The sequence below is a fragment of the Tauraco erythrolophus genome, chromosome 5, assembly GCF_009769465.1.
Source record: "Tauraco erythrolophus isolate bTauEry1 chromosome 5, bTauEry1.pri, whole genome shotgun sequence".
In the NCBI taxonomy this organism is placed as follows: Eukaryota; Metazoa; Chordata; class Aves; order Musophagiformes; family Musophagidae; genus Tauraco; species Tauraco erythrolophus.
Window position 1 is genome coordinate 56,617,089 of NC_141469.1, and position 144,179 is coordinate 56,761,267.

Consider the following 144,179-nt stretch of genomic DNA (forward strand, 5'->3'; position numbering starts at 1 on the left):
TCTTAAAAATCAAAGTTAAGAGGTAGCATGCTTGAAATAATAAGCTACAATATGCAACATGGACATTCTCACCCTAAAACATAGAGGAGCCAAGATTAATTCTCTTTTCTGCTTGCAAAGTTTCAAAGATAATTGTCTAATCATACTGGAGAATGCTTTAACACTTAGATAATATACTGTTCTACAGTGAGAAGCTACCATTGCCTCCTTTTCAGGCCTTTTCATGTCACAGGAGAAGAGAGTATTAATATAGAGAAGAGTCCTAGGACATAGTTCCACTTGTACAGAGCATTTCTCCCTGTCCTAGCCATGTGGTGAATGGCATCTCACCTTAGAAACCCTGAAGCCAGAAGCAGCCTGTGCTGCACAAGAACTGTTTTAAGAGCTCTCTCTGAAAGCAAAAAGCGTACACTAAGGCAGTGCTGAATGAAGAACTAGAGACCTGGCACATTTCCCATCAATCTCTTACATCATCTGCCCAAAATCAGTACTCGTAGACAGGATGCAATTTACACAGTTATTTTAGGACTTAAAACATGTAGGTAGAAGATGCCACAGATTGTAAGTGAGAAAAAAACACTGAAATAAAAGACTTGTCACACAGATGCAGCAGGGAGAGTTGCAGATCACAAAATAAAATATGATAAAATTTCAGCACTCAAAATCATTCCTCTAAAAGACAGAAGGAACAACAGCCAAGTTCATTTGTAGTGCAGCACCATAACCAACAGTCTGACGTAATGAAGAGCAGGTATCTCTCACCACGGCATGAGATGCAACATACTTATTGTCACACCAATTTTCCTGTTGAGGAAGTGGAATCGTCCCACATGTTTACCCATAGGCATATCGGCAAGAACTACATACTGAACATCAGCTGTCCAAGCAAGCTTATGGGGACAACTAAAGGACTGTGGCAGCACTTTGGGAGAGCAGCAATCTTATCGGTGAAAGTGGCTCAGAACATGACAGTGAAGAGGAGCTAAGAGTTTCTTTTTTTTTCCTAGAGTGCCTAAGAACCATCAGCATCATAACTGTTCTTCAGGACAACAGGGAAACTCTGGAGGTCTCAAAATAATAAGCTTTACTATAAAGAACCAGACAGAATCTGCACCCACGTAATTTAATGCTGAGCATTCAAATGAGCAGCTGCTCCTACTCTTCACACTATTGCTTGCCACAGAAGCACACTGCCACTTCGTTTACCTTATGCCTTTCTCTCTCAACTTTAAGATAGTTTCTATGTTTCTCTACTGAAATGCCTATTGGGATTGAGCAGAACAGAGCCTGCCTTTATTTCATGCAGCTCCTGGGCTTCTCTGCAGAAGAGAAAGGCACCAGAACGTAAAGGATATCAGAAGCTGCTGCTTCACTGCCACAGGCACCACAGCTTACCTACTTTCTTGTCCCAGTACAGCCCTCCAAGGGCTTCTTCCTGGATTTGTGTCCAAGTCAGCCCCTTCCCAGGTATGCTATCCATGCCATCAGCCTCCTGGGCTGTTTCCTTTGATGGATGAAAAACATGCTGTACCCTAATGAAGACTTCTCCAGACAGAGACAAGCGGTGTGCCTTTTGCCCTCCCGCTCCTTTCTCTCGCAGGCACCCATACCAGCACACGCTCAGTACTTGGTCCTGCTACTGACCACCAAACACTCCAGCCCTGCCTGCTAGGCAGCCTCCACTCTCTTACTTAGAGAACCAGCTGAATTGCTCATTTCTTCTCATGCTCTCTACATTTCCACGTGTCTTTTCAGATGGATGGTGTGAATCCATTACCTCCTCCCATTCATCTCGTGTTCCTGATGGGTAGCAGTAAGAGCTTCTCCACCAGGGAAGGCAAACCAGGAGCCAAGTGAAACCACAGCACAGTCCCACAGCCTATCAAAGCAGCAGGCAGAGCCAGATGCTGACAACAGGCTCAATCAGCAGCCCTAGGCAGGGCAAACAGATGAGTCAGGCCCAGCACACATCCAGAGAGTCCACAGTAGGATCAACAGGAGGCAGGACCAAAATCAATACTACAACATCAGTCCAAGGTCTGCCAGGAAACAAGGTCAGAAACAGGACTAGCAACAGGCACACCCACAACATCACTCAAGTAAAGATAAATCAGGGCTCTTCTAAGACAGATCAGACAAGTTCTGTGTTTCTTCATGTAATAAAGTAAATTCACCAAAAGCTTATTCGGATCTCTGCTAACTTGGGCGATTACAGTGAAGTCAGTCCTGATTTAAACAATTATAACAGATGGTGCCTGGCCCTAGTGATTTGTTTATTCTCATGTCCTGATCGCTTCTATGCTGCTTTCATGCAAAGCATAATTTAACTTCACTTACTCTTTAAAAATGCATATGTAGAAAAAAAGTGTAGAAAATGTGAGGAAAGAGAGATCAGTCCCAGAGGATGTCACAGACAGTACCAGACAAACTGCCTCTAAGACTGTCTGATTGACTGGGAATGCTGATGGGTGTGAACTAGCCTGGTCTCGTCAGAGCTGCTCCTCTGTAGTTTCACAGTCTGCTTATTTGAGTGGCATCTTAAAGTCTTTTAACTCTCCAAAATGTGAGTAAACACTCGTAAAACATTAAAGAGTAGCATGTTTTCTAGGATGAGGTGTCTCTGTCACAGTGGGGAGAATGGGAAGGTAGTCCTGGATGGTCAGTTCCCACTCTCCAGGAAGCACAGTCAGCACACAGAGCAAGAGCACACAGCTTCTCAATGTATCTTGGGCTTTGTTGGCATTTGGGTCACCCTCAGCTCTTACAGGGTTTTCTCTCCAGTTCTTTTTTCAGGAAGCATTCCCATCCCTGAGCATTGCTCTCACCAGGACAAGCACCCTTGTGCCCAAGTGTATGTTCTTGTCACAAGACTAAAGTGGGACTGAGCAATGTCTCCCTTCCCCTGTGGGTCTAAACTGCAAACGTGTGGCTGAACATCCCAGCAGTGAGACAAGTGATAGCAGTCCCCTCATGGATCGGATTCCCTTTCTTTGAAGCAAAATCCTCGGCTGAACCTCACGCCGCTCTACCTTCCGGTTAAAAATATCTGACCTTGTGAAACTTCACAACTCTCTCTGGGCAGCCCCTCCCTGTCCAGTGAAACACCCGATGCCTGCTGAGGACCAGGCACTTCTGCCTGTCTCCACGTGTGCCTGCCCTTAATCTGATGGCCCCCTGACACTGTCTCCCCCGAATTCTAATCTCCTTCCGCAGTTTGAGAGCCTATTTGCAATGCACCTGCAAGGACGCACACGCTCGTTTTTCTCTCTCTGCAAGATCACGTCCGCGGCGGGGGGGGGATGGGGGGCAGGGGCAGGACAGGATGTGCTCACCACCCCCACCACCCCTCTGCTCAGGGGCTGTGGCGCCGAGGTGAGGGGGGGACATACTGCAACCTCCCCTCTAGTGCGGGTTGCTGCTCTCCCATCTCCAGTGATGGGCTTTGCTCTCTTCGGGGCAGCAGTTGGAGGGACTGCTCTGTAGCGCCGGCATTATCTGCCCAGGTCTGCTGTTTATTGGGTCGGGGGGAAACACGCTGCCGGAATATGGAGTATTTTCTAAGTCAGTAAGTGATAAATCAGCGCTCCCCCACGGAAAAAACGCTCTGGGCAGGGGCGGGAGGTTGAGCCGCTGTGCTCCGCGCTCCGCTGCCCGCGGTGCTGCAAGAAAACCCTGGATGCACCGGCCGCTCGGGCTTTCCCGACTCCCACCGCCTTTGCAGCCCAGCCCAGCCCAGCCCAGCGCAGCCGTGTGGGCTGGCGCTGCGGGGCTGCCGGGGCGGGGGGCGCCGCCGCCGCCGCCTTGCCTCTCCGCGCCTCTCCGCGCCTCTCCGCGGCAGCGCTGGTGGCGGCGGCGGGCCCGAAGAGCGCGTTCAGCAGCGCTGGGGGGAAAGCGCGGCCGTCGGTAGCGCCTCGGCGGACGAGCTGCCGCTGCCCCTTTGGCCGAGGTCCCCGCGGGAAGAGCCGGACCCGACCCCGGTGCCAACGGCCGCCGTTGTTTTGGTTTTTTTTTTGTCACACCCGCCGCATTACGTAACGTGGCCGGCGGAGCCACCGTTGGTCGTGAGGGTTTTTAAGCGCTCATAACGAGGGCTTTAATTATTCATCACCAAGAACTGCCATTATAAGGAGAACGCGGTAACCGCCGGCCGGTTGAGCGCAGGTCGCGGTGCGTTGAGGCGGCGGCGGCGGCAGGAGCCTCTCCCGCCCCGCGCAGAGCCGCGCAGCGCCCCGCGCAGCCTGCGCCGCCCTAGGAGGAGTCCCGCGCTCCCGCTGCGGACTCCCCACTGCCGCCGAGGTTTCGGGTACCCCCATCCCCTCACCCCCCTCCCCACTGCCGCCGAGGTTTCGGGTACCCCCAGGTCGCAGTACCCCAGTACGTATTTCGGGAGGGATCGCGGTGCGCGGGGGTCGCCCGTGGCCACCTCCGCCGCTCGCAGCCCCGTGCTTAGCGGAGCACAACGTGAGCTGCCATCGGCGCCTGCCGCCTCCCTTATCCTGAATGGAAGAGTAATTGCAGTGCCTGCTTTGCTCACGTATTTTAAACAGCTTTGTATCACGCAAGCGAGACCATTCATTCAGTGCCGTTATTACAGTTACAAGAAAGAGCCTTTTTTTTTTCTTTTTTTTTTAAGAACACCCACCGTACGAGGGGGTGAGGGGGTACCCCGTTCACTCAACCGGTTCCTTCTCGCGGCCGGGCAATGGCACCCACTTCCGAGCTGCTTTTGGGGAGCAGGAAGAGCCAGACCCCACCGGGCTCGTAGCTGAGGCGCGCGGCTCGCCCGCGCTGCCGAGGGGGTGAGGGAAGAAGGGAGCGGGAGGGCTGCCGGGGTGGTGTGTCCCCCCTCCCACCGCCCCCGTGCAGCGGCAGCACGTGGTGCTCCCGGGACGCGGGTCCTCAGACGCCCCCCCCCCCGCCCACAGCGAGCGCGGCTTCGCGAGGAGCTTTTTATAGAAGCTCCGACCCCCTCCCCGACGGGGGGTTTCTCGCCGCGCTCACGTTACAGTGCGAGTGCGACGTTAAATAAAGACGGGGGAGGAGGAGGGGGGGAGGAGGAGGGGGGGAGGAGGGGAGGGGAGGGGAGTTCAGCGCGCGCCTAATTAAGAGACGGCGTTAACCAGGGGAGCTAAAAATAGCCGCGGGCGCTGCAAACCGCATAACCGCAGACAGCGAACCCCCATCGCCCCGGAGCTCTCGCGCCTCCGCCGCTGAATGGAGCGGCCGGGCCGAGCGCATGAATGGGCGGCCGGGCGCATGAATGGGGGAAGCGCGGCGCAGGAGTGAATGGGGCCGCCGCGCCGGGCGGGCGCCGCGGGGAGGCGCTGCGCCGCCGCCGCCGCCAGCGCCGCGCGGCAGCTGGAACCCCCGGCCGCGCACGTGCCGGCGCGGGGGCGGCTCGGTGTCACCTGGCGGCAGCGGTGGCGGCGGCGGCGGCGGCGGGCGGGGCGGGAGGGGCGGGGGAGGCTATAAAAGTGTCCCGCCGCGGCACATGCACACTTCGGGGAAACTTCCTAGCCGGAGCGGCGGCTGCGGCCATGGGAGGAGCGCCCGTTCCCGCCAGCCCCGCTCCACCCTAGGGTGGGCAGCCCCGCGGCGGAGGGCGGCTGCGACCGGGACCCCCGCCTCGACCCCCCGCCCCGACCTGCCCCCGCGGGAGGCAGCACTGGCCGGCGCTCCCGCTCCGCCAGCTCTGCCTCCCGCTCCGCCAGCTCTGCCCTGGGAGACGACGACGGCGGCGGCGGCGGCGGCAGGATGAGAGTGAACGAGAGCGATCTGAACAGCTCCGTCCTCCCGCGGGACCCGCCGGCCGAGGGCGCCTCGCGCCGCCCGCCCTGGGTGACCTCCACCTTGGCCGCGATCCTCATCTTCACTATCGTGGTGGACCTGCTGGGCAACCTCCTGGTCATCCTCTCCGTCTACCGCAACAAGAAGCTGCGGAACGCGGGTAAGGGGCGGCGGGGGGCCTGGGGGCGGGCGCCCGGGGTTGAGGGGTGCGGGGTGGGGGCCGCAGCTGCGGGCCGCAGCGCCGCGGGCGCTTCGTCTGCCGGTAAAAGTTTGCCCCGGCGCGCAACTCCAGGGCTGGGCGCTCCGTGCGTTCCTCCCCAGCTGGCGGTTACAGGCTGTGACAGATGCCAAGGGCTTCATCTCTCGTAGCGAGTCGGTGATGGAGCGGGTAGGGGTATTTTTAGCTCCCGCTACCGAATCGTGGTGCTATTTTTAGCTCGCGGCAGTTCCCACCTAGGAGAAGAGACAGGCAAGTAAGCGTTATTTAAGAATGAAATTTAGAGGTGGTACTGGGGACGCTGCTGTGGCATACAGTGTGTGTCTGTGCATGCTGGATGCTGTTCTTCTGATCGATTTTCTTTGAGTTACAGAAATGTCTCCGGTAACAAATACTATGGTTGGAGCTTCAAATCAAGCAATACTGAGTTACAGACGTTTCAGGATTCAGGAAAAAAAAAAAGACAAAAAAACCCCACCCTAAGACAGTCGTTTCATTTTCTTTGTTCGCCTCCTACTTGATATCTAGGATTTTGGGGAATGGGAAACATCTGACAGAAAACAGATTTAGGCACATTCTTAAAAAAATAAATCTCTAATTTTGACAGGATAGAGTCTGTGATGGTCTATTGAGTAAATCCCTCTTAGTTCATGGATTATTGGTCAGACAGGCAGGAGCTTCTTCAGATTCATTCTGCTTTATCATGTCAGACCAGCTGCTGCGCACGTGTACCAAATCTGTGCACTCAAAACCCTGTGCATCTTTCATTGAAAAAAATAGTGAGCGTGTGAAGAGAGCTGCATTGTTAATGAAAGCAGATTTTCACTTCAGGAAGATTTGAGATGCTGCTTTTATGTATTTTTTTTTTTTTTTTTCACAACTGGCCGTCATGTTCTTTATTATAACTCCACTAAGTTCGTTAGCTAGTGGTTTAAAATTCATCTTAGAGGGAACTTGAGCCTAGGCTTTGCTGTAAGCTAGTATAATAAAGGTGGCTAAAATTGGGCTCTGGTAAACAGTGACACACTTAACTTTCTAAGGTTAAGTCAGGTAGTTCAAATGGGTTGTATGTTTCAGTTTTATTCAGCCATAGTGGAATGCCAATGCACAGGATCAAAATGAAGACTAACAGGTTGCATTTTTTTTGCTCTGTATGGTTGCCACTGATATAAATTCTGAAAGCTATGTTCTCTTCTTGCTTTCATTGACAGAAATCTCATTCACTGGAGCTGGCAGGGTTTTACACTGCAATACTATGTATTTGAGAGGAGAATCAGACTCTAGAAGTCCAAGTCAGTGCTTGACTACCCTTGTTCCCTGGGAGATTTTCAGATGGAGGGAGGAAGGGTTGAGACAGGCATATTGTTGGGGTTACTCCAGGGGAAATGGTGATGTTCTCATCCCCCTTAATTACTAAATACGTACTTCGGCACTTCTGGGGAAGCGGGGAGTTTGCAATACAGACATTTCTGGTAATAAGTATGAAATAAACATAAGTGCCTGTTTTCTGGAAACACAGCTGAATCATCGGGCTCCATGCGTGCGCATATCCTCTACTGTAGGTCTCACGTAATCCCTCTTGAATCCCAACACGTGCTCACTTGCTCACTCTTACTGCATTTCTTGTTCTTACCTTTTTTGTCATAGCGGCTGTTAAGAACTGCAGCAAACTGACAACTGTTATCTCCTAAAGCTAGGAGAATAGAGCATTTTTCTGAACATGAATTATTTTAGACTGGAACATGAACTAGATACTGATTTACTCTCTGAAATTAGGGATTAATTAAAACAAGCAGATACTTGGTACAAGCGGGGAAATAGTTTATAGTGTGTTTCTGGCGGAAAAAATAGTAACAAGCTTTTAAAGTCTTTTTTTTTTTTTCGAAGTAAAGGTTTTTTTAGTACATGGTTAAAAGGAAACTTTGGAAAAAACATAATTAATAAGCTTCAAAAAGGTGTGCAAAGTGTTTTCGACTAATCCTGCAAAACCTATGCCTTGGCATAACTTTACTTATGTGAGCACCGCTATTAAACTTGGCATTGAATTAAGAAGAGGTTACTCAGGCGAGTAAATTTATGATGAGGCATAAGTATTTAGAAAACCCTGGCCTAATGTTTGTGAGTATGAAGAAGAAAAAGTTAGAATCTAAGTCTTGTTTACACTAATTCAGATTATTCAGGAAGGTATTATATTGAAAATAATGTGATTTATACATACCAATATTTTGTAACTTGCTAATTATAAAGACAGTTACAACTTTTTACAGAGCTATAATAAGAAAGAAACTTCTGATTTTACAACAACCTATATTAATAAAACCCTTTGCTGGCACATTTATTGAGGATAAAAGACTCAGGATGAAAATTCCACCGGAAAAAGGTCAGGGAGGAACAGAAGATACCTCCTGAAGAAAAAGTATCTCACTGAAGACATTCTTCCTTCTTTGCAAGAGAGGACTAACAGAAATAAGGAGTATTTAACACTTTACCATAAAGGTGGATTTAGTAGGGGAAAACATCTTGCATCTCTCTACTACTCTATTATATAAATATTTTTGGAAGATAACTACACATTGAACCTGTGGACTTATAATTTAAAAAGTGCATTGGGGAATAGTAGGAAGGCCTAGAAAAACCTTCTCCACAAGTGGTGTAACCTTCCTGACAGTCAGAATGTTAGTAAAAGACACTGATCAAAGCAGAGAAGTCAGTATCTCAAAGAAGTTTGTCTCAGCAAGAGAGGAGTGTCTGATACTACAGACTCCTTCATAGTCACAAGCATGGCTTCAGTAGATGCTCTTCTAGACACAGAAGCTGATGATGCAACTGGTAGGATCCTCTTTTATTTAATGTACTTGACTTGTAATAAGTTTCATAGTTCTGGTCTGTTTTTTTTTTTTTTATGGTGACTTCGTAACCTAACAGGCGCCTGACACCAATTCAGTCCTGATGGGAACAGCTGCAGTTTAATGCTGGCCTACACAAAGACTGAATTTGGTTTATGATGTCTGTGGTCTTTTGACTTTGAAACAAAGTTCAAGGGAAACATTCAAGGCATAAGGATTTTAATGCCCATATCTTGATGGCACATTCATGCAGCTTGAACTTTAAACTGATGTGCTTTCTTTAATAATTAATTTTAAAAAGAATGAGAATAGCTCATTTTAAAAAGAAGTTTGTTGTAAATCATCTTAATGTGTCTTCTTTTCCATTGCTAATATTCATAGATCAGAAATAAGGTCACTCAACAGTTCCACCCTGAAAAGATGAAATAACTAGCCTTAGGGAAGGTGGATTAAAGAACTGCTAGTACTTTTTGCATCATGTGGAGTTTTTACTTGAAACTATCAACATCGGATTAGAGCATCTCAGAAAACTGAAGAGATCACTTAAAGTGATTTATGTAATATTGCACATAAATTTGGTAATTGCCAGTATCCTTATGCCTTTGTTGTTACCCACACCAAGAAAAACAATGCATCAAGAACAAAGTGAGGGAGCAGTTGTAAGGCCTTAACTATGGAGATTAGTTTACTGCTTGTTACATTAAACTGTCAGTTGACATGCACCTGTCACTTTAGTGACAGGGGGATTTGGGTACTCAGTGGTTGCAGGACTGGACCGTTCTTAAGGTCAATGAAGAAAGCTTTCTTGAGTGCTATGACACCTCGGTTCTTCTTTCTCTTCCTTTTGAAACTGTTCTCTTGGCCTGGAGGGTTGCTTTTTCCTGGGTGCTTTATGTGCTGAGGTCCAACGGTGCCCTGACTACCCTTCCAACAGACCCCTGTGTTGGAAGGGAGCCTCCAGCAGGCAAGACGACAGCCCCAGCAGTCTCACCCGCACTCTTCTGTGCCTGTCCTGTCTGCTAGCATCTGACACGAGCTGGGATAACACAGGGACTGGTGCCAAGCTGGTAACTAGCACCTACCACATCAGGGCAGAAAGCTGCATTCACCCCCTTCCCACTCATCTCTGTTCTGTGCTAGATGCATTTGGGTTTTTGTACTTTTTCCCAGTTTCCCATGTCTTTGGCCCGCATGTTTTGTTGCTGAAACTCGTTTTTGTTACTAGTGAAGAAGGCAGAGGGCAAGTCTGACATTGCTGAGCCCCCAGGGCCCTACAGAGCAGCAAGATATAGCTAACTTCACTGGGACTGCACACACACTTAAGTATGTGTGTTAACTACTTTGCTGAATGAGATGGCAATGGAAAAGGGAAAACCCTATGTTCTTATGCTAAGTCTGCCTCAGCTGCATTAGATCCAAACAGTTCTCTAAAGACAGCTCTGTGAGTGCTCAAAAGAATGATGAACTCAAGAGTAATCCTTGACCAGTATCTGTAAGATCAGTGAAGTCACTTGTGGAAGAACTAAGGAACACATTTACTTCTGGTTATTTATTTTTTTTTTTAAATCCAGTATTTGTTAAATAGTGCAGCCATTGCAGAATTGGGGGATGGGATCTATCAGTAAGATTTTTATTTTGTAGGCCTTTCAAACTGGCCCTGGCTTTTGGTTTGAGCAGTGTAGGAATCTAATTGAAAAGTGTTCCTTTCTTAGTGCATTTTCTAAAATACAAATTTTAAATATAAGAAGGGAACTATATTTAGATAATCAGATTGGAGCTCTCATCAGCCTTTTCAGAATATGATTGTTCTTGATGATGTTTTGTTTTTTAGTTTTAAAATGATAATGTTAAATGCTCTATTAAAGATTGTTTTATCTAATAAATGAAACTCCTGGTGTGAATTCAGACTAATGGAATCCTTGTTTTTGTCACAGGTCATCGGTGATCCTCGGACTTCCTTTTGTGCCCCAAGAGAAAATGAGTAGCCTGACAAATATTTGACTCAAGGGAGATAACTTGTAGAAGATCAAGTTGTAGCACAAATTCTGAGTTCTGATGAAAACTGAGATGTTGATCGCAATGAACGTTATTTCAGACATGAATAAGTTCCAGTATTAAAAATGGTAAGCTGCTTGGGAGAAGGGAGAGTGTCTAGTGGAGATGCTGAACTTTGCCAATTGTTGAACAGAACTGAGCATAAAAATCCAGTTTAAATAAAGCTGTTCCTCTTACTGGTTTTGATTGAATAATTTACTGAATGAAAGATTTACTTCAGAAACCTGTTTAAATGACACTGTGCTGTCAGTGACCAAAGGTAGAGATGAGTATTTCAAATAATTAATACTCTATTCTTACTAATATGTCCGTCAAACTCAGCTATTTATTCTTTCTGCAAGATTCTGCATTCTGAAGTTTTTAGAGGCACTGGTTTTTCTAGTTTGCTGCTGCCAGCAGACAACGGTACTGAGATGCTACACTATTTGCTGTCTCCTTCAGGGTATTTTTTTGAGGGGTTCTTCCTTTTCTCATTAAGATTTCTTTTCATCTTTCATCTTTGCATTAGTAATTTCTGATGTGCTTCTACTCTTATCTCTGTTCTATTTTTTTTACACTATCCACTTTTCTGTCTTCTTATTAAATAGATGCTTCATGTCTTTCTGGCATAAGACATCATCAGCAAGTCTACTTCGGTGACAGAAAATGCTACCAACAATAGGCATCCAGTGCTGAAATGACAATGTCCATTCTGTTTCTATAATGAGGCTGGCTTTCCTAGGGCAATAAAAATGTTGTTGTGTCAATTCAATGCTATGCATCGCAGTGTAATTTTGCAACCTCAATAAGAACCTTGTCACCCTTGCTGTTGGCAGTTTTTCTTCTACTCACATCTGTGAGCTGCCTCAAATTACACATTTTCCACTCCTGAGAATCAATTACCAACCTCTGTTTCAGGAGAAGTGTTACTAAGAATTCTTCAGGATAACAGAACACAATTTATTAACATTTTAATGTTAGCTTATTTAATGAACAAATAAACATGTATTTAACATGTCTAGTTAAGTAGTGCTTGGGACTATAATACAAATGTTGCTACTAAAGAAGTGTTCTTTCAAAATCTAACCCTCCTGAAGTCACAAAGATGGGCAGTATTACAGTTCAGCAGGATAAACAAGGTTCCTTGACAGAATAAAGGTCTGATTATCTTCTTAGTTTTAAGAATGGATAAAATATACAAAAAAAACCCTTTATCAATACTCTTAAATCCAGATGATAAGCATGCTGGAAAGTTCTTAATCTTCTCTTTTTCAAGTAAAGCAGAAACTAAGGTATAATCAGTGAGTCTGTTTACAGCTTTTAAATAGTGCTTCTGTAGCTTCTAGTGTTCTGGTAGTAATTGACCAGTAAGTGTACAAGGTTTCATGTCCTGTAGTTATTTTTTTTAAATGAAGTTTGTATCCATAAAGAGAAAGCAAACTTACACCCTTTACTTGAAGAAACACTTTGCACCAGAGGTAGAAGATTTTCGGGTCATTCTTTTCATTTTATTAATGATCCAATATATTACCGGGTCATATAGTTAGATATGCTTTTTGAAGAGTAGATATTACCTTATTGGTGATCATAAAAATGCAGCTCTTGATTATTTCAGAGTCCTATACTTGAGTTAGGGACTTGAATTAGGTTGTTGAAGGGGAAGGGTTGGTTTTTTTTAAAATCATGGGAGACTCCTCATCTTTTCCATTGCTAAAGTTCGAAGGAAGTCCTTCAATGCTTCACTCAGACTATCTAATCTCTCCTAACTCTTAAGGTTCCCTGCTCTCTAAAACAAATGAGAGAATAGAAGCAGCTGATTTCAGACCCTACTGTGTGTGACCAAACACTGGAATTCTCTACTGAAATACATACTGAGCAGCTGGAAAGGTCTATGGATGGTTTCAGGTTAATTATATTTCATTTTTCTGTCCACACTCTTAAACAATTTAGCTACCTTTGTTGGGGGAGTGGGGCAGTATGTATAATTTTTTCATTTAGACCCACAGAAACCCCATTCTATATGGTGTATACATGTGGTTCTACATCTGCTGCTGAAATATGAGGTGTGTTTATATCGTGTCACCTTGGCTTTGCTCTTGGGGTGCAGATGCAAGATTAGGAAAACTAATTGGTCTTCAGGGTGAGGTTACGAAGCAGAGAGAGTCTGCCCTGTGCTGGCAGAGGTCATCTCCTCCCTTGGTGCTTGGTATTGCGTGAGGTCAGTGGGTAACGTTGCTTTTGTTAGTCGGCCATCTCAGCTGCACCCCAGTGTCAGCCTAGTGTGGTTATAGTGAAACAGTCAGTGCTGCGTTATTGAGCCAGGCAAGGTGGCCAGCTCTGTAGCCGTTGTCCAGAGTGATGAATGGGCATGAATACAGGGATCAGCCTTGAAAATTGGGACCTAGAGAAGCTTCAGTAGAAAATTTGTGTGTGTTTTGGGGAAGAATCATGAATGTTCTTCCCCCCCTTGGTTTTTGTTGAGTAACAGCATCCACAGACTTATTTTGAGACTGGGTATTGTTGAAACTTAAATATTATGAACAATCGAAGTTTGCATAAATGTGAATGAATCAGTTACTTCAGTTGCATTTTTGTTTCATTTTGGATGAAGAATTAATAGCCTACAAATAAAAAAACCCTACACCTGGTTTTATTAACAGTTTATCTGTATTTTGCATTAATATGTTATGTCTTAATTATAGTAATTATTTACATTAAAGGTATGTCTCCAGATTATCTCTGGCTCTAATTCTGGGGTCTACCTTCTGTAATTTGAGTACTGTAATGTACTGTAATGCCTGCACCAACATGCAGGTTCACATAATTGCAACTTACTTTACAAAACCTAGGTTCTTGCCCACGTTTCCGTTGTGCTGTATTAAATCTCCCAGCCCTCCCTGAGTCTGTGCTACTGAATCAGTTCTCACTTAGAACAAAGGATTGAAAGCGACATTCTCCATCATCAAGTACAATTTCTAGGTCTAGTAGGTGTTCATACAAATCCTTTCAGAATCGCCCTTCACCTTAAGTTACAGCCTTTTGTCCTTATTCCAACTAAAGAAGGGTATTCTCACTGCCTAAATGTATTTTCTGTCAGTTTATATGCCTTTGCTGTTGTACCAATGTTACTTAACATTACTTAACATCTCTGTATTCTTTTTAATGAGAGATGAGAATAAAAACCTCATCTCTTGGCTGACATTTTGCTAGTCCGAAAAAAGCTAATATCAAATTCTGTTAATCTAATTACAAAATAACCTTTCGCCTTTTGGGAGAGAGCACTAACCCTGGGAGCATGCCTCATCTCTGGAAATACCTTCCCTAAAAGTGAAATCCTGGTTTTACTGAAATCAGTAGCAAACCTGTTACCAAGGTTAGTGCCTGTCTCCTTTCACTTTTTTGGCTGCAATGCTTGCCCTTGAGTAAGAAGGCTGCTAGACTGCTAACAACCTTAGGCCCAAAGTCTTTACCACCACTTTGGAGCCACACAGGATATTTGTTGGATCACCGATATCCTTGCAATAAGGTGGGTATATCATAGGAAGCCACTTACAGTTTCACGTATAGTAGGTATATAAGCTATTACGTCTGAGAATCGATGCTTCAATAATACCCCTGGGAATAAAGAAAACACAAAAGACCATCTACTACTGCAATGCTGTACTTTCTAGGATTTTGGTTTTTTTTTTTTTTTGTTTAACAGATGGCTGTTATGATACTTAGGTCAAGGACAGTTTTCATGTACTAGTTGTCTGGTCAGATCACATCAGTTTATCCTTGATATTTTGGGATCAAGTGTACCCCGATGAGGTTTGCTGATGATTCCAAACTGAGTAGGGAAGTGGACACTTCGGAAGGGAGAGCCGCTCTGCAGGAAGACATGAGTAGGCTGGAAGAGTGGGCTAACAAGAACATTTTGAAGTTCAAGAAGGACAAGTGTAAAGTCTTGCACCTGGGAAACCATAATCCAGGAGTGCAGCACAGGTTGAGATCTACCTGACTGGGGAGCAGCTCTGTGGGAAGGGACCTGGAGGTCCTGGTAGACCAGCTGCTCAATATGAGTGAACGGTGTGCTGCTGCTGCAGCAAAGCAAGCCAACAGGATGCTCAGTTGCATCAACAAGGGCATCGCCAGCAGAGACAAAGAAGTCATTATCCCACTCTACTCAGCACTTGTCAGGCCACACCTGGAATACTGTGATCAATTTTGGTCCCTGCTGTGCAAAAAAGATGTGTACAGGCTGGAGAGGGTCCAGAGAAGGGCCACAAAGATGATCAAAGGACCGGGAAGCCTGCCATGTGAGGAACGGCTGAGAGAAACTGGATTTGTCAGAAGAGAAGGCTTAGGGGAGACCTTATTGCCATGTTCCAGTATTGAAAAGGTGGCTACAAAGAAGATGGAGGCTCCCTTTTTACAAGGAGTCACATGGAAAAGACAGAGGGGTAATGGGTACAAGTTATTTCTGGGAACATTCTGATTGGACACGAGGAAAATTTTTCACCCATCTTATTTTCCATTCCTGATGATATAACACATTTCCAACACCTGTTGGTAAGAATTTTCCTAGTATTGGCTATGTCTTTTTTTGTGGATATATAGATACACATTTATGTGAAAGCATACATTATTCCTACTGGTTTTTACCATGCTACAGAAGATACTCATACCAAAGATTGTTCCATTTCAGGTATGCATTGATTTTATGAATTTACAGATACAGACGCATCTAGAAACATTTCCTCTAATTATTTGGGTATATTTGCAGAAAGTACCTTTTATTTTGGTGCTTTTTTTTTTTCCTAATGCAGCATCCACTGGCACATTGTAACATATTTCTCTATATTGCTTGTGAATATACACACTCTCTATAGAAATGAGAATCTTTTATATGCAGGAGAACACTATTCAGCATATCCGACAGGAAGGAAGGACGATAACGTTTCCTTATCTTTCCTCTACCTAAACACAGGTGGTGGGTTTAGCTCATGGTATAAATTAGAACAGCTTCAATTTTTCTGTAATTCGTGCTTATTTAAACAACTCCCACAGTGACGTTTATGTCGGTGAATGTCACGTAAACGTGGCTTTCACAGGCCGAGCTCGTTGTAACTATCCTGCAGGTAAGTGTCCAGGACTGCAGAGTTAACACAGTAATCCCCATCAGGCTGGGTATAACAGCTTTGCATCTCCTCAGTGTACTGGTAAGTATGGAGAAGACAGCAGAACCAAGTTTGTGTCTTAGCATATATTAAATACCTAATGTGTTTAATGTATACCTATGTAAGCAGTCAGATTTTCTTGCACTTTCTTGCAGCAAGGGTTTATGCACATTGTTTTTAGCAAATAATTGGGCATTTCTTTTACAGCTTCTCTTACAAATTTGTGTACGTCCTACTTTTCATTTTTGCAGCTCTCCTGATTTCTTTTTGTCTTGCCTATTCAGTGTATCCCACTACTGGAAATCTCTGCAGTACCTGATAAGATTGTCAACTACGAAAATTTTGTTGATTGCTGGAAACCTGCCTTGATTTTCATAGTTTTTATGGCATAATACTTGTGTTGTTCATAGACGCTCTTCTCCAGCAATATTTTGTATCTACCTAACATACCCACTTTTGTTCAATTATTTCTGGATGTTCCTGGGAATTTTTCCTACTTCTGTTCATCACAGATTTGCACTTTTTCTTTGGAAAATCCATACCTACTGGGTATTATGCTGAAGATGGAATGAAGATGACCACTCCTGTATTGAAGAATGACTTTGCACTATCCTTGTTAAATTGCTTGGTGCTGACCTTTTTTTTTTTCCTTTTTTTTTTTCCTCAGAATTTTTCCATTGAGGGTAGATCTATCAGGTTTTGCCTGAAAGGCTCTAGTTTTACAGTTGTTATTGACTTGGGTCTCTACCTTATGGGATCCATTGCGCATTCTGTGAAAGCTGTTTTTCATACACTCTGTAATTATAGAATACTGAGATGCTGCCCCGTTCTTAGGGGCGTTACAAATACTAGCCGTTTAACAGGAGGTTGAATGCTGCTTTTGCAAGTATTCCTGGTAAGAATTCCTAATGCGTACTTAGTGACAATCTGGACGAGATTATACAGTTGTACAAAGCTTGCACTTGCACCTTATTAATACTGCTTGTAGCAATCATTACCTAAAATGAGCCCTAAAGATAACGCTGAATCTGACAAACATATAAATGCAGAAGTATGAATGGAAAAAAAAAAAGAAGCAGATAAGCTAAGTCGAAGCAAACTTGTGGACGTAGAATTTGCAATCTGCTTGTTGTCGGTGCTCATTTTGTACCAGAATATCCCATCTGTCACAATAGTGATGCTTCATTGTAAGCTTTTCTAGTGGGTCTTCTCTTTTACTTTTCTCAAGCTATTGCAGTGACAGGGCTTTGCTGCCAGAACGCTTACTGGAGTCTAGCTGCCTGAGCACATCTTTCTTGTGCAGAGATAACTTCATAGACTATCACCAAAACAGTGAATTGATTTCTAAGGTCTTGTGGTTATATTCAGATATTCATGTTATTTCCTGTCCCCATATTTACTCAGAAAACTTTCTTGATGGGATTCAAATTTCACAGAGATTTTAAATATGTCTGTCTTTTGAATTGCTGACCGTTCCTTGTGGTGGCTGGACAGAATGTTTACTTACTTTACTCAAAAACATGGAACTGTCTTGTCTTGCAAATAAATCTCCAAATCATGAATTTGCTTGTGTTGTTTTTTGGTCTACTCTCTTACACAGGTATTCCAATGGAGAAAATGGAATTTCCAGTTGTATTTTAGTATAATTTTATATATTTTTATAATTGCCACTGGGAGGCAGCTCCGGTATATGTTTAATTTAAGCTAAACCCCCTTGTGAATACATATTTATTAACATTATTTTAAGAATTTATTTTGTGGGAGCATTTCTACATATTCATATGATAAGTATAAATGTGGTATGTGACTGACTACTTTTTCTAGAAACACTAAAAAAGTGGACATTTTTAGTACACTGGAATGTTACTGGAAATAAAGGACTGTCTAATGATCATCTGTAAATTAAAGTAATATTAATGCCTTCTACATTCAGAAACTCTGAGCCTCTACTGAGGTAAGAAGAGTCAGATTAGCTGACAGGTTAGGAATGCAGTGTAACTGGAAAAGTTAGATTGATATGTCAGCAATAGTAGGGCACTAATTAGACAGTAATCCTAAAACTAACCTTCCTCTCACAGGTGTAAGTGTGGAGTTAGTTACTAGAAGTAAGTTACTGCTCTCTTTGCATGTGTACCTACATGGTTACTTAGGGCTAGAGTCTGTCTGTCCTACTGGAGACTGTTGTCAAGGACTGGAAGCCCCACTCCCCATGCAGTGATTACAGCTGCAGTAATTACACTACTCATGGTGGACAGAAAGGGCCTGACTGCAAACTTTAGTCATTCAAGATGGTTTTAGTCCACAGGGTGTCATTCAGCGAGCAGCCTCAAAACGGTGCTGTTCTCTCTCATGCTTTCTTGCTTTCTTTTATTTCTCTTCCTCCTGGAAAATAAGTTGGACCCTTCAGAGCCCAGAACATTTTGGGTTGATTTTTTTTTTTTTTTTTTGTAGTTAGTATCATTTGATAAGTATCCTGATTTATTTGCTCTGAAATTAATTTATGGGTTATAATAATGATTCAGCTCATTCTTTAACTCCAACTTGGAATTCTCCCCAGCTACCATGCATAACAGTGCAGCTACTTCAAGGATACCTTTGCACCATCCATGAGAGATGGACATGCATGTTCTTAGACCCCTCATAATCCTTGCCACAAGGAGGCTTTCCAGAAGGACCTACTCTTTTGTTCAAGACTTCTTGATTCCATCAGGCTTTTGACCATTTTCGATTGCAGTATTAAGGGAATCCATTTGATTCAGTTCTCCTACCAGTTCATTATCTGATAAGGATAGTGAAACATTTTGCTGCTCATAACTAAAACAAAACTGCATGTTAATCGGCATGTTAATCGTCATTCTCTAAAGTACTGAATAATAAATGCAAGTGGGCATAGTTCATTTTGTCATTTTCTCTTGCCCTGCATTTCTCTGGAGTTTTCAAGTAGCTTTAGGTTGGTTTTCCAGCTCTTCAACAACAAATGGCAGCAACCTATCCAATGTTGTTATTTGTGCTCCTTCAGAAGATCAGACTTTTAAAAACCTTCTATTGAAGTTGTAACGAAAGGGCATCAGTTGCCCTTTTTCCTTATTGTCTTCCAGAACTATCTGTCAGTCCTCTGTAGACTTCATTGACTCTATATCCACACTCAAAGCTCAGAAGCAACCTTTTTCTTTCAGTCCTTGTCAATATATTGAATACTAAATTTCTGAGCACTTGTGTACGTGACCTCTATTTCTTGTTCTCCTTGGGACTTTAGCTTCTAGTACGTTCTCCTCTTTTTTTTTTTTTGTCCTTCTGTTATGTCTTTCCTTCCGTATTTGTTCCTAGTTGAAGCTTACAATTCATTACATATTAGATCCCCTCAGAGATCTTGCTTTACGTCATGGTTTTGAAGCTATCAGTGTAGAAAACAGCTAAATCCATTGGCCTTTGTAGCTTTTTGCAGTCCCTTGGCAATTTTTTTCTACATTTTCTACATGAAACCCTATGTAATTTTAACCTTTGACTGTACTTTAAAAATTATATTTTAGCACTTCAGACTTATTCTGCCTCTACATCAAATCCCTTCAGTTTACAAATCATTGTGAAATACCAGGAATGTTCAGCTCTGAAGGTAAGTCTTTTCTACACAGATAGATAGGCTTGATAGCATTCCGGTTCATAACTACTACTAGTAATATCTGAAAGACAGGGCAGCAATAGCATAATTTCAGTCAAAACAATTTCAAAAGATAAGAATTTTATAGTAAGTAGAGAAAAGAAAAATTTGAACCATCTGAAATACAGTATTACTCTGCAAGTGTCTTGGTTACTGAGAAGTGTTTTTTGCTTCTTGTTGTTTCAAGTTCTTATTTGGATTATGGCCACTGGGAAAAAAAAAAAAAAACTGCTTGAAGTTAAGCTGTTTAAACCAGTACCTAATGCTTTGTTAATTGTCCAGACAGATTACTTAATGACTCAGCATTGCTTTCAAAATTTCATGGTGTACTGGCAGTTCTGAGAGGAGAGGCTGTGGAAAAGGGATTAATATGAGTCTTGAAATTAGTCTCAGTTAAGTGGAGCAAATGCTAGAATAATTTGAGCCTGAAACTCTTACGCACCTGAAATTCCCATTTGCTAGTTTTGTGAATCCAGAAAGAAAAATCACTGCAAGTTTCCTCTGTCACCAATGGCTTTTACTTATACAGCGAACTATTGTTTGTGTCTAAACTGTTTTCCTTCATACACTGTAAAGCCCTTTGTGCAGTAATAATGTATACATTACACAAAATATTGACACCAAAAAATAGGTGACACAAGTACATAATGAAATAAGAAGAGTAAGGCCTTTCTAAGTACGGAACATAAAATTCCAATGAGATTTTTCAAAACACTAGTATTACAAAAATCTGGACTCAGCTGTAGCTAAAAGTAGTGACTCTTTTAAGGACCTGTGTATTGGAGATGATTCTGTCCAAGCCTAATTGGATACGAGGCCTTTGGCTTTGGAACTGAAGATGCCACAGATGCCAAAGGATCTTACAGATACTCAGTTCTCAGAGCTTGTGAAGTTCTGTTAAGAGTCTGTAATACTTTGTAAATGAGACTTGGACAGAGTAAAAAATTAGTCCAGGAAAAGCAATATATTAGATCACATGCTGATTGAATAGGCAGTTATGTATAGGAATGCTATAGGCAGAGTTAATCATATATTTGAAGAAGAAAAAGGACTAAGTTGACCTCTTTGATTCCTTTCTATACAAACTGAAATAGGAATATGACTTTAAGATCAATTTTTTTTCAACTAAAGTAATGCTTAGCATAACCTTGGAAGTATTTTCCAAGAAAATTAAATATCATATGGAAATTACTTCAGTCTGTTTTATTTTGACCCATATTGTTTATATATTTGTTGATATTTCTTTGAGGCATATGCAATAAGTAATTTCTTATTAAGAAAATTGCTTATTAAGAAAGCTGCTTAATAAGCAGCTTTCCAGTACCTAAAGGGGGCCTACAGGAAAGCTGGAGAGGGACTTTTTACAAGGGTGTGTAGTGATAGGACAAGGGGCAATGGATTTAAACTGAAAGAGGGCAGATTTAGGTTAGATATAAGAAAGAAATTCTTTACATTGAGGGTGGTGAGGCAGTGGAACAGGTTGCCCAGAGAAGTTGTGGATGCCCCATCCCTGGCAGTGTTCAAGGCCAGGTTGGATGAGGCTTTGGGCAACCTGGTGTAGTGGAGGATTTCCCTGCCCATGGCAGGGGGGTTGGAAGTAGATGATCTTTGAGGTCCCTTCCAACCCTAACCATTCTATGATTCTATGATTCTTCTCAGCTGAGAGTCTCTTTCTTAAATTACAACTGTCTGTCTCTTCCTGTTACAAATACTGTTGCAGTTATTGTAAAAGCCTGGTTCCTAAGCCATTTTTGAACTTCACTGTTTGAATGATACAGGCTTGTGTGTCACATCCCAGTTCTGCTGTTGAATTTACATACTGATACTTTGTTGTGTTCCCATGAACATTTCCCAGCTTCGCTCTGCAACAGTCTTTTGTCTCAGCAGGGCAGCCTGTGATTCTTTGTCTGAAATAACTGTGCAGGGAATATAATCTTCCACAGCACCTGGTGGTGCCTTATACCAGACTATGACTGCAGCTTTTCTGTCAATCGGCTTGGTTTTCCATTGAGAGAACATATAGTTAATGTCTTTGATTTCTTTCACTGCCCCCTTGATGTTATCTGATCCAACTTGCTATTTTCTGTTACTGCTTTCTTCAGTGCCTTCTCATATTGTCTCTGAGTTTGTATCATGTCCTTAGCTAGTGCATGGATGCCTGTAATGTCCCCGAAATAGTGTCTCAGTATTAGTTGTCAAAGTATTCCACTATTCCACAGTTGACTTTATCCCCAAAAGAATATGAAAAAATGTGTAATACAATGTATCTAGTGTGCCCAGTTTAGCTGATTCTTTTTTTGTCAATATCAATTTTCCGTATCCAGAATAGTTTATTTGTTTTCACCACCTGTTTGATTATTTGATCTTAAATGGTTGTGTTTAAGTGCATAGACTCTTCTTATTTCTTAATAGCTATGTTAGGATCTTCAAGATTCATACAGATTGTAGTTTGGAGGGTACCTTAGGGCTGTGCTATTAACATTTGTCATGAAAAATTCACACTGCTTATGGTTCTTCCCTTTCTAGGTGTGTTTCCGAGTCTATTGACAAAAATCCATTTTTCTGAAACTTATGTATTTTGAAGGAGTACATGAATCATTACAAATGTACAATGCTCAGGAATGCCCCTAGCTCCTTCAAAGAATTTCAGACACTGCACAATTAGTTTTATTTCAGTGATGGATGCATTTGTTCAGAGCGTGCCTAGTTTAGCATATTTAGGCTTAGCAAAAAGGAAGCTTTTCAGCTTCAGTGGCACTGTAGAACTTTTCAAGAAAAAGTATTAAAAACTGTCCTTATTCTGGTTTGTTGCTTTCACTAAGATCATCTCACCTGAGGCTTTTTGGATTTGAGGGAGACCTATTATCTCTATTAAATGAGTATCCATAATAATGCAAAACATTGGCTTCAGTTCATTTATAAAGCTTGAGAGATACCTTCTCTAAGTACAGTGAAGGATACTGTTTCTCTGAATTCCAAGCTTTACATGTGATTTATTCTGTAGTACTTCAGAGCTGAGGTAGAAATTTGTGAGTTTATATTTTGGGTAAGTCCTCTATTGTGGGGGTCTTCAACTTAGTGTGAGGGCCGTCAGCTTACGAGATGCTTTCAGCTAGAAATACAATACAGCAGAGAGGAAATAGTCTAGGAGATTTCTGGAGTGTGTGGAAGAAAACTTCCTGACACAGGTGGTGAGGGAGCCAACTAGAGAAGGTGCCCTGCTGTACCTGTTGTTTTCAACAGAGAAGGACTTGTGGGTGATGCAATGGTTGGAGGCCGTCTTGGACATAGTGGTCATGAAATGATGGAGTTTTCAATTCCTGGAGAATTAAGGAGGGGGGTCAGCAGACTTGCTGTCTTGGACTTCTGAAGGGCCTGTCTGGGAGTCTGGTTGACGGAGTCCCTGAAGGGCACAGGAGTCCAGGAAGGCTGGACGTTCTTCAAGAAGGAAATCTTAAAGGCACAGGAGCAGGCTGTCCCCATGTTCTGAAAGACAAGCCAACAGGGAAGAAGACTAGCCTGGCTGAACAGAGAGCTTTGGCTGAAAATCAGGAAGAAAAGGAGAGTTTATGACCTCTGGAAGAAGGGGCAGGCAATTCAGGAGGACTACAAGGATGTCATGAGGTTATGCAGAGAGAAAATTAGAACAGCCAAAGCCCAACTAGAACTTAATCTGGCTACTGCCATAAAAGTCAATAAAAAATGTTTCTATAAATACATCAGCAACAAAAGGAGAGCTAAGGAGAATCCCCATCCTTTTTTGGATGTGGGGGAAACATCGTGACAAAGGATGAGGAAAAGGCTGAGGTACTTAATTCCTTCTTTGCCTCAGTCTTTAATAGTAAGACCAGTTGTTCTCCAGGTCCCCAGCCCCCTGAGCTGGAAGATAGGGACGAGGAACAGAATGAAGCCCCCATAATCCAAGGGGAAATAGGTAGTGACCTGCTACACCATTTAGACACACATGGGTCTATGGGACTGGATGGGATCCATGCAAGGGTGCTGAGAGAGCTGGCAGAAGTGCTCACCAAGCCACTTTCAATCATTTATCAGCAGTCCTGGCTTACTGGGGAGGTCCCAGTTGACTGGAAGTGGGCAAATGTGATGCCTATCTACAAGAAAGACCAGAAGCAGAATCTAGGGAACTACAGGCCTGTCAGTCTGATGGTGCTGGGGGAGGTTATGGAGCAGATCATGTTGAGTGCCATCACACAGCATGTACAGGACAACAAGGTGATCAGGCCCAGTCTGCATGGGTTTATGAAAGGCAGGTCCTGCTTGACCAACCTGATCTCCTTCTATGACAAGGTGACCCACTTAGTAGATGAGGGAAAGGCTGTGGATGTTGTCTACTTAGACTTTAGCAAAGCCTTTGACACCATTTCCCACAGGATCCACCTGGAGAAACTGGCTGCTCATGCTTGGACAAGTGTATTCTTTGCTGGGTAAAAAACTGACTGGACGGCTGAGCCCAAAGAGTTGTGGTGAATGGAGTTCAATCCAGTTAGTGGATGGTCACAAGTGGTGTTCCCCAGGGCTCAGTACTGGGGCCAGTTTTGTTTAATATCTTTATCAATGATCTGGATGAGGGGATGGAGTCACCCTCAGTAAGTTTGCAGACAACACCAAGTTGGGTGGGAGCATTGGTCTGCTTGAGGGTAGAATGGCTCTACAGAGGCATCCGGATAGGCTGGATGGATGGGCCGAGGCCAATTGTATGATATTCAACAAGGCCAAGTGTGAGGTCCTGCACTCAGGTCACAACAACTCCTTGCAATGCTACAGGCTTGGGGAAGAGTGGCTGGAAAGCTGCCTTGCACAAAAGGACCTGGGGATGTTGGTTGATAACCAACTGAATATGAGCCAGCAGTGTGCCCAAGTGGCCAAGACAGCCAAACAGCATCCTGGCCTGTATCAGAAACAGTGTGGCCAGCAGGACTAGGGAAGTGATTGTCCTCCTTTACTTGGCAGTGGTGAGGCCACATCTCAAATACTGTGTTAAGTTTTGAGCCCTTCACTATGTTGTGGTGCTAGAGTGCATCCAAACAAAAGGAACAAAGCTGGTGAAGGGTCTAGAGCACAAGTCTTATGAGGAGCAGCTGAGGGAACTGGGGTTGCTTAGCCTGGAGAAAAGGAGGCTGAGGGGAGACCTTATCTCTGTACAATGGCCTGAAAGGAGGTTGCAGCCAGATGGGTGTTTGCCTCTTCTCCCAGGTAAAAAGTGATAAGACAAGGGGAAACAGCCTCAAATTGTGCCAGGGGAGGTTTAGATTAGATATTAGGAAAAAAATTCTTCATGGAAAGGGTTGTCAAGCCCTGGAACAGGCTGCCCAGGGAAGTGGCTGAGTCACCATCCATGGAGGAATTTAAAAGACCTGTAGATGTGGTTCTTCAGGACATGGTTCAGTAGTGGACTCTGCAGAGCTAGATTAACAGTTGGACTTGATTATCTTAAAGGTCTTTTCCAACCAAACCCATTCTATGATCTATGATCTATTCTGAACATGGCAGGTTGTGATTTTGTTTTCCACATTTGTGATCCATTACTTCAAAACTTGTGTCTTTATAGAGACTCAGTTGTGTGGACTGTTGTATATATTCCATGTATATAATGACATATATTAATTTCTGACTTTCAAGTTTGGTACTTGCCCTGCTCTTCTGTGAGTGATCTGTGAGTCTGTCAGTATGCAACTCAGTCTTGATCTTCTTGTACGTTTTTAAAACAATTTTTGTGCAGCTTGTGAAATTTTGAAAATGCAGGTGGCATGTTGCAAGAACAATAACTTTAAAAGAAAACGCTTGAGTTTTTCTTCAAATATCCTTTGTGAATACCATTTGTTCACAAAAGTGTTTTATTCAGAGAAATTATGTCCAATACACCTTCAAAAAATTACTTTGAAATGAACTGTGTAATTAGATGTTCTTCCATGATCATGTACTGAGGCAATTTCCTACTTAAGTTTGCACAGCTATCTTTGAATGAGATGGTACAATGAAGATAAACATTAGAAGATGTTGGGTTTATTTTTCTGAAATTGTTCCAAAACGTACCCTTTTGAGAGGCATCAGTTAGATGGCAAAGTTAGTGGAGTTCACAAGACTGTGATTCACCTGATCTGCAGGGTTCCATTACAGCATAGTCTTTTCAGTATAACTGTAACTAAACATCTGTTGCTGGATTACAGGTACTGCATATTACCAGGTAGATTAAGTGTTCTCCCTTCAAAAAGTCTTTATTTCCAGCATTTTCATATAATGCCATTTAAAACTTTTATCTCCATTTAGCTCTCTTTTGATCTAGGTACATCATGAAGATGATTGAATTAAACGTATCAGTTGGTCACTAGTGATACAAAGTTAAAAAGCTTATGTGAATTATTTTAGTTGTCTGTCAGCCCCTTTAGCCATACCGTTTAGTTGACTTTTCTGCCGCATATTGCCTAGCTTCAGTCAAAGTACAGCTTTTGGATATTTCTACTCTTTATGTCTCAAATGACAGTTCAAATAATGTCTAGTATGCCCCAGAATGCGTCTTCTCTCATTTCTTGCACCAGTGCCTAAAGTTCATGACATTTCTCACAGAGCTGGTGCTAAAATCTCCATTTTACCAGGTGAAATAAGTGGTGTTGTCTCTTCCACCATATTTCCATACCTTTCCATACTGTTGAAACAGGAAACTTCACAGAAGATACTGGACTCTGCTGAGAGCAGGAGATAGGCTTGAGTTGCATTTTTCTCCTTGCTAAGATTGCTCACATCAATGAAGTTAACATTGTTTTAAAGTGTACGTGTGTGAAATCAGTGATCAGCCCCTCAGTTTGGCCAGAAAACACTTTGCTGCACTTGCTGGGAAAGCCTGCAGTGCTTCTTATTTACAGGCAGCTTTGTCTGTTTTCTCCTAAGACAAGCATGTCTGATGACCATGTTCAGAAGACTGCAGGTTATCCATGAACAAATTTATAGTAAGAAGTTCAGGTCTCCTTTAGCTTGTGAATTTTTAATCTTCTCATATAATTGTTTATGTCCTTCTAAGCAAGTTGAAATACCGGTTGACAGTGACTATGCGTGCGTGAAAATTCTACTGACAGCTATAGAGTTGTCATAAAATATAGGCATGGCATAGCTTTAAAATCAGTACAAGAAAAACTAGTGATGCTTGCTACTACAGTTATGGTCTTTGCCACATAAACTGCAGACATCAAAACTTTCTAGAAAGTTTCTGTTCTACTGACACTTATGTTCTACTAACATTGATGTTAATTTTAAGAGACAAGTGACTGACTTAAAAGTAGTCATCATAGAATTAAGATGCTTTTTACAGTAAAATATCAGGCTGATACTAGCAGCCAAATATTCTCTCTCATAAAAGCAACAGCAAATCAGACTCCTGAGAAAATCTTGTCCCTGAAGAAACTAAATAGCAGAGCTGAGGTCACATAGACTAAACCACAAATCAAGCTGCTAGTGTGACTCAGAGATGTGTTAATACAGCTGTAAACTGTAAATAGATTTTCTAAAAAGCATTGGAGTGATCCATCTGTTGATAGTCGGTGGTTTAAATATTGAAACTATCATGACCAGTGTAAGCAGAAAGCACAAATTTGGAAACAGTCTCTTGTTTTTATTTCCGTGAGCCTTATCTATTAATTTGAAAAGTACCTTCTAAACCAAAAAGATGAAAAACACTTATGTTTATGACAACAGAAATGAAATTACATAGCAATAGGAATAATATTTACCAATTTCATGCTTATTTATGCTGCCCCTGTCATGGATTGAGCTTCATGTAGTAAACATTGCAAAAGCACCAAAAAAGAGGTCCTTAGTAAGAGAGTTGCAATCAAGTAGTTAGGAATTGGGTTTGTGCAATTATTTATTATTCGAGGTCTGATCACAGCAGTATTCTGGAATTCTCTGCTGATGATTTATTCCAGATGTGTGTCACAGCTATAACTTGTATTAGAGTTGGGTAAGAGACTGAAAGCCTGTTTATTGTATATATGAATGTCTATATGCTATGTGTATCATATACTATGGAAAATATATATCCCTGTTACATGACATCTTTTATATTGCCTGGAGCAGCACCTCTTACAATAATAATTTCATTTTTAATTAACACCTGCATACCTTTGGCTGCAGAGGTTTAGATTTTCCTCTCCGTATGTAAGAATACATCTACTGATATATTTGTCTTCAAACCTAATTTCAAATGGACTGAGTATCTCAAACTGTTCTTTTCACTTCGGTGTCATATTTCATCTATTGGATGAAAATCGAGAGCCATCTGCTCCATTGAATTCAGCTATGCTGATTTTTTTCATTGAATTGAGAGTTTCACAGTAGATTTAATAGCAATGCCATTGCCCATATTTTGTTGTGTGAAAGTGGGGTGTTTGTGCCATCACAGAGTTTAGTAGTTTCCTCCTTAATCTGTTTTAAATCAAATAAGCTTATCCTTAACTGATGTAAATGTTCTCAGCTCCTACAGTTGTGACAGTCAACTGCAGCTGATGTTACACACTCCCCTGTAATGATCTTTGCCTATTTAAATTGAATTTCAAGCCATAAGAAGCTATGGTGTTTTCTTATTCAATATGACATCTGCCCACTCAAGCCAAACCAGAGCTTGATTGGGCACTATCAGGTAGATAAAGAGGCCTCCCTTAAGAAAGTCTTTATTTCTAGCATTTCCATATAATGCCATTGAAAATTCCTTACACACTTTCAGTGTGCTCTACATCGTTACATAGGGTTCAGAGAGGACACTGGGATTGGCCAAGCAGTCCTCTAAACATCTATGTTTAGAGCTGCAAGCTGCGTAGGGTAGGTGGGAATCACTCATAGTAGGATGCGCACATGACAAAGTTCTAGAAGTAAAAGACAAAGTTGTGTACCAGGAACTGCAGCTTTGCGATGTGTGTTATCCATGTGCATGCTCTGCAACCCCTGTTACTTTCCCCATCCCCTCATCAAAGTCCCTGACACACTAGGGTTCTGCAGTTTGGAAGAACTGAGAGGTGGAAAGCAAGTACCAGCACCTCTGCCTCCACTGTGGGGTAGAGAGAACAGCAGGACAGTTGAGCTCTACAGGAGTATTCTTGAGATAAACTTTTCAGCTGAAGGGTGTACAGTGCACATACCTCCTGTACCATTACGGTCACGTACAGAGTTCTGAAGACCTATAATTATTAGTGACTGTCATCTTTTTCTCTCCCTGAGATAGAGGAATTTTTTGTTGTGGGAGCTACTGACTGGGGAACAGTCCATTCTGGCCACTTCAGGAAAACCTGGGTAGGTTAGCAAGGCTTTACAGTTTGCTAAGGACCTTTTTAGAAACTTGGTTCCTGCTGTCTTTCAAATATAGTCACCTCACAGGGGACTCAGATGAAGTTTCTTTTTCTTTTTCCACATGACCTTTTTTGTACAAATGAAGAAGGGGGAAAGTGGTCACTGCTGGGGTTTTTTGTTGTTGTTTCTTCAGACAGTGTTCTTTTCCTGTGCAGTTCCATTTCAACACTAACGTTTTAAGGATGTGAATGCCCCAGTCAAACAATGCTTATCCCTGAAGCTGACTTTTAAATGCTTTGCAGGTCTGGGGCTCAGCTGTGTGTGTTACCATTGGAATATTTGGAACTAAAAGTCATTATAAAGATTTTTTTTTTGTCTTTTTTTTTTTTTCTTGTCTGAGCTGAACTTAGGATTCAAATGTTTTTGAGAGCAGAAAATATTCAGGACACGCAACATGCTGCCACTGAATTTGCAACAAGTCCCCAAATATTTCAGTTACTTCAGATAGTTCTGTCTTCATCCTGTTGCAACACCTCCACAAAAGCAGAGCATGATTGATGTATTAAACATCTAAGGAAAGAAAAAAAAAAATAGCTTCAGTGCCAGTTACACTTGAGAAGAACAGACAAATGTATTTTACTTTCTATCCAGATACTCAAGGCACTTTCTGCTCAGATAACTCAACTCTTCTTCTGGTAAACAAAGTATTCAAAATGAAGTTCCTAAGACACATTTTCAGCGATGGTAACTGGAAGATTTCTTGTGTCACTGTATCTACATGCCTAGTATGTCCGTGTTCTAGTCACTCAAATCCGTGGATTTATCTAAAATAAAAATCAGTTCCAACACACCGCGTTCCCCTTTGGCTTATCCTCAGCTGCTTGAATTGTCACAAAAGTGATATTAATAGAGGCAGCTACTTTTCTTCAAAATAAAGTTTGTGATGCTGTTCTTTGAGTACTGACAGGCCAAAGCTGTGCACATCAATTGCAATCTAAAGTTCAGAAGGAGCTTTCACTGCTAAATTTTCTGGGGTTTATTTGTCTTTGTTGTTTTAAAGTTAATTTCCAGGTGATTTTATTCCACTAATTTAGTATCCATTTTACCCCATTTTTGAATGTTTTTCATATGAAAGATCTTGTTGATGTTATTAAGCGGCCAGGGTTTTTCTGGTTTCTGAAGGCAAATGGATGGTTTGCAAAAGACTAATTTGACTACTTCCAGCAAGCAAATTACTTCTCTGTTTTGTGCCAGTTATTCCTTTCACTATCATGTCTTTTAAGTTAAATGGCACTTTTCTCAGATTTCTTCCTCCCAAAATTTCCAGGAGCATGACTGTCATGAGAAAGCATCATCTCTCTTCAGAAAAGAGATGAGGCTACTACCTGTTGGACTGTCAAACCAAATCTTACTAACATGTATGCTTTGCCAATGGTATCATTAACACTTGCACGAAACAGAAAGTCTTTTTAGACTCCATCTCTATTTCAGTTGTCCAGAATGGAAAAATCTCTCTCATCAGTATTTCAACAGTGTGGAAGCTATGTAGCCACAGTGGTTGCTGTCTGATTTCTGCCTGGCAGATTGCAGTGGCTGAAAAATGATCTAAGAAATTATAGTGGCACTTGAATTCTGAATGGGACATATAAGCATGACCTTAAAACAAATAATTTAAGGTGTTTAGGAATTTACAATATATATTGACCTTTTTTTCCTAGTTGGAAATTTTGATCTGTTCTGCTCTATCTCCCTTCAACCTCTTAGTCTTTTGTGCCCTCAGAATGAAGTACTAGTAGCTCTCAACATACTAGATCTGTAAAATTTTAGAGGGCTGAGAGCAAATAGCTGTTGTAGGAATTTCAAGGGGTCATCCAGTCTGCCTCTTATCCTACCTAACACAGGATCAGCTCTACCAAAGTGACCCTGAAAAAGTATCTTCTAGGTGAACTTGTTATCGTATTTCAGAATCTGCTTGCTTGTTTCTGTATGGAAAGATTATGGAGTAAAGACTGACTTTGCATCTATGCATACAGAATCTATTTTCTCATTCTCTTCAGGAAGTGTTGTTTTTCTTCCTGCTTCTCATGGTATGTGAAATTGATGAGAGCTTAAAAGTATTATCATTGATCTCTGAAGGGCTATCTTTGTCACATGTCTGTGACAAAGATAAACATGCATGATCATTTTCCAATAGCACATAATCATTTTCCCAATAAAATAATATGAGAAATATTCACTTTTTCTTTATCCTTCACCTAAGACTTTACGAAGAAAATTCTCAAAAGAATTTGACCAATTAGAAACCTTCTTTGGATCATGTGAATCATCTTATTGAGGTTTATGACAAAAAATGTCTGCATATTTTGGCTTGTTTACAGTTTGGGAAGGCAAAGTCTGTAATTTCAAACTGTATTGTATTTTTATGCTTTGAGATGGATTAGCATTTTGTGAAAGAAAAAAATGACAAAAAATGTTCAATATTATTACATTTTTTTTGAGAAGAATAAGGTTTTTATCTATATTTCAAGAGTGGTAAGATACGGTTCAACCTTGAGTGAAGGTTCCATACTTGTCCATTGAAAACAGTCTTTGTCTTCTTGTTGAAGTCTTGTTTTATTTTTCTCCCTGAAATTTTTTTCCAGCACCCTACTGATGTTAATGATCCATAACTATCAGAATTTTCAAAACCTCATTATGAAAGCTCAATAAGTTTAATATCTTGCCAAATTCATCTTCAGATTGTTTCTTTTTTTCTGTTTAGTTTTGTGGTATTTTTTTTAGTCTTTGTAATGATGACCAAGAAAAGCACCTTGGTCTGTTGACACTTGAGGATTGGTAATAGGATCCAGCCTTGGCTGATTACACAAGTCACTGTCTAGAACAGTTCAGTCTGCTTTTTGCAGGTGACATCTAAAACAATAACAGAAAAAAATAAAGAAAACAAATATCTTTTTAATTGCTCTTTGTTCTGCTGATGATAGAAAGGGTAAATGTTGTTTCTTCTATTGCTGATTTCTGAGAGATTTAATTAATCTGTTTTGTGCATAAGCAAAACTTTCTTTTCCACCTGACAAGCCCTACATTTACTTATTGTAGGCCTGACGAAAGTCATCCAGCCTTTTCACGTATGTCTTGCCATCTTTCTTACATAAAGTCTTAGTTTCAAGTTTTTAGACTTACATAAAGTCTAAGTCTTAGTTTCATCAGCCATGATTTTAAATACACGAAATGACACTTCTAGAAGAAAAAATGTGTAACAGTTCTTTGGTGGATAACTCTTGCTGTTATTTAGTCTTGCTTCATCTCCTGAAATCTGATTTCAGGTATTCCGTTTTGAAAAAGTTTTCCAACAAATTATGCAATAATAACTGTTTATATTGAATTGAGTCTGAAATTATTTGAAAGACAGTATTAAGGTGATGAAGTCAATTTTGTGTGACACTTCATATTTAGAAAGGAGGAGTGAATGGCAATATAAGAACAATCATGAATTAGCTAGCACGTCATGATACCAGTGTAAAACTTCAAATGCTTGAATTGAACTAACACATCAATCTTTAGTAAAGAAACTGAACCCTTACAGTTCAACTCCTAAATCAAATAAATCGTTCCTTTTGATCTAGTTTTGTTGGGGTGTTTTCCTAAAGTCTTAACCTTAATCAGCTTCTGCTTTACAGTCAGTGGACAGCTCAGCCCATTATCTTTGCACTGTTCAACCTGTCAGAATTCATTAGCTTGCCATCTACAGACAACTCCCTCTGCAACCTATTGCTTGTTAATTCATCTACAGCAAACTCTGAGGGATTTTGTTAAAGAGCCTTTTTAGGCAAAGTATTTGATTTATACTTCCTTTGGCACGATTTAGCCAAAGGTTCAACAAACGTCAGATTTTTACAGCTCACTCAAGCTTGGTAAGATTTTTTGCTTCTTGAGATTTTGAAAGTAATCCATTAGCAGTGATTTTGGCAGTGGGTAAATACCATAATAAAAATCTTGTGTGTTGTTGCTTCAAACTGCTTAGAACTTTTTACCCTGTAGGGCAATTATCTTCATTAAAGGACACTAAAGATAATAAGTTGCAGCATCTTTCCATTTGCAAGTTCTGTAAGAGACGTTAACTACTTCACATACATAAAGCATATTTTTCTGAGATTGTTACAAGGCATTGAAACTTTCTTCTCTTGGAATACAATTTCTTCATTTTTGTTAAGCTTGGTATACTTCTATAAGACTGTCTCCATTAAGATGACCAACATCCTCTTTAACTGAAAACTAGCTATGATTTCATTCTTTTACCAGAATGCTAAACATTTAAAACAATAATGGACTTCAATATTGTATTTAAATTTATTTATGAAATGTCTCTAAAAATTGTACAATCTTTCTTGTTGCCTTCGTAGGACAGTAGTAATAAAACAATCTGTCATATGTAGGAGTTCTTTCTCCTGAATGTGTCCTCCTCCATCAATATTTTTTAGGCCAGAAAATACTTAGGCAATTGCCTGAACTGGGAAAATAGAGTGTTGTATCAAAGGACTAGGCATCAAAAAGTCTAAAGATCTGTGGCAGCTACAAACTTTTGAAATTTGAGTAATATGTTTGGGAAATTAAACAGCAGTGTAAAAATTTTATCTTAGACTCTGTTCACTGGTTTTGTTTGTTTGTTCATATATTATTAATTTCAAACTCATATCTCTGCTTCTTAAACAAGAATGGGTTGTACTTGGCATTCTTATTTTCTTGTGTCTACAATTCATATCATAGTTGCTCTCTTTTTTCGAGTGTCATTCAAGTCTCCTGTTGTAGAGCACCAACCAAGGTACCTCAATTAGGAGTACAGTATCAGAGGCCTCTATAAAATCAATGGAAATACCTCAAGAAAGCTGGCCAGCTGTAACAGAATTCTCCATCATGTTTTCCACAATGTCCCAGAGGATCATGAGTTCCATACAGATGGTTGATAATAATAAGCACTAATATGACTTTTCTAAGAGCCATCTTTTTGTCAATAAACAAACATCTGGCTGCTATTTGCTCCATTCCACTACTATCTATTTCTGGTTTTGAGGTTTGTTACTGGGATAATTACTCATTCTTATAAACATATGGCACATCTGAATCACTGAGAGGAAGGCCTATTAATTCTAACAATGAAGGAGCAAGAAAAGAGGTTTAATTGAAAAAGTACAAAGTTTCATTTTTCCCACCCAATATATGGCATTATGGAACACCTTTGCAAAGATGTCAGAAGCCAGAATCATGAATGTTGGAGCAAAGGTGTAGAGGGACAAAGGAGAGAAAGATACGACAGTCATTAGTGTAGAACTACTGACAATACATGGTAAAGGATTAAGCTACTTGAGAGCTCCTCTTAGGAGAGCAAGAAAGAGCTAGGAACTGGAAAACTCAAAAAGAGAAGAACTGTGGAAAAAAGGGAATCCCCTAAAGGGAACATCACTGAAACGGAAGAGTCACAGAAACACTAAAAGTGCAGAAACATCTTTGATTTTTAGAAAATTTCATCAGCACATTCTCTTCAATAGATAACAACCACTGGAAAAGTTTGGATGATAGAAAGTAGACCTCAAAGAAAACTAAAGGTAATGAGAACAAAACTAAATGAGGAAAAAGAAAATAAGGAACTTCTAGGAGATCCTGTGATTTTTCCCTCAAAGAAATAAAAAAGCCTATTAAAAAAACGAAAGTAGATAAGAACCATAGTAGGAAGAGAGTATTGTCTTTGAGAAATAAAATTTAATAATAGCAAAAAAAAAATTCTCCACGAGGCTAATTGCCTGCTTCATAAAGCAGAATGAAGATGTGGCAGAAAGTTAGGAAAGCCACAGAATTTGCTTCTCTTTACTTTTTTTTTTTTTTGTATAAAATTGATCAGAAAATAAAATAATTGAGGCTGGCACTCCTATTTTTCATCTCTGGAATCGTGTGCAAATTTCAGAGTTCAGGATAAAGACTTTTCAGAGCTTTTTCCTTTCTAAATAAAAGTTTCTGGTTCTAGAATATATATTTTTAAATAAACTATTGGTTTTGACAATATTCCTCTCATATAATATGAAATAAATATTGCTACTTCCTAAATAGGATCATAGAATCATAGAATCATAGAATGGTTTGGTTGGAAGGGACATTAAGGACGATTTAGTTCCAACCCCCCTGCCATGGGCAGGGACACCTTCCACTAGATCAGGTTGCTCAAAGCCTCATTCAGCCTGTCTTAGAACACTCCAGGGACTGGGCAGCCACAACTTCTCTGGGGAACCTGTTCCAGTGCTTCACTGCCCTCAGAGGGAATAATTTCTTCCTTAGATGTGATCTAAATCTACTCTCTTTCAGTTTAAAACCATTACCCCTTGTCCTATCATTACATGCACTTGTAAAAAGTTCTTCTCTGACTTTCTTGTAGGCCCTTTTTAGGTACTGGAAGGCTGCTAGAAGGTCTCTCTGAAGCCTTCTCTTCTCCAGGCTGAACAGCCCCAACTTTCTCAGCCTGTCTTCATAGGAGAGGTGCTCCAGCCCTCTGATAATCTTTGTGGCCCTTCTCTGGACTCGCTCCAACAAGTCCATGTCCTTCTTATGTTGGGGGCCCCAGAGCTGAACGCAGTACTGCAGGTGGGATCTGATGAGAGCAGAGCAGAGGGGCAGAATCCCCTCCCTCGACCTGCTGGCCACACTTATTTGGATGCAGCCCAGGGCATGGTTGGCTTTCTGGGCTGCAAGCACACATTGCCGGCTCATGTTGAGCTTCTCATCAACCAACACCTCCAAGTCCTTTTCCTCAGGGCTGCTCTTGATCCATTCTCCGCTCAGCAAGTATTTGTGTTTGGGTTTGCCCTGATCCACATGCAGGACCTTGCACTTGGCCTTGTTGAACTTCAGTAGGTTCATACAGGCCCACGTCTCAAGCCTGTCAAGGTCCCTCTCGATGGCATCTTTTCCCTCCAGTGTGTCAGCCGCACCGTGCATCTCAGTTTCATCAGTAAACTTGCCAAGGGTGCACCCAATCCCACTGTCCATGTCACCAACAAAGATGTTAAACAGCATTGGCCCCAGTACCAACCCCTGAGGAACACCACTCATCATTGGTCTCCACTTAGACATCGAGCCACTGATCACAGCTCTTTGAGAGTGGCCATCCAGGCAATTCCTCATGCACTGAGTGTTTCATCCGTCAAATCCATGTCACTCCAATTTAGAGACAAGGATGTTCTGTGGGACAGTTTCAAATGCTTTAGACAAGTCCAGATAGATGACATCAGCTGCTCTTCCCTTATCCACCAGTAGAAGGCCAGCAAACTTGTCAGGCACAATTTGTCCTTAGTGAAGCCATGTTGGCTGTCACCAATCACCTTCTTTTTTCTCCATGTACCTTAACACAGTTTCTGGGAGTATCTGCTCGCAGTTGCTGGGCACAGAGGTGAGACTGATTGACTTGTAGTTCCCTGGGTCTCCCTTTTTCCCTTTTTAAAGATGGGGACCATGTTTCCCCTATTCCAGTCAGTGGAAACTTTACCGAACTGCCATGTCTTCTCAAATATGATGGATAGTGGCTTAGCAACTTCATCTGCCAGTTCCCTCAGGACTCGCAGATGCATTTCATCAGGTCCCATGGATTTGTGCACCTTCAGATTCCTTAGATGGTCTCGAACCTGATTTTTGCTGACAGTGGGCGGTTCTTCCTTCTCCCAGTCCTTGCATTTGTCTTTTGTGACTTGGGCAGTGTGACTAGAGTGCTTGCTAGTGAAGACTAAGAAAAAAATTCATAGCGTACCTGAGCCTTCTCCATATCCCGGGCAGCCAGATCTCCCATTTCCTTCTGGAGAGGGCCTATATTTTCCCTAGTCCTCCTTTCATCACTGACACACCTATAGAAGCTTTTCTTTAACATGCTTATAATTTTAATAAAATCTTTATAAATTAACTAAAACATTTTAATTATTAAAAAATGCATTCAACTAGTTGTAATTTCCACTACTAGACACTAGAGGGGAAAAACGTTCCATGTTCTTAGACCATTAAGATGCAAAACAAACTGTAATGTATTCCATTTTATGCATCACTTCTGAGAATAAGAATGCAGTCTCTTATAATAACGTTTGTTAAAGATTTTATGGTTGTAGCAGGAAGTGATTAATTATACTGGAGTAATGTTGGTATTGAGTCACTGAATTAGCACTCAGATCTGAGAGAACGCAGGATTCATAACAGTATTCTTTTCTAAGCAGTCAGTTGGTATTAAGATGTGATACAGTCTGATTTTTTAATCCTTACAGAAGCTGATAATCCATTAAAATACAGTAACAATTTTGTTCAGGTAATGATAACTGGTTCATTTCATTCCCATCTACAGATGAAATGCTCATGAACATTTTATAGGTGCATGCTCATTCACAGAAACTGAAGTTCATCTTTGCTACGAAACATACCTTAATTTTCATGAGCACAAAGAATTCTTTTAGGTTTGTAATTGTCTTTCTCCAAGTGAATCCCCCAGCTTTTTTCTTGAACTCCATGCTCTATATGTTCTGCTTTTCCAGAAAAAAAAAAAAAAAGAAAGAAAAAGGAAATTTGGCATACTTAGACCTTTGCAGAATCCAAATATTTTGGAGATATATATCCAAATATATATCCAAATACATTCGATTTGAATTAATTTGGAGGTTTTAGAAAATTCAGTGGTGTTTTCTCCCAGATAGGCACACAATGTGGAAGTGTGTAACAGTCATAGGTAACAGGGAGCACAACAGATGTGTGCAAGTGTGCTCCTCGAGCCAAGAAACCTCCTAACCCATATGTTGAAATGTCTCCAATACTAAAAGGCATATGGCATTATGGGACAGTGTTAAGAGCAGTGGGATGTTATCTGTTCTTTCTGTATGTACTTTTTAATCATAGTTGCTAGTCATTTATTTGCTCATTCCTTAGAATTGCTACAGTTTTATCAACAGTCCTTATGGCTGTTTCTCTTAAAACTGCTTAATACAACCTGCTGTTTATACTGCTGAAAATGTGATTGAGATTCTCAAACAAGCCCAAAGAAGCAAGATTTCTAGTTCCCACTGAACTTGAGTGATATCTGGGCATCCATGTCCCTGAGACCCATTTTAGAACCTCAATCCAAGGTTTGCCCATGAACACATCTGCTACTTTATTACTTAGATGTCTTTGCTTAGATTGACTGAATCTCAGTGGGTTAGTTTCAGGAAAAGGTGTAGGAATATTCTACAAAGGGCAGAGATGCATGTTAATCTGTTTTTAATATTGATAGATGCAAGCAACAGAGTAAAAGGGAGGAAAGATAAATAGAAGTGTCAGCCAGGAGAATTACTCAACGTAATTGGTTGTCCCTTGTCTGAGTGCTACAGTACAGTGAGAGGTGATGCTGTGCTAGTTCTGCTAGGTGACAAAAGATGCATTGACAAGCGAAGAATAATACAAACTTTCATTTGGTACTCATTTGGTAGGTGAGAAGACAAGGATGCAACAATGTTCAGGGGCAGAGAGGGAAAAAAGGATGCTAAGAACAAGCAAAAGACTGACACCTTTCCTTAAAATGATTTGAGTTTGTTAGGTTTTTTGGTTTTTGTGGTTTTTTTTTATTATTATTTATTTATAAAGAAATATAAAAAGGAAAGAATGTCAAGATTTTCAGAAGTCCGCAAATTCTTGATGAGGTTATATTCTAAAATGTAAATATATCTGCATATGAAGGAAAAGAGTGCTATGAACAGATTGGTTGGTTTAGTCACCTGGAAGTAGATAATTTTATATAGAGACAGTGAAATACAGAGTTTAGACAGGATTCTGTACAGCTACTTAGAATAATTGGGAAGATTTATTATTTTTATTTATCCTTTCACAAATGTGACTTTTATAGATATTTTTCTGACAATTCTCTTAGAAATAAATCTACAGTGCCTCTCACAAAGTAAGGGCTTGATTATTAATCAAAATGTGTAACTAATAAGATAAACCAAGGCACCACATTTGTAAACATAATAGATCTATAATGGAATGATATATAAAAGGGACCGTTTTTGTTTCATACATAATGTATAGCAAACATGGCTACTTAGCAAGACAGAAATATTCCAATGATTTCCAGAAACGAGTAGTGAGATTATCTGAACATGTATCCATGCAATTGCTGATGCAGTTATTAAATGTCATCTCCAGTTTTAAACATGCATAAGTTATTCCACTTAATATTAGTGAGACTGATGTATACTCAACAAGGGGAAAATATATCCCTAATAAATGAGACTTGTCACTGAGATTTCTGAGTATGTTAAATAGATTAAATTTGTACTATTCTATCACATTATTTTCTAACATTATTATTCAACATCTTTGGCTATACTATGAGTTATGATCAAATAAATGCACCTAAAAAAATAAAAGAGTTCAACTAGGTTTATAATACAGTCCCGCTTCTGTCATAGACTTAATATGGACTTGAACTTCTCTGATATTCATAGAGGTATCTATCACAGCTATCTTCATTTTATTTCTTGTACTATGTTTATACCAGAGACAATTTGACATTATGTATCTGTATATAATATTACACATGTGTACATAAGCATGATTATGTATATGTGTGTTATTAAAGACTTAGATTTCTCTCCTGCAGTTGCATAGTTATATTTAGAAGTTGTAAAACCATTAACCTAGAAGGGAATAGAGAGCTCTCTATGGAAAAGACTGTACATATCCAGGAAAACCTTCGTCTTGTTCTGTGATGTCTGATTTTTTTCAGTTCTCCTATTTCCTAGAAAGTTTGTCAATTGCAAATAGTGTTTTTCCAGTGTTGAGATCATAACCAATAAAGCTTTTGTTATTGAGCTCTAAGCTATGTCAATTCTTAATCTCTACAAACATTTCTATGTAATCTAGGAGAAACAGGAAAATATATTTTGTTAATCTACTAACAAAGATTAAGTGCAATTCAAAATAGATTAACCTACATTTCACAAAATTGAACTCTGCTATACTCAGGGTTAGACTTCCTGTTTCATAGAACTGCAAATAATCCCTAATGACACAGGATGTTACTGAGGGAATTAGTAGTACAGTAGCTGAGAATCAGTGCAGAAGCGTAAATGAAATATCTGGCATAGTCTTAGTTTCTTCATGTGTGTTCTTTTCCGATGCAACAATGTGACTTACATACTTTATTATAGAAATATCAGTTTCTGTTTGTCTATTTTAAATACTTTCTACAAAGAAGTACTTCTACAGAGAAGGCTTGTTCTTGATATTTTGGGAAAGTTTATGTTGACTCTAGTCTATCTGATTTTTCCAAGAATGTCTCACCTTTGAGTAGATATGGCACAAACCCACTTGGTTGCCAAGATCCTAGAAGTTCATGCTTATCTTTTCAGCATATTTTGGGCATATTTCTTTCAGCTGTCTCACACAAGGCATGACACTAATTTTCTAGCAATTAAGAAAATAAATTCCCTTTCTATAAATTATTTGGGTTTTTTTCCTCCCTGTCTGTTCCATAGCTTTTTTGAATGTTCATCTTACTTCTTACGATACTTACAAATGAGGTACTTAAACCTAGGTGCCATCTGAGGTGCTATATGATATTTGAGACACATGTCTACTCAGGGCTGGGACATATAAACAGAACCTGCAAGGCAGCCATCTCCTGACGCAGCTGCAGGAAGCTAGTTAGGGCACCCTAGGGTCTGACAAATGACATGAGATCTCTGTGTTTAAGGAACTGAAGACCAACTCCTATCAGTTTTCTGAGTGCTGATTATCAAGGAGATAATGCTTTTTTATTGAGTAACAGAAATTCACAGAATCATTTAAGTTGGAAGAGACCTCTTGAGGTCATCTAGTCTGACATCCTGCTCAAGCAGAGTCAGCTAAAGTAGGTTGCCTAGGACAGCGTCCAGTCAGGTTTTGAGTACCTCCACAACTTCTCTGCCAGTGATTGACCACTCCTACAATAAGCAAGTGTTTTCTTACGCTCAGAGGGCATTTCATGTATTTAAATTTGTGCCTACTGCCTCTTGTCCTGTCATGGGGCACCACTGAGAAGAGTCCAGATCCCTCATCTTCATTTCCTCCCATCAGGAGGGATGAAGGAAGGTCTTATATTGATAAGTACCCCCTTGACTCTTCTCTTCTGTAGGCTGAACAGCCCCTCTGGACTGAGAGATCTGAGCTTCCTGAAGGCTGGTTTTACTGGTAAAGACTGAGGCAAAGAAGGCATGGAGCACTTCAGCCATCGGAATTGCATTTGCCATCAGTTCCTCTGCACCATTCAGCAGCAGGCCCATGTCTTTCCCTAGTCTTCCTTTTGCTGTTTATATATTTGTAGAATCATTTCTTGTTGCCCTTCACATTCCTTCTCAGATTCAGCTCTGGTTGGCTTTTCTAACCCTATCCCTGCATGAGTGTGCAGGAACTTGATAATTCTCCCAGGTAACCTGCTCCTGCTTCCACTTCTTGTACACTTCTTTTTAATGTCTGAGTTCAGTTAGTTGCTCGTTGCTTATCCATGCAGATCTCTGCCACCATTGCTTGATTTCCTAATTGTCAGGACAGACTTTTCTTGAGCTTGGAGGAGACGATCCTCTAATATCAGCCCACTCTTCTCTTCAGGACCACGTCCTCTGAAAAGGTTGAAATCTAGGGCTGTGACCCTGCTTTTTGCCCAATTCCTTCTCTAAGGATCCTGAACTCTACCATCTCATGGTCACTGCAGCCAAGGCTGCCTCTGACTTTCAAGTTCCAAACAAGTTCTTCCTTGTTCATAAGTATCAAGTCCAGTATAACATCTTTGTTGGGTCCTAAATTTTGCCAGAGAGTTGTCTTCAATGCACTCAAGAAACCTTGATAGAGCCCTGCTGTATTGACCTTCTGGCAGATATCAGGATGGTTGAAGTCTTCCATTAGAACCAGGGCCTGTGAATGTGAGGCTTCTTCCAGGTGTTTGAAGAAAACCTCATCTTCTTCTTTCTGATTAGTAGTTCTGTAGCAGATACTGACTACAACAGTAGACCATGTTGATCTGTGCACTAATCTTCACCCATAAGCTCTCAGCTGACTCCTGACCCATCCCAAGGCAGGGCTCCATGCGTTCCACCTGCCCTCTGTCACCTAAATGGCAACTCTACCTGCCTTCCCAGCCTGCCCTTCCTAAAGAGCCTGTATACCTCTACTGCAGTGCTCCAGCCATGTAATCCAACCCACTCTGTCTCCATTATCGCAATGAGGTCATAGCCCTCTATCTGCTCACAGACTTCCAGCTCCTCCTGCTTGTTCTCCATGCTGCGAGCATCAGCAGAGGCATTTCGAAGAGGCACCCAAGTGTGCTAATTCCCCAGTACAGACATGACAACTTTCCCCACAAGGCTGTTCTGCAGGCACTTCCTTTTTTACATGCCTATGCTCAAAGGGATGCCACTTCGACTCTGTTGCTTTGTTGATTGCTGTGTCCCTTCTGTTCCCATCACCTGGGGCCCTTGGCTTGCCTGCCCTATTCCTAGCTACAATTTTTCACACAACTTGTAGAAACTTTTCATCAGTCTCTTAGAGGTCCTCTTTCAAATTTGGTTATAAAGTTTCAAACATAGGAAAAGGGGGACAGCCAGACAGGAGTGTCTTGAAAGCACTTTTCTCGAAGCTTTATGATATCTAAAGATCTTATCTAAAAGAGGATTTCTTAATGTTTAGAATCCAAGTTTGATCTTTCTGCTAGTAAATATATTTGTCAGTAAGTTTTACCTCATCTTGTGTTTCATCGTAGCCTGTACAGCAAAAGACTAACAATAGGTATAAAATATGAAAATTTTCCAGAAATTTTCTACTTTTCTTTCTTCATATAGATGGGAAAATATTTTTTCCTCTACTCTTTCTTGTACTGTCATTTTGGTTCTAACACAGCAGCGTCAGGATAGTGTCTAATATAACAGCTAGGACAGTAGGGTAAAATAGTAATTGGTGGGTAATATTTGTAAAGCCACTTCAAGCTGCTAGATGGCCAATTCCAGTTAAAATCAATGGACAGCATGAGTCAAAACATTAAATGCAGCTTTCAAAATCTGAACTAAAGTTATAAAAAAAGGGCTATGATTTAATCTTCTGCAACTTTTTATCACTGTTGCCTCTACTGTCAAATCATTACTAAACCCACTTCACAAATGTTAGATGTTGGTTGTGTAGCCAGCCTACACAATTGGTTCTGTATGTATAAAATTAAAGCCTACATTATGCATATTCCTAGCAAAGCTGGATGGTCCTTTCTGAGGTCTATATTGTATATTAGGGCCATTTCAAATGCAGCTAGACCACCTGCAGACTCTGTTTCAGCCAGTTCCCCATGGAGTAGCAAGAATCACAGTGATGTCTGTGTCCTGGCTAGCAAACAGGTTGGAGAGTACTTCTTTTATAGGAGATGTATAGGTATCTTTTCACTGCAGCTCACAGTGCAGGAAGCATGTTTGCTTACTCCTTAGAATAGCACACTGATCACTGTCAAATTACACACAGCTTTCATAATACCCTTGCTTAAAAAGGAGTCGTAAAAATTCAGTGCTACCATACACTGGGTTGCTGCTTGTACACCCATTTGGTCAGTTTTGGAATACTATTAAAGAGTTTTCCATAGTAATTTATTTTAAAAAAAGTACTTTGTAGATAAGTTCAATTTCTGTTTTTTTTTGAGAGGGAAGACTAGTGGTTGCTTGATCAACTGGTATCCAGTATATTATTTCGCTTATCGAAAATGGAAAACATCCAGTTATTTACTTCTGCATATTCACAAGTCATCTTTCTTGACTTTTGAAAATGGAATGCGTTTAAACTAAAGACATAAGCATTATGAGGAGAGAGCACAGTGAGCTGCACTGTGTTCAAGTAATTAAATTACTACTATATTAAAATACTTTTTGTGGACCCATTCATGGATGCACATTTAAAATGCTAAATTTACAGAATATTGGCTCAGAAAGGATTCCTAACTCCAATTTAGACACTCATCTATTTTTCCAGCAAAGTTTGTTTTTAGAGATGTCATCACTACTTTATACTTGACTTTTTTTCGAGCATTGAATTTTGAGAGCATGCTGGTTATTAGCCTCACTTGAAATGAGTGGAGCTTGGCGGGTATGTAAATACTGTGTGTAATTTATTGCATGAGAAAACAAGTGCCTAGAATAAGGTCTTCCCATATATTTTAATTCACACTTGAAAGCTATCTAGGATTTTTTAAGAACATAATACAAATGTAAACAAACTTTTATGAAGCAACAGAAATCTTCCTTATGGCAAAATTATTCACTGAATTAACGACATCCTTGAATTAAAGAAAAACATGTTTCTAATGATGGCTCTGGCTGACTCTTTGCAGAATTTTTCACAAGTAGTATGCTACTAGCTTTCAAAAAATCAGTGGGCAAAATTCTGCTGTCAAATATGCAAATTCAGACTGATTTGATCATTTTCTCTCAGAAAAACTTAGAACTGACTGAGGATTCTGATGTGGATCATCATCCCTCAGATGTGATTAATTCCAGAACTGTATTTTGCATATAGATATGATCTGGACCTGAACCAAAACCTTTATCTGTACACTTTATAGCTTAGTGGAGAAGGAAAGGGTTTAGAAGCATAAGTAAAATGTGTCCAACCTTGATGCCCGTCTATATCAAATATTTAGGCATATTGTGGCTAATAGACATGTTTTTAGGACGCTGAACAACTTACCTCTACTGTGTATCTCTTCCCTCCATGCAGATCTTCTTACACTGAGTCATTCTGATTTAGCCGACTACAAGGACTGTTTATTAGTAATTTTTAGTATATAATTCTTTGTTCCAGTTCAGAGTCATCTACCAAGAAAAGTATTATGATTAGCAATAATGGCTAAGAAAATATTTTTCCTAAATTATAATATAAGCTATCTCTCTCTTTCTAAAAATTATTTTAATTTAAATATACAGAGTAAGATCTGAGCCAAAATAGAATGTTGCTAACGAACAAGATCCCAACTGTTGACATAATTACAATATTCTCTGAAACACTATAGTATTTTTGTATGCATAACAAATAAATAAAAATGATTATTTCACAGACCTGTAGCTCAAACAATTGGCCAGAAATTTCATATGTGTTGAACTGCTGCGGTTCCCAATAGCATGGGATTTGTGACTACTAGAAATAAATAGACCCCTAAAAGCTCAATGTTTCATAAAATGAACATCTGTTCAGGTTACAGAACAGAAAGAAGTCCCTATGGTGAAACACTTTAACCTCTGAGGTTATACGTATTACAGTAGGTAGCATATGTCATTATGAATTCAGAATTACACATGCTTAATTTTTGAGTTCTTTTTTGTTTGTGCATATTGTTCCTAAATGGCCAAGGATGAAGAAATGTGGGTATCTCGTATCATGATGGATGAGGTGATTTAAAGAACATTCTCACCCAGTGTCTGCACATACAAAGAACAATACAGCTGAGAAACAGGCCATAGAACCAAAGGATTCTTTACATTCTCTTGACTTTCTGAAAATGCAGCATGCATGGATCTAAGAATGCCCCTGTTAACTGCTATTTAAACTGATTTTGTTTGTTAAATAAAAGTTAAAAGTTACACTTGTCAAGGATGTGAGCATCATTTTTACTAAGAGTTTCTATTTTCACCTGAGCATTATACTGAAATAATAGGATAGATTTCAATATAATAAAATTATAGCATATCTGTCTATTTTTTGGAAAGTCTATGGGAGAACAATAATGATTCATTTTAGGCCTTGGTAAAGACACATTGTCAAACATATGTAAATAAATTTGAGAAACTGCGAAATAGCTTTATTCTCCGTGACTATAAACATGCATGGTTTCCTCAAAGTTGCTGGGATTATATTCATTAACTCAAGAACACCCAATTGGACTTGAAAGTTTTCCTCCAGTACAACCATAAGAAAAGACACGGAAATGGCACGTACCAGAATCACCTCTGTTTTTCTTGTATATACCAGAAGGTGAACATATAAGCAATGGTCGTCACAGGATGAGTTACAATTCCTCTCTAACATGAATCCCTTTTTAGAGATGGTAACGTGAATATATATTAGCACAAACACTGGCTCTTTCACTTTTTTTGTTTTATGGCTGGTCTGTGGCACAAGAATACATGACTATAACTGGAAGATTCACTCAGGTTAGCATATCTACTGTGTTACATCTATTCATTCCTAAACATAAATGAGAGCAGACAAGTCAATTCTATTCACAGAACAGCTAGCTTTACAAGGGAAGATGGGAGGCTTGACAGATTTGTTAACTTCAGTGACTGCACCAACAGTAGATGACATACAAAGTATTTGCCAGTTAGAATAAAAAATTACCTAGAAGACTGGAAGTAGGTTTAATGGTAAACTGCTAGAGAACGTGATTTTTTTTACTCTTTCAAATATTTAACAATCATTATAATTTTTATAGTAATTCTAGTACAATCTCCATGAGACATTGTCATGTGTTTACAATGTCATGATCACCAGTATAGGGTATTTTTATTATAGTTTCTGAAGATTTCCAGCAGCTATATAAGAAATACGATCAAATTCACTTTAGCTTGACACATGCCATTGGCAAAGATGCCCATTTTTTTCTAACTGCATAACATAAAAATTTCAGGACAAGAAGCTGTCCATCACTCAGTGAGGGACACTGTGATATCCTTTCACATATCTACTAGACCAGGGAATGTGAAACATTTTTCTTCAGAGGCTGTCTTTCCCCATATACCATCCACCAGCAATTTGTCAGTAAGAGAAAGAAAGGAACCAAAATAGTTGATCCTAGTGTGATTAAGGCATCTCCAAATGCCTCATTCCTTTTGGTTTTGGAGCATCTGTGCTCTGGAAAAAGAGCTCATCTAGAACTAACGTTTTCTGCTACTTGTTCCTCAAACTGAAGGAAGAAGGGGAGAAGAAATCAAAGAACAGAGAAGGAAGCAGAAGAATGAAAAAACACAGCATCATTTGGGAAGCAATCCATTAATTTAGTGTCTGTAGAAGTGATATATCTTCAATATCTTCTGCTGGCTCAGGTTAGGCTGGACATGACCATGTTGCAGCTCTCTTAAGATTTCTGGAAGCCCAGAATTTGTTACAGCTCTGTACTTATGAATGCCACCATTCTTTTGAAAATAGAAGCTTTGCTTTTCTGACCTTTTAGCAAAATCTACAAGACACAAAGCTTGCTGTACCAAATTTTAGGGTTTTTTTTAAATTAATCTCTCAATCCAGCCTCATAATAATGAGATTTTAAAAAAATAATCCCTTTGCTCAGAAAATGAACTGTGAAAACTACATGAAGTTCTGTAGCAAGCACTGATCTTACAGAATAGCAAGGCAAAGCACCATCCATCAACAAACAGTATATAGATCTAAAAGACATTTAAAAGAAGCATGTTAATCAGCAATTTCTCTGGAGCATATCTTCCAGAGTGAGGAACAGGTCTCCACTATCAATTTGTCTAACATTCTGTGTGAGTTTTTTCAACACAGAATTTGATTTTATCTCTGCATGCAAAGTTCAGCTTAGAATGGGAAATATTTCTGCTTTCTATTAAAAGCGATCTTTTATTTTCTTTGCCAGAAAAACCAAAGAATTGAGATATCAGCTTTTTTACGTATGAATTTGCTTCAAAGGTTTGTTCAGAACTTTATATGAGTGAATCTATTGGGGTGCTTTTACTCACTCTCAAATACACTTCACTGCAAATATGTGAATGCCATTTGCAGAATAGTTAAAATACAAGGAAACAGGTTATGCCTCATATGTTAATTTTGGAGGCTACATCTCAGAATCATAGAATTATAGAACGGCTTGGGTTCGAAGGGACCTTAAAGATCACCTAGTTCCAAATACCCCTGCAATGGGCAGGGACACCCTCCACTACACCAGGTTGCTCAAAGCCTCATCCAACCTGGTCTTGAACACTTCCAGGGATGGGGCATCCACAACTTCTCTATGCAACCCATTCCAGTGCCTCACCACCCTCTGAGAGAAAAATTTCTTATATCCAATCTAAATCAACCCTCTTTCAGTTTAAAGCCATTTCTCCTTGTCCTATCACTACATGCCCTTGTAAAAAGTCCCTCTCCAGCTTTCCTGTAGGCCCCCTTTAAGTACTGGAAGGCTGCAATAAGATCAGCCTGGAGCCTTCTCTTCTCCAGGCTGAACAGCCCCAACTCTCTCAGCCTGTCTTCATAGGAGAGGTGCTCCAGCCCTCGGATCATCTTTGTGGCCCTCCTCTGGACTCGCTCCAGCAGCTCAATGTCCTTCTTGTGTTGCGGGCTCCAGAGCTGAATGAAGTATTCCAGGTGGGGTCTCACGAGAGCAGAGTAGAGGGGCAGAATCCCCACAACACCACACAGCTTGGTGTCATCTGCAAACTTGCTGAGTGCACTTGATCCCACTGTCCATGTCGCCAACAAAGATGTTACATAGCACTGGCCCCAGTACTGACCCCTGAGGAACAGCACTCATCACTGGCCTCCACTTGGACATTGAACCATTGACTGCAACTCTTTGAGTGCGACCATCCAGCCAATTCCTTATCCACCGAGTGGTCCATTCGTCGAATGTATGTCTCTCCAGTTTAGAGACAAGGATGTCGTGTGGGACAGTATCAAATGCTATAAACCACAGTCCAAATACTCTCGATTTCTTCAAGCAACAGAAGTTGCTGTGAGGTTGATATGTAATTTGAGCTGACGAATAGCGTTATATTTAAATCTTAAATTTTGTACGAACTATAATCACATTTACATTAAAATTTAAATTTTCATTATGAACTAGAGGCAGCAGTGATTTCAAATAATCTTCCCAATTTACAGAACCACAAGTCCATGGCAGTTCATGCTTCTTTTCTACAATATAGCTAAGATTAATTCCAGCCTTGTATGGCACATATTTGTTCAATAGTCACTATTACGTGTCTATCTATGAATATAACTGTTCGGCTGTAGCAGTTATTGTTTGTAAACTCATTAGAAAGCACGTGGATAAAAGCAATATATAGAGATCAAAATCTTACAAACTGTATGTACATATTCACGGAAAACAATGTCAGCATATTAAACACATTAAACTACCATGCTTAGCTTTAGCTCCTGGATGCATTTGTGATAGGAAGATGGAGAAGGACCTGCTCCACTTCCCTCCTGCCTCAAAGGAAACACATTTTAGAAAGTCTCTCCACAGGAGAAGAGCAAGAGCAGCCAGGTTCCCTGTGAAAAGGCAGCCTCTAGTGCTTGAATTCTAGCATTTCTTAACAGCAAACCAGATGTTGAACAAAAATTCTTGCAATTAATTAGTGTTACAGTCCTGATTTTTATCAATTTCTGTGTCCTTTAAAGATAACATAATGTTATCATTCTTGGGTGATTAGCATCCTGTGCAATTTAGCTTATTTTGCTTACTCAGATATAGGTAGAACAGGGAGGAGAGTTTCATTGTCATAAGAAATTATTATTTCTATATGTTAAATGTTAATTATCTATATGAAGACAGCAGTGGAAATATAGCAATAAATAAAAAAAAAGTGTTTTTTCTCAACTTTATACTGTTAGATACAATAGCATACATAATACTTAAAATACAGATTTCACCCACAGAGTGATTATATATATGTAATATAGAGATTTTGGAAAAAGGAAATATGGGAAAAAAGTTTAAAAAAAGAGGAATACAAATGCTAGGCAAGAGTATGGTTTCGTAGGACAAAACGGAATTATAAAATTGCATGATGAGGCAGAGGCAAAATCCAGTCCTCTGCCCTTTAGTGCTGGTCCTACTTGTGATTGTAAATAACAGATCAGCTACATTTCCTTCTAGAGATGTGGTAAGAGGCAGGTAGATTCTCTGACTTGTATCAAAATATAATATATTTAGAACAATTTGTCAGATTTATGTGGTGCTCACATTTTTCCGTCTTTTTTTTCTTTTTTTTGTCTAAGACAAAGAAAATTAAGAGCTTGGTATGGAACACAGAGCTACAGGATTAGTTCTGTTAAAATTTATGCACTAGAACAGATTAAAGGAACCAAGGCAACCACCTCAAATTGGCACAAAATATTGGAGTCTGGTGTGTCCTTTGTCCATCGAACACAATCAAATTCTCTCTTTGGTAGAAGGAAATAGTGAGAAGATAATATCTGATTCCTATCTTCACGTTAGCTGCTTGATTAATAAGAGCTTAACCTCAGTTATGCTTGCTTGAAGATACTGAACAACTAGCATCTAAACAGCTTTCTTATTTCTTTTCTAAATAGGTCTTGGAGCAGAAGAATATTGTGTCCTATGGGATAGGATTTACTAAAAGGGAACAATAACTAAGGAACAGTGCCATATTATTTTCCCCTTTAACAACTTTAGTTTAAATTTAATGTATTTACTCCAGAAGAACATATTCCTTTGTGGCAAAATCTTTTCTCCCTGCGACATCCAGTCACATGAAGGAGTTTTGCCATGTTGTCACTTTTACCATCTATTTCACTCCCTATTCTCCCCACTTTAGGGACTTGTTCAGCAGTGTGGAACAAGTCCTTATTCTGAGCAATGCTTGCTAGTCAGTGATAATGTCTCCAAGTTGGTCTGATGTTCAGACAATTAATCACTGGTGACCAAGCTGAGGTAGATACTTAGTCAGCACTGCTGAGTCTGCTCCTGCTTTGTACATCTGACTTTATATGAAAGTCTCGTATATAGGTTTCTTCTTACCCTGGAAGAAAAAGTTTGGATGTGTTTCTTCATTTGTTCGACTTGGCAGTTTGGCATAGGTTTTTAATTCCATGCAGACTTAAAAGAGACATTTTCAGGAATTGTCTTGAAGATGAAAAGTTTAACTACTCTTCTCTCCCTAAAGTCCAACTAAAGGTATGTGTTTCCTGTTTTCTTACTCTGAGTGCTAACTAACTGTTAGAATGTTTACTAACATTCTGTTAGTAAAGGCATATCTGGGTGAGGTTGATACCACAGAAGAAAGGGGAGATAACTCACTCTCTCAGAAGCAGCTGAGCAGGGTCAATAAAAGCAAGCACTGGCCAGGAGGAAGACCAGACACAGGAAGGCATCAATAAGAGAGCTTGCAGCTACAGCAGGGACTGAGATGGCTGGGAAGAGCAGAAAACAGATCAGGCCTAAGAAATGGGGAGAAGAGGACCACGGAAGATCATCACAGTCCTTAAACTAACAAATTCTGGAAGAAAGGATCTGCCTTGAAAGTCCAGAAAAAGGGAGAAACTAGTTTATTTTTATTTTTCTCTGTCTTAAATGGTTTTCTTCATTGAGCTCACTGTAAGGAGAAGGTTAATTGATCTACTTTAAAGCTCCAACCAGCTCAACATCCTGCCACACCAAATTTACAGGAAGTTTAATGGTGTTAATAAAATATACCTAAAAATATTGTAAAGAACAGACGCTGTTCTATTGCAGATATTGAAATTTATAAAAAAAAAATCCCCTTGGACTTTCCTAAAATATGAATTCAAGTCTATCAGGAAATTAATATAATCACAGCAAATACTACTATTACGCATCAGTGGTTGCAATTGCCACACACAATTTCAATGAAAGAGTTTGAAGGATTTTTTTCACATTACCAAAATAGTTCCTTCTGCATCATGGACTGACCAGTTTTACTTCACACAAATGAAGGCTGTTAGTCTGGGTTTACATATTTTTTGAAAGAGTGAAGAATTTTCAGATCTTTTGGGGAAGCCCTTCTGCTTTTACTTTACAAAATACAGTAATCTACTAAAGTAGACATTTTTGTGCTTATACATGGAAACAGCTCAAGTGGCTCTCTGAGGAACTCAAGCCGTCTTTCACTTTCAAAACTGTTGAAGGAATCTTTTCACCTACAAAGCTAAATACAGATCATAGAATCATAGAATGGTTAGGGTTGGAAGGGACCTCAAAGATCATCTAGTTCCAACTCCCTCAAAGATCATCTAGTTCCAACTCCCCTGCCATGGGCAGGGACACCCTCCACTACACCAGGTTGCCCAAAGCCTCATTCAACCTGGCCTTGAACACTGCCAGGGATGGGGCAGCCACAGCTTCTCTGGGAAACCTGTTCCAGTGCCTCACCACCCTCTGAGTGAAAAATTTCTTCCTTATATCTAATCTAAACCTGCCCTCTTTCAGTTTAAACCCATTGCCCCTTGTCCTATCACTACATGCCCTTGTAAAAAGTCCTTCTCCGTCTTTCCTGTAGGCCCCCTTTAAGTACTGGAAGGCTGCAATAAGATCACCCCGGAGCCTTCTCTTCTCCAGGCTGAACAGCCCCAACTCTCTCAGCCTGTCTTCATAGGAGAGGTGCTCCAACCCTCTGATCATCTTCATGGTCCTTCTCTGGACCCGCTCCAGCAGCTCCATGTCCCTGTGCTGGGGACTCCAGATCTTTCTGAAACTAAAGTAAGAAAATCTAGGAGGCTTTAGCTTAGACGTAGAAGACACTTTCCCCCCGCCTTTTTTAGCATTCGGTCTCCTGTAGAACATTTTACAAGGATAATGTTTTTTTTTTTTTTAAAAAAGAGGTGATCATTCCCTAATAGACCAAAATAAAGGGCTTCAGTGCTGTCTGAAGCTAAGGCTGCATTACCACTTGCTCACAACTCTATCCTTTTCTTAATAAACTTCATGTCAGCTTTTGCAACACAATGTAAATACACTATATCTTTGACTGTACAGAACCTCTTCTTACAGGTATCTTTTCAGCATAGAGATTTTTTAATTTTAATATTCATTGAGATAATTATCCCACCTTTCTTTGGGTGCCTTCTTTATTTTTAGCTCCCTAAGTAGAAGTGTTGATTTCTAGTTTGTTAAATTTTGTTAAATAATGAAATATGTTGGCACACTAAAAATCTGTACCTAAAAAAAGATGAAGAACTCAGGATTAAGGTTCAGAGGGAGAACACGCAAAGATTTTGCTGAATATTTAAAAGGATACTATCTTTAGCTGCCTATATTTAGCTTTTCAGCTTGCTTAAAAGCTTTCTTTGTAAGACTCTCTCCAACATTTGAACAAAGAAAGGAGTATAAGAGAAAAAATAGACATTAAAAAAGTAAAGGAGCACCAACAGCTAAGATATTGTATACATAATATTATGAGACTAGAGATTATATTGGTGGTATAGTTTTCCAAATCTATTTTATTTTCACTCAAAGAAAAGGTTCACATTTTTTAAACTGGAGATATTGAACTCAATTTTACAGATTTTGTTTGGATTCTCAAGGTGAGCAGTTAGGATGTTTCTGAGTCACAACAAAACTCAATGGGTACAAATACTTCAGATGAGATATCATAGCACAACTTTTAAATGATACCATACTGAAATTACCATAATACAAAATCCAGTAATTTTGACAGGTTAAGTAAGAACCCTGAGTGATAAGTTCTGAAGGTACTGAAAGTCAACAGCATGTATATATTTCTTTCCTATTAGCTAGTGCCATAGCCTCATTGTCCTTTGACTACATTTGTTGGTAAACAGGCAGTTTACACTTAAACAATAGAAAAATAGAATGCTTTCCAAAAAATTCCACACCACTCTTCCAGAAAGAAAAACCCAGAGAACAGGCAAGTAACGAAAACAAGATGGAGAGGAATAATAATTCAATAAAAAAATTATGAGATATATTCAATACGCAGAGCTAATTATTTGCTCACTTACACTAGTTCAACTTGTCTGAAGTCAGTGAAATTAGCTAAATTATTATTTTAGCCAATTGCTTCTAGTCAAAATCCTACTTCTGAGGATGCAATGTTTTGGTAAATTCATCAGCATGCTAAACTACATGTCTCCATGTAAGTGAGCTCTTAGTAAAGAACTTCATTTAATACTGTTAAGATAAAAGGCATGAATCCAAACCCAATTTCATTCCTAATAGGCATTAGATATAAAAGACATGTATTTTCTGATCAACTAACCAAGCAAATTGAAGAATTTTGGAGTTGTATGCCAGTACTTAAGAGAAGGAAAGTCATTTTAAGAGGTTGGCCTCAGCTATGTAAGCTCATCAGAGTATGTTGTAGAAATACCTGAAGTCTTCTATGATGTCAAAAGGCAATCACACCTGACTATTTCTCTTACTAGTTTCTTTCAAATAATTATTTATTGGAAATTTTATTCTATCATGTATAGAAAAATCCCATCATGCAGGGAAATGAAGCAAGCAACAAGCAATAAATAATTTTATAGAATTATAGAATCATAGAATAGTTTGGGTTGGAAGGGTCCTTAAAGACCTTGTAGTCCAAACCCCCCTGCAATGATCAGGGACATCTTCAACTAGATCGGGTTGCTCAGAGCCCCATTCAACCTGACCTTGAATATTTCCAGGGATGGAGCATCTACCATCTCTCCGGGCAACCTGTTCCAATGCCTCACCACCCTCATCGTAAAAAATTTCTTCCTACCGTCTTTTAGTTTAAAACCATTACCCCTTGTTCTGTTGCAACAGGTCCTGCTAAAAAGTTAGTCTCAATCTTACTTACAGGCCCCCTTTAAGTGTTTAAAGGCTGCAATAAGGTCTTCCTGGCGCCTTCTCTTGTCTAGGCTGAACAACCCCAACTGCCTCAGCCTGTCCTCATAGGAGACGTGCTCCAGCTCTCTGGTAATTTTTGTGGCCCTCCTCTGGACCTGCTCCAACAGGTCTATGCTCTTCTTAAGTTGAGGGTCCCAGAGCTGAGCTCAGTACTCCAGGTAGGGTCTCACTAGAGTGGAACAGAGAGGGAGAATCACCTTCCTCAACTTTCTGACCACGCTTCTTTTGATGCAGCCCAGGATACAGTTGGCTTTCTGGGCTGCACGCACACTACACTGGGTCATGTCTGGCTTTTCATCTAACAGTACCCCCAAGTTCTTCTTGGCAGGGATGCTTTCAGTCCCTCCATCCCTCAGCCAGTATTGATACCGGGGATTGCTTCTACTCATGTGCAGGAATTTGCACTTGGCCTTGTTGAACTTCTCGAGCTTGCCTAGGTCCCTCTGGATGGCATCCTGTCCCTCAGGCATGTCAAGTGGAGCACACACCTTGGTGTCATCTGTAAACTTGCTGAGGGTGACTTGATCCCACTGCCTATGTTATCAATGAAGATATTAGTAATGGTCCCAATACAAACCCTGCAGGACACCACTTGTCACCAATCTCCATCTGGACATTGAGCCATTTACCACTACCCTCTGTATGAGACCGTCCACCCAATTCCTCATCCACTGAACAGGCCACCTATCAAATTTGTGTCTCACCAATTTAGAGAGAAAGATGTTGTGAGCGACCATGTCAAAGGCCTTATAGAAGTCCAGATAGATAAGATCCATAACTCTTCTCTTGTCCACTAGTGTAGTCACCCCATCACAGAAGGCCACTGGGTTGGTCAGGCTGGACTTACCCTCGGTGAAGCCATCCTGGCTGTCTCAGATCACTTCCCTGTCCTCCATGTGCCTTAGCATAGCTTCTAGGAGGATCTGTTCCATGATCTTCCCAGGCACAGAGGTGAGGCTGACAGGTTGGTAGTTCACAGAGTCCTCCTTTCTACCCTTTTTAAAAATGGGTACAATGTTTCCCTTTATTCCAGTCACCAGGGACTTCACCTGACTGCCATGACTTATCAAATATAATGGAGAGTGGCTTGACAACTACATCAGCAAATTCCCTCGGGATTCTGGGATGCATCTTGTCAGGTCTCAAACTTATGTATATTCAGGTTCCTCCAGTGGTCTCAAACCTGTTCTTTTACAATGGGAAGGAGTTGGTCTCCCAGTCCCTGCCTTGCAATCCATCCACTCGAGAGGTGTGGGAAGAGAGGTTGCCAGTGAAGGCTGAGGTAAACAAATTGTGCAGTGCCTCAGCCTTCTCCTCACCTTGTTACCAGTTCTCATTGTTCCCCTCCTCATGGTAACTTCTAAAGCCTGTTCAAACTATAGCCAACATCTGTGGAAGTTGTCATTGAGTCTAATGGCAAAAAATAGATTATTCAGTTAAGATTTAAGTGGAGATACATTCATTAACCACAATGATTACAGTATATCCAAGCCAAGAGTCCTGTTTCCACATTCTGTCATAAGCAGTCATTATTGGCTGACCCATAGGTCAAGATGCCTAAATAGAGGACATTCCAAAGTATTTTGTACTATGAAAAGCTTAGGCTGGATTAGGAAAACTAATTAGGAAAAGATTAGGTAGGACACCTTCCCCTAGATCAGGTTGCTCAAAGCCTCATCCAACCTGGTAATCTGTCCAAGATTTCCAATATGGAAACAGGACTCTTGGCTTAGATAAACTGTAATCATTGTGGTTAATGAATATTATATTTAAGATGATTTAAACAATTTTAAAGTTTTAAACACCATCATGAAATTGTTGCAGAATAACTAGCTGATGCACATGTGCATCAGTACTTCCCATATAATTGTATACTGTAAAGGTATTGGTATGAATTTAGGATAGCTTCATTATTTGCCTGAAGTGAAGTCACAGTGTATATTTTAGACTGCCCAGAAGAAATACTGAAAAAAAAAACCCTCATACCTTTATTTGTCTGAAGAATTAAAGGAATAATGACTTAGAATATTTTTAAAGGTTCTATAAATTCTATATAGTTCCTGTTATTTTATCTGTACTGTTAGTTGCATTTGTAATGAGGAAACTAAATTGCACAAAGATAAGAATCCTGAGAAGCCTTAAAATAAATGAAAATATTTTTTTTGTCATTCAAACGTCATAAATGTTAAAGTTTATCTTAAGATCTCTGTAGACTATTGCCACTAGCAATGGGGATAGGATTAGAAATCTGAGAAACGTTTTTCTCCAAATCCATTTAATTTCTGTTAGAGCACTAGAAATGAGATTTTTAGGGAAAAAAAGTTTAGGTGCAGAGAAATGATATATTTCTCAAAAATTTTTGATATAAATGAAAATACAGATTTTACTTAAGGTAGTGCAACGTCTTCTGTCGCGGACTGCCTGTATCTTCTCACAGTGGGCCGCAACCAAACGGCTGTTGCGACCACAACGTATCTCACAATCAGAAGGCTCTTCTAATCTCCAACAGAGAGCTCCAACTCACCGCTCTCCGGGGGCTCCTACCACTCCAGTCTCCAGGAGGGAACTGCCCCACTCCCTCTTGGGAGTGCCCCATCTTTAAGCCTCCCATAGGTCACGTGGTCTCCGGCTGACCACTGTGACTCACAGCACCTGTCTCAACAAGGCACAGGTGCTTCCCATGTAGCAGCCAGGAAACTTCCCCAACAATTCCCCCTTTCTTTTTTTAAAAAAACACCTAATAGCCTTTAGGAGTTTCTAATGTTCTGATTCCACTTTCCGTCGCCATTTCTCAAATACCTTGGGACAAAACCATGGGGGAATCGTTCTCATTTTTTGTCATACCATGACAGCGGATATATCCATTGATCCGGCGACGACGGATACATCCACCCCAGCTGCTCTGGCTGTTTCTCTTGTTGGTTAACCTGCGGCTGCTGTAATGCTCCCGCAAAAGCTTTGTCCGGACCATCATGCATCTGCATACGCTTTCTCATTCTTTTATTTCTCGGCCAGCCGTTAGTGTAAACCTCTGATTCGCATTGCTTAGTAAAATGGCCTATCTTTCCACACCTGTAACATCTCTGTTTCCCACATTTATGATGAGTAACTGGGCCATTAACTTTTCCAGCACTTATTATCCGCCTTTGACCCTTCCGTCCTGGGCATTCCGATTTTATATGTCCCAGGTTTCCACATCTATAACACTTCTGCTTCCTAACATGCAAGGAACCCGGGAGGGCTAGTGCCATGGGGAACGCACTAGGCCCTCCCCCCATTTCTGTTATAGATGATTCTTTATTGTTAACTGGTACCCCCAGAGCTTCAGCCAGGTCCCAGTCCCTGGCCTCTATTGCTTTTATTCTAACCTCATCCCAGAAACGGACTGGGTCACGAGGTTGAACTGTTCCTGTAGTCGCTCCCAGGGGGTCTGGTTGCACTAAACAGGCGGATTCTGGCGACTTTCTCCTCAGTCTAGGTGCGGTTGGTAACTTCCCAGCAGAACTATCACTTGCTTCAGAGGTCTTTCTTATAGTCTCTCTTGCTGCAGGGTGGGTCATGGCCTGCTGCAACATCTCCACTACAGCTGCTAACTGCTGGGATACTCCTTGTAATAGTGTCATAACTTGCTGTAGTATTATTGGCTGCTCCAAACATACCTGGGCCAGATAACCAGATACTGCGGGATATGAATTTGCCAAGGGTGGGGCCAATTGCTCAAATAGCAGAGCCATAGGCATAATAAAGGTGGAAGGGGGGGCTGTTGGGGCAAAGGGTGGGGGACATTTTAACACCTCCTGCAGGGTGGGGCAGAGTCCCTGCACAGTCCCCGCAACTTTCTTGATATCCTTGAACAGTGAAGATAGACCCGATTCACTGTCCGTGCTGTCTGAGGCCAATCCTCCCTCAGACAGTTCATCATCTTCTTCAAAACCTTTGCCCATTGATACATAATCTGTTGCTTGAATTATATTATCCAAGGCTCCCCATGTATGCAACAGGTCGGTTTTGGTCAAGTCCTCATTCTCAAACACTGCTTCACAAAGCAACTTATCCCCTAACTCCTTCCATAGCTCAAGGCTAAAGGACGTATTGAGACTCGCTAGGTCTTCATGCTCCACCGCTCAGTTAAGTAAATTATATAGATCCTCACTTCTTATATTGGCCCCTGCAGCCATTATCGCAGATTTAAGAAATGCAAAAGTCTGGCCTTCCTTTACAAAGTTCTGACCCGTGTCCATTCCCAGCAGCTCACCTTGTTCCAGGTGTCTAGGTCAATCTGCAGCTTCTGCCACTCTCAAGCGCTGGGCTCTGTATCTTTTGTCTACCACACTTCAGTCCAGGCAGTTCCTGTTTCAACAAATCACATTGGGGTCACCAGATGTCACAGACTGCCTGTATCTTCTCACAGTGGGCTGCAACCAAACGGCTGTTGCGACCACAACATATCTCACAATCAGAAGGCTCTTCTAATCGCCAACAGAGAGCTCCAACTCTCCAGGGGCTCCTACCACTCCAGTCTCCAGGAGGGAACTGCCCCACTCCCTCTTGGGAGTGCCCCGTCTTTAAGCCTCCCATAGGTCACGTGGTCTCCGGCTGACCACCGTGACTCACAGCACCTGTCTCGACAAGGCACAGGTGCTTCCCATGTAGCAGCCAGGAAACTTCCCCAACAGTCTTCATTCCTTCGCTAATATAGAATTTCAACTGTAGCCTGAGGTTTTATCAGCAAGCTGTTTTAAAATACGCATCTAATACAGGCAAACAAACATTGTTTCTGAGTAAATTATACTATACACATGCTAAAATGTGGTAGTTAATTACCTGTATGAAGCAGGGCAAAAATGAATAAACTACTTACTTTCTTAATTTCTTATAAATCTCTCTTGTATCATGTATCTAAATCCATGTTATTTTGAATAATACAAAGGGGGAAAATATACTAAATGCTTGTAAGCTTTTGGCACACTTAAATTTCTAGGGCCATCATTGTAATCGCTTGGGCTACCGTTTTAATTGCTTGCTGCAGCAATTCTGAATAGATTTCTCACACTGATGTGCTAAGAAAGTTGTCTGAAACCTAGAATATTGCTTTGTCATATTTTGAAATTGCTTGACACTCAGTGTAACCAGTTTACTTTTGATCTGTATTTCTTATCATATTTTCACCTCAGCGTGGCAGGTGCAGAACCCTGAAGTTGGTGTGGGTGCTCATCAAATTACAAAGGCTCATGCGAAGAAAGGGATTCTCCTGGCAGCCTATGAATGTACACAGACACGGGAGGATAGTGTAGGTGTTCCAGTGTTGCACTAGAACAGTCTATTCTGGTCCAATAGCTTGAGAAAATTTCTCAGAGTTTAAAAAACTTTTTACAGAGAAAAGGGACTACACATCATGGAGTCTTCACTCTCTCTTAATCCAGCATTGTTTTCCCATTTCCTTTTCAAAAAGAGAAAGAGGCAAACATTAGAGAAGACAAGTATTAAGATCCTTGGCTTTGCTGCCAGGCATATACAAGTTCCTTCTTTTAGTTTCCAGTGCTAAATGCATTTCTGATGCTAAAGAAGAGTGAAAAGTTCTTGATACCATCAGTTGCTTTCACCAATAAAACCCACTAATATTGCAATTAAAATGGCACTTATTCTAGTGAATTCCCCATGATACCTGATACCATTTCACTTGCTCCTCTGTGGTCTGGGACCATTCAACTTCTGGATTTTTGCTGTAGCACAATAGAGAAAATGAATAAATGAAAAGGAGGCAGGAAGAACTGGAGGCAGCTGGGTCTTTGATAATGACACAATGGAACACCTCCTAAAGATCACCAAACTGCTAAGGTGGGGGTGTTGTATGATAATCTTCTGTGTCTTCTCACCTTTTTTTGAGGAATTTAGAACAAACAGAGGAAAGGAGGGGAAAGAAGGGAGAAAAAAGGCTTCTGTCAGAAACATAAAAGATTTTTTGTTGTAAGGCTTTTTTGTTGTAAGGCAGTGAGGAGAGAAAAGATGTAGTGATAGAATAAATAAGAGAAGGAAGAGAAGGAACAGAGAAATAGAGAATGGATAGAGGAAGAGAGACTAAATACATGTGTTTGACTTTATGTAAGTGGTATTTCCAGTCATGTTATTTTCCAGTTTCCTGGCAGATGTCCTACCATTGATGATTTTAGGAGAAAGAACTGGGACGACTGTTTTAAGAGCTCATTTAATTAGCTTTGCTGTCTACTGTGGACTCTGTAGTTAAATGTGGGATTGGCTGAATGACCACCTATACTGTTATAACAGAAAGAAAATAGATTATTTTGTACTCTTGAGAGGTTTTTTAACCTTTTTTTTTCTCCCCATGAATAATTATATCGACAAATTCAGCCACAAAATCCTGTTACATAAAACTGTGACTTTCAGAGATTCAGGAAAGGGATTTCATGTTTCCAATATTATACACAGTGTAGAAGTCTGCTGTCAGTTATGTGGTTGCACTTTCACTTTCCTGTTTTCTCCTACTTGTTTTCTCAAAATACATATTAGAACTTGGAAGAGAATAGGATGTATCTTCCCATTTTCTAGCACCAATCCTGACTGATCTATGAGATTTTGTACAAATACAAAATATAATTCTATTTTACAAGCATCCCTCTTTGCCTTTTCCTGCTTTTTCCCTTTCGTTTGTTTTAGTCTCTGAACTGTGTTATTAGTTATATTTATCTGAGCTGTGATATTACTGTGATAGTACCATTTTTGTCCATCCGTCCATCCATCCATTTATTTCCAGTCTCTAATGCAAATACAGCTGAAGGGGGAAAAAGTACTCTTACACTGATTCTGCTGTGATGCAGTTCAGCAGCGTGATCCTCTGACATCAGCAGTATTGTTATTCTAATCAGTTTCATACAGCTTGCTGAACTGTGATGACAACCTTAGTGTTCTGTAACATCTAGGCAATACCTTGATGGAAAACAGGCTGTTCTGCAGGATTTTTTACCTCCCAAATGAATCATAGAAACTAGAGATAGAAAAGATCAAATCAGAAGTGGTAATCTAATTCCCTTCTGTAAAAATGGATAAGTTACTCAGGCAAATCTATTTGGTCTCTGAAATATTGTCATCATGGTAGAAGAGGCTGATGTTCAAAGGCAATAGATGTCCTGACCTTGAAAACACACCAGCCCAGTGAACTGCAGAAAGAACAGTCCAGGGAGATACCAGAGCCAGAACCAGGCTTGCGGAACTCAAGACATCCAGCACTACATCTATCTGCCCTGATTTCTGTACTTCCACCTGCAAGACAGTAGGGTTTGTTGATTCATTTCAGTGTCATTACAAGCCTTCTTGATATTTTATGCTATGTCCTGGTTCACTCTTGGCTGGGTGGACAAACAAAACCTAAGTTAAAAATGATTTAAACACGATTACATCTGACTGGATTAGTTATCACGACTTCTCATTTTGGTGAAAAACACCCACAGAACTGAAAAAACCTATATATGCACACAATCAATGGGGCACATAACTACAGCAATACTCATTTGGAGTATCAGGCACTTCAAACTTCTGTCAAACAGCAATTGAACTGTTCATTTTATCAACATCTACTGGAGATTTGTCAATGAAGTGTTTAAAAAACTGAATTGTTCACTTCAATTTCAGGACTACTTATTTAACAAGAGACACTTTCATATTTTATTTCTATGTAATAAAACTACAAAACTATATGATAATGCCAGTTAATTACAATCTTGTTACGAAAGTAAATACATATTAGCTAGATATTACTCTGATAAAATTTTAGGAGTTTCTGTAAAAGAACAGAAGTCTTGTTCAATTTGCTGCTGCTTCTAAAGTAAAATATCTTGGATATGAACCTACTATACAGAATCTCAAAGCAAACTATTTAATGGCGTTGTATAATGTAACACAAAGATGAGTCTGTCTTGAGGTTCGCTAGTAGTTCTGACTGCATTTAAAGTCCTTTTTAAAACTGCACTTCTTAAAAATCCTTTAAAAAGACGCAAACCCTGACGTCCTCTAGGTTTTTAAGTTCAGGTCCACAAAAGATCTTCCGTCAACTCCTGTCTACTCCTATATTAGCTGCCTAAATGTGCAATTGTAGTCTATGCCTTTTCATGTCACGTAAATTCATCCAGTGGATAGCACTACCCTTCTTGGCATACCCATAAATACCTCAGTCCTGCCAGTATCGATATTCGATATCCCATGCACCTACTAAATCTACTGCCGAGTACAAGCGAAGTAACCCTCTCATGTGAGAGGTCCAAGACAAGAGACATTTTCAAAGCAGCCCTGACATGTCATACAAAACTGCCAGAGGCAAGGTACATCCTCAGGTCTGTAGCACTCATCCAGCATATGGGTTCAACTCCTTTCTCTGCCTGACAGTAAAACTCACATCATTTTCTTCTCATGACTGAACTACCAAGAATAGCACTGACAAATATTTTTAGACTGTAAGAAGGAGAGCAGTAGCTGTCTCACTCACACATGTGCCATGGGACTACACAAAAAGATGGTAGGTGATAAAGTCAGAGAAAACTGTGTGCCATTTGGCATACCTGCAAAACTACTTAATCACATCTATGTGCTGTTTGGCTACAGTCAACCTGGACCTGACACCAAAATCCTCCGTTCCTTTATTCTGAGTATTATATAATTCCTCACTGCCATTTTCTGCCAACTACTCTCTCATGCATCTAATTTTCTTGGCCAGAAGATGGCATAGGCATTTCAAATTAAATTGTTGCTACAGTTTCACTGGAAGTTTCTGTATGATAATTATTATAGTCTAAATGCAGTATAACATTTTCTTGTCAGAGTGCAACAGTATGATCTTTCATTTATGCTGTGCTGATCATGTCAAATATTCTTCAACTTGCAGCATACTGGAGTAAAGTATTACAATATGGATTATTCTGATAATATGGTCTTTAACAAATCTCTTCTTCCATATCTCTCAAATATACTGTTATGTAGCTCTCCAGCTGTCCAGACCTGTAAGATTCAGCACTCTGAATGTCTGTCAACTGCAGTTAAAAGTTGAAGTTACATAGGTCATGGCAGTATCTGAGCTTGTCTATGACACTTAGAATCTCTATCTTAGTAAGGTTATAATTGAGTTCAAACTGTAAATATTTAATACTCTCTCATCAGTGCTAACAAGCTACCTGCCTGACATCATTACAGCTGTAGGCAATTGCCGTGTCTGTAATTACACAGATGGTTTCATTAATGTTCCAACTAGATGACAGAGGGTCTAAAAATCCCTTCTATTATGTGACAGAGATGGACATTTGTACGAGGTTTAAGAAAATCACTAAATAATAAAAGGTCTTTTTTCAGTTCAGAAGGAAAGAGAAAGGTTTTCCTGCATGTACTTAAAGCTAAAAGGTTCATTGTTGACTTTAAGCCATTCAAATTTCGCTGCATCACCACCTGCAGCATCAGGGTTAATTTGCTAATGAGAAGCAAAGCCCACAGGCCCATCACGCTATTCAAATTTAATGTGCACGTGGACTTCTTGATTCAGGCCAGGTTTATAAATAGTGCCTTTAGTTTAAAAATAGGCTTTTTAGATCTAAGGGAGTTGATATTACAATCTGTAAAGTGAATGAAGCTCCCAGGAGTAACTGGAGCTTATGTAATATTTATTCCTACATTTCTGCTCAGCTGTTTTGTGCTATTTTGATGCTGAGCTGTAAGGACTGTTAGTTTCTTAAACCTTTCAAATCTTTCTTCAGTGAAGTTGAGACTGCATGCTTTCTTGTCTAGGTAACCTTACTTTGCTTTGGGACTTTGCTTAAGAAACTGTGGCTATTGACCCCACTTACAGGTATTTTTATTTAGTAATTTTATTGCATGTGACCTTTATGAAATCCCAAACTGTGCTGTCAGGTAAAGCAACTTTCCAATATTAAGTTGATCTAAGAAAGCTTGTGGATAGATGTTACTTTTCTTGAAACATTATGACTGGTTAAGGTCTTAGGGAGAAGAGTTACTGAGCCTGTAAAGCTAAGCTCTGTCTCCAGAACATGAACAAGGACATTGTATTAAATTTGTATTAGGCACTCAGAAAAACAGCTTTTATTCCTTGATTTTGTAGTTGTTTATGATGTTTTAAAAGTGAAATACTTGTGCTAATGGAGCAACATTCAGGGCAAAATGTTGATGGAATGTGAAACAAATCTAGTGTTAACATGTCATTGAGAGACCGTTTTGTACGTGGAAATAGCTATGAGAGAAGCAGAGGCATGACCCATAGGTATGTCTAACGAAATACCTTTCTAAGGAAGAAGTTCAGCTCTTAGTGGCAAAATGAAGCATATTGTATTGACTATAATGCTTAGCCTTCTAATTTTGCTTTCTTCATAAACTAGCCCATTGCCTTATTTCCTATGATGTCTTACTTTCTACAGTCAGAGACTTATTTGCTCCCACCATTCAGTTGTGAAGGGGAGTTACTAGTTTTCTAAACTAGGTATTTTGACAGCTATCTATCAGTGCTGTCACTTTTGCTAGATGTAAGTGTATTGGTACGATCCTGTGCTCAGTTATAACTACAAGGTACTACATTTAAATTTTCTACTCCCTGCTGCAGGTGTTCATTGGTGTGCACCTAATCTTAGTCTTGTTTTCCACTAGCAGTATAAAACCCCAGATTCACATTCTGAGCAAGGGCTGGATTAATGAGAAACATTTCAACTAAAAAAAAAACCCTGTAAGCTGTACTTGAAGAAAATCAGTAGAAGTATTTGAGTGATCAGAAATTAGTACTTTAAAATGTAAATAAAAAATTTTGCTGCCATTAAATATAAAAAAACTGTGGACATAAGAATCTGATATTTGAATGCGTTACAACTTCTAGATAATCTGTTCTAAGTTTATAGCAAAGCATCCTGTTAATTAAGCCTAGTTATGAAACAATCAGAAATGACTGTTAGCATGTCTGTCGATATCTGACAGGCAATAAAAAGGCCGTAGATACAAATGACATGGACCTGGTAGCTAGAAGTTAAGTTTGATCTTGCAACTGGTCCAATATTGCAAATGTTTACACTATCCTCTTTCCTTAAAGATACACTTAAGAAGTAAACATTAGAGGTCTGAATCAACGGCCACTGAAACAAGCTTTGTATGTGACTTCAATGATAGCTGCATGTACTGTTTAGTATTACCTAAAAGCAAAAGCATCTCCAGTTAGCATAAAGATTCTATATCCCTCTTAGCTAAATTAGGTGCAACCTGAAGCACTAATGCATAAACAGGAAATGTAATATTATTTACTTTAAAATGTAGCAACATGATGAAAACATGATGGTGTCTGGAAAGCATTTGTTGTAAGAAGCCAATATATTATTTATATGGGAAATAATTTGAAATAAGTGAACAGAAATAGTGACCTAGCAACCAATGTTAATAGGTACAGGAATATCTTAGAAAAAAAGGAGGAGAAATAGTAGTCTTACCAATGTTGCCAACAAAATGAGATCTCTAAAATTCATTCCGACTTCTGTAGTACTGAAAAATTCTAGCTGGAGTCCATAATGCTTTAAAACATTGTTTTATTCCATAGATAAGCTGTTTCCCTTTTTTTACAATATATTTTTTTTCCCAAGCTAAAAGTTTTGGAAGAGTTAAAAATGCTTCATATTCTCAGCACTTGAGGAAAGAGCTCTGCAGACCACATCTCTCTCAGTTCTCCTAACATTGCAGAAAGAATTTGTCCTTTTCGATCTGCTGGCAAAGTGCTCAGCCTCCAGTTAAAGTCTATGAGAGACATTCAGCACCACTTAGACTAAGTAACTATAATTTTTTTCCATTAATATTCTGCACTTATTTAAGTTTAGTTTAATAATTTAACTAATTTATAGAAATTTCTGGAAACTTTCTAATTACCATTAGCTTTAGGGCATACTTAGCACTAAATCTAGGAGAATAAGAACCCACATAGCAATTTGTGTATGTTATACAGCTAGAAGTTACCACTTGTATTTGTATAACATACACAACTACATCATGTAGTTCTTATTTGATGCTCTTATATTCATTTTGACATCATGGCAATTAATCCCATAAACGTTTTTTTTATAATCTGTCAAAGTTTTTACACTCAGTTTATGTTGTATTTTGCTCAGAAAAGTCAAATTGTCTGGGAGAGCACTTGTTTGTTTTCTGTTGCTTTAATGCAGTTTTTTATTCAGCAGTAGGTCTGAGGTTGCTATGTGTTTGCTGAGCAGAAAGGTATCTTTCTCAGGAAGAGCGGTGAAAATATTTAATGGAACGATGTTTTAGACTGCATCTAAAAGCATAGCCTGCTAAAGCTAGTTACCAGTAGATTATCTTTCTTCTCATATATATCTGTAGGACAACATCTGCTTAAGTTTATTAAAGTTTATTTGACTTATGTCAAAGTCAAGAAATCCAACCTCTACCTTCTCAGTTCAGCCAACTGGTGTTAATGCACAGTAATGCATTCTTTAGTTACATAAATCACATTTTTTCACAACATGATCTTACTCTCTAAAGAGAATTTATATACTTTTTGTTCAAGGAAGTTATTCAAGATTTTGATTTTGTGGCTTCTTAAAGGGTTTAGTATGGAGCTTCAGGCTTTTTTTGTAGCATTCTGTTCAAATCCAACTCTGAAGATAAAAATTAATCTTTCCCTATATCCTTTTTTATAGTATTCACCTCTACAATACCAAGTGTTCCACAAACATAAGAGTTTAATTTTACAATATGCCATTAAATATATGGGGATTTCATAGAACATCAAATATTTTCCACTAATGATGGGTACCTCCATCTAGGATCACATTTTTAAAGCCTATATCGTATAACATGTGAAAGTTCAACATCGTTTCAGGTCTGACTTCAGGGTCTGAACCAACGAACCTCAAAATATACAGAAAACATACTAATCCCAAATGCATTATCAGTTGAATTTTCTGTTCTATCTTAACAACAAAGTTTCTGTGCTCAAAAGGAAAATATATCTGAACTCAAGCTTGAAGATAGCCCTTCCTGAAAGGCAAGTTAAAAGTCCTCTCTACAAACAGGTATCTGTTTTCCAGGCAGTTTCAAGCCAATGCTTTGGTCATCCAGCTGACATGCTAACTGTGAGCTGGCAGCCTGGGACTTGGTTTCCAAGCTCATGATTTTTTTTAAAAAGACAGGCTCCCAAAATATCCTGCTAGCCTCCAATTTCCATGTGAAGCAGCTTGTAGTTCCAAGACTTTCAATTTGTGGCTCTATGGCAGTTGACTGAGAAGATAAGCTGGGACAACCATGGCCCACCAGTTTGTGGAAGCCTTAAATTTGGCTGATTCAGAGACAGATTGCCTACTCTTCCTAGACTCAGTTGTTTTCAAAGCACTAAGTTGCTAAAACTATTCAGAGAAAAGTATACCCCCTGTCTTCTTTCAACAAAGGGAAAAACCCCACACACTTTTAGCTTTGTTCTTATAGATGAGCCTTTTGGCTCAAGTAGGTACATAATGACAATATTAGCAATATTAATGGAGAGCACCAGCAGAAATTTCAGTGGATCACAGAGAGAGAAGCTTGGGATGGGCAGCCTCCAGCCAAGCAGAAAATATGTAAGTGAATATAAATAGGATTCTTTTAGGTACTAGATTTAAATAAGGGTCCCAGCTCTTTGTCTGGAGTTTATATGATGCCATTTCATCAAAACTGCAATACTGTGGGCGAGGGAAAAAACCTTCCAACAGTAACTTTTCATTCACTTTCCACTTCTCGATTCATAAGATAAACACAGAGCTCTCAGTTGCATGGAGTCTCTATATACATTCTTGTATCACTTACCACTATGTCAAGGGTAAATTCCAAAAGCAAAGTTTTTTCCTCTTGTCTTCTGCTTAAAGGAGCTCTGCTGTTTGTGCTGAAATGATCTGGAATTCTGCCAAAGCCTTTAGGACAAGCATATTTCAGTCTTGCAGTGAATTCTTGGGCAAAAGAAGAAACAACTACAGACACCATCACGAGAAAGTTATTTATAAATCCAGATGCTCTAAAACTAGTGTAGCAATCTTTTAACCGAGGCTGTTTGTCTCAGCTGAAATTAGTATAAATATCAAGTGTGGTACTTAATGCATGTATCAAAATTTAAACAAAAGAGAAAAAGTAGTATTCTGAGCCAGATAATTTCTCTGGTTTTTTTTGGCAGATGTTTGTGGTGAGTTGACCCTGGGTAGACACCCGGTCCCACTGAAGCTACTATATCTCTCTTCTCCTCAGCTGGATAGGGGAGAAAAATATAACAAAAGGCTTGTGGGTCAGGATAAGGACAGAGAGAGATCATTCACCAGTTACCATTACAGGCAAACCAGACTCAACTTGGGGAAATTAATAATTTAGTTTATTGCCAATCAAATCAGAGAAATAAAATGATGATGTAATGAGAAATAAAACCAAATCTTAAAACACCTTTCCCTGAGCCTTCCCTTCCTCCTGGATTTAACTTTACTCTCAATTTTCTCTACCTCCTCCCTTCTCAAGTGACGCAAGAGGACGGGGAATTGGGGTTGCAGTCAGTTCATCACATGTTGTTTGTGGAGGACTCCTCACACTCTTCCCCCGCTCCAGTGTGGGATCCCTCCCACAGGAGACAGTCCTCCCTGAACTTCTCCAATGTGAGTCCTTCCCACGGGCTACAGTTTTTCACAAACTGCTCCAGCATGGGTCCCTTCCATGAGGTGCAGTCCCGCAGGAACAGACTGCCCCAACCTGGGTCCCCTGTGGGGTCACAAATCCTGCCAGCAAACCTGCTGCAATGTTGACTCCCCTCTCTCCACGGGTCCACAGGTCCTTCCAGGAGCCTGCTCCAGCATGGGCTTCCCACAGGGGAAGTGCCCCTCCTTTGGAGGTATCCACCTGCTCCAGCGTGGGGTTCTCCACAGGCTGCAGGTGGCTCTCTGCTCCACCATTGTGGAGTGCTGTGGAGTGACAGCCTGCCTCACCATGGTCTTCACCACAGGCTGGAGGGAATCTCTGCTCTGGCGCCTGGAGCATGTCTTTCACCTCCTTCCTCGCTGACATTGGTGTCTGCAGAGTTGTTTCTCTCACATGTTCTCACTCCTCTCTCTGGCTGCAGTTTTCTCTTGTACAGTTTTTCACCCCTTCTTCAATATGTTATCACAGAGGTGTTACCACTGTTGCTGATGGGCTCAGCCTTGGCCAGCAGTGGGTCTGTCCTGGAGCCAGCTGGCATTGGACATCAGGGAGGCTCCTAGTAGCTTCTCACAGAAGCCACCCCTGTAGCCCTGCAACTACCAAACCCTTGGCATGCAAACCCAATAAAGGATTTGCAGAGTTAATATTTCTACATGGCCATTTAAAGCATAAGAATGGTGAAAGAATGTGCATTTTAAGATATTTGAGATTAATATATTATAAATAATATATTATATTGATCCAAATTGGTCCAAATATTTTGTACATTTTTTAACCTATTTTTATATATTTCTATTTTGTCTGCTCAAAATATACACATAAAACAGTTTACCAAGCCCACTTTTGATTAATAATAAAATTCTACATTACCTAAAACTAGCAATATATTCTCTTACAGGTTGCAATAGGAGCTTGTATTTCATGTTCAGTGAATAATCCCAGAATTCCAAAATATTATCTCAAACACACACATATCTATGTATACATACATATACGTGCATTTATATACCTACACGCCTGCATGTATATGTACACATTTATCACTTTCTGTAGATATGGACATGAATAACTAGATAAATACATGTAGTAGTTATTTTAAAAAGATGAATATAAACTATACCAATGTATCTTGTGACTTTGTCCTTAGAAACTAGAATGGTTGGGGAGCATTCAGATGAGCTATCATTTAAGCACCTAAAAAAAGAATATATAATCTATGCTAAAAGATTAATCAAAAACATGTAGTTAGGATGTGTTCCATTGTCTTTGAAGAACAGAGAGGGATTCTATCACGAGCTAACATAGTCTAAAATAATCTGCCTTGAAATAAAAAATGAACCAAGAGAATGAATCACTGCTTAATTTTCCGTTTTGGAGGCAGAGAAGAATGTGGCATCAACAGTGTCTGGGAACTGCCTAGGTCACTGCCCAGCACCACTTCTTTTGCTGAAGAGTATGTCTCCCAATTTAGGAAAAACAACTAAGTTTGTGTTCAGCTAGACTCTTAGAAATTCTTACTTAAAATTCCAAAGATGCTTCTTCTCAAAATCTGACTTGAACTGGTTTAGTTAAGTGCTACCCACCAGATTCAGAAGGAGTCACTTTAAAAGTCATGTTTTTCATTTCAGGACTGGAAAGGTTAAGGAGTAATGTAAGGTAAGGGAATTAAATTAAATATGGAAGGTAAATGTGAGTTTTGAAATTTATTAGTAATCATATTCTTTCTGCTGTTTTTTCAAGAGAGACCCTGTTTAAAACCAAAGCAAGGCTTAAAATTATGAATATTTTAATTTATTATGAATTCTGAGTCTGTGTGGTTGAAAGAATCCAAATAAACAAGATGATAAAAATATTAGGTCCTGGTAATTAAACTCAAAGACATTTTCTTTTAAAAGGGACACCTTTAAGTTAAGCTACTTCTTTTTTAGATTAAAAATGAGTGTCTTATTTCTGATATACGGCAATGAATTTTGATCCAGAAAGTTGAAACGAATTGCGTTTGAAGTGTTTCATTAATGCTGTTCATTAATATATCGAGAGCAGAAGTGACAGAAACAGCAAAAGAAAGACTAATGCTTGCCTTTTAATACTTATTTTACAGGAAATGTGTTCGTTGTAAGCCTGGCAGTTGCAGACTTGGTCGTAGCAATCTACCCATATCCGCTGGTCCTCACATCTGTATTTCACAACGGATGGAATCTGGGATACCTTCACTGCCAGATTAGCGGCTTCTTGATGGGCCTAAGTGTCATTGGATCAATCTTCAATATTGCAGGCATCGCTATCAACCGGTACTGCTATATCTGCCACAGTCTCAAATATGACAAGCTGTACAGCGACAAGAATGCACTGTGCTATGTTGTTCTTATCTGGGTCCTGACATTCGTTGCTATCGTGCCCAATCTGTTTGTGGGGTCACTACAGTATGACCCCAGGATTTACTCATGTACATTTGCACAGTCTGTGAGCTCGGCATATACAATAGCAGTTGTGTTTTTTCATTTCCTACTTCCCATAACCATAGTTACTTTCTGTTATTTGAGAATATGGATCCTTGTTATTCAGGTAAGGCGAAGGGTTAAACCAGATAACAACCCCAGACTGAAGCCACATGATTTCAGAAACTTTATAACCATGTTTGTGGTATTTGTACTGTTTGCAGTCTGCTGGGCTCCTTTGAACTTTATAGGCCTTGCTGTGGCTGTCAACCCAGAAACTATAATCCCTAGGATTCCAGAGTGGTTGTTTGTATCTAGTTATTACATGGCATATTTCAACAGCTGCCTTAATGCTATCATATATGGACTCCTGAACCAGAACTTCAGAAGAGAATACAAGAGAATTATTGTCACTTTTTGTACAGCAAAACTTTTTTTCCAGGACAGTTCTAATGATGTGGGAGACAGGATGAAAAGCAAACCTTCTCCACTGATTACAAACAACAATCAAGTGAAGGTGGACTCTGTCTGAAAATGGGAATCTTATTATTGTCACTCAACAACATCCAAACAAAGTATCTGTTTTATTAGACCTACTGTTAAATATTATAGTGAGATATCTCTTCTACACTGCAAGCACTTTGATCAAATTCCTTGCATGGTGTTTGGGAACTCAAGATATCAGAGCCTTGACATACAGCTCCTGTTATACAATGGTATATCTCTCATATAACAACACAATTGTATCCTTGAGGGAATTACAAAATTATGCATGGATACTTTTTTTTCCCTTAAATGGAGATAAACAGCTAGAAAGAGATTGAAACAGAAGTATCCATATTGCCTGGCTCAATAAAAGAAATCACAAAACTGTTCGTACCACTTTCTGCTTGTTGCTTCTGGCCAGGTTCTGGTCCTGATTCTAAAACCCCTGAGAACTTCTTTTAAACGATGAAATCAGACCATTGTGAAATATATTAGGAAATGTGAAGTGAGAAATCAACGTAATTGAAAATTCATTAGGATTTTTGATAAGCACTTCTACCTATATTGCTTTGCTCCTAACATGGACACGATTGTTCATTTTTCGGAGATTAAACCTCACTAGCCCTCCTAGGAATGGCAATTTCAATTGACTTCTCAATTTTAAAATAGCTTTTAGGAGGAGAAATATACCCGACTGAACAGCAAGGAAAGAAAAGAGCCATGATTCATCAGCTCAAGTCGTTTGGGCATGAAAAAAGGTGTAGGAGGGTTGGGAAGAGAAATATAAACCATTCTTTCTGAAGAGACAGTAATTCACGAATCGGGCCCCTGGTTTCTGGGGAAAAACCTCCTAGAAACATAAGCAAGGAAGGACCGTTATTTCTCACTTGAGTACCTACAGAAGTTCTAAACCTCTGTGAGAAGATTAGTGCATTTAAGAGGAATGGCAGGTGAGAATGAGTTTTGTCTAGTTAGTGGAATCTTAACCTCATGAAACCCTGGCAAATGAGAAATATTTACAGAACAAGCAATTAACATCTTTCTCAACTTGACCTCCTGAGAACAGCCTGAGACTATAGGTTGTTTTGTAATTTGCCACAGATAAACTTTTCAAAATAATAATTGTTTACCACAATGATGAACATAGTATAATAACCTAGAATAATTAGACACCTTTAAATAATAGAAAAGAGAAGATGCTACCTAAGACTCTGGTACATGAAGGAAGACGTGACTCTCAGGACAGGACCTGCTATGTGGACTTTCCACAGAAAGCAGGCACTTTTTCAGTGAATGGAAGCATACTGTGAAGTGAGGAAGAATAGCTAGACAGGCTGTCTCCTGCCACAATGATCCTCTGTTTATAATGAAGTCCTCTGGTGGAGAAAAGCAATCCGCACAATAGGACTCACCTTCAAATTGACCTTAAAAAGAATGAGCATTTAGTTCTGGAAAGATGCTCCAACCGTCATACCTTTTAATGCTCAAGAGTTCATACCTACACTGATGTTTAAGTACACTTGAGCATTTCCAAGCCAATTCCAATCATTTCAACTGAACTAAGAACTTCTGAATAGCCATCAAACTTCTGTTAATCTATATTAAAATGTGGGCTTTACCTACAGTTAATTTAAATTATTACTTGTTGTACTGGAGATTTTCTTGAGCTTGTATGTTTTAGAAACCAACAGTCACTCTATGTCATATAATTCCTTAAACTGCATACAAATCTAACGGTATTTCATCTCTCTTGGATCATAGATTAGCGTACCCTTGACTTAATAATGAACTGAAAGGGAGCAGATTCATATCTACTTGAAAACCCCACTGACACTTCATCAACTGACCAATTTCTTACCTTAAATATAGGTGCCTCATGTCAAGCCGATAACGGAACTAATGAACAGCATCGTAAAGCCCTGCAGATGAACTAGCATGTCAATGCATCACCGAGGTGCTTGACTCATCTTTGTTTACATTTGCCAGCCAGAACCACTGCGTAAATAACCAGCTCTCTTTTGTTGTGGTATCATTATATGATGTGATATGATACAACATGATTGACAGCATAAAGTACATCACAGCTTTCTTCGCTGTGATTTCATCCTTGGAGGATGCCTAGCTCTGTAATTTTATTGCTTTGTGTGTAATGATTTCAGAATAGCAAGGGAGGCATGACCACCTTATAAGAAAACAAGAAGAAAAAAAACTTGCCTTATTTAAAGCATATTTTCAATGAAAATAATGTCTTATGATGCATCTAATAAAGTAGCATAAGTATAGTTTAAGTAGCTTAATCATTAGTAAATTTAGAGTTCTCAAAGATCTTTCACTTGCCATTTCCAACAGAAAATGTACATGTTTATCATGTCTACATATTTATGAGCCGGTTCAAGATACCGCATCCAATATTGTGGGTTATCTGAGGAATTAAAGTCCTCTATAATTCACGAGTGCTAAAATATATTTTTGATGATAATGAAAATGGTTTGCTATATGCAATAAAACATATTATACCAAAGGTATGTATTTTATCGAATAGGCCTGTAATAAAAATGGATAGCATTTTTCAGATCTGATATTTTAAAATATTTGTATTAAATCTAAATCACAGAAATGTGCATGTTGGTCATGTTATGAGCTGCTAAATATAGCAATAATTTTAAGAAATTAATCTCTTGTTCTTCTTTGGGGGGTGGGAAGAGTGTTAGTCTTTAGAATTTAGTTTAAATTAATATGGATGAAAAATCTGGGAAATAGTTGCTGCCTTCTTCAAATTAATTTTGCATTTACTGCCATTCTGAAGTATATTTTAGGTAAGGTTTGCAAAACCACTCATTGCAAAAGGGAAAGAATAATGATGTTTAACTCTGCAGTGATGATTTCTTTTAATCGGATTCTATTGCTCCAAAGGAGTCAAAGTGATTCATGTAAGACAATCGGCAGCCTTGTCAGCTGCTCATTGGCAATGAGCATGGCAATGTAAGTCAGCACCTCACAAGATCAGACTCTTTATGGTCAACATAAAAATGACTGATGAAAATAATTGTGATTTCCATCCATTCTAAGTAGATGGAGCTAGAAACTTATCCAAAAGTAGCTATTTCTGTGCCAGTGGATGAGCCATGACATGGATTTTACATTCCAAGTCATTAAATTTTCCCCTCTATGAAAGGCTATCATAGCACAAATGCATTATTTAGAGTTCTGTCTGGAAGTTTTAGATAGTGTGCTTGTCCTATAGCAGTCATCAGTCCTGGATGGATTTAATTCTAAAGCATGAGTCTTGGCAGTCTCCCACACCGGCAGGGACCCATCCCTTTCTTACTTCCTATCCATTTCTGATCTGAGCCCCATTGAAGCCAAAGGTCCTCTCTGAAGGAGCAGTGAACCCCCTATATGCAACACACTGAAGACCTATAGCCTAATTGACCCCGACCTTCTCCTACAAGAATTTATTACTTATATAACAATCTTGATTATGTTGACAACCTGAATATGATCTCATATCAACACATCTTGAGCCCTTATAGATAGTTTTACTGGTGGTCATCTTCATTGCAAACTTCATGTTAATAAGGAAGTTTAGCATTATTTCATATTTACCAGCAAAGAGAAAATTAATTAATATATTAATATCAATTAACAGGGTATTTATTGTAGTTAAACAGTAAATGTATGCAACTATGTACTTTCATTTGGAATAGCTGACTTAAGAGTACTTTGCACATTTTCTTCTTCCACTAGGCTAGTGGAACTGCATAGATATGAAGCAAATATATGTTATTTCAATAGGCATAATATATAGCAATGATTTTACTATTTTTCTTTTTCTTATTATTTGTTTCAGAAGGTAAGTCTTTGAGTCATGCATAATAAACACACTATTGTAATCAATCTGCATTGCAGCGTATAGTGTATCCTTCTATAATCAGTTAATATCACACCTTTTTCTTCTTTTGGGCCACTTTTGAAATGGTATCACATTACATTTAATTAATTATGACATACTGAAGAGAACTGTTTTTTTCTCTTAAACTGCACTGAAAAAAAAATCATTAAAAAAGCTCCTTAAAATATAATACACAATTACATAATTATATGTGGTCACAGAATTTAAAATAGAATCTCAGAAACTCTTCTATTTGAACATCTTGTTCACAAACTGTAGTAATACAGATGGACTGTTATTCTTTAATTGTTTTCTAATAACTGCACTTTCTACATCATTATTACGGTTTACAAATAATTAAGAACTACAAATGTCTGTCATCTTGTCACTGAGGCTTGGAAAATCACACGTGCTAAAGCCGAATTTCTTGGAAGAAAATATATTCAAGTAGCGGCCTGGCTTATAGCCCATGTACTGTATCTCCAGTTTTTGCCTGTGTTAAGTAAGAATTCTTTTATGTGGTTTTATGAATTTGCTCATTAAAAATATTATTCCTACCTCAAATATGTGTCTGAGAGATTGCAATAAAGAATAATGTGGAAAAGACTCACAGTACAAGTCAACAGCCTTTAGAATTTTTAATAGAAAGAAAAGTAAATTCAGCAAAGAAGTATACATATTAATAATGGTCTCAGAGAATATTTTCCCAATTGAATAAAATCCTCATCACTTAAACCATCCCTATTACCAAACATTGACCAAAGTACCCATATTTTGAGAAGCACATTATTCATAAAAATATATATCAATTATTCCAAAAGTTACAACCAAACAATATCTGAGACACAATGTCTCATTATGAGCTCACATAAACCATCACAGCTTCACTGACTCATGTCAGCTGAGGACTTTGGCATATTACATTTCATAAATCCAAAAACTACCTATTTTACACTATTACACAAGCAATATATGTTTCATTTCTAAGGAACCCATTAATTTACAACTGTCAAGGTTGTGGGAGAATGGGAGTTTGCCTGCTAAATATCTGCACAATTAACCTAATCCAAACCACACTGTAACTCTCTCTGTGGTTTGTAATTTTTATAAGTAAATATATTAAGTCAGCAATCTTTTATTTGGCCTTATTCTTAACTGTATAAATTGTATCTGTTTAGCAGAAAGTTTTACCAACGCAAGAGATTTGGCCAATACAGAGACAGAAAGTCTGTTTACTGTTACTCTTTCTGCTTGTATTGCATGTGTGCACAAGGGTTTCATCTTTGCACATTTGTTTCCAGATTCTAAAAGTGCTTATACTCAAATACATACTCTTTGCTCTTCTTCAATAAGTAAAAATCATTTTTTTTCAGAATATATGTATAAGTCAGGGCAATACAATGACATTATCAGCTGTATGGTTCAGACTCAAAATTTCTTCCATGCATCTTAAGCTGTGGAATTTTTTTCCTCAGAACACTGCTTATACAAATCCTAAACAGGTACGCAAAAAAACAATTGCACTGATTCACAGCTAGCTAACACAAAAATACAACTTCAGCATCAGGAAATCCCTAAGCAAAGGATTACTGGAATGATACCTCGGGGAAGTATCACTATATACTTGTGCTGTTCTTATCCTCTTCCTCAGTATAGATACTGGCCAAAGGATCCTGGAGTAGACGGACCCTTGATCTGACTTACTACATATGATCTAGAAATGTAAAATAGGACTAATCCAATGAAGTGCATTTTGAAAGAAAAAGGGCCTAATAACAAATAATTTGTTTCAAGAAACTGGCAATGTCCTTTTTCTCCCCTACTAACCAATAACAGGTAATACAGTAAAAAATATGTTTTAAAAATATAGCACAGTCAAATCCTATGAAAGCAGGGCAGGCTAGGATAGGACAGAGCAGGACAGACCCTCAAATTACAAATTACTAAGTAGGTTTAGTAACAACAGAAAAACATATGTGAGCAAGCACGACATCAATATCATAACTAACTTTTACTAAATTTTACTTTTACTTTTTCACTTTTTAATGATACAATATCAGATGCTTAAAATTCATATGGAAAAACTTCATTAAGTCCTTTGTGACTATTTTTAATGTTACATAAAAATACTGTGTACACGTATGGATTATATATGCGTGCTTTACAACCTTCAAGTCATGTAAAAAGACATGTCCCACAAATTCTATATTCAACTAATGTTTACATCCAACATAAGGAAATTTAGCTACTATAGGTACATTAAACCAACGTAGATCCCAAAACTTCTGTATCAGATTGGCTGAAAAGCTAATATGCCAATAATTTTTTCACTATTTTCTAGTCTTTCCAGATAGTTTAATAAAATTCAATGTCTCTCTCACCATAAGTTTTGCCTAGCTTTAAAGCAGAAATATTAACTGCTTCATTAATATTTATATTCACTCAGATCATCTCTCCCAACCAATTTCAATGTTAATGCAATTATCTAGGACCACTCCTAGAAATACATCTCTTTCTCTAACTAATCCTTTCTCCTTTCCAATCTCAGATGACGTGCTTTCTTTCCTCAGTTCTGACCATGCTATCAGCTTGGTTATCCCTATTTCATCTATCCATACCAATAAACACATGCCGTAACGTTCTTGACTATGAAATGCCTTGTCCTGTCATGATCTATTATGAACACTTGTGTTTCTTAAGGGTAGTTTGATACCAATTAAAGACCATCTTACAGACAAATTAAATACAATAGTCTCAGTACTAGTCACCCTCAAGAATCTATGATTTAATACCAGCACAATTTATAACATGAATAAAACCCCATGGGGTTCTATTGTTTCAATATAAACCTTGCCTTAAAATCTTCAAAATAATTTTATTTATTTTAAATGCTCATAAATCACATTATTGCCCCCATCTTTTCCTCCACATGTCAAGAACCCAGCTTATGTACTAGAGGGAGGAATTAAATAGTCATTAGAAGAATTGCTCTTTAAATCTCTGATGAACTGTGACAGGAAGGTAAATCAAATTCAGGGTGGGTACGTATCACTAAGTATTGAAGCATTTGACAAAAATAAGTTTCTGTTACCGAAGATTTTAAAGAAATAAATTAGATCTTATTTCAGGAAAAGCTCAGCAATAAGGAATAGTTAGTAAGGAATCATCTCTGATGTTACCATCAAAAGGCTGTTATGGGATAAAGGGACCCCATCTTATACAGGAAACTAAGATTTTATTGCTAGTTTAATTAATGTTTTAATGGTCTAACAAAAAAAATGCAAGTTATTCTTAGTCCAGTTACAATTAAACTAACACTCCAAGTCCAAATCATCTTTTTATTACAGAAATTCTTTATTGATGATATGATTCAAGTAATGTATATGAGTACGCATTAAGTATAGTTTTGTACATAAAACTTTCCAGCATCTGCCCCTTTTTCCTGGTTTTGTGCTAATCCACAGTACCTCTGAGTCCTTTTCACGCTGCTATTTGTTGAGATGAAGAAGACGCTATAAAGTATTTTTGCAACCCATAAAGCCACAGAGACCTCAAAGTCTGAAGGAAAGGACAAGCATCGGTGCAGTTTCCGTGTGTGTATATTTGTTTATAACACTCTTTTGTTTTGATTCTTAACAGTGTGTCCGATAGGAGCAGTGGAATAGTCAATCCCTCATTGACAGGAGACAGCATTTGAAACACAACCATGAGAGCCCATAGTGAAAAGTCTTATGTTTATTGGGATATTTTTTTGTCATGGGAGGCTCAGGAAACATGAAGATACAGATCTTGCATTTGATTCACATATAGCTAGAAAACTGTTATCTGGGAAAACAGCAATCAAAAGACAGAATCCATCTTACACAATTCACTGCTATAAGAAATTAAGTCTTTTCAGAGCCATTAGGACAGTATCCTGAAAGAATTAGCTAATCGGTGAATTTCCTTATTAATACAGAAAATCAACAATTCCTTCTATTTTTTTTTTCAGTTAATTTATATTCTCAAATATTTCCTTGATGTCTAAGAAGTGTTTTCAGATTACAGATAATACTACCTAAAGAGTTATTTCTCAGCAAGTAAAAGAATTCAAAATAAAAAAATCCAACTGGTTGTCAAAGAAATAGTTGAGTAACCTTTGTATTGAAACGTGAAATAAAATATGATAAAATCTCCAGAACAACTTTCAAATAATGAGAATAATTTTTCATACTCTTCTTATTTAAGACATAGGTTGCATACAAACACCAACACACTCATCAAAAAACCAGCTGTCGCTGTTTTTCACAGATGAATATGTATGTTCAGGAAGGCAAGCCAAAAGACTCTTGAATGTTCTTATAAATAACTCTGCAGAGTATCACTGGGTCACGTCTAAAGACAAACATTAGTTATTAAAACTATCTATGTAAACACAGTTAAGGGCAGAATGATGATAGTGTGGGTAGATGAAATGAAAAAAGTTCCATTCATAGTAGAAATACACAAATAAGGAAATTCAGAGCCATACCTATAGTCACATGAAAACATTCTTAAACAAGAATTCAGTTTCAGCTTCATCAGTTAGTTTATTTTTTTAGTTTCTTCCTCAGCATCACAACCTCTGGGCAGCACTCAATGATACTGAGAACAGCAGTTTAGCATCTGTCTGTGACATTCTTGGTTTCAGTTCTTCTATTTTGGAAGAAGAAAATGTTCAAGGAGAACCCTGATAATGCATTCCAAGTATGTTTGGATACAGCTGGGTATACATAATTGAAGGAAGCTATGAAAATTAAGTTTGCATTCAGTAAAGAGTAAGCAACAGCCATAAAGAATGACTAAGGCATTTGGAAACCATATGTATTACATTTTTTTTGCCAACACCAAATAACAATCTGAGCTATACTGAATTTCATTCAACCCTAATGCTTTTCTAGCTGGTGGACACGTCAATAAAAAATTTTGGAGTGGACTTTGCACATGTGTCTCTACGTGTGTGTGTGTGTGCATGCATGCTCTATGGAGGTGGGATAGAACAATATCTTATAAACTAAAACTTATTGTTACCAATAGGTAACAATATAGGTTACTCATTGTTACCAATAAGACAAGAATTGCTAGCCGCTATATGTAGAAAAACACAAAAAAAATGGCTGCTACTTTGTAAATCGCCCTGTAGTGAGTCTCCCTTCTCTCTCAGCCTGATTTTCTACGTCCTTGTCTCTGCCAGCTTGAGGAGAGGGAAAGCAACCACCGCTGTGGCTACTCCGCAGGCACAGCAGACTTCCCGCTCCAGGGTAAACCTCCTGATCTGATGTGTTGCACTGCTGGGCTTCGTGCTAGCAGAAGCACCATGCATGCTTAGTGCAAGAAGGAAACAACTCTGAAAGGTTTTGCTGGTGTTTATGAAGTTCTGATGGACACAGATCACACTAACTCCCTAGTAAAATCCATTCCTGTTTCATTTTACTTTCTACTAGTCCTAATTATTTCCTTTCCTAGGCGACAGAGAACACAAAGACTAATACCAGGGATCAAGGTATTAATGGATTTCAACTGAGTTGTGACAGCAGATCCTGTGAAGTTTTTTTCTTATTTTTAAGGCTTTCAGCAGCAGAAAGTTAATCTAATTGGCAGAATTTCATTCATTCATTTTCAGACATGGACATTTAGAATTCTCTGAGTTTGCTGCTTCTAAAAAGCAAGTGTTTTAACTTTGAAGATGGACTTAAACGGAATGTAAGTCATTTATGCTAAAATAACACCATTCCTTTTGTTGAAATTTGCTGTCTCACATTTATGTCAGCATATCTTGCAGGTAAAGCAAGTTTGAATTGGTTGGTATTTGAACAGAACATCTGAATGAAAACTTTTCTAGTGTTATCAGTGAGTTTTATCCAGTCATGATAGTCAATACTAATCCAATTTTATTATGAAAGACTGGAGGACATCGTGGTCTCTTTCAGATGAAAGGTATTATCAGGGCACCACTGCTTGTCTTTTTTTAAAGGATGCACCATGACAAGACTGGTAAGTTATGTCCAAATTCAAGACTGAGTTATTATATTTTCCCTGCTTAAAGTTCCCTCTTCTGTTTTAGAACTAACCTAGTATATTTTTCCTTTCATGCAGCAAAATTTTGTTTAACATGGATATGTGTTACTATTCCATTGCAACAGGAACTACACTCCCAGGATGGCTATACTTCAGTAATAAATGACAGAGGCAGCACAAATCATTCATTTAACCAGCTATCAAATACATATATGCTTTTACTTGCAAACAGTGTGGGATTAATTCTCCCTACTCAAATCCACACCATGAATTTGATTTCTTGCTGGAAAAAAAGAGTGAGACTTAATCATAATTAAAAGGAAGAGACTGCAATTATTCCTCTGGGTCACTTTGAAAGTTAAGATTGCCAGCCCTAATTCACAAACCATTAATCAAGCACAAAAAAAACTGAGAATGGTATTAAACAAAAATGCGATTTCAAGTAATAATAAAAATAGAGTACTTCAATTTGCCTTCCATTTTCAGGTCTTTAAGATGCAACCATATTCTAAATCCTTCTTTAAAACTCAGAGGGCTAGACATTTGCTTTTTCTTTTCCAGTGAAGAGCAATATTCTCCTGTAACTAACTTTTGTTGGTGGAAAACACCACACATCATAATCACGCTGAATTTAAAGACCTGTACTAAGATACATATTTGAAAACCAGGAAAAGCACTCTCCATGTACTTGTCCCATGCTCAACAGCCCAACAAGAAGCTTCAATAAACTTCAGTGTTTCTTTATCACTTGAATGCGAAATAGCTCGTGAGTAGTTGAGTGGATAAATCACTCAACTAGCTTTTAACACCTCCACTCTGTCATTCTTTTAATCTATTATTTGCAAATAATCCTGGGGAGGATGAGGCAGTGTGAGGAAACCACAGTGAATGAACTGCGTGTATATCATCGTTACTAAGAATTGTATTACTACTCAGTACTAAGGAAAATTTTTATAGTAGAACACAATAAAAATAAAATAATAAAATAAAATTAACATTATTACTGAAATAGTCACTTAAGAATTAGGTATATTACATATATTAAAAAATATCTTTTCACAAAAAATAAACCTAGATGTTACCCTTTCAACTATTTAGGGCTTTTTTTTCCCTTATATAATTTATAATCATGTTTTTTTCCACCCTGAATATTTGTAACATTAAAATAGACAGAGATGATTGTACAACAAAATTTTCTCATTTTGATTATGGATCCTATGGATCCTATAGATCCTATAAGGCCTGCAGGGCATCATGGCCATACGCCAATTGGAAGACCTGGAGGAAAGCCTTACGTCTAGCTAGTTCATACATCACTTCTAGCACACATGCATATGTAGATGAGCAAAATACTAATGAAACTCTCCGTTTGTACAGGTCTGTACAACCTTTTGTACAAATCAAGAGCAGCAGCTAGTGACAGGTGGTGAAATTCCCTTTCAGGAAGTACTTATTGCAATCAGATACAGAGGTCTGGCTGTGGAAGCATGAGGGTACTTCAAGACTCTACATGGGGACAGCCGTTTAGTAACAACCAGCAGAGAAGTCCTATGTGCCAGTACAATAAGAGAATCTCGTGGATTTGGTTTAATAAAGTCATTCAGGATTTTACAGCAGCATATAACTTGACAGATTTTATCTGTGTTCTCTTTACATAACAGTCCCAGGATTGGGAATTATTTCTACAAGTTTCACTGTTTTGAAGGTATCAGTTTTGATTTGGATGGACTTATCACTGCCTTTACATTATCTCCAAATTATTACTCTGAAAATTAAAACCAAAACAACCCAATAATATACAGAAATTTAAAATATGCATAACAACTCTTGGCTAAACTTTTACAGTCCTAAAAGATACACATTTTCATACCCATATAAAAGAAAAAGGGCTTTAAAAATAAAGGAGCATATTAGAACTGAAGCAAAAATGAGAAAAAAAAATAAAACAAGAACAAACTCAGGACATCTTCTCAAATAAAAAATATTATTTTACTCAATCTGTTCTTGACAAAGCTCAATTCTGCTATGGTGGCAGCCTAACATGCTTAAGATATGCAACTTTTGGTTGATTCTTGAGGGCTAAGATGCAACTACCTGCATTCATGATGCCAGTATGATTTTTTCTAGCCTTAAGCAAACTCTCACATAATTTCCCTAGTCTCGTTTTCCTTTATGAGAAGCACTAGCCACTATTTTTAGCCACTCAAATTTCCATGCATAATTGTGTCCTGTGCATATTGTAGATGAGAAGCCTCCAAGCTCTTGCGTAGGACCTTTCCAGAAATAACAAGGGAGTAAGTAAATTGTGCTAAGTAAATTGTTCTGGCATGTGGCCCATAACTGCAGCCTCTTCAGTATGGAACTGCACATGAAATTCTTATATGACTCATGTGCAGTCATTCTTTCACCTGGCAAATGCGTATCTACTCACACTATGCACTAAGTGTTGAACTTGGTAAGATTCTTGCTCTGTAAATCAACTTAATCAAGGTTGGAGATATACAAGGTATATGAGTGGAATAATTAATCTGCTGCTTGTTTGGAAATTCAAACTCTTCTGAACTAACCCAACAACTAAAGATGGTTCTTAGACCTATTTGTATTAAAGTAATTTAATTTGTATTAAAGTAAACTTATTATTTTGTTTTCTCTTTTTGGTAATGTTTCCATGCATTCCTCAGCACACTTAAACCAAGGCGCTTGCACATCATTTTCAACTCTTTTTTACTAAAACATCAATCTAAAAATATCCGTTTAACCGTAACTATCCACAAGATGTTAGCATATAAGCTATCCAAAATTAACTCAAAACTTTACAAAATTAATGAAAATTTAAAACTTCCTCATTGTTAACCTAATATTGTAATTGTTGCAATCTTAGTTTTTCCTTACACATTATTAACAATCTCTCTTCATATCACACTGTAATAGGTCATAAAATCAGTTGTTTGTGGTTTTTTTTTAATTTTCTATTTTCTTAAGAAACTTCAATAATATGCAGGATTCTAAGCTGATTTGTGTGAAAACCGAGGCCTAGGTTTGTTAGGTGTTTGTATTTGAGTAGCATTACCATAAACTTTTGACTTAGAGAAACACTACTGTGGTTACATGAAAGCATATGAATTTTTAAAAGCTTTCTGGAATTTATAGAGACTGCATAAGTTGAATATCCTAACGTAGAAAAGGGTGGAGACAGCTGTATGAGAGAAATTTTACTTACTGGAGCTGAGAAAATTTTTGCAAATGTATATTTGAGACTCAGTTCCAATAAAATTATCATTTAATTTGCTTTCTATTGCCTGTTTTAATTTAAGTGATTTTTTTTTTAATTCCAGTGTGTTTGATGAGTGTGCAATTATAAAACTTATAACCCATATTTCCATCACAGTATGACATACAGACTAGAGTGCAGAGGACAATAACATGTATATGCAGTTTGGATTGGGTTTTATTTATATTTTTCAGTGAAACAAAAGATATGGTGTCATTTAAGGTTACTTAAGTTATAGTACAAAGCTTTGTCACAAATTACCTGTTCATTTTAAAGTATAAAGTTAAAAACTTGCTGGCTTAGAGTGCCTAAGAAAACTAGCTAAATTCAAATAATAAACATATGAATGACATTTTTTTTAAGATTTATTGGACAAAATAAATCTTAATTAGGGATGCCATCCTTAAAATTTAGGGATGCCATCCAGAGGGACCTTGACAGGCTGGAGAGGTGGGCCTGTGAGAACCTCATGAAGTTCAACAAGGCCAAGTGCAAGGTCCTGCATGTGGGTCAGGGCAATCCCAAGCACAAGTACAGACTGGGCAAAGAATGGATTGAGAGCAGCCCTGAGGAAAAGGACTTGGGAGTGCTGGTGGATGAGAAGCTCAACATGAGACGGCAATGTGCGCTGGCAGCCCAGAAAGCCAACCGTATCCTGGGCTGCATCAAAGGAGTGTGGCCAGCAGGTCGAGGGAAGTGATTCTGCCCCTCTACTCTGCTCTCGTGAGACGCCACCTGGAATACTGTGTTCAGCTCTGGAGTCCCCAACACAAGAAGGACATGGAGCTGCTGGAACGAGTCCAGAGGAGGGCCATGAAGATGATAAGAGGGCTGGAGCACCTCTGCTATGAAGACAGGCTGAGAGAGTTGGGGCTGTTCAGCCTGGAGAAGAGAAGGCTCCGGGGTGATCTTATTGCAGCTTTCCAGTACCTAAAGGGGGCCTACAGGAAAGCTGGAGAGGGACTTTTTACAAGGGCGTATAGTGACAGGACAAGGGACAATGGATTTAAACTGAAAGAGGGCATATTTAGGTTAGATATAAGGAAGAAATTTTTCACTCTGAGAGTGGTGAGGCAGTGGAACAGGTTGCCCAGAGAAGTTGTGGATGCCCCATCCCTGGAAGTGTTCAAGGCCAGGTTGGATGAGGCTTTGAGCAACCTAGTGTAGTGCAGAGTTTCTCTGCCCATGGCAGGGGAGTTGGAACTAGATGATCTTTGAGGTCCCTTCCAACCCTAACCATTCTATGATTCTATGATTCTATGAAAAAATTAAAATTTTTCAAAAAGGGTAAATAGTTTAGTTTTCATTTCCTATAAATTCATAGGTACCATAAACGTGAAAAGCACTACTCTAAAATAATAATACAACTCTATTTTCATCTTTCTGCATGAACTATGCAAACTGTGGCAGCCTCTCTGTGCACCCTCTTGATTCCTGTTTGCCTGCCCTATTCACAGCTCTCCTATAGGAGCCGTTTAAATCTCCCACAGTTGCTCCTGGCAACACCCAAGCCATGCCAGCCTCTCTCACAAGAGCTGCCAGCTCCTGGGGGACTCTTGACTCCTCCTCGAATTTCCCTGGCTCTGAGAACTCCCCTGTACCCCTCAATCTAGGTCTCAGCCACAGAACGTACCATTGCCGCAGCTGCATGCTTGCTGACTGAGTTCAGTTTTGGTCCCTGCTATACGAAAAAAGACATGGACAGGCTGGAGAGGGTCCAGAGAAGGGCCACAAAGATGATCAAAGGACTGTGAAGCCTGACATATAAGGAAAGGCTGAGAGAACCGTATGTGTTCAGCATTGAGAAGAGAAAGCGTAGGGGAGATCTTATTGCCATGTTCCGATATTGAAAGCGTGGCTACAGAGAAGATGAAGGCTCTTTTTTTACAAGGAGTGACATGGAAAAGATGAGGGCCAATGGGTGCAATTTACTCCCGGGTAGATCACAAGTGGAAAAATTTTCACGATGAGAACAATCAGCCACTGGAATCTCCCCAGGGAAGTGGCAGATTTCCCAACATTGGACACTTTTAAGACTCAGCTAAACAGGGCTCTGGGCCATCTTGTCTAGATTTGCTTTTGCTAAGTAAGGTTGGACCAGATGGTCCTTGAGATCCCTTCCAACCTGGTATTCTACGATTCTATGATGCAGTCCAGGGATGAATTATTTTGATTCCAGAATGCCCTTTTATCTAATGGATAGCAATTACATTGTGTATTCTGTTTTAATTCCAGCCAGTAAATTTCAAAAGAGCACTGGAAAGATCCCAGACATTTAAATTGTTAAAGAGCTCTTTTCAGAGGGCACAGAAAAAAAATGTTGCATTGTCAGTCTGCCTATAACTGCGTACATTTGCTTTAGGATCTGAGATATGCATGACAATAGTAAGGTTTGATGAGCTTGCCCCTCTGAAGGAAACCAAATTTTGGTAAGGTCTCATGGAACTTTATTTATTGCTGTACTTTCATTCATAAGGTCAAGCAGATGGAGAAACCTCAGGAAGCACCGTAATAAAACGCAGCAGGCAGGAATGCTCTCCCATTGTTGTATCTTGGACCATCCCCTGCTTTTGCATCAAAGCAACACTGAGTTAGCAGAATAATGAATCAAGCCCAAGGGCTAAATTCACTTACTGTATAGGTGATAACAGCTCCTTCTACCCCAGCAGAGAATGAAATTTTGGCCTTTAACTAAGCTTTCCCACCACTGGCTGAGGTGCTCTTCTCTTTCACGCAGTGAACCACAAGATAAATATAATTACATGTAGCACTATATATACTCTCTGTCAATATAGGTATGTATACCACTGCAACTGTGGAGCATGGGGGTCGACAAGCGTGTTTAGGATTTTAAAGGCTGTGCCCAAGCTTCTACGATCTCCCAGGTTGCGGCTGGCCCTGGGGGTGTGCTAATCCTGTGTGCACCAGGCGAGCACACAGGGTGCAGATCCCGACCCCTGGAAGTTCGTTACCACCTCTCCAGATGGCAATCGATGCTGCCTTCGCTATGGGGTCCAGCTCCTGCCACAGCCGGAGCCCAAAGCACACAGTCAGTGCTGCCCCGAGTGGCCCCAGGCCCTCTGACAGCAGCAGGCGGACACCAGCAGGCACAGGTAGCCGTGCTGGGGTACAGCCCCACGACGGGCTCAGACTGCTGATGAGCAAACGCCTTCCTGCACTCGGCTCTGTTTACGCCCTCTTGGATTAGTTGGAGAGTCCCCGAAAGCTTGAGGGTATTCAGGAGCACCAGATTTACCCAAGCTGGATGCAGTGGCTCACCCAGTGTCGCCGTGCCAGGCCTCCCGCTGCCACAAGCCCCTGTCGCTATGGCAAACGGGAGCCCAGCAAAATGGCTGTCCTCAGGGGCTGGGCCCAGGACTGCCCTGACAGCCAGCTGCTGGGCGGCTGTCCTTTAACAGCAGCTCGCCACCCTGCGTCCAGGTGCCCGGTTCCCCAACCCACCCAAACACCTGAGCTCCAGTGAGCAATGCTGTAATTCTTCATCGGGCCTTTGCATTTTACCTTGACCAAGATGGCTGCGAAACATTCCTGTGCAATGCCCGGTACAGCCGCTGTTTGCATGGAAGAGAGGAGTATCAGGATGTTAAAAATGAAGACCAAGGTTGTTTTGCAGAACACTGGAACAGATGTGTACTGCCCAAAAGCCAAATTATAGTGTACATCCATAAGCATTTGCTGAAGAGAAGTGGTAAGGAGTGCAGTCCATGGAGAAGGGGGTTTCAGCTTGATCAAGCCACAGACCAGGCAGTGGCTTATTTACAACAGTTTCCTGTGGGATTCAGGGTGTAGGAGGGTGCTTGACGAGAGTGTGGATCACAGAAAAGTGGGTAAGTTCAGTCTGTTACAGGAAGACAAACAAGAAGGTAATTTTCGATTAAAGTCCAGCATATTCTTTCAAGCAAAACATGGCAGGACAAGCAGAGCAGCTGCTCCTGCTGCAGCCCAGAGGCACTCTGAGGAGCCAGCTGTAACCAACATTACCTCGACTAACGCAGGAGCTGAGGCTAGATTAGAATCAGAAATGTCACCGCTGGGAAACAGAAACAGATCTCTCCGCACCGGTGAGTGATACTGCAGATGGTCTTCATGTCCCCAGTGTACATCTGCCAATGCCAGCACCATGGCGAAGGTGTTGGTAGTTTGTACAGTTAGGAGAGCTTCCCTGACAGGTCAGGAGCTCTGCTTCCAGACTACCAGGTGAAATTTAGCCAGAGAGTGATGACACACGAAAGGTGATGGGACACAGAAAAGAGAGCTGATTGAGAGAGTCCTTGAGCTGCGTTAGACAGACGGTTTAGATGGCAAAAGACCTTTAAGCCTTTAAATTTGCTCACTTCAGTTTAGCTGTTAAGTTAATGTAAAACGAAAATAAGTGAGTTGGTAGAATCATAGAATGGTCTGGGTTGGAAGGGACCTCAATGATTATCTAGTTCCATTGCCCCTGCAATGGGCAGGAACTCTCTCCACTACACCAGGTTGCTCAAAGCCTCATCCAACCTGGCCTTGAACACTTCCAGGAATGGGGCAGCCACAACTTCTCTAGGCAACCTGTTCCAGTGCCTCACCACCCTCTGAGTGAAAAATTTCTTCCTTATATCCAATCTAAATCTATCCTTTCAGTTTAAAGCCATTGCCCCTTGTCTTATTGCTACATACCCTTGTAAAAAGTCCCTCTCCAGCTTTCCTGTAGGCCCCCTTTAAGTACTGGAAAGCTGCGATAAGATCACCCCGGAGCCTTCTCTTCTCCAGGCTGAACAGCCCCAACTCTCTCAGCCTGTCTTCATAGGAGAGGTGCTGCAACCCTTGGATCGTCTTTGTGGCCCTCTTCTGGACTCGCTCCAGCAGCTCCATGTCCTTCTTGTGTTGTGGGCTCCAGAGCTGAATGAAGTATTCCAGGTGGCGTCTCACGAGAGCAGAATAGAGCGACAGAATCACCTCCCTCGACCTGCTGGCCACGTTTCTTTGGATGCAGCCCAGGATACGGTTGGCTTTCTGGGCTGCCAGTGCACGTTGCCGGCTCATGTTGAACTGCAGTAGATGATTAGTTTATCTGTGGTTAATCTGGATTATTTCTGCAGGAAATCATGCACTCAGCAGTTTTGTATTATTAGCCTTATGCCAACACTTAGAAATCTGGGATGAAAAAATTTCGAGAGAAAGAAACCCCAAACTTATTTTAAATCTAACTTGTAAACTAGGAATAGAGATTGAAATGCTATCCAACACCTAGGAGAGCCTACCATGTCACAGAATTTGCACAGGTGCCTTGAAGTGGGAATGGGTCTGGGAGAATATCCTTAGTTGGTCCCACAAATCCTACTCCTTGCTTCATTGTGTGTGTCATCACCATTACTATTTGCATAAAGTTGTCATTGTATTTTTTGGAACCACAGAACTATCACTATAGTAAAATGGAGCATCTGTAGAAATCACATAAGGATGCATCCCTGCATTTAAGATGATGACTAGGAGGTTCGTGTTCACAGACGTTTACAAAAACTTATGCATTCTCTTTTCCTTAAAAAAAGAGTAATTCCCATTGTATCAGGGAAGACTATTGCTATTCAAAATGTATAGCTGTGCATTACTGTAACGAGGTTATTTATAACATGCTGTGTAATGCAATATTGCTGGGGACAAATCATTCAAAACAAATACCACAATTAATTCAAAGGCTTATTCTACAACAGGTACCTCCAGATTTGGGGCTGCATGCCAACTAAAATATATTTTTAGATTTCTTAGTTTTTCTATGTGGCATACTTATCAAGGGACATCTGAAAATAAGTGTCACAGTGCAATTACTGATGTCCTAATGTACAAAAATGTTTTTTAGAGGCCACAGAGTCCCTTACTGCCTCTGATATAATTACATGGTCATGCATTCTGATTTTGAATGAGTTGAATGAAAGGATGGCTTCAATGCCTTGCAGACATGTCTGTAATTTCTGTAACACTTTCCATATCATGTTGTTCTTAATATTTATTTTATTTAGATTTCTGAAACAGCATGAGGAGTACTAAAATGAAGTGACAGCTACATTTAATTATGGCGTGGCTGATGTATCTGCAAAGAATCTCAACTGGGATTTTATTTTTTTCTTTTGGAACACTTGCAGAGTGAACAAGATTTCCTCTGTGGTTTTTTTTTTTTTTTGTTTAACATTTTTCTACTGATTTATCTACTGCTTAAGGGAACATAGTATTGCATCTCAAATCAAATAGTTAAAATATCAAGTGCTACCAAATAGGTTCAGTTGACACATGAAATTGATCTGATTAGTCACATCTTGGTGTTGTTAGTCCTGGATTGTGAATGCAGGCAATACTAACAAATATATTCCTTGTGTACATTAAAAAAATGTTATTTTCAGGACTTCAGCTGTGCGTTTTTCATATGAGCTTCTTGTAAACATTCCCACTAATACAGACTGGTCAGAGGGTACTTGAAGAAAATAAACAGAAATAGAATATGGCCACAGCTGAACAGAATTCACTTAAATATTCAGGAAACTATTAATAGAAAATGCTGGTAAAATCTGTCCAGCTCTAACAATTGGATGACTTGAGTAAAAAAAATAAAATTAAATCCTACTTTGAAATAAAACTTATTAAAGTTACCATGGTATTCCGGGACCTCGTGTCAGTTATTCCAGAAATCCAATTTATTGCAGATATACTGGAGGTTCAAGGAAGAGGTAAACACTTGCTGTGGTGAAAAACACTATGGGAATAACTAGGTAGAGGATAGGAAAGTTATTTTTTGATATTATTTGCTTTAGGATATTAATTTCATGCCCAAATTAAAACTGAGCAATGGTATTTGCATTAGCTGTGCTTTAGTGCAAAAACAAATCACTTTGTTATTATGAGTTAGCAGTTTTTCTTCTTAGAGGAAATAATGAAAAGCCCTATTTCTTGGACATATAAGCAGATGAGCCATCACCATAGCAACTGAAGGACGTATCTATTGCGTCATTCTGTCAAACGGCCCCTGCATGTGACTCCAAGCTCACATTCCTTACTCCTGCCTGAAAGTAGGTTTTAGTCCTGCCATGCAATAAAATCAATACTCAGTAGGATGTTTTCTGCCTGTCATAGTTTAGAAATAGGAAGCTACTTAAAGTAGCTTTTTTTTTTTTTCTTAAAGGAACAGCAAAGGTTGTTTATCTGTCAATATACTGAAAGTTAATGAAAAGAAGAATTAATAGAAAACAGATAATTTGTTTCGAGGAATGCTAAGGTTCTTCTTGCTTTTTATTGTATTTAGTGATTCAGTCATGTCTTTGTTACAGAGCGTTATCACAGGTTCTTTGGACAGTTTCCAGCAGTGAGTCTGGCTTGTTTAAATACCATGTTTCTCTCTTAGAGTTATGAAAGAGGCTTTGATTTCTTCTCCAAAAGGAGGAGAATCACACTGCAAACATGTTTTTTACAGCAGAAAGCAGGAACTGAATACAAATTGCATAGCCTTAAATGATCATCCATTTCCCTTGCAAACCCTAAAGCAGGATTTTATTTTCCTGTTCTTCTCATCTTCAAAAGTGCTACAAATCCAGCTCCCTCTCAGACTCTAAAAGGTCATTTTCATCTTGCTTCTCCTTTCCTCTTCATCACCCTCAGATTCTAACCTTCTCTACATTTGCCCTGTAATAAGAACCAAGACATTTGGCCTCTGCTTTCCTGGTCTAATTCCCAAAACAGCCAGACTGAGCTTTCCCAAGTGTTACAAAAGCTATGACCACTTACACTCGTGTGGGTTCTGCATTTTACCTGCACAAAGTCAACCCAGGTTCAGTTTCTGTAAGTGAAATGGCTACTGCAACACTCTCTGGGAGAAGCAAACTGTTACCTCACTAGATAGATCTGGAGATAGATTTGTTACTTATGTTTTGAGCAAATGCTGTTTGCTTGCTGAGTGGTTTGTGATGAGTACCAGTGGTGCCAAAGAATAACACATAAATCTTCACTGAAATTCAAAGTCTAACTACAGAGTGATCAGACTCCAGGATCACTTGTCCATGCACCAACATGACAGTAATCAAAGATATGGAGCATAAGAGATGGAAAAAATTATGATGGAGAGAAGACACCACGTCTGTGTACCGTTTCGTTAAAGCAATGGAATGGTATATCCTCCACTAGGACATGTGGCTCCAGAATCTGAACTTTTTCTTTTTTTTTTCCCAGTAATGCTTTCTTCAGTCTTTCCCTGGTAAGACTGAAGGAGATATCTCAAAACTGTGCTCTGTCTTTCTCTCTCTCTCTGTGTCTTTCTCTCCCTCTGTAATATACATTTTAGGTTTATAAAAATGTAAAATTTATTAAAACATACATAAAATGTAGCAAGATTCTATACTTAAGTAAAGTAACAGCTATATGTAAAAGTGATTTGTAAAATGTCAATTTGCCATACCGAAATAATATTCTTGAAACCCTATCTAAACAACTTCTGACTGTCAGTTTCAGTTAAGCTAGACGTACTGGTAGTTTTCCAAAGCAGATTATACAGAATCACACCCGTGAAAGTGTTTCCTATAAATATAGCAAGTGAGCTTGGCAACCTCCTGTACAGAGAAATCAAGCAAACCATGATGTATACCCTTTCTTTGTTAGGTGTCATTAGCAAAAATAAGAATCAATTCAATTACGATGTCTAGCAGTTCCTTCTTTTTTCAAATAAAACAAAATATTTGGGTTTTAATCCTGAGCCAGACACTTTCAGGTGTCCAGAACTTCAGCTCTAAATCCAAAGAACAAATGTTTTATTTTCACTTCCAATCTAGTTAGTAGTTGCTGGGAAGATGAACATCTCATTGAGGAGTAGAAAGTAAATAACTGTTCTCATAAAAAGAAATCAACAAGGCTAAAAAAAAATGATGACAGCCTGCACAGTTTGTGCTGGCTCAGTTACTTCACAGTCGTGTTCAAACACAGTGTTCACGCACACGGTGAACTCCCTTACGAATTTACTTAGACTGCGTCTACCATCAAATCTGATTCTCCTTAGCTGCCATCAGGCCAAGTCTGCCTAGTTCAAGGTTTGTGCCAACAGATATGCTGTATTTCTTCCTAGTCTTGAAAAGACTTAATTCCTTTGATTTTGCTTTTGTATAGTTGTCACCTGACACTAAGGAGATGCTAGTCCTTCATCAGAGAGGTCAGTCTTATCAGTTGTCCCATTTCACAGACACTGCCGCTTTGTGCTGACGTAATGAAGTTCGTTCCGTCTTGCTTCTCTGCTGATAAGTCTGGTTCAGCAGAGCCCTCTTGACTCATTTTAGGAGTTCATGGTTTGTCTCAGTTAAGTCTCTCAAAGCCCAAAAGCCTGGGCTGTCACTAGATCTCAGTTGCACCTAATCGTTTACTTGGCCTTTCTCAGTCTGAGTTTATGCACATAAAAAGAGTACCAGCTTTCCAGGGTTCCTATTAACCATCTTATCTATACTTTCAAAACTGTTATCTTGACTAAAATAGAAAAAAAATATATAAACACCATCCTTTGAAGAAAGTGCTGCCAAGTCTTCTTTTTAGTCCAAACCCTTTGTGTTTCAGGGGGTAAAAAAAAAAAAAAAAAAGACCAGTGGAAAAATTGTTAGCATTGAAGGCCACACAGTATTTTTCTGAAATGTTTTCTGTAAGTTGTGTTCAATATGGAAAACATCAAATATTAACTTTAAATGCAAGTGTGATGTCTTCAGCTGATGTAACATTAAGAAAATAGATCTGTGACTGTGTTTGGAAAAATCAATATTGCAATTTGATTCAGATATGCAGTTGCATCCCTTTTTTTCATAGATCTGTGGTCATTAAATCATGTCAGTTTACATTTGTGAAAATATTGCAGATGTGTATACCTAGATTTAGTCTGTAATTTATTATTGTTTTATATTTGAAATCTGGTAGCTTCCAGTGGCCCTGCTCAAAGCTGTGGCTTTGCAGTAGCAAGTGTGAAATCTCAAAAGGTAAGTGTAACCCCTGTTCCAGTGATTCCCGAAGGGTATGCTGTGGTATACAGTGTGCCATAAAAATTGTAGAAATACGGCAGCACCTTGTGCACTCTGCCATTTGGCTTTAGCATCTAATCTTAAGAGCCTGATAGAAGTGAGCAGTGGTAGGGATGTCATGTGAGCAACCCATGCTGGCCAGGCTTGGGCCAGGTTGGGAAGATCTCCTTTGTACTGCCAATTTTAATCCAAATTAAAGTGCACTCCAAATATCAAAAACGTGGGATATGTCACTATGTGCCAACAAATCTGCATAGGGATTGGCAATCTTTCTGTTTTCAGAGATAAGTTAATTCTTTTAGTAATATTTCACTGCCCTGACATTTTCAGTCAACAAACAATGGATTTCTGGTCACCCAGGAGCCCAGATAATGAGATTTGGAAACGGCAGACAAATGGCTTGTGTACTTGTGTACATAAATAGCTTATACATAAAAATTAGGCTCTACCCAAGATGCTGATGTTGGTGGATCTGGTCACTAAACACAATGTACATGTGTGTAAATGGTTCTTGGTTTGCTTTTAACTAAGTTTTTGTTCTATACACTGAAAACAATAATCAGGATGAACAATTAAAATGTTATGTGAATTAGCTAGTTCAATAGAAACTATGAGTCACAATGCTCAGTCCTTTTAGCCATCACTGTTTTTTCGGAGAAATGATTTCCTAAGAAAAATTATTAAAAAAAGAAATCAAAAATTCCCAACTCTTATGACTGGATCTTTTAAGGCTAGCAGAAATCAAGGATCCAGTATTCATTATCAGTATTTTGCGAGTTCCACTTGGTTAAAGCATCTTGATGAGCCTGCCCGAGTTTCCCTTTATATCTCTCTATTAGCTTCCTTTCAGATGTTGACAATTAGAAAGCACTTGGAAAATTGTGCATATATATTTAAACTACAAATAGATAAAACCAGGATTTATTATTGTATAAGGTGATTTGTGTTTAGAATTTGCCTGCTGGTATTAGCTTGAAATAGCTAATACTAGCATACTTTCCAGGCATTATCACTGTAACAAATGCTTTTCCTTAGAACTTGTTTTCTAGGTTTGGTCTCTAGAGTTAATACCTTTCATTTTCAAAGGTGTGTGAAGTTGGCCATTAATTTTTATTTATTTGCGTCACTTCATTCAGAGTGAAAATGTCATCCCCAAACTTGCCCATTTGTTTTTGAGATGGAGGCTAAACTGGAATGATGAAGATGGGCTTACATAGGAATTCCACAACTGGAGTATCTTAGATGTGTTTAAGTATTTGCGTGTAATCTGGTAAAAAGTAGTTGGTAGTGTAAAGCTCATGCATATCAGTGATATATGCCATGACATTTACTACTTTCAGAGAAGTTTGAGTCTACATTTAACACTTCTTATACTGTTGGCCATTTTGAAGAAATCAAAGGGCCCCCAGAGTAGTCATTCACACCCTACAAGTTTCTCCTGTGACCCAGGAATGAAGTGCTTTCCCATAGTAAGAGACAGGTAGGTTGTCTAAGTTAAGACTTTCATCCATCAGGGGCAGTTCAAAAGCTTATCTTTGTTGCTGAGAATCTCAGGGCTTCCATTATGATTCCAATGTTCTATAAACTTTGACTCTGCTGACACTGACAGTGGGACTCTAGCTCTGTGACTTAAATAAATTGCACGCACATCAAGATAGTGTACGATGACGTTCTGAAACTTTACAGAAGATGTGTTGGAATCATGATACTTAAAGTGACTTACTGCCTTCTAGCATTTCTTCACCTCATCTTCCCAAAACTCAGTCCCAGCCCTAACATCCCAGCTTCCTCCAGCGTCAGTAAGAGCTGCAGCCTGCAAGCTGTCATGATTTAATTTTATTTGTCAACTTTCGTCTTTACCCACTATTATTCACACTGGGAGATGGCAATCACTGCAATATAATTCAGATGGAAACAGCTTACGTGCAGTAAATAAACCCTACAGTGATAGTTTATATTGACTCCTACCTGCCTTTTTTGCTTTAAAAACATAAAACACAGCCCAAAAGAACAAGCATTGGCTAATCATACCGCCAGTTTTTAACAGGCAGGTAGCCTCCAAAGATACCATTAATGGCAAAAATGACACAGCCTGCCTATTACAAAAAATGTCGTCAAGAATAGTTCAACATAACAAATATTCAGATGCATAACCAGACATGGAACATAGGTGAACTAATTCGTCATATTCAATTCCTTCAACTAAATAACTTGTCCTAAATGCAGTTCATCCAGAAATTTAGAGGAAGAGGACAATTACGCATCTAAATGGGAAACCAGAAAACTCAAGTAGATCTGGAATATTTAGCATTAAACCTTTAATCACAATTAATCTATATTTTTTCAACATTTGGAAAAAAGAACAAGAACTGAAGAACAAAAATTATGCATATTGCTAGTACTGCGTAAAGAGTATCTGGTCTTATTAAGATGTTTGGGTTTTTTTCTTCACAACAGACCACTTTAATGCTCCTATGTGAACCTCATGAAGTTCAACAAGGCCAAGTGCAAGGTTTTGCACATGGGTTGGGGCAATCCCAAGCACAAGTACAGGCTGCGAGGAGAATGGATTGAGAGCAGCACTGAGGAGAAGGACTTGGGGGTGTTGGTTGATGAACACATGAACCACCAATGGACACTTGCAGCCCAGAAAGCCAACCATGTCCTGGGCTGTATCAAAAGAAGCATGACCAGCAGAAAAAGGGAGGTGATTCTGCCCCTCTACTCTGCTCTCAAGACATCCCATCTGGAGTACTGCATTCAGCTCTGGGGCCCATGACATAAGGACATGGAGCTGTTGGAGTGGGTCCAGAGGAGGGCCACGAAGATGATCCAAGGGCTGGAGCACCTCTTCCATGAAGATAGACTGAGAGAGTTGGATTTGTCCAGCTTAGAGAAGAGAAGGCTCCAGAGAGACCTTCTAGCAGCCTTCCAGTATGTAAAGGGGGCCTACAAGAAACCTGGAGAGGGACTTTTTATGAAAGCATGTAGTGATAGGACAAGGGGTAATGGCTTTAAAGAGAAAGAGGGTAAATTTCTGTTAGATCTAAGGGAGAAATTCTTCCCTCTGAGGGTGGTGAGGCACTGGAAAAGGTTGCCCAGAGAAGTTGTGGATGCCCCATTCCTGGAAGTGTTCCAGGCCAGGCTGGATGAGGCTTTGAGCAACCTGATCTAGTGGAAGGTGTCCCTGCCCATGGCAGGGGATTTGCAACTAGATGATCTTTAAGGTCCCTTCCAACATAAACCATTCTATGATTCTACCCAGTAGGGAAATAACAGCAAAAATCAAGCAACTAGAATGACAGTCTGATCTCTGGAAACATCAGCGCTTGTTCATCATCATCTTCAGTCCTGTAACATGTCACTTAGAGAATTTCTTCTGAGATTTTTCTAACAAGAGCTTAGCTTAATTTATATGTCCTGCAAGGAAAATACAACTGTATTGCTTTAAATTACATGGATTCTATACCTCTCTGTGTAAAAGTCCTTTTTAAGAGAAATGAAGTATTTCCTTTCTTGATCACAGGTCTTTGGCCTCACAGAAAAAAAAAGATTTCCTTATAGTTTCTCCAACTTGTCCCACAAGTCAGACGATATTGGCATTGTTAGTGCTGTTTTTTCCTTCCCTTGGGTTCTTGTAGTTCTTCTCTCTATATGCAAGAACTTCAATATTTTATTTAAGCAGATTCAGCATTATATCCTCTATAAGTCCACAGAGAATATTGGAAATGCCAGTGCCTTTATGTGATATATTTCACATAATTTTCACCTATTGTTTTGCTTTGTTGTTTATCTGATCTGATAACTTTTTTCAGGACATTATACGATGTGGCTAAGACAAGAAATCATTGCCTAATAACAGCAGACCATAGACTGGTAGTAGTGCCCAGAGGATGAGGCTGACTCAAAGACTGTCAGCTAGAATACACAGAATTTCAGGAGACTTGACAGTGACTACTAAAGCTAAATTACTGTTATACTGGATCGTAGAGCAGCAAAGATTTGCTATGGTCTAAGGACAGCTATACAATTACTTTTCTTTATAATTAGCCGTAGTAAGATAGGAATGAAGAGCAAAACATGTTGTCCTTGTTCATAGACAGGGCCAAATAGCTCACCAGTCATCCTTTTACTTTCTCCCTTACGTGTAAGATCATAAGTTGTGCTGTCAATTGGACTGTAGGCAGATTCAGAAACAGTAATAAATATTCTGAGATGGCATAGTGAGTTGAAATGCCCTGCAAATGTCTTCTAATTTGAACTGTGTATGTTTAGTCTATAAAGTGCTAAATATTATGTATTCATTCACCTAAAGATTTACCTGATAGAATATTATAAATAGTTTTAAAAAAAGCTTATCATCTCCATACAGTTGTACGCTGTGGTGCTGTCGTGGTTTAGGCCAATCTGGCAACTACACTCCACACAACTGCTCTCTGACTCCTTCCACAGCAAAGTGGAGAGGAGAAAAATGTAATAAAGGGACTGAGGGTCGAGACAAGAACAGAGGGAGCACCCACCAACCACGGTCCTGGGCAAAACAGACTCAGCTTTCTCAAAACAAAACAATTTATTAACAGTTACTTAAAAGGACGAAGGGAAACAAAACCGGTTACTTGAGAGAATAAAAAGAAACAAAGCCAGATCTTAAAACCGACACCTTCCCCCTCTCCCCCCTTTCCTTTTCTTCCCAGCTCTACCTCCTGCCCCCAGCGGCGCAAGGGCACAGGGAATGGAGGAGTGCAGATCAGTTCATTCCATGCTGTTACTGCCACTCCTTTCTCAAAGGAGGAGGAGTCCTTACACCCTTTTCCCTGCTCCAGTGGATCCCCTACTCACGAGGAAAATCCACAAACTTCTCCAGCGTGAGTCCTACCCATAGGATGCAATCCTTCCCCATCGGATTGCTCCGATGCGGGCTTTACCACAGTCTCGGATTCTTAGGGAGTTGTCATTCACTCTGGCATGGGTCGTCCCACGGACTCTTGATGCTTCTCTACCTTGTCATGCGTCCCATGCTTCACAACTGTCCTCAGGCTCAGGCATCCCTTCCCCGACGTGGGCTTCTCCATGGTCCACGAGTGGGTCTCTGGTCCACCGAGACTGTCCTGGCTGCAGGGGGGCTGCCTGCTATCTCGCCACCGGTTTCAGGGGAAACTCAGCTCCAGTACGCCTCCTCCCACTCCATCTTCACCGACCTGGTGTCGGTGTGGCCGTTTCTCTCAGGTCTTAGTCCTCTCTGGGTGAACTCGTCCCGGTGGGCACCCTGGGAGCGGGGTGCTCCCTGAGTTCCCCAAGCCGTTCCGCCGCTGCCATCCTCAGCGGGTGGCACCGGCCCAGAGCGAGCAGCAGTCTGACCAGGTGCCGGGGAGTGAGGGCAGCGCCCTCCTCCCCTCTCTCCTCCTGGGCAAAAGCGCACCTTTCCGGTTCCTTTGTCCCAACTTAAATAGGGCAATTCGCAGAGTCCGATCTGGTGGCCAGAACCGGGTAGGTCACAGAGAGCGAATCCCCTCTCCTGCCGCCAGAAACGCCCCCCCCCCCCATCAAATCATCACATGTGCATGTCATCTTCTTGCACTTCTACAGCCAAGCAGCAGGTGCTGGTAAAAGGATCTTAGCAACTGTCATGGCTTGATGTGGGACTCAAGTTATATATGCTCATTAGAAATTTGGTCTATTGAGTGGTCATGGAGAAATGACAGAAATAATTTATTTTTATTTCACATCTGTAAGTAGAATTGAGAGGATAGTTTTCTTTTTAATCAAGGTTCTATCTTTCTTGCATTTACATACATTGTGTGATTAGTTGAAAAAAATGGATATTTTACCAGGCAGGGAGCTCAATGACATTTCAGGTTCAATTTCTTTGTCTGTGAAGTCCATAAATCTCAGTACTCTCAGTTGTCCAACAGCCTGATATTCTGCTGCCCACCTCCCCCATAAAACTGCATCACATGTACTTTAGGAATGTACAATATATTGTAGCCAAAGGCGGCAAACAGAAACATGACGGAAGAGAGAATAGTGACAATTAAACTACTCACTGTGGAAATAAACCTCTTGAAAAAGAGTTAATTTGCTCTTCCAGTCTGTATAATATCTACAAGTTAAGGCACACAGGTTGCAGCATCTTTGCTATGATTCAAGATTGTTTCCCATATTGAAACTTTTTTGTATATAATCCAAAGAGATGGGATTTGCAAGAGCAAAGGGATTTCAGTATTTGTAGACAGGAAATTATGTCAGAAAATGCAGAGCATATTCCCTAGCATACATATAGATGAGGTTGTTTTCTTTCCTGTATATGGAACATTGCCACTTTATCACTTTTGTCTGTATTGAAACTAACACAGAAGCCTGTTACTCCATTTCAGCATGTGTACTCTGAAAGCTTTCAGCCTTTAAATGCTTTTAAACTGAAATAGGCCACCAGTTTTCCATGTTCTTCATAAACTCTTTGAAAAATAATTGGCTAATAGTAGTGTGAGCTATACAACATAGATTATTGTACATTTGCCTTGTTTGTTGAGGATGGGAAAGTATCCTGGGTGAAAGAAATAAATTTTTTGTCACCTCTCATCTTTTCTTAGAAATTTTTATGTTAAATTTTCATAATTTAAGCTTCAGGTGCAACTTCAGATTCCCTCTTTTGTAATCAAATCTTTTGTAAGAATCCAAATACTTTGCAATGTTACCTACACATCTGCCCAGCTTCCAGGACTGTCTCTCATAAGACTGACAAAGCAATAAGTACTGTCATTTCAAATATATTTTTTCAGCATGTATGTGTTTCATACTGCAGCTGTAAAGGTTTTGTGTCATATGTGATGAACTGATAGCTGATTTTCAGTTTGATTTTTCTAGGTGTTTTAAACATCAGTGCTCATGTGATTTACTAATCTGATTTTGAGCCTTCTGGAGAAGTCTTTCAGACATGGTTTCCCCATGCTTATGATGAAATATAGCGAACTATGGTTCTTTCCGTACTTTTTTTTTTCATCACAACCTGAAAATATATTATCAGTCCTTTCCAGTTTTTAAAGAGATCTGGAAATGTGAAACAGATAGAAACATGAACAGTTGCCAAATTACTGTCTTCTCGAGGACTTTGGAAGAAGACCATCTGGTGCAGCTACCTCTGCCTTGGAGTTCAAAGTGGTAGGCACCTAAATGCATATATACTCCTATACATACCCTCCAAAATGATCTTGTCCTGCAGCAAGGCATACTACCTGGATGGAATTACACAATGCCCAGAGTTTCTCAAAGGGCTTGCACCAGCATGTCCTGAACCACATTTTCGTGGCTCCACATTTTGTGACAAATTAATTTTATTTACAACACAAAACATCCCTTTTCTACCAGCAACAGTACCAGTTTCCAAAGTCTTTCCGTTTCAGGCATCATGCTCCGATGATACTTCGGAACACATCTACGTTACAAAGCCAATGTTAGCATAGCCACGTTGGCATAACTCCTGCTGGAGATGAAGCACAGGCTGACAGGAGAACCTTTTCAGCTGTCATAGCAACACTACCTACCCTGCATAGCATAACCTAAAACGGTAAAAGCACTTTTCTATCAGCATGGCTGTGACAGACACAGGGGGGTGTTGATACGCTGTGTTTGCTAAATACTCTGCTATAATGCACAATATCCTGGTTTCAAAAGTAATGAAAGGTGCTTCTTACATGGATATTTTTTTATGTGTTGTGGTGCTTTGAAGTTATCGTATAGAATATTCTGAATTAGTGCTGCAAAACATAGTCCTTATCACAGAATCACAGAATTGTTGAGGTTGGAAGGGACCTCTGGAGGTTATCTGGTCACTTATGTGAGAAACCAGCCTCAGTCAGAAAAGGGCCAGGTTCCAGTCTGGATCACAGGCCTGAAATTAGACCTTTGAAGCTCAAAGAATCAATAGTATTAGTATGGAAAAGTCAACCAAAGGAGTGAACCGAACAGACATTTCTATCTATACAGAAAACAGATACAAACAGAACTTGTCATGATGCTCTTCACACATCAAGCTGGCTTTTGAGAGTGCAGGTCTGGTGCCATGAGAAAAGGGTTGGCTGCAATATGCTCTGCATACCTTCACTACCAGAAAGAAATTGGGACATGCTGAGATTTTGCACGGCTTTGAGAGACGGAAAAAATTCTACGCTTCCCCTGAAATCAAAAGGATATGGTTTGCTTTCTGAGGCTCTCAGGAGGTTGCAAACAACAAGCAAACAAGCAAAAAGGTAATGTGATGAGTCTCAGAGCATGATGCCTAGAGAAACAAATGCAAACGTCTTCTTTTAAAAGAAACAAAACTTTCGGCTGTCATATCCACAATAAATTGACTTGGTAGATGTGAAGTAGTTCTCCATATATAATACTTGGTTTAGTATATCCTTATAGTGTTGTAAATCATAGCTGAATTTGCCTAAGACTTACATATAAAGTCTAAATGGGAGAAGAATTTTCCTGACTCTTTACAAGTATTTTTCATTGAAGGAAAATTCAAACAATGCCAAACTCACTTGGATAAATTTTTTGAACCAGTCACTCTGTCCCTCATTAAATAGTATGGTGCTCACAGTTCTGAAATTAATGCTGAAGTAAAAAACGCTGCTGTAAAGTATTTAATGTCTAAAATGTAGAAATATTTTGCAACTACACTATTTGATGTTACTTGCATTTACAAAGATATGTAATCACTGCCCTCACAAATCTACCTTCTCATTAGCCTTGGGATTGGTAAACCTGAAAACTTCTGAAGGTATACAAAGTTACTTATGGGGAATATTTTAAATAAAGTAGTTGTTCTTTCTTTCACAAAAAGTGACTGTATGAAAATGTCTTCCTAACAATGGAGGAAGCTACTACCCATTCACAGAAAACATTCTACTAGACAGAAGACTGTGATGGAAAGGAGATCACAGGCTACTTTTACCCTGAAGAGTTAGAGAAGGTCAGTGCCAATCAGGATGTTTAATTAATTTGCATCGCTATTAAACAAAAGGAGAGAAGGAAATAGTACTAATGAAATGTCACTATGGACCTTGAATTACATAGGTTAGGTAGAACCTTCTTATATCTGTGATATTTAGACAAGATGTTGTTGGGGGGATAAAGTAAGTCATGTTTTCTTTTGGATATTTGAAGTGGGTTTTTTTTGTTTGTTTCTTCGATTGCTTTATATATTAGTCTACTCAGCAGTGCTTGTGCTAGCAGCTGGGATTTGAAGAGAATGAGAAGGTTCTCCTCCAGAGAAGAGGTATTGTAAATGTGGATTTTGATCCCTGTAGTTCTGAAGAGTGTGTAAGGCCTAAACTAGGCAAACCAGCAGCAAAGAGAAGCCTGTCCATAAAAGTCATCATTTCTTAGCCATTGAAGAAGCAAGTCCACTTAATTTTTTTAATGATGGGAATTGCACACATAATACAGATTTACACCATATGTTGATGTGCCTTTGTTTTGGATTGTAAAAGAAGATTGAACTGATCTTGCTAACAAAGCAGCACTGGTTCTAGCAAATTATCCAACCTCCTGAGGAGTATTTTGGCAGCAGTCTTAATTGGAGCTGTCGTCTCAGTGCTGTCATTGTATTTTAATGTCACTGTGTTTTAATAGTTCTTTCTTTCATTTGCTCCACCACATTCAGTTCTCTTAACATTCAGAGTCGACAGAGATCAGCCAGAAACTTGCAGTATTAGGAATCATTTGATGTAGCCCTTATTACAGCTTAGATGAGGAACCAGTGAGGGCTTTGTCAGAGTCTGTAGGTGAGATGTCAGTTTCTGAAACTTCGGTCTCAGTTTTGTCTTCCATTTGGATGCTACATCCAAGGTAATTTAATTCTATGTTGTAATCTAAATCCACCTCTGTTTTTTGGCAAAAAAATAGTGGCATATGGTACTTTCTCATTGCAGAAGCATCCTTAGTGATTTATGTTACATGAAATTTAAAGAATTACTATTTTACAGAACAAATATATGGTATTTTTCTTTATCGTTTCTGTTGGATATGATTCACAACATTTATTGTTGGTCTCTCTTCTGCTAAGAAACTCTTACAGCACAGTAGAAAAACGTAATATCTATTGCCTTCATGATTACGCATAGAAATAAAATAAAAAAGATTTTTTTTTCTATCTAAATCTATTGGAAAATTGTTTGCAGTCTTATTTTAAAGCGTATTGTAATTGTTGTTACAAAGTTGACAGAGACAATATTTCTTTAGTATATTTCAAAAGTGAATGTTTTATTTCTGCTAGTAAAATCTACCAAGTCTTATGCTTTCATTTGGTACTGCATCATGTATAATTTGATTTTCCAGACTTAGGAGGACATATTAGTTCCTACAGCTTTCAAAAGCATAATGCTCTACCGAACTGTCTTGTTCTCAGAGCTGGCAGGACACTGAACACCTCTGTAAGTAACAATTTAAAAATAAAAAGGAAAGGAAGGACAGACTAAAATAGACCACCTTTAAAATATCATGGCTTACATATAAGTATAGAAACATTCATTCACTCATTTGCATCATGGAATTGTTTCGATTCTTTTTTGATTTTATTTCAGGAAAATGCGTTCCCCTATTTAAAAACACTGAAGTAACCCTATGTCAAATTCACATACAAAGGTAGAATCTTTGGTGAGCTCAGTGTAAGATTACTGCTGATGAAAATGCAAGTAGCCTACTTTATACTTAAATGATTTCTAGGACTTTTCGTTGAAATAAACCAGTTTTCCAGGATATGTCTCTGATCTTGCATACATTTTATATAGATCTGACATTGCTTACAGTCATATTCATGACAACATAATTAAATTACTTATATGTCATTGCAGACTGAATTACCCAGTGTATGCTGCAGTCATGTGTATTGCAATATAGTTAACATATATTCTGTTCTCTTGAGCATTGTGTGACAATGGTGCATCCTGGCTTAGTCGAACTTCCCAGCAGAAAGAAAAAGTCTGGGTGACTGGTTACAAAATTCTGATGTATGTACTGAGTGGTTCTCAGATTTGTAGAACAAATCTACACCCATATGCCCACAAAAGATTAGTCTCTAATCTGCCTGTGAAATCTTGTCATCTCACATTAATACATAAATAAGGCAGTATGGTTGAGAATGAGTTAGAAAATCACGGTCAGATTGTTTGACCATATCAGAGTGGCTGATGAGAGTAGGGCTAGCCACACTAAGTCACCTTCCGTGCTACTAGCCCAGCCGGTTCCCTCCCTGTCACATCTCCTCTCTAATTGTCCCTAGAGAATATGACTGACACACAGGCACCCAGGTCATGAGTGGGGACCGCCTCTGAACTCTTATCTATCCGTTGTGAGCAAACTATGTTTAAAAGGGCAGAAACTGTAATGATCAAAATCAGGTGGTCAGTCATTTTTTGGGATGTAATTGTGATTAAAGTGACCTTCTCTGACACAATTTGCTTTTATTTCATCACTGATGTCTGTTTTTTTAGGCATCCATCTCTATGCAGTTACTGTATTATTTATAGAATTATATCCAATACAGACACTGTTAAGACTGGTGCCAAATATAAAACCTTACCTAACATGTATATTGGTACAAATCATACGATTCTAAAATTACTTCCCAAAAAGGAAACCAAATGCTTTTTCCACAAAAAACTAAGACAAGGTAATTTGAATTCATGAGAAACAGTGGATATTTATGGTGTATTTTTAACAAACAACTACTCACCCAAAGATTAATTAAGAAAAATTATTCCGAATAAGAAACAAATGTGTGAAAATGACAATCTGTCCTGGACAATTCTCAGGCAGAAAGAAGCAAGCAAGTTAGATAATTAAGTCGCTCATTATGAATTATTCATTCAGCTCAAGATATCATATCTTTTTTATAATTTTTTTTTTGTAGTAGATATTAGTTCGCTTTCCTAAGTCTGGTTTAAATAGTATGATTACTATTTATAATATCTCTTGTTTCAGTGGACTTTCAATCCCATTTACAACCGGGGCTAGTTACTGTTAAGCAGGCAATAATAATTTTGTTTCCCTGTCTTGGACACATTCACATTTAGTGTTACGTTTTTATAGCATTAAAAGATCCTAGGATAGTTTGCGGTTTGTCCATACTGACATGGGGATAGATATTATCCTTAGAACATATATCCTTTCCCCCAAGTTCTGAGAACTGGCTTTATTTTTTACACACACACACACACACACACACACACACACACACACACACACTTAGACACACACACACACACTTACACACACACTCTCTCTCTCTCTCTCTCTCTCTCTCTCTCTCTCTCTTTATTATCTAGTGGGGAAAGAAATGAGATTGACCTTAACAGATCTTTCAGACTAAAAAATTGGAGTGAAATGGAAAATGTTTACCCCTTTAGTTGTATACTTTACTTGTACTAAAATACTGGAGAGAGTTAAAACAGCTTATAAAACAGATAAAACCTCCTAAAAGCCTAAAATAGCTTTATTGTTTCTCTTTCTTCCCACTTTCAATTTCTCCTTACTTTTTTTTCTTTTTCTACTGGAGAAGAAAAGGGAAAGGAAGAAAGCAGAAAAGAAAATGTGAGGACTTGAAGGATGCAAAACTTTTTATGATCATAAAATTAAATTTTTGAGACCAGTGAAATGTCTAATTTCTTTATGAAAAAGAAACACTTTTAATGGCTCACACTTCTCAAAAATGGTAAAAGTCCTGCCAGGTCTCCAGCTTTTTTCCAGAATTCAGATCCTCTCTGGCTGTGTGTTCTCGTTTAAGAAACGTAGCTCTGTGGCCTTCTGGATTGATTATTGCAGTGTATGTTGAAATGAAACCTCTGCCTATAGGGAGCAAAATTTTTGCTTTGATTAGAAAATAAAACTCATTCAAAAAGATTGTATCTACTATGCCTGCACTGACTTTCAGGTAAATACCAGTTCAAAATCAAGGTCTCATTCCTCTTCAAAATTCTCTGATTTAGTGATTCAAATTATTTTCCTGCCAACCTGACCTACCTGAGTGACCATGAAGACCTGCAATAGTTACGGCAGTTGTTCTGCACAGTAACAGGACTGTCAACTTCCTAGTGCCATACGTCTGCTCAGGATATAATTCTTCAGACAACCATTCCACAAACGTAGGACTTGGCACTAAAGAAATCAGACTGACCATGAGCCGCAGCTGCTGCAAAACAAAACCTTAGAACCACTTGAGCAGAAAACCATCCCTAAATAAGAGTATAGACTGAGTGGTTAGAAGAATCACTTCAGATTGGGGATAGGAAGGGAGTCAAAGGAGGACTTTTTATATTTTTACCATAAGCTGTCTCTTCAGTTAAGGATTAAACATTAGAGGCTAATGTAACTTTTTCAAACATTTGAATTTACTGATTTCTCATTTATTTTGTTACTTAACACTGTTTTTCTTCATTCTTCTCAGTGTCTTGTTCAAATCCTCAGAAGTTATTCATTTTCTGCATATCTGTTGACATACAGCAGCATTTCTATTTGCTGTAGTTCCTCTGGTTTTTCCACTTCTGAAGTTTTGACTAATGTTATTGGCTATATATTTTATCTTTTTGCATTGACATCATTCTCTTGCCTTGGCTTGCTCTTCTTGCCATATATTCCCACCCTATGTTAAATTCTGTGCTAAAATTTCCACCTAGCTTCCCTTTGGCTCTCTTTCTCGTATCTTTCCACAGTACAGAAATTGGAGTCTTTGTTCCTTCTGTTATTGTGACTTAAAATACTTCATTCTTCTTGCCTATGCATCTGTTCAGGAGATTTGCCCACCTGAGTTTTCGTTTCACAGAGTGCTCCTCAGCTTACTGAGAAACATCTATTCAATTTTGCAATCATTTTGATACATAAATTCTAAAAACAATCTAAATTATCATAGAATCATAGAATGTTTGGATTGAAAGAGACCTTAAAGATCATCTAGTTCCAGTCCCCCTGCATGGGCAGGGATACCTTTAACTGGATCTGGTTGCTCAAAGCCTCATCCAACCTGGTCTTGAACTCTCCAGCTTTCTTGTAGGCCCATTTTACATACTGGAAGGCTGCTAGAAGGCCTCTCCAGAGTCTTCTCTTCTCCAGGCTGAACAACGCAAACTGTCTCAGCCTGACTTCATAGGAGAGGTGCTCCAGTCCTCGGATCATCTTCGTGGCCCTTCTCTGGACCTGCTCCAACAGGCCCATGTCCTTCTTGTGTTGGCAGCCCCAGAGCTGAATGCAGTACTCCAGATGGAGTCTCAAGAGAGCAGAGGAGCAGATTAGAGGGGAAGAATCCCCTCCCTCGACCTGCTGGCCACACTTCTTTGGATGCAGCCCAGGACATGGTTGACTTTCTGGGCTGCAAGCACACATTGCCAGCTCATGCTGAGCTTCCCATCAACCAACAACCCCAAGTCCTTCTCCTCAGGGCTGCTCTCAATCCATTCTCCGTCCAGCCTGGATTTGTTCTTGGGATTGTCCCAATCCATGTGCAGGACCTTGCACTTGGCCTTCTTGAATTTCATGAGGCTTGCGCAGGCCCACTTTTCAAGCCTGCCTCAATCCCTCTGGATGGCATCCCTTCCCTCCAGCATGTCCGCCACACTGTTCAACTTGGTTTAATCAGTAAACTTGCTGAGAGTGCGCTCAATCCCACTGTCCATGTCACCGACAAAGATGTTAAACAGTGCTGGTCCCAATACTGACCCCTGAGGAATGCCACTCGTCACTGGCCTCCACCTGGACAGTAAGCTGTTGATCACAACTCTTTGAGTGCGACCATCCAGCCAGTTCCTTATCCACTGAAAGGTCCATCCATCAAATCCAATTTAGAGACAAAGATATAGTGCGGGACAGTGTCAAATGATTTGCACTAGTCCAGGTAGATGATGTCAGTTGCTCTTCCCTTATCCACCAACACTGTAACCCCATGTTAGAAGGCCACCAGATTTGTCAGGCATGATTTGCCCTTAGTGAAGCCATGTTGACTGTCACCAATCACCTCCTTTTTTTTTTCCATGCACCTTAACATAGTTTCCAGGGTCATCTGTTCCAGGGTCTTGCCAGGCACAGAGGTGAGACTGACTGACCTATAGTTCGCTGGGTCTTCCTTTTCTCCTTTTTTAAAAATGAGGGTTATGTTTCCCCTTTTCCAGTCAGTGGGAACTTCAGTGGACTGCCATAATTTTATACAAATACTGGATACTGAACAGTGCACTAGGTGTGTACAAGATTTAATAGGGGATGGTTTACCTGAAACAGACTTTTTCAAACTTCTGAAATTTTAGATAAGTAGAACAGTCGTGGCTTACTATACAGAGCAAATATATGCACAATATGTTCAAGTGTCATATTGCAAAATGTGTCTGGAGGTAATATTTCCAGGAAGGAAATAAAGATTTGATGTGGAAAGTCAGAAAAGGGTTAAGAAGCAGGAGAAAGTATGGACAGGAGGTAGTAAGATACAATGATAAGTGAATTAAAATTTTAAATACCATTTTCTTTTTAAAATTCTTTCAAGGCCTGTTCTCAGTTATATGGGACTTGAGCAGAAACTTCTAAAATGCAAGATCTTTATGAAAACCATTTTGAAAGGATATTTTTCTTCTCTATTTACTGCTGCTGCTCTGAAAAACGGCTGCAGGTGTTATGGAACTCATAGGGGCTGGAGACAGATATAAAACTGTTTATTATTATTCTCCAAATTCAAAATAAAATTATTTCGATTAACGTTTCATTTTTGGATGATTGTAATGGCATTTTTGCTTTGAAACATTCATGTCAAATATTGTGCTAAACTGATTGCAGAAGCTGTAAAGTTTTTTCTGCGTTTTGTGTGTTATGTTACAATGCTTTTTTATGGCAGCTGTAATAGTTTTTCTCAGAGGATTGTTTTTTAATGAGAAGTGGCAATTTGTGTGTAATATGTGTGGTAGTAGCATGTAAATTATCTGAATACATAACATGAAACATAATTCTTGGCTGCAGGTGGGTCTGGTAAGGGTTTACCAATAGATTATAATGACACCTTTATGATACACTGGAAATAGAATATTCTAAATTATATAATTAAGGGCCAGGCAATTCCAGATCACCATTGGTTCTGGATAATTGCACTCCAGCTAGGATTGCTTCTTTTCCCCTAATCAGTATAAAAATTCTACAGCTCATCTTAATATCTCACATATATTGGAAATTATGAAAATCTGGAAGTGTAACAAATGGAGTACCTTATTTATCTTAGTAAAGTACATTGATTGCTAGCAATAAAAGGGGAAGGCTTTGTCTTATTACTCTAAATGATTGGTAGTGTTTTCCAGCATTGAGAATCTGTATTTATTACAGATATCTTCTCTCCAAATGTTTCTTCTTATATCTCATTACTGAAGGTTTGGCAGCCTATCTGAGATCAATGTAGCTGAAACTCAAAGAATAGACTCCTGCAATATCTTACTGTGTGTCTGACTATAGCTATTTAGTATATGTTTCTTTCTTCCCTGAGGTTTGTATTCAATTTCAGGTGCAGCCATTACTCAAATGTGTTACAGAGTAGTAGGATCCAGTTTTTCCTCTCAGTCTTTTCCAGAGAGACCTACTGCTGTGAGGACAGGTTGTGGGAGCTGGGATTGTTCAGCCTTGAAAAGAGAAGACTTCAAGGGGACCTAACAGCTGCCTTCCAATACCTGAAGGGAACCTACAGGAAGGCTGGGGAGGGACTTTTTACAAGAGCGTCCACTGACAGGACAAGGGGAAATGGGTTTAAGTTGAAGGAGAACAGATTTAGATTAGATCTGAGGAAGAAATTCGTCAGTACGAGGGTGGTGAGACTTTGGAATAAATTGCCCAGAGAAGTTGTGGATGTCCCCTCTCTGGAGGTGTTCAAGGCCAGATTGGATGGAGCCTTGAGCAGCCTGGTCTAGTTGAGAGGCATCCCTGCCCATGACAGGAAGGCTGGATTAGATGATCTCTAAGGTCCCTTCCAGCCTATGCCATTCTATGACACTATGATTCTACACTCACGCTGCTTGTGCTGAAAATGGATCAAGCCCTGTAGCTTTGGCCTCAGTAAGGTTTATTGGAATATAGCACAATGTCTTCAGAAAGGACGTGTTGGCTTGCAGCAATCTCAGAGCACAGGTGGAATGATGCAAGTATCATAAATCTAGTATCACAAATGAGTACATGCTGAGTTTCCCCAGGGATTTTGGTAGTGTCTGCTTGCTGGCCAGATTCAGAGGTGTGACTGCTCTTCAAGCTTGACATTAAATGAACAGCTATGCTAAGTGTCCAAAAACTAAGCTCATATTGGCGATGGAGGCCACAACTTATGCGGAGGTTAAATGACTTTCAAAGATCTTATGATAATGAGATATGATTTTTGATGGCTAAGAAACCCTTATACTTGAAAAATCTCTGGAAAGAAAGAGATAACAGTAGCCAAATGGTAAGCCTGGAATTACAGAGATACAAGGTCATGTAGAAAGTGTCTTATGTGGCTTTCTCAATTCACTTATAGTGTGATTATAGTATGCTTGCCTGCAGAGCTGAAACAGATCTAGAGCTGAAGTGAGGGTCTTTGTGAGAAATGTTTGGCCTTGCTGCTGCTTCTTTTTAGCTTTTGTGGCAATGCAAAGGCATACCTCCAAATGTAGATATTATAGATGCAGTGCAGGGGTGCAGAAAAAGACTCATCTCCATATCTTTCCTGTAATTCCTTTGAGAGAAAACTTAGATGTTATACAAGTGGATTCATCAGCTTGTGAAGATTGTTTTTGTCACCTGATATGTGCATCTCTGCAGTGACATTTTGTTCTGATGACAGCAGCTGATGTAATCTAAAAATGAACTCTATTAGGAAGTGAAAAGTCCTTTAGGATAATAATTCTTCTAGTTCCTTTCCTACTCTACTTCATAATGGTGTACACAAGAGAATTCATCAATTTGTGAATTTATAAAACTTAAAATGTAAGGGCTTCCTCAGCTTTCCTAAAAGATGAAATTTCCTTACCAAAGAGATACAAAGCCTTGAGAAATCCTAGTCTGACAAACACTTTTTAAAGTAGAATTGAAAGTCATATATTGATGCTGGTGACCAGTAAAAATACCATGAACCCTCTTAACCTCTTGTTTATTTATCTATTTAAAATATTAAAAAAATAAAAATTGAAGACAGAATGACATGTTCCAGAAAAGAATAACACTTATTATAAGTTGGAAAAGAATAACAGTTATTAGATCCAGTCAGAGCCCAACAATATCTTCTTTCACATGAAAAAACAAGATAGGAGGTCTGCATTAAGTGGTCAGGAGAAGTCAGGTGTTCTTTTTCTTGTATTAGCATAAGACTTTGTATTTTTAATTGTATTAGTGTGCAATATTGCTTTTTGTGTATTGGGTTACCTCCTAAGAATGCCGTGGAAAATGAAAAACATATTAATGTGACTTTTGAAGCTTAACTAATTATAGCATTATTACAATTTTAATAAAACGATAAATAATATTTACAGACTTTCTGACTTGGTAATAGTAACTCTGATATGAAAGCAAGCTATCCATCCCCCTCCTTCAAATTCCATGTTCCGAAACTATTGCCTTAGTTCACACTCCAGACTAATGTTTTCCACAGGAGCAGAAATGAGTCCTTAAAGATTTAGTCTATTCTTAGGGTCTTTTTTTCTGTGTCAGTTTTGCAATTTCAGCTTGGAATTTTGCAATTAACTGTGAACTTTCCTATTCCTTCATCATTGCCACCATTGCAGGCCCAACAGGGTAGTATTTATCTACAGGATTCATAAGTCAAAACACCTGAACTATTAAATTTTCTCTTCAATTACTGCCTTCATGACTACATTGACTCTAAATTTCTGTAAGAGTAAAAAGCAGGCAAAGCTTATTTTGGTTAGCAAGTTAAGCGATATTAGTATAAAAACATCTGAAGAAGTGATATTTCTCATTTTTTCTCTCAGAGTTTATCTGATCTCATAAGTTTTCTTGAAGAGCTCAAATAGCAGGCTGCTAGCCAAATGCTCCAGAGTAGTAATTGAGTTTTTGACATAACTTTGACATAAGATTCATCAGAGGTATACATATTATTAAAGTTCTTTACAGAAGTAGTTATTGCAGATATTAAGAAGCTATATTCCACGGACTAAAGCTAAACTTTCCAAGCAGTTCATTACACAGTTTGAAGCCGAACAAAATGTATATTAAGTAAAGGTATATTGAATTTACACAGTAGATCTTTTATTTAGTGTTATAGTTAAAACTTTGTCAAAAGATCCCAGTCCTTTCCCTAAAAATGTCAGAGAGATTTGTCCTTGGTTTATTACAGATTGTGAAGTGTAGAAGGCGGCAAGTGGCTGTCTTATATTTTTACAAATAAGAAGTACTGAATTATGAATATAACACTTTAGATCACATATTTTTCTGTTTAATGTAGATAGAATAACAACAAAAGTACTTTGCAAAGGTCATATAGTTCCAAAGGGGAGCTCATATGTTTCAAAATGACAGAACTAATATTTCCCTTGGTCATTGCAAAAAGTGTCACTAGTGTCTGCTTTAAGCACTTTTCTTATTCTGCCCACAACTTCTGTATATAATAGTTTCACAATTTCCTGTGAAGAGCCATTTGTATCCTACCTGAACATCTGCCCTCTTTCATGTACTGTTTTTGTGAGGTTGCTTTCCCTTCCTGAACAAGTAATGACACGAATTTCTGTGGTATTTACTTTGTGCCTTTTCTGTGGCTTGTAAGAACTTTCTTTTGTAAAAGATATTAAAGTTCCCATATGCTGCAGCAGAATATCTTTACTATAACCCCTGAAGTTATTAATTGGCTGAACATCTGCACAGATTTCATCTGCTGTTATTGAGGGATGACTACAATAAAGTTTGGGACAAGTTCTATATGGCTATATAACTGATTATGTACATGACATCATTCAGATTTGTGCTTTAAGCTGTACTGTGGTATAAAAACAAATGCTCATAAATCAGAACAGTTATTAATAATAAAATAATTGTCATTTCCATAGTTTATAAACAATATCTTGCATTAAGAGAGATGCAGAAAAAAACAATTTTTTGTGTATGCTTACAAGTCCTTAAAAATGCACTGCCAAAAGATAGGAAATTGACACAGCAGCCTGAAATGAAAATCAAATCAATTTTATGAAGGTTATAACAGATCTTAAATATAAATGATTCAAAAAGTGTAGAGGGGCAGAAGAAATTGTTTAATAAAATACAAAGCCTTTCAGTTCAGTATCTGAAAATTATATTGATTTCATTTAAAATTTTTATAAATATTCAAGTCCACTTTAAAAAGTCTATTACAGTGTCTATTTTTTAATTTTATAAAAATTTTGTTTCATTTTCTTTTTTCTAAGACCCTTTTACACAAAATTCAATTCAAAGTTATAAAACTATACTGAAGCTTTAAAATGTGTTTGCAGGAAGGAATGTCTTGTCTCTGGAAAAATCTACTTTTCTGGAGTGTTTATCCTTAACTAACTGAGATACAATTTTGTTATTGTTTGTTTGTTTGTTTTTCTGTTTTCTGTTGTTGTTGATAACTATTCTGGGGAAGAAAATTATTCACCAAAAGTATATTATTTTACTGGAAATTTTAGTTGGAAATACCGAATCCATATGGGAAATGTTTATAACTATATTTCAAATTTATTAAAGTATTACAATTGCACTGAATACATCAAATTATTATACTTTTTCAGATTTGAAATGAGTTTATTTCTTCCTCTTTTTCTTGAAGTGTAGGTATATGTAAAGCACAAGAATAATTCTTGGACACAGAGTGTGTGAGTGTGTGTGTGTGTGTTTGTATAGATCTGTCACAGTGTACGGGTTGATATGAACACGTTGCTGTCCTGAAGAACTTACAATCTGAACAGAGAAGACAGGATGGGAGAATAAAATAACACTTATTATCTCACATTTATAGTTACCAAACTGATGCAAAGAGAATTGCCACAAGAAATTGCCAGTGGGAAGCCTGGAGGAAAGCTTAATCTCCTGGATACCGTCGTGCTTAACTACCTTCCTTCTAACTGGTACATTAATTCAGTTTGTGAGCCAATGCAGTCACAGAATGATTTCAGCAATAATGTCTGCTGATCTGCATGAGTATGTAAAGTCATCACTATTACTAGAGTATTCTGCCTCAAAGGCAGAGCCCAATTAGGAATGATTTCTTACAAATGAAAGTGTCACTACTGGATTTTTGCTGTTTATTCCTTCAAACAAAACTACCATTTTTATCTCTGAATAGTACCCACAAAATCTACATTCGCTGGACAAGGACAGCACTTCTCCATAATAGTTAAGAAGTCTTCTAGGAGGAATGTGAGAGTGATAATCTTACCATAAAGTTGATTACGTGCACGGGCAAAATACCCACCAAATTCACCACTGAATCTCACATTACTGCTGTGTATTCATCATTATGCACTACTGTACTGTGCTTGCATTGATGAATTAAAAATGAACACTTTTCCCTAATAAATTTCAACAAATCTTTGATTTGATACAGCTTGTTTTGAAAGGCAGTGCTTTTAGGATTTTTTTTTTTGGGGGGGTAGGGGGCAGGGAGGAGCATGGAAATAGGTCACAGCTCATCTAAATTCCACAATGCAGTTAACTGCTATTTCAAAGCCTGTAGCAACAACTTTGGAGATGAAACATTAAAAGGACAGCAAGCTTAACATTATGTAAGTATGAGAGGAGAGGCACAAACGATTAGATTGAAAATATATTTAATTCTGGCAGTAGTTAAAAATTATTCTCTCAATTATGTATCACTTTTCCTTTAAATGTTGCTGCAGACAAATGTGAAGAAAGAGAGTCTAGAGCACAAATAGAAGAGAGAAAAATTCAATTTTTGTCAAAATTCAGTGTGGATTTAGCTGAAGTAGTTTCCTTGCCCTTTTGCCAGAGATCACCACCAGCTCAGTAGCTACAGCAGAACAAGGTGCTTGTCAGCTGCTACACTTTGACAGTAATAAAAAGTTGGCTTTATTAGGAGTTGGAGACTCACAGCCAGACTGTGAACTGAAGCAACTGTAAGAACATGCAGTCTGTTCTCTGCTGTGTCTGCAGGGCAACAACCTTTGGCAGAAAGATGGTTCGGATAGGTTAAGGCAGTAAGTAATATCTTAAAGCACTTTACAGAAGACAAATCTATTGGAGATTGTCAAGTTATAAATTTTTCTTCCTCACTTGTGGATTCAGCTGCAGCTTTCCCAGACTCAAATTTATCTAAATTGCCATCTAATTTTTGCCTATATCAAAAAGATGAATGCTTCACTGTGTAAAAATTAACTTAATCTTTCAAAATCCTGTGATGTGATTCAGTAACTCGAGTTCATTTGATCACAGTGTATATTCCTTTTTTTCCCCATTTTACTTCCCAGAAAATTAAACCAAGAAAATTATCTTGGATTTAGAGGCATGCATCTTTGACTATAGTGATACAACTTTGGTTCCCCCTCAACCCTCTGCCCCCCAAATGTTCTTAATATGGTGAAGATTAGTTTTAGTGACAGTTTTAACAATGCTTCATGACATTTAGAGAAAAGGTTTGGGGATTGCATCTAAAGCTTATACAGATCCACTGGACATATAAGAATATTTGCAACTGTCTTTCACATCCTTGCCATTTTCAAGCCCAGCGCTGCAAATTTAGGTGATGCTTCTGCATTTCACATAGGTAGTCTGTCTCCTTTTCTACAGCGAATTTTTAGTTGTTAATTCAGTCAGTAATTTCTTATTCAACCAGTTTGGCCACCTACCCTGCCTGTTCAACTTCTTGCACATTGGAATGGAGCATTAGAGAGTGCTTTGTGAAAGCTGTCCTCCTTGATTCATTCATTGATTCAAGTTCATCCCTGATTCTGAACAGCAGATCTAGCAAAGCACATTCCAGATTGTCATGCCTAGCCTGCATCAGAAATTATCCCTAGAAATTTGCTGGATATGGTGCACTAATTACGCAACATATAAAAAAAAGTATTAGAGTAGTTAAAGTCAGCAGGCAAATTCTTGTGCTGCCTGATTCATGACTGCAGTTGTCTCGCACTCTTCAACCTGAACACTAGATCCACTGCCCTTTCTTTCATCCTGTGCTCCCCACATACTCTAGTTTTATTGATGATTTTTCTAAAAACATGCAGATAGTTCCTGGAAATTTACTTAGCATCTACCTGCTTCATTTTTGATCCAATAATTGGGAAGTTTTAAGCTGAGTGTTTAGACAAAACAATATTAATAACAATAATCCAAGGAGTCCTCTTTTTTACTTTTTAGTAAGCCCTTCTTGACCTATTGACTGATATTTTCACTTACAGGAAACAACTTGGTGACAGCCTCAGCTTCTATTATTCTCTTTGCATGTGCAATCCATTGCCTTGCTCTGTATTTAAAAAAAGGTACCTGAACCCATCAAACATGAGTCTCACTTCAAAGAAAGAATGTAATGGTCAATAAGAAGGGGAATTTCTTAATTAATCACTATTTTATAGTCCACTGAAAGACAAAAAGAATTCTGTATTATTTCCAGAGTTCATAAATGTAAATCTTTCTCTGCAAATACTTTCAAATATTCAGGTTTCATTTTTGGAAAGCTGTCTACTAAGCTATTACTAAAATTATCTGGGCATTTTTATAGAGATTTCCAAGTGCCATACAGAGAAACCCATTGGTTATGTTACAGATAGGGAATCTGAGACACAGAAAGTGGTTCTGCTTTTAAGTATAGAAGATCTTGCTAAATTAACTTTTGAAAGCATAGTGCTTATTCTCATTTTGAATTTTTTCTAGCAGTGAATTAATTTCTTTAGAAGCCAATTCTGAAACATTTTGTGTTTTGTAAGGTAGTGCCAGGAAGTCTAGAGATCTGCAAAAGCTATAGTTTAAGTTTCAAACTAATAACTCTCTTCTGCCCACCAGGACGGTATATCTGTCACAGAACTTTCTGTCCTCTCTTAGTCTTTTCTGATGCATCATTAACAAAACTCTTTACGTTTTCCTTTATTTTATCACCTCTTTATTCCCATTATCTACTCCAATGTATGTTTTAGATTTCTTTTCAATTCTAATTAAGTAGTTAACAAATCTCTGATGTCACACTTTATTACACAGGGACTGTTTATTTTGGTTAGGCTTGCCTTGAAGACTCTTTTCACATTGTCTTTTAAACATACAAATTAAATGATTGAAGGAACAGTACCAGAATTTAGGAACCTTTGAGATACTTGTTCATTATATCTTAAGAATGTTTATTAATTAACTTTCTGTATGTATAAAAAAATCACAACTGAAGACACAATCAGAATATTTTGTGGTCACAGTCTCCTAACAGGCCTGTCTAGACCTTGTGATTTTGATGAGCCTAGATCTAGAATACTTTAAATATCCTTAATTGACTTCACAGTATCTAAAGGCTAAAACTTTTGTGATCTTAGATTTCTCATATGTAACCTCAATATTGAAGGAGGACAACAGAAGTAATTATAGTATATTAAAATCAACAAAACCATGTAAACAAAACCAATTTTTCTCTTTTGAGAATGCAAGAGATCTCTGACTTGCACAATTGTAGGTTGTTACAAACTCAAGTTTAATAATGGTAAATATTCTAAAGATCTACTGAATGCTCTTTTAATAATTTTATGTTACCACTGATTATACTGTTTATCAAAATTCACCAATCATCTACTGTGTTATAATCCCATTTTCCCTATATACTATAGTTGCATGTGGCTGAAGTCAGCTGATAGTGAAATAATGTTAGTGATCTAAGAAAAACTGGCAGAGATAGCATGTGCTTATCTGATTTAGGGAGAGTGCCTGGCTAGAGTTTAAGGTATTAGTTTTATGTTACAAAGTTTTAAAACATCTATGATAATATTTCTAGTTGTGATCATTAAAATCAGATGGTAAAGGAGGTTACTAGGAGGTTACTTTCCAGAATTAAGAACTTGCAATGTTTCTGTGAATCAAAAAGAGCCTGCATGTTTTATTGTCTGCCTTCATGGAATAAAAAGAATTTTTGGTTTTGTTTTTTTTTAAGCTTTGAAAGAGACTAGGGGCTTTCTATGTTGGGGACTGAAGAGCAGTTTATATGACTTTGGTTTGGCAGAATAAATTTATTTGTATTTGCTTTTACTGCCTTTGTACTTGGAAAAATGATTAATTAAGGCATTGTACTGGAAAATCATGAAATGTCTTAATTATTATTTCTAAATGTTATGATATGCCTAAGAACCTGGAGAGAAGCCAGAGACTGCAATTCTATTTAAGTTGTACAGCAGACACTGTACAAAAAAACCCAGCAATCTCAAAAAAAATTAGAAGTTCACAGAGACTTTGCTATATTTGCATTTTTTTAAGGGAATTTCAGATTGCAGGTGTTCTGGAAAAATGAATAAAACCAGTGACTTAGATTGGTTAATACATCAATTTAGTTGCCTTCACCTCAATCCACTAAAGAAAGAGATAATGCCATGATTTCTTGATAGCTGACTTTGATAATGTGTGATTATTTCATCAGCTTGAAGCACTGGTACATTATGAAACACTTGAATCATAGGTGACACTTTCTGTTTATCGTTTCATTGCTGAAAAGTGACTAGACAATGTGTGGTCTGCCAAGCTTGCATATGCCACACAGCTCCATGCATAATGCAATTAGGTGGAGAATCAGGAAGGTCTATAAATTGCTACTTGGTTGTTCTGTTTGAATTTGCAGAATAATTTTACCCTAGTATTTAAGCTTTGAGGCTTTTCTTTAAGCATCTCTAAGCAAGCGGTTTTGAAGAAAAGTTGTAAAAGATTGAGTCAGATGTAAATCATAAGTGATATATTCCCTTTTGTGAAAGCAGCTGTGAGCAAAGCCATGAACTATGTGAATTTACTCTTCTGTTCTTGTCATGGGATTTCCCTGAAATGGCCTTATCTACTAACATATTTAACATCTCCCCACGTAGTTCAGCAAACACCATTACCAGGAGGAGAGGCCAGGCTTTATGCTGAGCTGGCAGTGCAAGGTCTCAGCACTTGCCTTCGCTTGCCTTGGCCTGAGCTGATTGTGCCTGGGTTTAACTTTGTGCGATGGTTGGCAACTGCTGCCTGACCCATTTTAGCTTGAGCCCTGGGAATACCTGGCTTAAGGCAGCTGTCTCATTCAAAACATAAGAAAGGAGAATTCCCTCTCTGTACTAAAAGATTAGCTGTCTTCCTGCAGCTTCTGGCATAAACATTTCCATACATTTTAATTGGCGCTGATTAGTTATTTTAAAGTACATTAACTGTTACCTCTGAATTGGTGCCTTAAAAGAATGCATAAGAGCATTAGTGTTTACATTCATGTATGTTTATCTCTATTTGACATTTGCTAATGCTTTATCAAATACTTATCTCTGAATTCTGAGTAAGTTGTAATTATTCTGAAAATGCCAAAATAATATTTAAAACCTATAGATGAAAACAGAGGAAATTCAGATTGTTTTTTTTTAAATAAATGATTGGTCTTATTTGGAAATACAGTTTCTATAGCATCCAAATCAGGAAAATAATTATGTACATAGGCTGTGTCTAGATTATTTTTAAATCTACAACAACCAAGTGTTTAGTTGGAGTCTGGATTGAGACCTTTTTATTGCAGGTCTTATATGACTTTTCTCTCAAACCACATGAACCATTTTACCTCCACAGATTACAGTGTTTTAGAGTACCATGTATGTGCATGTCTTGCTTTGTTTGTAACGCAATGACATATGTTTGCTGATACTAGTACATTATCATTGTGTAAGCATGCCTGAGAAATTCAAATGGAATAAGTGCTTCATCCTGTTACTGAGACTATATCCTAGTACTGCATTGTGTATTGTCCTTTGTGACTGCATGGTCCCGAAAATTTGGGCAGATATTGACCATGAGAGAGTGATTTATTTTTTTTTTTAAGAAACGCAGTCTTCTTGCATCAGAACTTCTGCAACAATTCACTGACATGAAATGATAGAAGAAAGAGACCTTTTCTCTCAGTCTTTTTATTTCAAGCGGTTGACTAGAAAGTTTGATGCGAACTTGTTACCTGAAAATCAGTGGAAGAGAAAGAGGCTTCTGAAAAGCAGTCCGAAGCTCTGCCATAGGATCTCATCAGTGAGAAACAGGGATTACAATGCTCTTTGGTGTACGTTGTTCAAACATAAGTAATCTTTGTTCCAATGAAGTAGAGCATAAGAATACCAATAGTCTAATTTCCTGTGTCAAATCATTGCAATTTTTTTCAGTATAATTCTTACTGAGTGAGATCACAAAATGTCAACTGGTTTTTAAATAATTATTCTGATTTTCCTATTAGGTTTGGCAATTATATTTGCATCTTTATTCCTCTTGCTATTTTTTTCTTGTCTGAAGTGTTCATTTGAATAAAAAGATAGTCTATGCCTTGATGATTGTTATTTGTTGAAATTTTACAAGAGAGAACCTAGAGAAGTTTGCAATACAAAATCAGGAAATTAGCAAAGCACAACAGTGGAGAGCAACAGGCCAGTGGTGTTAAGCAGGTTTAAAATGTGGGAATAAGTACAGGTAGGAAAGAAAATCAGTTAATCTAAAGTTAAAAAAAAATAAAAATCAAAAGATAGGTTTGGATGTATCCAAAAAAGCTCTGAAGTATTCTGAGATATGCAACAGGCAAGCTATATCTTACAAGCCAAGTTTAATGAAAGTTGTACAGTAACTTTTTAAAATTCAGGTACACACACAGCAGATTAACAGAATGATGCCTCTTTCAAAGTCTGTGAGCGTTTTTATTTCAGACTTAGGTTTATTTTGGAATCATGTATATCTATATTTTCATCATAATGAAGATGAAATTTATATTAAACAATTACTTAGTTTTATCTTTATTTTCTCCCCAACAACCATTGTTGTCAAATGTTACCCTGCTATCTGTCTGATAACTTCATCGGTTTTGTTTCTCCCTTTCTGTAACTGCTAGTCAGCTTTTGTGGGATGCTCATTCATGTACATCCTTACCCTTATCACCATGCAGTATCCTTTTAGAATTAGATTTATACCTTGTAATTTAATATCACACTAGACAGTCTGGCCACTAATATCTATCCATTCTTCTGCCTTAACTGAAGAACAGTTACTCAGCAACAGATGTCTTTTAATTTTTACAAATGGAGTTAAGAAGCAGTTTATGTTCCATTGTCCTGCTGAATGACAACTTGATCTATCCTATTCCTCATATCTTTTGGTACAAATCCACAAATAAAAACTACTATCAAACAGTAGTTTGGAATATTTAAGCAACTGATTTTTCTTGACCTTCCTCAGTTTCTCATATGTCATATCCTGCTTGAGTGATTACTTGAAAAAGAATACATCTTTTTTCTGGTGTTATATAATTTTTTCACATATCCATAAAACAACCATTGCTTTTGGTCCTGCTGTTCCATATAACACATTCACTATCTTAGTTCTGTATTTTGCTTTAACTTCTTTGGAAGACAAATCTAAAATTTTTGTTTTGTTTTCACGTCATGGATTCAATCAAATTCTGATTTCTCTTTTTTATTATTATTATTCTATTATAACTGCATTTACTTCAGTAATCTTTTTTCTAATTTACTATCTGTGTGGAAGAATACAACCAATTTTCTACCAATCATATTTTTTACTTATCCCAGTGCACAGAATGCTAGAGTTTATTTTCCCTTTTCATTTTTTCATTTTATAATTTCAAATGTATTTTATTCCCCAATGTTCCATTACTCTCTTCATATATATGTATTTGTTTACAAAGATTCTGCTATAACTTCTCTAATTTTGTGGTTTGTCTGGCTTAGGATTTTTCCCACCACTTATTCTATGTCTCAGTTAATCAGCATTTAAAGACCTATTTTCAAAAGTGATAGATCTTTAAAAAAAATATGTATTTTTTCACAGGACTGAAAAGTGTGATTAGTTTTGTATTTTCAGGTTTTGTCATTGAAATATTTTTAGACTTACTGAGTTTCCTTGTAGCTAGGATAACTTTAAACTAACCTATGTGCTGCCTTAGGTGACCCGTCAAGAAATGTTATCTTAACCGAGCAAATACTAACAACTCAGACAAACCTTTATGACCTCCAACTGATTACTTCAATTATATATTATCTACACATGCAACCTGCTGGCACAAAATGCCACAACCTGTTTTCTTAATGAAAAAAGTCTTTGCCAGAAACTTACCACAATGTTCTTATTTTCTGCTAATCAATCCTCTGATTGATCTTTCTCTGATCAATCCCCGCTCTAATATTTAAAGCATTCTTACGAATTAGTTTAGACTTTCTGTCCTAAGCATAACTAAGACTTTCTATGACTGTTCTTCTATCTCAATACCCAAAATGTTAGTCAGTAACAGAAATATTTTCATAAGAGCCGAAAGAAGATGTGCTAGAGATTTGCTATTTTATGACTCTCACATGCGTGTTTATTGATAGATTACATAGGAACATAAGAATAAGAACCCACCATCCTTTGAAACTAGTGGTTTGCTCATTTGAAGAAGGGAGTGTCGTGGTTTTTTTTTTTTTTTTTTGGACTGAGGGTCGAGACAAGAACCGAAAAGGGAGCACCCACCAAACATGGTCTCGGGCAAAACATGACTCAGGCTTTCTTCTTAAAACGAAATAATTTATTAACAGTTACAAGAGACACAAGGGAACAAGAAAACCGGTTACTTGAGAAGAGAAAGAGAAAACAAGGCCCAATCTTAAAACAACACCTCCCCACCCCCTATTTTCCTTTCGTTCCTGGCTCTGTCTTCCCCCCAGCGGCGCAGGGAGACAGGGAATGGGGGAGTACAGGTCAGTTCATCCATGTTGTTCACTGCCGCTCCTTTCTTAAAGGAGGAGGAGTCTTTACACCATTTTTCCCTTGCTTCGGTGGATCCCCTACTCACAAAGAAAAAGTCCCCAAACTTTTCCAAAGTAAGTCCTGCCCGCAGGATTGCAATCCTCCCCATGGATCGCACCAGTTCGGGCTTTACCAGTCTCGGCCTCTTAGGGAGCTGCTGCCACTCGCGTCGGCGTGGGTCGTCCCACGGTCTCCAGATGCCTCCACGACCTCGTCGTGCATTCCATGCCCCATTATCAACAGTACCTGGTCGCGCATCCCCTGCTCCACGACCTCTCCTGGGCTCAGGCATCTCCTTCCCGACGTGGGTTTCTCCACGGGCCACGAGTGGGTCGCTGCTCCGCCGAGTACACCCTGGCTGCAGGGGGGCCGCCTGCCATCTCACACCGATTTGCAAGGGAAGCCTCAGCTCCAGTACACCTCCTCCTGCTCCATCTTTGCTGACCCGGTCGTTGTGGTTGTCTTCTCTTAGATATTAATCCTCTCTGGGGAAGCTCGGCCCGGTGGGCACCCCGGGAGCGGGGCGCTTACCGAGTCCCCCATGCGGCTCCCCCGGCGCCATCTTGAGCACATGGCGCCGGCCCGGGCCCGAGCGGCCGCTCGGCCGGGAGCCAGGAGCGAGGGCAGCGCCCTCCTGCTCTCTCCTCGCTCCTGAGCAAAAAGCCCTTTCCCGCCCCTTTGTCCCAACTTAAATAGGGCAATTCGCAGAGGCGCCGCCTTGGCTCAACCTCCCCCGGGGGGGATGGGACTCAGATCTGGTGGCACAGGCAGCAAATCCCCTCCCCTGCCACCAGAACACCCCCCCACACATCAAACTATCACAGGAGAAGCTTGCAGCCTTGTTAGTATTATTTTCCAAAGAGGTGTTCATAAGAAAATTATAAAAAACATTTTGTTTGATGGTTGATTACATCAACATTGTAGCAAAACCAGTGATAACCGATGAATATGTCTACTTCAAGATCATGAAATAAACTTTCTTTGCCCTGTAATTTTTGGGAGAAATGTGTCTTAGATTTTGTATGTTTTTTTTATATGTCCTAGTGTTTTCACTGGCTAGAAGCTGTGAAAATGGATAGAGTTATCCTACTTGAAGGACATAACTTTACTAAATAAATCTGTGGGAATAACGTTTAATTTCTTAACAAATATGGAACAATTACTTTTTCAGATATACTAAAAAATAAATAATTCAGAAAAAGACTAAGCAGTGGTTTTCATTGATAACAATCCATAGCCCTATGTAGGTTGTTCTCAGTATGCCTGGCAGCGTTGTAGTTTCCAACTCTGGCAGTGTTGGAAAGAAGGTTAAACTACACTAAAAGTAAAAGCATGATCTGTTCCTGGATACTGGGTTTGAAATTTGCTTTTGAAATAATAGTATCTATATAGGGAGAGAAAGAGATACTTTGAACTCCTACGCATGAGCACTGTTTCCAAGCTCCCTTTGAGAAAACTCTGGAAGCTGTTGGTCTGAATGCCAAGAGGACTGTAGAGATTTCTATTGGTAATGCTGTTGTAGTTTACCAGCTCCTCTTGTGTAAGTTTACACAGTGTAAAAATATAACAGATGCTATCAGCAGATTAGTGCAATAGCTTCTGTTGTGTTTGTTTCTATCCATAGCATGAAATTATAGAAATTTGCCAAATGTCTTTGTGTTATGAACTAATGACTTAAAATTGGTCTCACACTTGCCAGCATGTGTTTCTAAAAAGTTTTTCATCTTAACTAATGAGAATTCATTGCTGAAGAGTTTACAAACTATGATAAGGTGACCTCAGACATAAAAATACATAGGAATGTGTACTAAAAAATGTATAAGGAAAAATTAATCTTTTAGGGATGAATAACGCTAGTCGTTAATAACTTTTATTTAAACTTTATTATATGTATACTAGACATAGTAATTCTAGATATTATATATACTCTTTATATATTGTAATTAGATATATATTTTTAAACTATATGTGACAAAGCTACACAGTCTCAAAGTTTATTAGAATGATTAAAGCAGCCATTCTGAGAAGTGACACCTTTTTATTCAGTAGGCATTCTCCCTCTAGGGGAATTTCTGCATTCTATGTCTGGGTAAGTGAATTCTGTGACAGACAGATTCACTGGGTTTGAGAGGAAGTATCTCTCTCAGGCTATTAATAAGAAAAAAATACCACAGTAATTGTTACCATATGGGAATGCCATGACCCCAGCAGTCAGCTGTGCTTATCCATACTGAATAACTACCGAGGAAGTTCTATAAAGAGATTCACAGTTAGTGTTTTTCTTTTTCTTTTTTTTCTCCCACGATGTTTTTGCATCATCCCTATATGCTTTACAGGGTAGAAAACAAAAAACACATGTGTCTCTGCCTTCTGGTCTGCCAAGCTTGTGAACCATTGTATGTAATAAATTCATGAATTGCTGCAGCAAAGACTAGAGAATTTCTAAGTCACAAGAAATAGTTGGCAGAGTTTCTAATGAATCGTCACAACTACTCCATTTTGTGGATTTTTTTTTTTATATATATAAAACTAGATCCAATTTTTCCATATTCTACCAAAGATCAGTGGACTTTTATGTTTGTTTTGAAATCAGCTTAAACCAGTGAGTGATTTGCTCTTATAGAATCAAAGTTTGGCCCACAATATTATGCATTTTCTGTCTGAAAGAACAAACATTCTGAGCATGTATTTGATACTGTTTTTTTCTTAATTTTAGTAAGATGAGGCAGTTCTTCTATAAAGACAACTGAGGATTCTGGGCAGCACTTTTAAACATTTCTATGAGCAGTCCCACTGAAGCAAAACCTGTTCAGTAAGCAAGATAAAGCCCTACATTCTTGTAATAATTTTGCATCCATGTTTTCGAGGAGCAGTTGAGATGAAAAACAGTCCAAATTTTTAATTGCATAACTGTGATGGGAAAAATGTTTACTGTGTCTTTGGTCGATTCACTTTTACATACTCCTAGGTCACTAGGTGCAAAATGGTGTTACTATCAATTATTAAAAACTATTATTAATATTATTATCTAAAGAATAATAAAAAGCTATTGAGATGCTAAAGGAGGCTAAGTAAGTATTTTAACCAGATGTAGCTTCCTGTAGGATTATTTGGATAACATAAGTGTGGTTCCACTACTGTGTCATCCTCTCAAGGTTTAAGGTTTTTTTTTGCTTTTTAATTGATCTATAATTATAGAACCTATAATTATTCTCATTTATTGATGTACCTACTGAAATGGGAACCTTTAGTCTCAAACTGTCACTGTAACATTAAAAAAAAAAACTTTTGGCTCATAAATAGAGCATCTGGAACCAATTTACCTCAGGAACTCATCAGTGATGAAGGCATTGTGTTGCTGTGGCAGTGAGTGTTTAAAATATCACTGTGTGGGTAGTCTGTTGGCATGTCACTTTTTACAACTCAAGCTTTTCTGATTAAACAAAACAGAGTAAATCAGAAGTATTTTTCTTTTTATAAGTTTAATTTTCACTTCTTAAAAATAATATATTTAAAATAAATATAAACTGTATTAACCTACTCTCATACAATTTTGTGTACTTTGTTTGATGATTAATCTACAGTTGATTTAAAGATGGTTTCTGAGCAGAACAAAGTCAGGATATGAGTTGCTGCAGCAAAATGGAATGGTTCTATTCTCCTTGAGTGTGTTGACTCCAAGCGTTGCTGAGGGCAAAGCTCCTAAGAGGTTGTAAAAAGATTATATGCCTTTTAGAAAGCATGTTTTTAGATATTTATATCTATATTTATATCTCTGTGTGTGTCTGTGCCTGTTTACGTATAAATGTATTTCAAGAGCTATATTCCTCTTCATTCCTCTCCCCTCCAAATGGAATGATCTGTTGCTATGACCACTGTTGCAGTGAGTCAACATCTATTTAAATCTAGTAGGTTAGCAACATATAGTCAATCACTGGATTTCATTGGCTGAATATTCCCAAGGGTTTTCTAATTAGTAGAGTATTCCCCTCCACTTAGAATGCCACATAATTTTTCCAGGCACATACTGTTAATTTAGAGCATTCTCTCTCTCTCTTTCTCTCTCTCTCATTCTCTGTCTTTTTAAAAGGATTAATTTCCTCCTATAATGTCAGGCATGCTGTTGAATAAAAACCCCATATGAATATATAAGTATATGGAATATAGGTACAGAACTGTATTTTTGAGACACACAAGCTACCAATGAAGCAAAGTACAGATCAGCTATGAAAACTTTATTCCATGCTCAGAGAAATGAGTTTGGAAGAGACATGATGCGATTCAAACAACCAAACTCACTTCCAAGCAGCTTCATCAATTAACATTTAAGGACACTTGAGATTGTTTAACTCACACTCTAGCGATATACCAGAGGAAATTTAATGTTCTTTTCTTTAAATAAAATGCTGGCAACTAGTATAGACAAGGAAATGGTGTTCTTAAAGAGGCCAAGAGATCTTTTCTCTCAATCACCACGGATCTCTTTTATCAACATGTTGCACACTTAAACACTCACCTTGCATAGATAGGTGAAGAAAGGAATGCCTGTCAACATTTTATCAGACTCAACTGAGATCTCCAGAAAATTTCTTCTGAATTTAGATGTGGAATGAGGCACCATCAAACAGATGGAAATGCAGAGCAGTGAAATGGATCCTTTTAGGACATACGAACTATATTTAGAGTACACAATCCACGAGGACATCTTAGTCCCTAGGCCCATGTAAGTGATCCAGGCATATTTTAATTCCATATCAGAATGAGACCAGATGCACAAAAGCCCCTCTACATAAGTTCCTTTCTCTGGCAAGAAAAGCTCTCCATGTGGACTCTAAGAGAACCAAAGCATACTGCAGCCAAATCTTGAAGACCAGGACCTGCCTTGTGCTGTACATCTTTTGCACGGTCAGAGAATGTCTTGAAGAGATCTTATAAAGATTCCTAACCTCTTTGTTCTAATTGTCAGCATGTAAGCCTTCATTTACAAAAGTGATTCTAAGTTTTAGATTGCTCATTTATGTTCAGCTTTGAAAATGCAGTAATATACTATAACTATAGTTGCAAAAGAAAAAATAAAGACAGATTACTGAATTTTTTATTAGTAATCCTAGGTTAATTTTGTAAAAGACTGTGTAAGTTTTGCCATACATCACATATTATGATAGAGAATATTAATAACAGTTTTCCATGCCATCCAAACATCTAACAATAAGCATTACTAATAATAAAAAAAATCATTGTAATTTGCACTATCATAAGTCTGAGCTGTGATTTCAGACCGAGTAGAAAGGCAGCTGCCCAAAGGCATGGCTTTTTGCAGCCACATCACCGTTACAGTGAATTTTTATAAAATACAATCTATGATAATCATGCCATGAATCTATTTTGTAAGAAATTGTAATCAAACAAGGAAATATGTGTTTCGTATTCATACCTTATTAATGAGAGACCCATATAAGGAACAAAATTTAGAAATCCAAAAGGCAAGAATTCAACCAAACTACATTCCATGAGACACAAATTAATTCTGATGACACTAAGAGCAATAACAATTAAATATAAAAGACAACTGCAATAATCAAACCCAATAAAACTGTCTGGGTGCAGAGGAGATAACACATCTCTGATAAATGAAAGTAGATAAACATGGCTTGGACTTTCAAACTGATAGAAATGGAACTTTACATAGTCACAAACAAGCAAAGGTTGACTCCAGCTGGTAACAATAATCAAGCAATTTATTCACAAAGGTTTTCTGTACACGGAAAGTCTTTGCTACTACTTTTCACTTTTTCTAAGACACTGGCCTTCTTGGACAAAAAAAGGAAGACTCCAAGGGACTGACAAAGCATTCCAGCTTCCAGCTGAGAAAAAAGGTAGTCTTCGGAGTCAGAGAAAATAAATGAGAAAACACTTCAGTAGAATGGTGATCCCCCAGGTCCAGGGAAGTGATAGAGTCATATAAATGTGGCTGTTGCATTGAGGGTGGAAAAGAGCAGAGTAAACTGCCTAAATACTGTATTCCACAGTAATAATATGTAAGCTCACGTCTTTATCTGTCTGTACATTGAGCTGACTGCTGCATCAGTATTTTTTTGTTTCACCTACTTAATTTTCCAGGTGCATTGATGTATCAAGGTTCATATTCCCTCTTTTTCTGTTTCCTCTCTGCGTTTCTTCAGAATTCTACACTCAGATGCATGGCTCTGCTGTTCTAATGCTTCACAACTGTTTAACTGCTTTGATAGCATGTATTCTAACATGGATAAAGAAAAGATTTACAGTCTTCTAGAGCTGTGAATCATTACAGAACATAACATTTTTGTCAATAATATTAGTGTCGTGGGTTAGGCTGAGTCCGGCAACCAAACCCACGCAGCTCTCCCAGTCCAGTAAAATGGAGAGGAGAGAAAAATGTAATAAAAGAGCTGAGGATCGAGACAGGAACAGAGGAGCACCCACCAACCACGGTCCCGGGCAAAAGAGGCTTTTTCTTAATGCAAAACTATTTATTAACAGCTACCTACAAAAGAGAAAAGCACACAAAAACGGTTACTTGAGAGAATAACAAGAAAACAAGGCCAGGTCTTAAAAACAACACCACTCCCCCCCCTTTGCTTCTTCTTCCCGGCTCTACCTCCTCCCCCCAGCGGCGCAGGGGGGCAGGGAATGGGGGAGTGCAGGTCAGTTCATTCCAAGTTGTTACTGCCGCTTCTCTTAAAGGAAAAGGAGTCCTTACACCATTGTCCCTTGCTCCAGTGGATCCCCTACTCATGGCAAAAGCGTGAATCCTACCTGCTGGGAGGCAAATCCTTACCCCATCGGATTTGCCCCAAGTGCGGGCTTTACCAGTCCTGGGCTTTTAAGGAGCTGTAGCCACTCGCTCTGGCGTGGGTCATCAACAAACTTTAAATGTGCTCCGGCGTGGGTCGTCATACCGACCTTAAATGAGTCTCCGTACAGACTTTAAATGCATAAATGCGTAAATGTGTCTCTACCTGTGCCCATGATTCACAATAGTCTCAGGCTTAGGCATCTCTTCCCGACGTGGGTCATCCACTGGTTGCAAGTGGGTCTCTGCTTGCTCCACCGAGGACTGTTAGAAAGGGGCCGCTCGCAAGGGGGACTCAGCCGCGGCACACGTTGTTCCGTTCCATCTTCACTGACCTCTTATCTGTGTGGCCGTTTCTCTTAGATTTCAGTCCTGTCTGGGTGAACTCGGACCGGTGGGCGCCCCGGCAGCGGGGCTCTCCCCGAGTTCCCCAAGCGGCTCCGCCGCCGCCATCCTCGACGGAGCGGGCCCGGCCCGGCCCAGGCCGCGGGCCCGGCCAGGAGCCGGGAGCGGGGGCCGAGCCCTCCTCTCGTCTCCTTGCTCCTGGGCAAAGGCACACCTTTCCGGTTCCTTTGTCCGACGTAAATAGGGCAATTCGCAGAGGCGCCGATTGGCTCAAGCCGCGAGGGGGACGGGAGTCCGGTCTGATGGGCAGCTTCTGCCACCCGGACCTCCCCCCCCACTTCAAACCATAACAATTACTTATGTAGTTTAGGTTAGCCTTTTTAAAAATATTTGTAAGACTTGAGTATTATTCTCTTTTTTTGGTAAGCAGACTTTAAGAATATAAACTGGAAAAACACTAAATGTTACCATGAGCTTCTTAAGAGCTAAGTTTCCCAAAATATTTTCAGACTTACTCAGTTTTATTTGTCTTACGGACAGGATTGTGTATACCATGATTTAAAAGAAGTTAACTCATTTAGCCAAGAAAGATGAGATTTGAAGGCTTTTTCCAAATGCATTTTATATCCAAGAATGTGTGCACGCTCAAATAACATAGTATGTAGCTGCAAATCAGGTCTACTGTCGTGGTTTTAGGCTGATCCAGCAACTAAAACTCACACAGTCTCTCCTTCTCCAGTAAAGTAGAGAGGAGAGGAAAAAAAAAACCAAAGGGACTGAGGGTTGAGACAAGAACAGAGGGAGTACCCACCAACCATGGTCCTGGGCAAAACAGGCAGAGCTTTTCTCAAAGCAAAACAGTTTATTAATGATTACTTAGAAGGTCAAAGGGAAACAAAAACCGATTACTCGAGAGGACAGAAAGAAACAGAACCAGATCTTAAAACCGACACCTTCCCCCCCCCTTTCCTTTTCCTCCCGGCTCTACCTCCTCCCCCCAGCAGCACAGGGGGCAGGGACTGGGGGAGTGCAGGTCAGTTCATTCCGTGCTGTTACTGCTGCTTCTTTCTTAAAGGAGAAGGAGTCCTTACACCCTTTTCCCCTGCTCCAATGGATCCCCTACCCACGAGGAAAAATCCACAAACTTCTCCAACGTGAGTCCAGCCCACTGGAAACAATCCTTCCCCACAGATTGCCCCGGTGTGGGCTTTACCACAGTCTCGGGTACTTAGGGAGCTGTAGCCACTCGCTCCGGCGTGGGTCATCATGCAGACTCCAGATGCCTCTCTGCCGTGTCGTGCACCCCAACACGACCATCCTCAGGCTCAGACATCTTCTCCCCACAGGCTGCAAGTGGGTCTCTGCTCCACCGAGGCCGTCCTAGTTGCAGGGGGGCCGCCTGCTATCTCACCATCAGCCGCAGGGGAAACTCGGCTCCGGCACACCTCCTCCCGCTCCATCCTCACTGACCTGCTGTCGATGCGGCTGTTTCTCTCAGATCTCAGTCCTCTCCAGGTGAACTCAGCCCAGTGGGCACCCCGGGAGTGGGGTGTCCCCGAGTTCCCCAGCTGGCTCCGCCGCCGCCATTCTCCGTGGGCAGCGCCGGCCCGACGCAGGCAGCTGCCCGGCTGGGAGCCAGGGAGCGGGGGCAGTGCCCTCCTCCCTTCTCTGCTCGATCCTGGGCGAAGCACCTTTTCCGGTTCCCTTGTCCTGACTTAAATAGGGCAATTCACAGAGGCGCCCTATTGGCTCAATCCCGAGGGGGATGGCAGTCTGATCTGGTGGCCAGAACTAAGCCTAACCCGGTTCCAAAACCGGGGAGGTCGCAGGGAGAAAAACCCCTCTCCTGCCACCAGAACCACCCCCCCTCCACATCAAACCATGACATCTACTTATTTCTTCTATAACTGAGACAGCCATGGTCTAACTATTTACATCTAAAAAATGGAGAGAAATGGCTATTGCTCTAGTAATTTACAGCTGGATGCAAACTGGACCCTAGGCTGCCATAGCTACATAATTACTGTAACAAAAACTGAATTAACACTAAAAGAGTCAAAAAAACCCCAACCTCTCAAATTCCAAAACGGGTAACAAACACAGGAGATTATATTTTCTACTGAAACTAGCAGTTAGAGAATGTTAGTTCAATTCTCAACTCTGCCATAGGCTAAGCAAGCCATTTACCCACTTAGTGCCCCAGTTTCTCTGGCTATAAAAGTCTGGATAATCTTATTTATACACTCTCATACAGTAATTTCAGATCCCAAACAGGAAAGAAATGTTAGAGAAGTGCAAAGTATAGTTTTTGGAAGAACACAATAATTGCCCAAACGGACAGAATCTGAATTTCCAGTCCATTACAATGGCTCCTAAGTGCTACAGTCATCACTCCCATCATCTGTTAATACCCCCCCCAGCATCCTCTTTCTAAAAAGTGACTAGTACTGAATGCTTCCGAAAAACATTTTTAAAAACAGATATTGCCGAGGGGGAAAAATTCTATAAGTAAAGTTTCTTTCTAATCCTCATCTTGCCCCGTTCATTTTTTAGAGAATTTGTTTTTTGCTGAACAAAAGAAAAAAAAAAAAAAAAAGGAGTTAGGGTTCTGTTCTACTTAGGTCTGTTTATATAATCTTAAGGTTATTTTAATGCCAACACACGAGCATTTCACAGAAAACAAAACAAAGCGTTTTATCTGTATCTTTCTTTTCTTCTGTTCCTCTTCTCCAGAGGGACCTTCTTCAAGTTTCTACTTCTTATATTAGATAAAAAAAACTTATTTGAAAGATGTTTCTCAACATTTTGTGAGACTTTGTCTTAAAAACATTAGTCAACAACAGGCTTCTATAAACATAGGGGTTTCTCATGGTGCAATAATTTGCAGATCGCATCTACAAATCTGTGTTGCAAAACATTCCTTTCTAGTTGTCTTGACATGATATCCACATGGTTACCAAGGACATTACTCAACACTGTCTTACTGCAAATGTGACTCTGCATTGAGGTATTCAATAATATTTGATGATGATGGTCATTTGTCAAGGTTTGATATCAGTAAAGGGGGTAAGAATTGTGCAAGTAACATCACCTTTCTTTCACAGCTGTTCCAATTTGCTCACTGTTTGAAGAGTTAATGGAAAATCCTTGCGGTTGAATAAGCATCAGCTGAAATGAAAAATTAACCAAAAGTTCCCTTCAATTTTCAGGGCTCTTACTTATTACTTTGTATTTTTTATTTGAAAACAACCAACTATTCAAAATTTGAATACAGTATCTCACAGCTCTTCGGTATTTCCAACTCAAAGTGCTCAGAAATCATGAAACAAGATTCCAGAATTAAGCAAATTTAGTGCAATGTCATGAATTATTGATGAAATTATAAATTGTGAGTTGTTTCCTTTCACTTTTTAGTTTTGGAGCTGCATTGGGTTTCTGTGGCAAGGTTTTGGTAGCGGCAGGGCTACAGGAGCGGCTTCTGTGAGAAGTTGCTGGAAGATTCCCCTGTGATCGATACAGCCAACGCCAACTGTCTCCAAGACAGAACCGCTGCTGCCAAGGCTGAGTCCATCAGCGACAGTGGTAGCACCTCTGTGATAACATATTTAAGTAGGGGGAAAAAACTGTGCAACAGAAAACTGCAGCTGGACAGAAGAGTGAGAGTATGAGAGAGCAGCAGCTCTGCAGACACCAAGACCAGTGAAGGAGGAGGAGGAAGAGGTGCTCCAGGCACCAGAGCAGAGGTTCCTCTGTAGCCCATGGTGCAGACCACAGTGAGATGACAGGCTGTCCCCCCACAGCCCATGGAGGTTAACGGTGGAACAGAGATCCACCTGCAGCCTGTGGAGGACCCCACGCCAGAGCAAGTGGATGCCTGAAGGAGGCTGTGACCTCATGGGAAGCTTGTGCTGGAGCAGGCTCCTGGAAAGACCTGTGGAACCATGGAGAGAAGGGAGCCCACACCACTGGAGCAGGTTTGCTGGCAGGACTTGTGACCCTGTGGGGCATTCTGGCTGGAGCAGTCTGCTCCTGAGGGACTGCACCCTGTGAAAGGGACCCACACTGGAGCAGTTCATGAAGAACTGTAGCCTGTGTGAAGGACTCACATTGGAGAAGTTCGTGGAGGACTGACTCCCGTGGGAAGGACCCCATGCTGGAGCAGGGTAAGTGAGTAGAGTCCTCCCTCTGAGGAGGAAGGAGCGACAGAAATGATGTGTGATGAATGGACTGCAAACCTCATTCCCTGTCCCCCTGCATCACTTGAAAGGAGTGTCATGGTTTGATGGGGGGGGGGAGGTTCTGGTGGCAGGAGCTGGCCACGAGATCGAACTCCCATTCCCCTTGGGGTCTGAGCCAATCGACGCCTCTGCGAATTGCCCTGTTTACACTGGGACAAAGAAACTGGAAAGGTGCACTTTTGCCCAGGAGCGAGGAGAGGGGAGGGGGGCACCGGGCCGGTGCCACCTGCTGAGGATGGCCGCGGCGGAGCCGCTTGGGGAACTCAGGGAGAGCCCCACTCCCAGGGTGCCCACCAGGCCAAGTTCCACCAGAGAGGACTGAGATCTGAGAGAAATGGCTACACAGACACCAGGTCAGTGAAGATGGAATGGGATGAGGTGTGCCGGAGCTGAGTTTCCCCTGCAACCGGTGGTGAGAAGGCAGGCGGCCCCCCTGCAGCCAGGACAGTCTTGGTGGAGCAGAGACCCACCTGCAGCCCGTGGAGAACCCACGTCAGAGAAGAGATGCCTGGGCCTGAGGATGGTACGCATCTAGAGTCTGTGGGACGGCCCCCGTTGGTGGGGAGGTGTTTTGTTTAAAGGAGATGCCTGAGCCTGAGGACAGTTGTGAAGCATGGACACAGGTAGACATGTATTTTAGAGTCTGTATAGAGACACATTTAGAGTCTATATGACGACCCACGCCAGAGCGAGTGGCAACAACTCCCTAAGAATCTGAGACTGTGGTAGAGCCTGCACCAGAGCAATCCTATGGGGAAGGATTGCATCCTGCGGGTAGGACTCACACTGGAGAAGTTTGTGGATTTTCCTCATGAGTAGGGGATCCACTGGAGCAAGGGAAAAGGGTGTAAGGACTCCTCCTCCTTTAAGTAAGGAGCGGCAGTAACAACATGGATGAACTGACCTGCACTCCCCCATTCCCTGTCCCCCTGCGCCCCTGGGGGAGAGGTAAGAGCTGGGAAGAAAAGGAAAGGGGGGTGGAGAGGTGTTGTTTTTAAGATCTGGTCTTGTTTTCTTTTTATCCTCTTAAGTAACTGGTTTTGCCTGTCTTTATTCTTTTAAGTAACTGTTAATAAATTGTTCTGCTTTAAGAAAGCTGAGTCTGTTTTGCCTGGGACCATGGTTGGTGGGTGCTCCCTCTGTTCTTGTCTCGACCCTCAGTCCTTTTATTCTTTTTTTTCCTCCTCTCCACTTTACTGTAGAAGGAGTGAGAGAGCTGCTGTGTGGGGTTTAGTTGCCGGATCGGCCAAAACCACGACAAGGAATAAAGTTAAGCCCAGGAAGAAGAGAGGGGTGAGGGGAAAGTTTTTTAAGATTTGGTTTTATTTCTCATTATCCTACTCTGATTTGATTGCTAATAAACTAAATTAATGTTCCCCAATTAGAGTCTGTTTTGCCCATGACAGTAACTGATGAGTGATCTCTCCCTGCCCTTATGTAGACCCATGAACCTTTTGTTATATTTTCTCTCCCCTGTCCAACTGAGGAGTGGAGTGATAGAGTGGCTTCAGTGGGCACCTGGCATCCAGCCAGGGTCGACCCACCACAGGAGGACTTAGAATACTTTAGATAATGTTTTGCACTTTTTTTTCCCCAAAACAGATTTTTTCCACCCGTTTCCTCATTCATGAGGCTAGAAACATTTTTTAATATGAAAACATTTTCCCATATTTAACAATTCTAGAAGCAAAGCAAAAAGTAGTACAATCCCACAAAGTATTTTAAGACTTTCATTACACACTATTTTCCCAGGGCTTCAATACTCTATGGTGTGAAAGGAGAAGAGCAGTCTTGTATGACAAGAAAAGTGAGCCAGTAAGAAATATTTGCATAAGCCATCACAACTCAGAAGTCTACTGAGGATTCCCCAAGACCACTCAGAATCCCCTTTGGTATTCTACTTTAAGTGATTACAATGTCCTCACAGAGGACTTGCAAAAGAATAATCATGGAGGGTGTTAGTATCTTCTAGGATCTATATTTCTGTTGTACCTTAAAATGACAGCCATCTGGAAAAGTGTTATTGGCACCTACCCTGATGTCAGTGATTAGTATAAACGTTAAGATATATGTGGGAAGGGTGTGGGGGAATCACTTTCCTATCCTCAGGCAAAAGAAGGGTTTATATGTAAGTATTTTATCTAATCTTAAATGTAGGAAAATTTTAAATCCTGAAGATTTCAAACTTGTTATTATAGTCTTTCCATTGGAAATACCAAAACACAGAAAATAAACAATATTATTTGTGAAAATCTTCTCTTTCATACCAGAACACATCTCCCCTACCCCTGGCTATATATGAAAGAGTTCCTTTGCAAAAAAAAACCACAAACCCAATACTAAAACCCCCCAAACAAACTAAAATAATACACTGACTCTCTCTATACCTCTTCAGCACATTATAATCTTTAATGCTAATGAGTATAAATTGCTACACGAAGCTGTCATGTTCCCCTATTAATTTTTCTAGGTTACGAGATGCTAAGAATAAGTTCCTGAGTTGAGCAGTCTTTCGGCATGACAGCAGAATTATCACTTGTAGGAACTTACACTAAAGTATACCTTATACACTAAAGTGTCTTGTTACAGTTAAATAAGAACCTTACTATATATGACTTCAAAAAACCTTGAGAAAAATATTGAGAGTCTTGTTGTTCCCAATTTCTAGCTATAACGCTGTTTTAGCTAATTCTGCAATTATAACTTCTAAAACCTGCAGCTGGAATTTGAGAAATTCCAAACTGATCACTCTGACACATAACTTATGCTTTTCTTTGCACATTCCTCTTTATAAAAAATGAATTCACTAATGTCTGAGATGAGAACATTCTTTACATAATAAAAGATCAAAGGGCTCTCGTCTGAAAAAAAAGGTTATATATCACAATGGAGAGACTTTAAACATGTAATTTTGACATTCCTGATTCTTCGAGCAGAATCCAGACTAATGTGTTAAGGACCAAGTATGAAGCCTGAAGAACTTTAAATACTGGACAAGCTAGGTATTGAGCACTTAGAGACAGAAGAGCTGAAATAAGCTCATATGCCTTTCTCTGCAGAACTGGGGTGCGTTATTTCAACAAGGTGACTACTTTCTTGCAGGACTGTCTGCAGAAACTTCTCTGTAAGACAAAGGTCTATGATTTTCTTTGAAAAATGCAATGTGCTGTTCTTTCCTTTCAGGACACGGTTGAGAGGAAAGAAAAGAGCCATGGAAATACTTACAACTCATGTTAGAGCTGGTGTGGTTTAAGCTCCCTTCTTTGACTTACATACTTAAAATATCACAGTCCAGGAGGCTGCCGTAACTACTAAATGACTGTTCTCCTTCTGGCCCAGCTGGCTTTTCTTCACAATTACACGTCTTCAACAGGAGTATACTTCCAAATCATGGAGGCAGGCAATTTGAATTCACATCTTCCCAGGGAAAGTGGAAAATTCAGCTCAGGTCTTGCGGTCCGGAGTGACAGCTGTAGTTACTGAGGTGCCAGTAGTTTAAAATTCATCCTTTACATTCCATGCGACTTATATGCCACCCCACAGCTACTAGTTCTCTCCTTTGACAGATAAGCATTGCCCCGTTCAGCCTATACATGTGGATCAGATTGCCATACAGGCAATGAGCTCCGCGACAGAGTCAGGCCTGAAATATTGTGGTGGTTTACCCAAATGGAACATTAGATGCCAGTGGAAACTGAAATGTTAGTTTCAGTGGAAACTGAAAGGATTAGTCAGGAATTAAGCAGAGAATTAAGAATCACAGTTCAGAGTTTAGATATCTGCTGATGTCCAAGGCCATCTTTGATGATCTAATAGGCCTTTTATTTTCACTACCTGTCCTAAAATTTGGGAGAGGACAAGGCACTCTGACAGAACATATGTCATTGAGCAAATAACCATCTTTTTCTTTTTGTTGGTCTGTGCAGCCAGCTGTGTTAGCAGTGCGTGTGTGCACTGTTGGGAATATGCTCTCAGCTTTGCCGCTGGCTGGACCTGGGGACATGGAGCCACAGCAGCCTCACATCTATGGGGCTGGGAGTAAAGGGGGCCACCTGCATCCTGAAGCCCAACAGAAGTGGCATGCTCTGACCATATAAATCACAGAAAACCAAAAGCAATCACAAAAATAAAAAGATGTTAAAGTTAGGGTATCCTTTCATCAGAAAGAGAAACTCAACAGAGTGCACTGCTCAGTTGCAGGGGACTCTCCTCATTTCTCCCTGTTTCAGGGATAATAAATCGTTTCACAGATTGCAGACTGCAGATATTTCAGCTGAGATCCGAAGACAGTACATCTCCTCCTGGCCACGCTTTGCATTCTTTCCCAGGGCAAAAGCCCCGTGTGAAGCTGTCTTAAACACGTAGTGGAGAATTCACTGTGTGCATGGTTTTACTACCTGTGTTGTACCCTGGAAATATGCATAAATCAGACTGAAACCTGTATTATTTATAATATAAGTTGGCAGGATAGATTACCATAACTCTATTTTGGTGATTTTCAGTAGCTACAGCCAGGAAAAAAGAATGTTCTCCTTGAAGTCTCTCCCATGAAAGAAAATGTCTGCCCACAGACATAACAGCTTTCCTCCCTGAGGAAACAATTAGTGTAATTTCTAGAAGAGAAGAAAAGCCATTCTTAACCTGTGGATACATGGGGGAACTATATTTGCTTGTGAATAGAGTTTTACTTGACTTAGGATCTTCAGACTGTGCCCAAGGCATGGACCCAACATATTTAGTTTGATTTTTGTTTCCTCAGGATTATCTCCTAGCTTGTTGCTATTACCTCCAGCCTCCTCTGCTTGCAGTTTGCCAAGCATCAAAAAATCTAGAAGCAGTAACCTTGAGTTACTGAAATCTTCTGTAAAACGAGCAGACTAATATGGTTGCATGAAATTACCAATTAATATGGATTTTTTTTTTTTAAATAATGGGTTATGAATAGGAGTTCTTCAGAAAGAAGAAACAATTTGAAAAAGGTTTGTGAAGGCTATCTTAGAGGCCAGATTGTCTCAGTGGCCCTTCTGAAAAAAAGGTAGAGTGGGATAGTTAGTGCACACACACAATATAATGGTAATGGCTGGAAAACATTAAGACAAGCCAAAGCACATGACTTAACAACAGATATCCACTAGAACAGGCTGGAAACATCTCCTTAAATGATTCCCTAATAGGAAATACTGAGTAGAAAAAATTGCTGATACTTTTTCTCTAAACCAATTCATTGTGTCTGGAAACAGTTGGACGCAAATTGAAATATTTCCATTTATCAAACTGATTATAAATTTTTTGTTTCAAACTATTTAATAATAAACAGTGCTCTCTTCTTATGGTGAAATGTCTCTTGAAAATTGTGGCTTGAACCATTTTTTCTCCTGACCTTTCTGGGATGCCTTTTTCTTCTAAATTACAGTGTATCATTTTTTTTTCTGATAAAGCAGCATAGTGAGTCTTGAAAAGTATAATTCAGCTAAGGACTGGAGGCATTAGGGAAGAACAGAATACCTAAACGATGATTCTCAGGACATTATAGGAAAGTGTAGGGTTTTTTTTGCACCTATTCATTTATTGTCACTATTTCTGAATTTCCCAGTACTTTTCAGTCATGCAAATGTTTCCATATTTTATTCTAGGTTCCATTTAGCCCAACAACAAGTGCTAGTAAAATGCCTTCACACAGGATGGAAATTTCAGTGTTTGTTAAATCTATCAGTAACTTTTGTAGGCTTATAATTGATTTTAAAATGACGTGTTTTAATTATAATCTTGAGGGTGCAAATGTGAACATAATTAAAAAACAAGTTTTAGGGTGAAGGATCAGCGATTAGTGGTGTCACTACCATCTAGTGGGGATCTTTGTTGCTACACCATGTCCCCAGTGATGCTCTGGAGTAGAAAAGGGAGGTGCCTGTTGCTAGATGCTTGAATGACTTCAAGCATGTTTGATGGTAGATGAGAAAAGACATCAATGTTCATATCAATTTCTCTTTTAAAATATTTTTTAACATCTCTCTTTATTATACTTAAGTATTTCTAATATCATAATGTCTTTTGTGTTATCCAAACCATTTTTAAATACATAACTGAATGTCTCCTTCTCTTTAAATTCTGTTTTTCTCCTCTGTATTCATTCTGACTCAACCCAATGATGTCAATAAATAGTTTGGGTTTATTTTCTTTAAGAGTCTGTTGTTTTGTAAATTTTTCTGAACAGGAGAAAAAGAAAAAAGTTTAAGTACCCCGTGTTTTTAGAGGATGCCACATCTGGGGACTTCAGGACACAGGTGGTCCCCTCCACTCCCAGCCCCATAGATGTGAGGCTGTTCTGTCTCCATATCCCCTGGTCCAGACAGTAGGAAGGCTGAGCATATATTCCTGATAGCGCACACATGACTGGCCACACAGATCAATGCAAAGAGAAAACAGTGCCTTTGAAGGCACCCACACCACCAGACACCACGCTCACACAAACATAAGCAGCAAGGACAACTTGAACTGCTTCCTCTGGCTGCTCATGACTGAAGGACACTGGTGGGTGAGAAAAAGAGAAAACTTTAACAATGCGCAAGCACTGTTCAGCAGTAGCCTAAACACCAGTGTGTTACCAATGCTGTTTCAGTCACAAATCCAAAACACAGCACCACATGGGCTGCTATGGAAGAAGTTAACTCCAGTCCAGCCAGCCCCAGTCCAACATCCCATAATGAGTCTTCCTTATTCCCACAGTCCCTTTAAGCCGTATCAGAAGCTCTACACAGTCCCAGAAAGCTCTTTCTCCGGCATCCCTAGTAAGCCCTACACCCACTCAGGCAATCACCCCTGATTGTCTGGATGGCATTATGGAGAGAGAGGCTTTGGCTGAGTCATCCTGGTGGGTTTCCCACTGGGGTCAATGGTCTAATTAGTTACCCCTGACAGTCTTTGGAGAAGCTGGTTCTGCAACATCATTTCACTTATCACCAGGGCTCCTCTGCCTGTGTTCCCGTGATCCTTGCTGAGTAGCTGTGTTCCCTGTGATTAGTTTTTAATCACACAACCTAGCACATTTAAAATTAAATATTATAAATGCAGCTGAAATATATAATTTCAGTTAAACAATAATCATAATAATTGATGTTTTGATTATTTATATTTATCTGCAATTTGTTTCAACTAGCATTTTAACAAGCTAATCTTAATGTTATGTAATATGGTATATCCTAGTGATTCGAAAATGGCTTAATGAAATTACGCAGAATGAAATGAAATTTCGGGACCTCTGATTCAAAATGTGTTATATATTTTACTGGGAAATTTTGAAAATTTATTCTTCTTTTTCCAATTCAAAATGTCAGAATTGTTTTAGTAGCTTTCAGAGGGTTTTTATTATTTAAGTTTTGCAAAGGCT

At 39.3% G+C, this 144,179-nt stretch overlaps 1 protein-coding gene across 1 annotated transcript; it reads left to right on the forward strand.

The window, feature by feature from the left end:
- The first annotated feature begins 5,754 nt into the window (after window positions 1-5,754).
- On the forward strand, window positions 5,755-72,274 carry MTNR1A (melatonin receptor 1A). Its single transcript, XM_086611634.1, has 2 exons — window positions 5,755-5,947; window positions 71,406-72,274. Exons 1-2 carry the CDS (start codon window positions 5,755-5,757, stop codon window positions 72,272-72,274), a joined length of 1,062 nt encoding a protein of 353 aa, XP_086467760.1.
- Window positions 72,275-144,179: the final 71,905 nt, after the last annotated feature.

Bases quoted from the DNA above. Each gene is read 5' to 3' on its own strand.
- MTNR1A (XM_086611634.1), top strand. From the start codon at position 5,755: ATGAGAGTGAACGAGAGCGATCTGAACAGCTCCGTCCTCCCGCGGGAC. The intron at 5,948-71,405 runs GTAAGGGGCGGC...CTTATTTTACAG, and splicing joins CAAGAAGCTGCGGAACGCGG to GAAATGTGTTCGTTGTAAGC.